This window comes from Elephas maximus, chromosome X (genome assembly GCF_024166365.1).
Source record: "Elephas maximus indicus isolate mEleMax1 chromosome X, mEleMax1 primary haplotype, whole genome shotgun sequence".
Classification (NCBI taxonomy): Eukaryota; Metazoa; Chordata; class Mammalia; order Proboscidea; family Elephantidae; genus Elephas; species Elephas maximus.
Genome location: NC_064846.1, coordinates 123,090,085 through 123,234,263, shown reverse-complemented (window position 1 = coordinate 123,234,263; position 144,179 = coordinate 123,090,085). Strand labels below are relative to the sequence as shown.

General features: G+C 43.6%; 4 protein-coding genes across 9 annotated transcripts; 2 read left to right on the top strand and 2 right to left on the bottom strand.

Moving 5' to 3' along the window:
* Nucleotides 1-27,813: 27,813 nt before the first annotated feature.
* Nucleotides 27,814-76,434, bottom strand: SLC38A5 (solute carrier family 38 member 5). Its single transcript, XM_049871317.1, has 9 exons — nt 75,966-76,434; nt 74,235-74,344; nt 32,015-32,097; nt 31,702-31,760; nt 30,563-30,663; nt 30,200-30,323; nt 29,321-29,465; nt 29,118-29,221; nt 27,814-28,603 (listed from the first exon to the last, which is right to left on the bottom strand). Exons 1-9 carry the CDS (start codon nt 76,083-76,085, stop codon nt 28,502-28,504), a joined length of 948 nt encoding a protein of 315 aa, XP_049727274.1. The 5' UTR covers nt 76,086-76,434; the 3' UTR covers nt 27,814-28,501.
* On the top strand, nt 48,789-57,563 carry FTSJ1 (FtsJ RNA 2'-O-methyltransferase 1). Of its 2 annotated transcripts, none has more exons than XM_049871315.1 (13): nt 48,789-48,879; nt 51,025-51,200; nt 51,461-51,530; nt 51,627-51,708; nt 52,029-52,107; nt 53,594-53,646; nt 53,733-53,786; nt 53,873-53,975; nt 54,078-54,161; nt 54,977-55,080; nt 55,172-55,369; nt 55,586-55,627; nt 57,058-57,563. In XM_049871315.1, exons 2-12 carry the CDS (start codon nt 51,065-51,067, stop codon nt 55,616-55,618), a joined length of 996 nt encoding a protein of 331 aa, XP_049727272.1. In that variant the 5' UTR covers nt 48,789-48,879; nt 51,025-51,064; the 3' UTR covers nt 55,619-55,627; nt 57,058-57,563. The 2 variants fall into 2 exon arrangements, with proteins under 2 accessions (XP_049727272.1, XP_049727273.1); XM_049871316.1 differs by having other exon boundaries at nt 51,025-51,185; nt 57,058-57,559.
* Nucleotides 76,435-81,643: 5,209 nt separating the features above from the next.
* On the bottom strand, nt 81,644-85,227 carry LOC126069445 (3-beta-hydroxysteroid-Delta(8),Delta(7)-isomerase). Its single transcript, XM_049872891.1, has 5 exons — nt 85,138-85,227; nt 83,784-84,146; nt 83,104-83,140; nt 82,846-82,976; nt 81,644-82,282 (listed from the first exon to the last, which is right to left on the bottom strand). Exons 2-5 carry the CDS (start codon nt 84,082-84,084, stop codon nt 82,059-82,061), a joined length of 693 nt encoding a protein of 230 aa, XP_049728848.1. The 5' UTR covers nt 84,085-84,146; nt 85,138-85,227; the 3' UTR covers nt 81,644-82,058.
* An 11,177-nt stretch (nt 85,228-96,404) lies between these two features.
* PORCN (porcupine O-acyltransferase) lies at nt 96,405-132,148 on the top strand. 5 transcript variants are annotated; one of them, XM_049872327.1, is made up of 13 exons: nt 96,405-96,496; nt 99,577-99,717; nt 115,573-115,737; nt 116,950-117,142; nt 117,592-117,635; nt 118,036-118,217; nt 118,298-118,428; nt 119,914-120,039; nt 120,188-120,288; nt 128,882-128,958; nt 129,049-129,112; nt 129,197-129,282; nt 129,994-130,243. In XM_049872327.1, the coding sequence occupies exons 2-13, from the start codon at nt 99,693-99,695 to the stop codon at nt 130,213-130,215; spliced, it is 1,416 nt and encodes a 471-aa protein (XP_049728284.1). In that variant the 5' UTR covers nt 96,405-96,496; nt 99,577-99,692; the 3' UTR covers nt 130,216-130,243. The 5 variants fall into 5 exon arrangements, with proteins under 5 accessions (XP_049728284.1, XP_049728280.1, XP_049728281.1 ...); XM_049872323.1 differs by lacking the exons at nt 96,405-96,496; nt 129,994-130,243 and adding exons at nt 130,256-130,366; nt 131,720-132,148; XM_049872324.1 differs by lacking the exons at nt 96,405-96,496; nt 99,577-99,717 and adding exons at nt 100,678-100,968; nt 101,222-101,318.
* Nucleotides 132,149-144,179: the final 12,031 nt, after the last annotated feature.

Sequence of the window (144,179 nt, the reverse complement as noted above, 5' to 3'; positions counted from 1 at the left end):
CAGTGAGAAGAGTGTATCCTTGGTGGTTCACATCCTCATCACCCTGCTCTAGTTCTCCACCCTGAACTCTCTTCACTGGGTCTGCTCTATAAAGAAACCTGCTGAAAATTCTGTGCCCAGTTGGCCAGATGGTGTTTATTGTCTCTCAACTTCACACTCGTTCTTTCATACCTCCTGCAAAACACGTTTCCCAAACTTCCTTGCCATCTGGCTTCTTGGGTTTTGCTACTGGGAGGCACTTGATGCGCTTTGGAAAGTGGGAGGAAAGAACAACTGTTTTTCTTTGTCATCCACAGAGACAGTAACTGTGGCAGTGGTAGCAGTGGTTGACAAGTGCAGGCACCTGGCTTCCTATCTAAGCAACGACAGCTTCCATTATGAGCAATGCCATTTTTGGTTTTTTTTATTCCCAGAGGTGGTAGCAGCTTTGTGCAGTTACTAATCTTTGGATGAATTTACCTTCTCCTTTGTGCTCCTCCAGCCATTACAACATCTTTGTAGTCATTTTCCCATATTAAACTCCCTCCATTTGAAATATCTAGAGTGATTTCTGTTTTCCTGAATGGAAAACATCAGTGTAGCATTATTACAAATTGGCTTAATGAAGGCGCAGTTCCTGCTCTGGATAATGAGAACACTTTTTATGACATTAGGGTGGGGGTAAAGAGAGGCACTGGGGCAATTCATCTATTCCTTTAGGGTCCTCTGTCAAAAACTGCATCATCTCCTTTCATGTTTTTCCCCAAATGAAGAACAATATAAAATCAACGGGAAACAATTTCAAAGGTACCACTTCATTACTGACTTTTTTTCAATGCCTGTCTGTTAAGGGAATCAGAAACAAATACAGGGTTCATCTGATGCATGTGGTGAGTAAAAGCCGTCTCCACTCTGCTCCCTTCCTCCTTTTCAAACTGAATGAATAGCGTGTTGCTGCTCTCTTCATTTTGTTTCAGTGAATGCCTCTTTTGCGTTCTTTAAGTCATTTGTGGGGGGGGGGGATCTGACATCTCAATTAATTTGGGTCTTTAATTATCTTGGAAGGGGTCTGACTTTCTTTTAAGTCCTTCACACATATTCCAAATGCTTTCTGAAAATGTAGATACATTAAGCACTTTTATATAACTGCAAATGATTGGAAAAAAACTATCCCAAGGTTAGGGGTACTGGCTGAATTATAGTACAGTGTTACAATGGAATATTAGGCAACTGTAAAAAAGATGAGGTAGTGCCATCAGCAAAAATGGCAGAGAAGAACCTCCAGAAGTTCATGCCTCCATTACGGCAACAAAAAAAAAAAAATGGCAAAGCTAGCCAGAATCAATGTTTTCAGAACTCTGCAGATTAGTCAAAGGCATGCAGCAATCTGGGGAGCATTTATTCAAGAAATAGATTGAATCTCAGTAAAAACAGCAAGCTTTGTGGCATCTTAACTTATCTTAGTCTCATCCTCTACCCCACAACTCAATAGTAGCTTTGAAAGAGAACAGCCTGTATTACCCACACCAGAGGGAGCAGAAAAAACCTCATTTCCAAAGAATTGTCATTATTTGACCTGTCTGGAGGTTCCCGGAAGGCCCCAATCCAAAGGCTTGTCTTTATTCAACTTTCTTTGAACTCATTCAGTACTAAGAAAAGTGCAGCATTTGTATGCTGAAAACGGCAAAACATTTATCAAAAGAAATTAAAGACCTAAATAAGTAGGAAAACACCCCATGTTCATGGATTGGAAGACTTAATATTGTTAAGATGCAATACTCCCATATTGATCTACAGATTCATCACAAGCCCATTCAAATTTCCAACTGCCATTTTACAGAAATTTTGTTGTTGTTAGGTGCCATCGAGTACATAGCAACCCTATGTACAGCAGAACAAAACACTGCCCAGTCCTGTGCCATCCTCGTAATTGTTGTTATGCTTGAGCCCATTGTTGCAGCCACTGTATCAATCCATCTTGTTGAGGATCTTCCTCTTTCTCGCTAACTCTCCACTTTACCAAGCATGATGTCCTTCTCCAGGGACTGATCCTTCCTGATAACATGTCCAAAGAATAAAAGAAGTAGACAAGCTATTTCTAAAATTCAGGTGGAATTACAAGAGACCTGAAATAGACAAAACAATCTTGAAAAAGGAACAAAGTTGGAGGACTCACACTTGCCAGTTTCAAAACCTACTACAAAGCTACAGTAATCAAGACAGTGTACTACTGGCATAAGGATAGACATATATTGTTGTTGTTGTTGTGTGCCATGGAGTAGATTCTGACTCACAGTGACCCTATAGAACACAGTAGAATTGTCCCATAGTGTTTCCTAGCCTGTAGTCTTTATGGAGGGAGGGCTGGCAGCACAGTGGTTAAGTGCTCAGCTGCTAACAGAAAGCCACTCCATGGGAGAAAGAAAGTCTGCTTCCATAAAGATTTACAGCCTTGGAAACCATATAGGGCAGTTCTACTCTGTTTTATAGGGTCACTATGAGTCAGAATTGACTCGACAGCACTGGGTTTGGTTTTTGGTAATCTTTATGGAACCTGACTGCCACAACTTTCTCCCACGGAGTGGCTGGTGGGTTCAAAGCGCCGACCTTTCAGTTGTAGCCCAGAGCTTAACCATTGCACCACCAGGGCTCCTTAGGATAGACATATAAGTCAATGAAATATAATTGAGAGTCCCATATATCTACGTTAATTGATATTTGACTAGGGTACCAAGACTATTCAATGGAGAAAAAATGGTGCTGAGATGAGACCACTGGATCTCTACATGCAAAAAAATTAATTTGGACCCCTACCTCATACCATACGCAAAACTTAACTCAAAATGGATCAAAGAGCTAAAACTGTAAAACTTTTTCTTTAACATGTTATTGTGCTTTAGGTGAAAGTTAAACAGCAAATTAATTTCCCAAGCAGCTCGAATCTGCCAGGCGCTCCTTGGAAACTCTATGGGGCAGTTCTACTCTGTCCTACAGGGTCGCTATGAGTTGGAATCGATTCGACGGTACTGGGTTTTTTCTGGGTTATTCAATAATTCATACATAAATTGTTCCTGTGACATTGGTTGCAATTCCTGCAATGTGTCAGCACTCTCCCCATTTCCATCCTGGGTTCCCGTTTCCATTCACCCGATTTCCCTGAGCCTGTCTGCCTTCTCATCTTTGCTTTTGGGCAAATGTTGCCCTTTTGGTCTCACAGAGTTGATTGTTTTAACGAACACATTTCTTACGGGTGTTATTGTTAATTTTATAGGCCAATATATTATCTGGCTGAGAGGTGACCTCTAGAAGTGGCTGCAGTTCCAGATTAGAAAGATGTCTTAGGACTATAGTTTTGGGGGTTCCTCCAGTCTCTATCAGACCAGAAAGTCTGATCTTTTTATGAATTTGAATTTTGTTCTACATTTTTCTTCCACTCTAACTGTGACCTTCTATTGTGATCCTGGTCAGAGCAGTCGGTATTGATAGACAACCGGGCACCATCTAGTTCTTCTGGTCTCAGGCTAGAGGAGGCTGAGTTCATGTGGGACATTAGTCCTTTGGACGAATTGCTTCTTTGAGTTTTTGGTTTCCTTCACTCTCCTTTGCTCCAGACAGGAATAAAACCATGAAACTTTTAAAAGAAAACTTAGGTGTAAATCTTCATAACCTCAGATTAGGCATTGATTTCTTAGATATGACACCAAAAGCCCAAGCAACCAAAGAAGAAATTCATAAATTGGACTTCATCAAAATTAAAATCTTTTGTGCATCAAAGGACACTATCAGGAGAGTGCAAAGACAACTCATGGAAAGGGAAAAAATATTTGAAAATAATATATCTGAGAAGAGAATTATACACAGATTATATAAAGAACTCTTACAACTTCAGAACAAAAAGAAAATCAACCAAATTTAAAAATGGGCAAAGAACAAGAATAGACATTTCTCCAAAGAACATATACAAATGGCCAACAAGCACATGAAAAGATGCTCAACACCATTAGTCATCAGGGATGTGCAAATCAGTATCACAATGATATACCACTTCATACCCGTTAGGATGGCCGTAATTTTAAAAAGGAAAATAACAAGTGTTGGTGAGGATGTGCAGAAATTGAAACCATCATATATTGCTGCTAGGAATGTAAAATGGCGCAACCACTGTGGAAAACATTTTGGCAGTTCCTCAATAAGTTAAACGTAGACTTTTACCATATGACCCAAAAATTCCACTTCCAAGGGAACTGAAAACATGTTCAAGCACAAACTTGCACATGAATATTCTCAGCAGCAATATTCACAATAGCTAAAAGACAGAAAAAAGCGAAATGTCCATCACCTGATGAATGGATGAACAAAATGTGGTATATCCATACAATGAAACGTTATCCAACCGTAAAAAAGAATGAAATAAAGAACAATGATGAATCTGCTAAACATCTCACAACATGGATGGCTCTGGAGGGGCATTAGGCTGAGCGAAGCAAGTCAATCCCAAAAGGACAAAAATACTGTATGAGACCACTATTATAAAAAATCATGAAAAGGTTTACACACAGAAAGAAACAATCTGGGGGGGGGGGCGAGATGGCTGACTAGGTGGAAGCTACCTCGGATCCCCCTTGCAACAAAGACTCAGAAAAACAAGTGACTCGATCACATACATGACAATCTACGAACCCTGACCATCAAACACAGATCTAAAGAGTTGACCTGAGTGACACAGACTGAGAATGAAAAACCACGGGGAAGCAGCGACTGTTTTCGGAGCTTGGAGCCAGCGTCCCAGTCAGGAAACGTTGGCGCCGGGCTTTGGACTGGATGCAGGGGGGCTGAGCAGGGCATCCTGTGATGGCGCAAACACGGGGCGCAGCCCTAGCCCCCTGAACTGACCTCGGGGGAAGCCCAGCCAGTGCACACAGGCAGTGCAACAACACGGCTGACAGGAGGAGAAGTCACCGGGAGGCAGAGACTGGTTTTGGAGCCGGGAGTGCGGCGTCCCAGCCGGGGAACCTTGGCGCTGGGCTTTGTACTGGGAGCGGAGGAATTAACGGCGGCTTCTAAGACAGTGCAAGCACGGGATGCGGGCCTGGCCCTCAGGGGCAATCTCTACCCAGCCAGCGCTCACAGTCGACGCGCCCCTCGGGAATCTCAGATAAAACAGTCATCCCAAGCAAGATAAGTAACTTTGTCTATATTCCGAGGTGCTACTCTCTCCTATTTATCTGAAACCTCCCCTCCCCTTCCCAGGCGGCTTCATTAACATTGGAATTTCCTGAGCCAGAGAGTAAACTGCTCTGCGGTTTTTCTTTCCTTCTTTTTTTTTTGTCTTTTCCTAACCCATTCTCCTGGCCTGAGAGAAGCAGCTACAAAAAACCCAGGGACAAAAAATCCTTCGCTAACTGGACTAAAAACAGAACCAGCTCCAGCCAAGCATATGTGATCCACAGTCCTGGGCTTTCATCCCTACAGGGAACAAGGTGGCTATTATAATGCAAAGGCATTTCTGATAGCGATCTGACTGTAATTGATTTAGCGGATTGCTGGAAAGAAAAGTTTCCCAGGTCTGATACTTCTGCATATTCAACAGAGTCCTCACTGACCCACAACAGGGAACTGAGGGCTGAAGCTCCCCCCAGACCACCTAGCCTCCTGCCTTAGGGGTCTAAAGAGGGTGACACTTACCAATCTGTAGAGATACTTGCATTGGGGGCCTAAGAAACAGCTGCAGAGCCCACTCACCAAAGTGCTTTAGGAATAGAGACACACCTACCTCACTGGCACTTGGGGGAAGCCTGTCAGCATCCTGCACCCCCTAGAGTGTGAACCCCTGCTGCTACTAGAATCTGGTGCACACAACTATCACCACTACTTCTCGAGGTGGATAGGTGACAGCCTGCACCACACACTTGATGACCCAAAATCAGATTCTACTCAAGAATAGTGAATGGACTCTTAGGCTTATATATCTGGTAACAGCCCAAACTAGCTGGTAGTAGGACATAAGTGACTCAAGGGCTACAACAATCAAGACAGCACAATCTAGTAGCCCATCCACTTATATTGAAAGAAAACAAAACAAGATAAGACTCAGTGAGCAAATATAAAATAAATCACTACAATATCTTAGTGATGGCTCGGAGACAGCAGTCGATATCAAACCACATAAAGAAGCAGACCATGATTGCTTCTAAAACTCCCCAAACTAAAGAATCAAAATCTTTCCCAAATGAAGATACAATCCTGGAATTGCCAGATGCAGAATATAAAAAACTAATTTACAGAATGCTTCAAGACATCAGGGATGACCTCAGAAATGAAATAAGGCAACCTACAGAAAAAGCCAAGGAACACACTGATAAAGCAGTTGAAGAAATCAAAAAGATTATTCAAGAACATAGTGGAAAAATTAATAAGTTGCAAGAATCCATAGAGAGACAGCATGCAGAAATCCAAAAGATTAACAATAAAATTACAGAATCAGACATCGCAATAGGAAGTCAGAGGAGCAGACTCAAGCAATTGGAATGCAGAGTGGGAAATCTGGAGGACCAGGGAATCGACACCAATATAGCTGAAAAAAATCAGATAAAAGAATTTAAAAAAAATGAAGAAACCCTAAGAATCATGTGGGACTCTATCAAGAAGAATAACTTGCGTGTGATTGGAGTCCCAGAACAGGGAGGAATAACAGAAAACACAGAGAGAATAGTTGAAGATCTGTTGGCAGAAAACTTCCCTGACATCATGAAGGACAAAGGACATCTATCCAAGATGCTCATCAAACCCCATTTAAAATTGTTCCAAAAAGAAAATCACCAAGACATATTATCATCAAACTTGCCAAAACCAAAGATAAACAGAAAATTTTAAAAGCAGCCAGGGAGAAAAGAAAGGTCTCCTACAAAGGAGAATCAATAAGAATAAGTTCAGACTACTCAGCAGAAACCATGCAGGCAAGAAGGCAATGGGATGACATACATAGAGCACTGAAGGAGAAAAACTGCCAGCGAAGGATCATATATCCAGCAAAACTCTCTCTCAAATATGAAGGCGAAATTAAGATATTTACAGATAAACACAAGCTTAGAGAATTTGCAAAAACCAAACCAAAGCCACAAGAAATACTAAAGGAAATTGTTTGGTCAGAAAACCAATAACATCAGATACCAGCACAACACAGGGTCACAGAACAGAACATCCTGATACCAACTCAAATAGGGAAATCGCAAAAACAAATTAAGATTCATTTTAAAAAGAAAAAAAAAATGCTCAAAACAGGGAATCATTGAAGTCAATATGTAAAAGATCACAATAATCAAAAAGAGTGACTAAATACAGGTGGCATAGAACTGCCATATGGAGAGAGATACAAGGCGATATAGGAAAATACAAGTTAGGCTTTTGCTTAGAAAAATAGGGGTAAATATTAAGGTAACCACAAAGAGGTATAACAACTCCACAACTCAAAATAAAAACCAAGAAAAACATAACGACTCAGCAAACATAAAGTCAAATACTATGAAAATGAGGAACACACAATTTACAAAGAAAAACGTCTCAGCACAAAAAAGTAAGTGGAAAAATGAAATAGTCAACAACACACAGAAAAAGGCATCAAAATGACAGCACTAAACACATACTTATCTATAATTACATTGAATGTAAATGAACTAAACGCACCAATAAAGAGACAGAGAGTCTCAGACTGGATAAAGAAACACGATCCGTCTATATGCTCCCTACAAGAGACACACCTTAACCTTAGAGACATAAACAAACTAAAACTCAAAGGATGGAAAAAAATATATCAAGCAAACAGTAAGCAAAAAAGAGCAGGAGTAGCAATATTAATATCTGACAAAATAGAATTTAAAGTGAAATCCACCACAAAGGATAAAGAAGGACACTACACAATGATTAAAGGGACAATTGACCAGGAAGACATAACCATATTAAATATTTATGCACCCAATGACAGGGCTGCAGGATACACAAAACAAACTTTAACAGAACTGAAAAGGGAGATAGACACTTCCACAATTACAGTAGGAGACTTCAACACACCACTTTCGGAGAAGGACAGGACATCCAGTAAGAAGCTCAATAGAGACACGGAAGACCTAATTGCTACAATCAACCAACTTGACCTCATTGACTTATACAGAACACTCCACCCAACTGCTGCAAAGTATACTTTTTTCTCTAGCGCACATGGAACATTCTCCAGAATAGACCACATATTAGGTCATAAAACAAACCTTTGCAGAATCCAAAACATCGAAATATTACAAAGCATCTTCTCAGACCACAGGCAATAAAACTAGAAATCAATAACAGAAAAACTAGGGAAAAGAAATCAAATACTTGGAAACTGAACAATACCCTCCTGAAAAAAGACTGGGTTATAGAAGACATTAAGGAGGGAGTAAAGAAATTCAGAGAATGCAACGAGAATGAAAACACTTCCTATCAAAACCTCTGGGACACAGCAAAAGCAGTGCTCAGAGGTCAATTTATATCAATAAATGCACACATACAAAAAGAAGAAAGAGCCACAATCAAAGAACTGTCCCTACAACTTGAACAAATAGAAAGTGAGCAACAAAAGAATCCATCAGGCACCACAAGAAAACAAATAGTAAAAATTAGAGTGGAACTAAATCAATTAGAGAACAGGAAAACAATTGAAAGAATTAACAAAGCCAAAAGCTGGTTCTTTGAAAAAATTAACAAAATTAATAAACCATTGGCCCGACTGACTAAAGAAATACAGGAAAGGAAACAAATAACCTGAATAAGAAACGAGATGGGCCACATCACAAAAGACCCAACTGAAATTAAAAGAATCATATCAGATTATTATGAAAAATTGTACTCTAACAAATTTGCAAACCTAGAAGAAATGGATGAATTCCTAGAAAAACACTACCTACAAACTAACACATTCAGAAGTAGAACAACTAAATAGACCCATAACAAAAAAAGAGATTGAAATGGTAATCAAAAAACCCCCAACAAAAAAAAGCCCTGGCCCGGACGGCTTTACTGCAGAGTTCTACCAAACTTTCAGAGAAGAGTTAACACCACTACTACTAAAGGTATTTCAAAGCATAGAAAATGACGGAATACTACCTAACTCATCCTATGAAGCCACCATATCCCTGATACCAAAACCAGGTAAAAAAAAAAAAAAAAAATTTTTTTTTTTTTTAAAGACATCACAAAAAAAGAAAATTACAGACCTATATCCCTCATGAACATAGATGCAAAAATCCTCAACAAAATTCTAGCCAATAGAATTCAACAACATATCAAAAAAATAATCCACCACGACCTAGTGGGATTTATACCAGGTGGGCAAGGCTGGTTTAATATTTGAAAAACCATTCATGCAATCCACCATATAAATAAAACAAAAGACAAAAACCACATGATCTTATCAATTGATGCAGAAAAGGCATTCGACAAAGTCCAACACCCATTCATGATAAAAACTCTCAGCAAAATAGGAACTGAAGGAAAATTCCTCAACATAATAAAGGGCATCTATACAAAGCCAACAGCCAACATCACTCTAAATGGAGAGAGCCTGAAAGCATTTCCCTTGAGAACGGGAACCAGACAAGGATGCCCTTTATCACCGCTCTTATTCAACATTGTGCTACAGGTCCTAGCCAGAGCAATTAGGCTAGAGAAAGAAATAAAGGGCATCCGGATTGGCAAGGAGGAAGTAAAATTATCTCTATTTGCAGATGACATGATCTTATACACAGAAAACCCTAAGGAATCCTCCAGAAAACTACTATAACCAATAGAAGAGTTTGGCAAGAGTCTCAGGTTATAAGATAAACATACAAAAATCACTTGGATTCCTCTACATCAACAAAAAAAACATTGAAGAGGAAATCACCAAATCCATACCATTCACAGTAGCCCCCAAGAAGATAAAATACTTAGGAATAAATCTTACCAAGGATGTAAAAGACCTATACAAAGAAAACTACAAAGCACTACTGCAAGAAACTAAAAAAAACCTACTTAAGTGGAAAAACATACCTTGCTCATGGATAGGAAGACTTAACATAGTAAAAATGTCTCTTCTACCAAAAGCCATCTATACATACAATGCACTTCCGATCCAAATTCCAATGTCATTTTTTAATGTGATGGAGAAACAAATCACCAACTTCATATGGAAGGGAAAGAAGGCTCGGATAAGCAAAGCATTACTGAAAAAGAAGAAGAAAGTGGGAGGCCTCACTCTACCTGATTTTAGAACCTATTATACAGCCACAGTAGTCAAAACAGCCTGGTACTGGTACAACAACAGGCACATAGACCAATGGAACAGAATTGAGAACCCAGATATAAATCCATCCACATATGAACAGCTGATATTTAACAAAGGCCCAGTGTCAGTTAATTGGGGAAAAGATAGTCTTTTTAACAAATGGTGCTGGCATAACTGGATATCCATTTGCAAAAAAATGAAACAGGACCCATACCTCACACCACGCACAAAAACTAACTCCAAGTGGATCAAAGACCTAAACATAAAGACTAAAACGATAAAGATCATGGAAGAAAAAATAGGGACAACCTTAGGAGCCCTAATTCAAGGCATGAACAGAATACAAAATATTACCAAAAATGACGAAGAGAAACCAGATAACTGGGAGCTCCTAAAAATCAAACACCTATGCTCATCTAAAGACTTCACCAAAAGAGTAAAAAGACCACCTACAGATTGGGAAAGAATTTTCAGTTATGACATCTCCGACCAGCACCTGATCTCTAAAATCTATATGATTCTGTTAAAACTCAACCACAAGAAGACAAACAATCCAATCAAGAAGTGGGCAAAGGATATGAACACACACTTCACTAAAGAAGATATTCAGGCAGCTAACAGATACATGAGAAAATGCTCTCGATCATTAGCCATTAGAGAAATGCAAATTAAAACTACGAAGAGATTCCATCTCACTCCAACAAGGCTGGCATGAATCCAAAAAACACAAAATAATAAATGTTGGAGAGGCTGCGGAGAGATTGGAACCCTTATACACTGCTGGTGGGAATGTAAAATGGTACAACCACTTTGGAAATCTATCTGGCGTTTTCTTAAACAGTTAGAAATAGAACTACCGTACAACCCAGAAATCCCACTCCTTGGAATATACCCTAGAGAAATAAGAGCCTTTACACGAACAGATATATGCACACCCATGTTTATTGCAGCTCTGTTTACAATAGCAAAAAGCTGGAAGCAACCAAGGTGTCCATCAACGGATGAATGGGTAAATAAATTGTGGTATATTCACACAATGGAATACTACGCATCGATAAAGAACAGTGACGAATCTGTGAAACATTTCATAACATGGAGGAACCTGGAAGGCATTATGCTGAGCGAAATTTGTCAGAGGCAAAAGAACAAATATTGTATAAGACCACTATTATAAGATCTTGAGAAATAGTATAAACTGAGAAGAACACATACTTTTGTGGTTACAAGGGGGGGAGAGAGGGAGGGTGGGAGAGGGTTATTTACTGATTAATTAGTAGATAAGAACTATTTTAGGGGAAGGGAAGGACAATACTTAATACACGGAAGGTCAGCTCAACTGGACTGGACCAAAAGCAAAGAAGTTTCTAGGATAAACTGAATGTTTCAAAGGTCAGCGGAGCAAGGGCGGGGGTTTGGGGACTATGGCTTAAGGGAACTTCTAAGTCAATTGGCAAAATAATACTATTATGAAAACATTCTGCATCCCACGTTGAAATGTGGCGTCTGGGGTCTTAAAGGCTAACAAGCGGCCATCTAGATGCATCAGTGGGTCTCAACCCACCTGGATCAAAGGAGAATGAAGAACAAGAACACCAAGGTCAGACGACAACTATGAGCCCAAGAGACAGAAAGGGCCACATGAACCGGAGTCTTACATCATCCTGAGACCAGAAGAACTAGATGGTGCCTGGCCACAACCGATGACTCCCCTGACAGTGATCACAACAGAGAACCCCTGAGGGAGCAGGAGATCAGTGGGATGCAGACCCCAAATTCTCATAAAAAGACCAGACTTAATGGTCTGACTGAGACTAGAGGAATCCCGGTGGTCATGGTCCCCAAACCTTCTGTTGGCCCAGGACAGGATCCATTCCTGAAGACGAGTCATCAGACATGGAAGGGACTGGACAATGGGTTGGAGAGAGATGCTGATGAAGAGTGAGCTACTTGTATCAGCTGGACACTTGAGACTGTGTTGGCATCTCCTGTCTGGAGGGGAGATAGGACGGTCAAGAGGGTTAGAAACTGGCAAAATTGTCACGAAAGGATAGACTGGAAGGGTTGACTCAGGGGAGAGTAATCGGGAGTAGGGAGTAAGGTGTATATAAGCTTATATGTGACAGACTGACTTGATTTGTAAACGTTCACTTAAAGCTCAATAAAAATTATTTTAAAAAAGAAAAAAAAAACAATCTTTGATGGTTACAAGGTAGGGGAGCAGGAGGAAGGGGAAAACACTAACTGGACAATAGATAAGTGGTAACTGTGGTGAGAGGAAAACCTGGTGGCATAGTGGTTAAGTGCCACGGCTGCTAACCAAGAGGTCAGCAGTTTGAATTTGCCAGGCGCTCCTTGGAAACTCTATGGGGCAGTTCTCCTCTGTCCTATAGGGTCGCTATGAGTCGGAATCGACTCAACAGCCGTGGGATTTTTTGGTTTGGTGGTGAAGGGTAAGACAGAACACAATGCTGGGGAAGTCAGCACAACTTGACCAAGGCAAAGAAAGCTTCATAGACACATCCAAACTCCCTGAGGGACCGAATTACTGGGCTGAGGACTGGGGACCGTGGTCTCAGGGGACATTTAGCTCAATTCGCATAACATAGTTTATAAAGAAAATGTTCTACGTCCTACTTTGGTGAGTAGCATCTGGGGTCTTAAAAGCCGGTGAGCGACCATCTAAGATACTCCACTGGTCCCAACCTGTCTGGAGCAAGGGAGAATGAAGAAAACCAAAGACACAAGATTAGTCCAAAGGACTAATGGACCACAACTACTGCAGCCTCCACCAGACTGAGTCCAGCACAACTAGATGGTGCCCAGCTAACACCATCTGCTCTGACAGGGCTCACAATACAGGGTCCCAGACAGAGCTAGAGAAAAATGTAGAACAAAATTCAAACTAACCAAAAAAAGACCACTTACTGCTCTGACAGAGACTGAAGAAATCCTGAGAGTATGGCCCCCCGGACTCCCTTTTAACTCAGTACTGAAGTCACTCCTGAGGTTAACCCTTCACCCAAAGATTAGACAGGCCTATAAAACAAACAATAATACATGTAGCTCAACCTTGTATACAAAACTAAATGGGCACACCAGCCCAGGGGCAAGGACAAGGAGGCAAGAGGGGACTGGAAAGCTGGACGAATGGAAATGGGAAACCAAATGTCGAGAAGGGGAGAGTGTTGACACGTCGCAGGGTTGGCAACCAATGGCATAAAGCAATGTGTGTATTAATTGTTTAATGAGAAACTAATTTGCTTTGTAAACCTTCATCTAAGGTACAATTTAAAAAAAAAAAAGGAAGAAGCAACATGGATGAACCTTGAAAACATTATGCTAAGTGAAAGAAGCCAGACAAAAAAGGTCACATTTTGTATGATTCAATTTATGCAAAATGTTCAGAATCAGCAAATCCATAAAGATAGAAAGCAGATTGGTAGTTGTCAGGGGATGGGAGAGGGGTGAATAAGACGTTACTGCTTAATGAGCGTTGTAGGGAAAAAACATCTTGAAGTTTAAAAAAAAAAAAGTTAAGTCAAGCAAAAAGAAAGTTTTATTCGGCATATATTCAAAAAGGCAAAAGTGGAAAGCGGACAAGCATGTTGTCAGAGCCGTGTCTGTCCAAGTCCAGGGAAATACTTCAGAATAGCCAAGAATAGGAAAATGGACAAGCATGGTGCCACAGGCATGTCTGACCAAGTCCAAGGTACAGTACAGAATCATCAGTATATAGTAACATTACAAATGGGCAAAATTATTGAAAGCTTCACCTTTTCATAGATGGGCTAGAAACTGTGATCCTACATTTTGAATTGTCTTTCTTAGCAATCATTGGTACAGGTTTCAGTAACGATAGTCAGGAGGGTCTTCCTTTGTCCAACAAATTTTCTACTTACTACATGCTAATAGAAAAAGATAAGAGGGGAAAGTCTTTTGTGTTCTAGTTGATTGGCTCATGTGAAACTTTCCCTAAAAGATATCTTCCAAGATTATCTTAGCTATTGTCTTTATACCTCAGGGCCCAGTTGATGTGTCTTTGTGAGTCCTTGTGAGCCCAGCTCCAGGTGGGTCACATTCTCTATGCTCAAAGACAGGGAATAATGATTGAACATTATTTTCTAAATCATGAGTGTGGGGTTTCCATTTGGTGTGATAGAAAAGTTTTGAAACTAGATAGGGGTGATGGTCACATAACATTATGAGTGTACTAAATGCCATTGAATTGACAGTTTAAAATGGTTAAAATGGCAAATTTTATTTTACATGTATTTTATCACAGTTTTTTAAGATGGGTAAAGGACTTGAATAGACATTTCTCCAAAGAATATATGGAAATGATGAATAAGCACACGAAAAATGCTCAATGTCACCACTCATTAAGGAAGTGAAAATCAAAACCACAATGAAATAGTACTTCACACCCACTGGGATGGCTATAAAAATATTAAAAACAAAACAAAATGCAAAATAACAAATGTTGGTGAGGATGTGTAGAAATTGGAACCCTCATATGTTGCTAGTGGGACTGTAAAATAGTGCAGTCACTGTGGAAAACACTTTGGCAGGGTAAATGTAGAGTTCCCATATGACCCAGCAATTGCTCTCCTAGGTATATACTCAAGAGAATTGAAGATATATGTCAACACAAATATCTGTACACGAATATTCATAGCAACGTTATTTACATTAGCTTAAAAGTGGAAACAATCCAAATGCCCATCAACTGATGATATCTGTAATACGGAATATTGTTCAGCCCTAAAAAGGAATGAAGTTTAGGCAAATCCGTGGAGACCAAAAGTAGATTAGTGGTTGCCAGGAGCTGGGGGGAGGGAAGAATGGGGAATGACTGCTAACAGGTATTGTGTTTCTTTTTGAAGTGATGAAAATGTTCTGGAATTAGAAATGATGGTTGCACAGCCTTCTCAATACAGTACTAAAAACCACTGAATTGTACATTTTAAACTGGTGAATTTTATGGGATGTGAAATACACCTCAAATAATAAAAAGAAAAGATGAGGGAGTTCTTCATGCAATATATCCAAAATACCAGTAAAGCCCAAAGAAAATATTCTAAGTGAGAGTCAACATTTTTGTTTTTCAGCATGGCATCAAATCCTAAAACCTTCCTAGCCTCCCAAAAAAGATTTATATTAACAGAGAAGAGGACAAGTTATGACCATTCACACGGGTCACCATGTTGCTTGGGTGAATATCCGTTGCCGTTGAGTCGATTCCGACTCATAGTGACCCTATAGGACAGAGTAGAACTGCTCTATAGGGTTTCCAAGGAGCAACTGGTAGATTTGAACTGCTGACCTTTTGGTCAGGCAGCTTATCTCTTAACCACTACGCCACCAGGGCTCTGTTTGGGTAAATAGGATCGAAATTCTTGCGAAAGTGCTCACTTTAACATCTTTATCAAAACAGATTCTTTGATATGTTTTCTGAAACAGTAACATCGCGCCTCTGCTGGTGCAGAGGAGCAAGGACATCGTCTTCTTTTTTTTTTTTTTTTTTTAGTTAAAGTATACACAGCCAAGATATAGGATTTCAGCAATTTCTACATGTACAATTCAGTGACATTGGTCACATTCTTCAAGTTGTGCTACCATTCTCATTATCCTTTTGCAAATTATTCCCCCACCGTTATCTTAAACTCATTGCCTCCTAAGTTTCCCATCCAACCTTTCAAGTTGCCATTGTCAATTTGATCTTACATGGACGACCCTTTAAAATAGCACAATGCTCGAGGCAGACGTACTTTACTAATTAAGATAAGCTACTTTTTGGTTCAAAGAAGACTTCAGGTGATAGTTTTGGGTTTTTTAATTGTTGTAAAAATATAGATAACACATTTGCCAGTCAACATTTTTCATGTATACAATTCAGTAAGATCAATTATATCAATCAAGTTGTGCTGTTGTTGTTGCTGTTGGGTGCCATCAAGTCGATTCCGACTCATAGTAACCCCGTGTGACAGAGTAGAACTGCCCCATAGGTTTTCTTGGGTGTAATCTTTACGGAAGCAGATCATTAGCTCTTTCTCTTGTGGAGCCAGTGGGTGAGTTCAGACTACCAACCTTTCAATTAGCGGCCCAATGCTTAGCCTTTGCACCACCAGTACTCCTTTCATGTTGTACAACCACCACCAATATCCTTTGCCAAATTTTCCAACCCTGTAAACAAAAACTCAATGATTCCTAAACAGTAATTGCCCCATCCACCCTCTTGCCCCAGTAACCACTAATGAACTTTGGTCTCTATACATTTGCCTATTCTAGATACTTCATATTAGTGGGATCATATAATATTTGTCCTTTTGTGATTGACTTATTTCACTCAGCATAATGTTTTCAATGTTCATCCATGCTGTGGCATGTATCAGGACTTCATTTCTCTCTTTAATGCAGAGTAATATTCCATTGATGTATGTACTGCATTTTGTTTATCCACTCATCTGTTGATGGACATTTAGGTTGTTTCCACCTTTTGGTTATTGTGAATAGTGCTGCAATGAACATTGGTGTGCATACATCAGTTCACATCACTGTTTTCAAGTCTCTTGGGTATATACCTAGGAGAGGAATTGTTGAGTCATATGGTAGTTCTGCGTTTAACTTTTTGAGGAACCACCAAACTGTTTTCCACGGCGGCTGTACCATTTTGCATTCCCACCAGCAATGGATAAGGGTTCTGATTTCTCCACATCCTCATCAACATTTGTTTTTTTGTTTTGTTTTGTTGTGCTTTAGGTGACTGTTTACAGAGCAAATTAGTTTCTCATTCAAAAATTTATACACAAATTGTTCCCTGGCATTGGTTGCAATCCCACATTGTGTCAGCACTCTCCCCCTTTTGTTTTTCACCCCAGGTTCCCCGGTGCCATTTACCCAGTTTTCCTGTTCCTTCTTGCCTTCTCATCTTTGTTTTTGGGTAGATGTTGCCCATTTGATCTCCTATACTTGATTAATCTAAGAAGCACATTCCTCATGTGTGTTATTGTTTGTCTTATAGGCCTGCCTAATCTTTGACTGAATGGTGAACTTTGGGAGTGGCTTCAATTCTGTGTTAGAAAGATGTCTGGGGGTCATAGTCTCCAGTCTCTGCCAGACAAGTAAGTTTGGTCTTTTTTGTGAATTTGATTATTTGTTCTACATTTTTCTCTCACTCAGTCCACGACCCTCTGTTGTAATTCCAACCAGAGTAATCGGTAGTGGAAGCCGGGCACCATCTAGTTTTTCTGGTCCTGGGGTCATGTAGACTGTGGTTCATGTGGTCCGTTAGTCCTTTCGACTAATTGCTCCCTTGAGTCTTTTGTTTTGTTTTCATTCTCCTTTGCTCCAGACTAGAAGAGATTGATAGTTATATCTTAGACGGCCACTTGCAAGACTCCACACGCTACTCATCAAAGTAGGATGTAGAACCCTGTCTTTAAGAACTATGTAGTTCCAGTACAACTAGATGGTGCCCAGCTACCACCACTGACTGCTCTGACAGGGATCACAATAGAAGGTCCCAGACAGAGCTGAAGAAATACGTAGAACAAAATTCTAACTTGAAAAAGAAAGACCAGACTTGCTGGCCTGACAGAGACTGGGGAAACCCTGAGCGTATGGCCTGCAGACACGCTTTCAGCTCAGTAATGAAGTCACTCCTGAGGGTCACCCTTCAGCCAAAGATTGGACAGGCCCAAAAAAACAAAACGAGACCAAAGGGGCACACCAGCCCAGGGGCAAGGACTAGAAGGCAGGAAGGAACAGGAAAGTTGGTAATACGGAACCGAAGTTTGAGAATGGAGAGTGCTGACATGTCGTGGGGTTGTTAACCAATGTCATAAAACAATATGTATACTAACTGTTTAATGAGAAACTAGTTTGTTCTGTAAACCTTCCTCCAAAGTACAATTAAAAAAAGAAAAGAAATAAAAGAATAAATGAAGAAATAAAACTTAAAAAAAAAAAAACTATGTTGTGCCAATTCACGTAGATGTCCCCTGAGTCTATCTATGGTCCTTTGCCTTCGAGTTTGGGAACTTCATCCATGAGGTGTTTAGTTATGTCTAAGAGGTTTCCCTGAATGTGCCACTCATGTGCTCTATTGTCTATATTAATATATGAGGAGCACCGACAGTCATGTATTTAGAAATTTCCACCACAGAACCTGTATCTGCCAGTGGGTGTGTTCCCTTACCCCTTCCCTCACCTCTTGGCATATCTATCTGCATATCCATTCATAGATTATTGTTTGTTGATTCTATTGTTGCAAAATTGTCTACGCTGTAGTAGTAGTTACCCTAGCTGTCCTCTATTCCTGTGTTCCTCTGTGTCCTTGCTTGCCTTGGTCATATTGTGCTGACTTGTCCCATATTGTGTATCGCCTTTTCCTTCACCAATATTAACACGTGTTTACTATCTCTTTGGTAAATTTTCCTCCCTCTCCCTCCCATCCCTGGTAACCACCAAGAAGGTTTTGTTTTTTTCTTTTCCTGTGTGTAAACCTTTTGTTGTTACTTTATAGAACAGTCTCATACAATATTTGTCTTTTGGCAATTGACTTATTTCACTCAACATAATGCCCTCTAGATTCATTCATGTTGTGAGATACCTTGTTGATTCACCATTATTCTTTATTGCTGCATAGTATTCCATTGTGTGTATGTACCACAGTTTGTTAATTCATTTATCTGTTGATGAGTACTTGGGTTGCTTCCACCTTTTTGCTATTGTGAATAATGCTGCAATGAATACAGGTGTGCCTATGTCTATTTGTGTCTTATTTCTTTAGGGTGCATACCTAGAAGTGGGATTGCTGGATCATATGATATTTCTATTTCTAGCTTTTTGAGGAAGCACCATACTGTTTTCCATAGTGGTTGTACCACTTTACATTCCCACCGGCAGTGCATAAGAGTTCCACTCTCCTCATATCCTCAGCAACATTTGCTATTTTCTGTTTTTTTGACTAGTGCCAGTGTTATGGATTGAATTGTGTCCTGCAAAAACGTCTATCGATTTGGCTAGGTCATGATTCCCAGTACTGTGTGATTGTCCACCATTTTGTTATCTGATGTGATTTTCCTATGTGTTGTAAATCCTACCTCTGCGACGTTAATGAGGTGGGATTAGCGGCAGTTATGTTAACGAGGCAAGACTCAATCTACAAGATTAGATTGTATCTTAAATCAATCTCTTTTGAGATATAAAAGAGAACTGAGCAGAGAGACATGGGGACAACATACCACCAAGAAAGCAGCACAGGGAGTAGAGTGCATCCTTTGGACCCAGGGTTCCTGCATGGAGAAGCTCCTAGACCAGGGGGAAGATTGATGACAAGGACCTTCCCCCAGAGCTGACAGGCAGAGAAAGCCTTCCCCTGGAGCTGGCACCCTGAATTCAGACTTCTAGCCTCCTAGACTGTGAGAGAATAAATTTGTTTGTTAAAGCCACCCACTTGTGGTATTTCTGTGTATAGCTGCACTAGATAACTAAGACAATCAGTAATGTCAGAGTGACATGATATCTCATTGTAGTTTTGATTTGCATCCCTCTAATTTTTTTTTAATTGCTAGTGATTGTGAGCATTTCTTTATATGTTTATTAGCAGCCTGAAAGTCTTCTTTGGTGAAGTATCTGTTCATATCTTTTGCCCCCTTTTTAATTGGGTTATTTGTCTTATTTGTCATTGTTGTTGAGGTGTTGAAGTTTCCTATAAATTTTAGAAATTAGACCCTTGTCAGACATGTCATAGCCAAAAATTTCTTCCCAATCTGTAGGTTCTCTTTTTACTCTTGGAGAAGTCTTTTGTTGAGCATAAGTGTTTAGTTTTTAGGAAGTTCCATTTATCTAGTTCATCACCCTCTGTGTGTGCAATTTTTAGTTATGTTTGGTAATCTATTTATACCATATATTAGGATCCCTAGGGTTGTTCCTAATTTTTCCTCAATAGTCTTTATAGTTGTAGGTTTTATGTTTAGGTCTTTGACCTATTTTGAGTTAGTTTTTATGTATGGTGTGAGGTATGGGTCCTGTTTCATTTTTCTGCAGATAGATATACAATTTTGCCAGCACCATTTGTTGAAGAAGTCTCTTTCCCATTCAATAAACTTTGGTCCTTTGTTGAAGATCAGCTGTCCATAGGTGAATTGATTTACATCTGGGCTCTCAATTCTGTTTCATTGGTCTATATGTCTGTTGTTGTACCAGTACCTGGCTATATTGACTACTGTGGCTGTATAGTAGGTTCCAAGATCAGGTACTGTGAGTCCTCCTGCTTTGTTTTTCTTTTTCAATAATGCTTTAGTTACCCAGGGCCTCTTTCACTTTCATATAAAGTTAGTTTTTCCATCTTGGTGAAGAATTCTTTTGGGATTTGGTTCGGAATTGCATTATATCTATATATTGCTTTGGGTAATTGTCTTAGGTTGGGTTCTCTAGAGAAGAAAAACCACTAAAGTGTATAAATATATATAGAGAGAAAGATTTATACCAATGAAACTGCTCATGCAATTGTAGAGGCTGGAATGTCCCAAGTCCGTGGATGAGGATAGAGGCTTCTCCTGATTCATGTACTCACAGAGGCTGGCAAACCCAAGATTGGCAGGTTGGAGAGCAGGGCTCTTGTTCACAGGCTGTGAAGATTGACGAATCCCAAGATCAGCAGGCAAGACCACAAGGCTTCTCCTGATTCACATAGCTGCAGCGGCTGGTGAACCCAAGATCGGCAGGTCGGAGAGCAGGACTCTTGCTCACAGGCTGTGAAGATCGACGAATCCCAAGATCAGCAGTTAAGCTGCTAGTTCAAATACCAAGAACTGGAGATCAGAGGAACAGAAGGCAGCCGCAGTTTCCAGGGAGGGCAAAAGCCAGAACATTCACTTACATTTGATGCAGGCCACACCCCCAAGGAAACTCCCTTTCAACTGATTGGCTACGCACAGCAGATCCCAACCATGGCCCAGCCATGTTGACACACAATCTTAACCACCACACTCCACCTCTTGTCAAATTGGCACCAGTACACATCTCCCCAAACCATACATAATCCGTGAATAAAGACAATTACAAAGTCATACTTGCAGCTAACATGATTCAACTAACACATGTACAACTGAAAAGGCACTAGCCCCGTATACATCTTATAAGTGAAGAAAACAAAAATATTTGATGCACACATACAAAGCAGAAATACTCATAACAATTACAGTCCTTGTTTCTGCAACTGGTCACATGGATGTAACTGATATTTAGAACTATCTTCTCCCACCACCCATTCCGTATTCCCTTTGCCCTCAGCAAGCACCTCAGCTGGTCGTGGTTCTTTACCAGGTGGGTTGACCCACACCTTCATTCCTGAAGGGTCTGAGCCATTAGTAGTCTTGCCAGAATTGGGTTGCTGTAGTTTTCCATTGACTTTAATCACAGAGCATGGTAGTACTAACAGACGCCCTAAGGGATCTCCTGCATTCCAGACATACTCTTCTTTACCTCCATTATGTAAAATCAATCTGATTTCCTCTTGGTAATCAGGATCAATCACCAGCCAGTATGGTAACTCCTTTCTTTGCCTGTTGATCCAGAAGCATAAGGAGCCCAAAGTGCCCAGGTGGCATTCAGTGATGTGTCTCCAGGTGGGAGCATTCCTCCCTTTGGAACTAAGCCTCTAGACCTGTAGAGCAAAAGGTCATGGGGACTGGAAGCAAAAATCTTGCAAGTGGATCACTACAGATAATAGTGAGTGGTGCCATTCCCATTTCCACCCCTTGATTCCTGGACCCATGAATCTTGGCTATGGGAGAAAGACCACCATATATTGGATGCTGGTTTAGAGCATATACAGCCTCCTGGAGAGCACTGCCCCAACCCTGCAGGGTATTGCCACCTAGCTGGTGCCTTAATTGTGTCTGTAGAAGGTCATATCATCGTTCTATCAAGACAGCTGTCTCAGGACGATGGGGAACATGCTAAGACCAGTGAATTCCATGAGCATGGGCCCACTGCCACACTTCATTTGCTGTGAAGTGAATCCCTTTATCAGAAGCAATGCTGTGTGGGATACCACGATAGTGGATAAGGCATTCTGTAAGTCCACGGATGGTGGTTTTGGCAGAAGCATTGTGTGCAGGGAAGGCAAATCCATATACAGATTAAGTGTCTTCCAATAAGGACAAAACGCTGCCCTTTCCATGATGGAAGTGGTCCAATGTAATCAACTTGCCACCAGGTTGCTCACTGATTACCTCAAGAGATGATGCCATTTCGGAGACTCAGTGTTGGTCTCTGATGCTGGCAGATTGGGCATTCAGCAGTGGCTGTAACCAAGTCAGCCTTGGTGAATTGAAGTTCATGTTGCTGGGCCCATGGATAACCTCCATCCCTGCCACCATGGGCACTTTGTTTATGATCCCACTGAGAAATGGGAGTAGCTGGGGAAAGAGGATGACTGGTTTCCACAGAAAGCGTCATCCTACCCACTTGATTGTTAAAATCACCCTCTGCTGAGGCCACCCTTTGGCGAGCATTCACATGAGACACAGATATCTTCCCTTCTTTGGCCCATTCAGAGAAGCCTATCCACATACCTCTTCCCCATAAATCCTTGTCTCCAATGTTCCAATCGTGTTCCTTCCAAGTCCCTGACCATCCAGCCAAACCATTGGCCACAGCCCATGAATCAGTATGCAATTGTACATCTGGCCATTTCTCCTTCCAAGCAAAGTAAACAGCCAGGTGCACTGCTTGAAGTTCTGCCCATTGGGAGGATTTCCTTCATCATTGTCCTTCAGGGAGGTCCCAGAAAGGGGCTGTAGTGCTGCCGCTGTCCACTTTTGAGTGGTGCCTGCATATTGTGCCGAACCATCTGTAAACAAGGCACAAGTTCTCTCTACTTCAGTCAGCTGATCATAAGGAATTCCACATAAGGCCATAGGTGCAGACTAGGAGATGGAAGGTAATGTGACAGAAATGGAGACCATGGGCATTTGGGCCACTTCCTCATGCAACTTACTTGTGCCTTCAGGTCCTGCTTGGGCCTGATCTCATCTATACCACTTCCATTTAATGATGAAGTGCTGCCGTGCACATCCAACTTTATGATTCTGTGGGTCAGACAACACCTAGTTCCTGATGGGCAGCTCAAGCCGCATGGTGACTTGGTGTCCCATAGTTAAGTGTTCAGTCTCTACTAAGGCCCAGTAACAAGCCAAAAGCTGTTTCTCAAAAGGAGAGTAGTTATCTGCAGAGGATGGCAGGGCTTTGCTCCAAAATCCTAAGGGTCTGTGCTGTGATTCACCAATAGAGGCCTGTCAAAGACTCCAAACAGCATCTCTATCTGCCACCGACACTTCAAAAACACCATTGGATCAGCTGGATCCTATGGCCCAAGTGGAAGAGTGGCTTGCAAAGCAGCCTGAACCTGTTGCAGAGCCTTCTCTTGTTCTGCGCCCCACTCAAAACTAGCAGCTTTTCAAGTCACTTGATAAACAGGCTGGAGTAGCACACCCAAATGAGGGATATGTTGACTCTAAAACCCAAAGAGGCCCACCAGGCATTGTGCCTCGTTTTTAGTTGCGGGAGCAGCCAGATGTAATAACTTATCACTCACTTTAGAAGGAATATCTTGACATGCCCCCCACCTCTGACCCCTAGAAATTTCACTGAGGTGGAAGGTTCCTGAATTTTTGTGGGGTTAATTTCACACCCTCAAGCATGCAAATGTTTTATCACTAAGTCCAGAGTTATTGACACTTCTTCCTTACTAGGTCCAATCAGCATAATGTCGTCAATGTAATGGACACCTTGCGGAAGGGAAAGGCAATCAAGATCCCTGAGGACATAGGGCTGGAGAGTTGATGTAGCCCTCAGATAGGCACCTGAAGGTGTATTGCTGACCTTGCCAGCTGAAGGCAAACTGCTTCAAAACAGGTATGGAGTAAAAGGCATTAGCCAGGTCGATAGCTGCATACCAGGTACCAAGAGATGTATTAATTTGCTCAAGCAATGAAACTACATCTGTAATTGGAGTCACCACCTTGTTAATTTTTCTATGATCTACTGCCATTCTCCAAGATCCATCTGTTTTTTGCACAGGCCAAATAGACGAGGTGAATGGGGATGTGGTGGGAATCACCACCCCTGCATCCTCCAAGTCCTTGTTGGTGGCAGTAATCTCTGCAATCCCTCCAGGAATGCAGTACTGCTTTTGGTTTACTGTTTTCCAAGGTAGGGGCAGTTCTAATGGCCTCTACTTGGATTTTCCTACTATAATAGCCCTTACTCCATTTGTCAGGCATCCAGTGTGGGGGTTCTGCCACTTGCTGAGTATATCCATTCCTATTATGCATTCTGGAACTGGGGAAATCACTACAGGATGGGTTCAGGGACCCACTGGACCTACTGTGGGATGGACATGAGCCAAAGCTTCATTAGTAACTTGACCTCCATATGCCCCCACTCTGACTGGTGGGCCACAGTGACGTTTGGGGGCTCCTGGAATTAGTGCCAGTTCAGAGCCAGTATCCAGTAATCCCTGAAGTCTGATTATTTCCTTTTCCCCAGTGAACAGTCACTCTCATAAAAAATCCCTTTGGGGAAGGCTGGGAGAGAGAATAACAGTAAAAAAATTTTTGGCAGTGTGTTGGAGTCCCTCCTCAAGGGGACCCAGCCTCCCCTTCATTCAAGGGGTTGTGGGTCTTTAAACTCACTCAGGTCTAGGAATTGGTTGAGGGGCCGTGACTTTCTGTTCTGGCGATTCAAGTTAGACTGCTGTTTACCTGACCTAGAATTCATCTGTTTGTACAGATCAAGTAAATATTTAGTAGATTTCCTATATTTCACTCCTAGGGATGCCATGACTAAGTAGCCAATGCCATAAGTCCATACCAGTCCAGGCTATTCTGATTACTGCTTTGACTCTGCTGTCCATTACTGTAACCACGCCCACCTTGTCTTTGTCGATTGAGTGCCGCCACTTGGCCCCTACCACCACGGGGTCCAATCAGCCCCACTGTAGTTAGGTGTCTTAATTCAGTTAGGGCAGTTGCCACTGTCAAATCTGACTTACATAAAATAGCAATCACAGCAGTCTTCAAGGATGCTGGAGCTCCCTTCGCAAATTTGTTCCTCACAGTTGTGGTAAAAGGTGTGTCCTCTGAGCATTCCATGTGTGGATCCATGGGTCTAACCTGATAAATCCACTCTAGCATGCCAATTTCCCTAAGCCTTTGGATACCTTCTTCTACAGTATACCAAGGCAGGTCTGATACTTCAACTTGATTTAGTGTAGTCCACCTCGTAATCTATGCTTCAGCAACCCAACCAAAAAAATATTAGATCCTTTCCTAACTTCTCGAGCTGAAACACTGAATGAAGAATCTGTGCTTAATGGACCCATATCAATAAACTCTGACTGATCCATCTTTATGTTCCTTGCACCATTATCCCACACCCTTAATAGCCACTCCCACACATATTCCCCAGGTTTCTGTTTGTACATTTTAGAAACATCAAGCAGTTCTTTTGGAGTGTAGCATACCTCCTCCTGGGTCACACTTTGTACTTCACCTTCTGGAGCTCGCTGGGACGTAAATCTAGTTATATGTCTAGAAGCCAGAATCGGTAGCATGGAATTGTTTTGAGAACATTCAGCATCATCTTGTAAAGCATGTGCCTCAGGCGATGCCCCAGGGAATAATTCAGGCAAGGGATCCTTAAGAGGCAACTGGGCTAGGGCATCTCATTAGATGGGAGTGGAGGGGCTAATGGTTTTTCTGGGCAGGGTGGTTTAGCAGACAAACATGAAGTAATCTCTTCAGATGGGAGTGATTCTGCTGGCAGGAGTGATTCCACAGAATTTAAGGGCTCAGTGTCTCCAGCTTCCTTATTATCTGCCCATAAGTCCCCATCCCAAGTTTCAGGATCCCATTTCTTCCCAATCAATGCCCTCACTTTAACTTCAGACACCTCTTGAGGTTGGCAATTGAGCTGGTGGTGTAATTCGGCCACTCTTGCCACTCTTAAAATATTTGAGGCAATATCAGCTCTATTACTACAGGAAATAAGGCTTTCTTTCAAAGCACAAGTGGAAACCTTGAGGTCATTTATGCAGTTCTTGAGCTTTGACTCTGAAGCCCCGAATGCATCTCTTTCACCAGTCTGTCTAGCGAAAGTAGGACCAACCAACCAGCTTCCTTATACTTCGCATTCTGACAAAACTGTAGAAAGGTATCACACGTGTTCACCAAGAGCCTCACCTTTACCAATACCTGATCTATTGCTGGTGATATTTTGCATATTTGTATTGTCACCTCATGCCATGGATTAGCAGTGCCCTCCTTACTGCTGGAAACAGAGTCATCAACATCTCTAAGACTAGCCAGACTTGAGAAGAACCAATTTAGAAAACTCATTCTTACAATTTTGTTTCTCTAGAACTCTCGGTACCAAATGTCTTAGGCTGGGCTCTCTAGAGAAGCAAAACCAGTAAAGCATATAAATAGAGAGAGAGAGGTTTAAATCAAAGAAATGGCTAAAGCGATTGTAGAGTCGGAATGTCCCAAATCCGTGGATTAGGATAGAGGCTTCTCTCGATTCACATAGCTGCAAGAGCTGGCAAACCCAAGATCAGCAGGTCAGAAAGCAGGGCTCTTGCTCACAGGTTGTATCAACAAATCCCAAGACTGGCAGACAAGATCACAAGGCTTCTCCTGATTCACGTAGCTTCAGGGGCTGACAAACCGAAGATAGGCAGGTCGGAGAGCAGGGCTCTGCTCACAGGCTGTGAAGATCAATGAATCCCAAGATTGGCAGATAAGCTGATAGTTCAAGTCCCAAGAACTGGAGGCCAGATGAACAGGAGGCAGCTGCAGGATCCAGAGCAAGCAAAAAGCCAGAACATCTGCTTATATTCGGATGCAGGCCACACACCCAAGGAAGCTCCCTTCAATTGATTAGCTACTCACAGCAGATCCCATCATGGGAGTGATCACATATCAACACTGAGAATCATGGCCCAGCCAAGTTGACACACAATCTTAACCATCACACCTACAATGCCAGTGGGTGTGAAAAATGGCCACACTGACCTTCTCCTTACTTTTTCTTGAACCTCCCATACTCGTTCCTACATCAGGATCTTTGCACTTGCTGTTCCCTCTGCCTGAAACACCCTTTGCCCAGATAGCCATGGGGCTTGCTCCTTCTGGTCAGTCTAGGACCCAGCTTCCTGCCCCTCCTCAGTGAGGCCTCTCTGACATGCCATTCTCACACTGCTCATTTTCCTCATACTGTTCATCTTTATCACAAATGATTTATTTCTTTTCCTGTAACTTCTACTAAACCATGGGTCAGAAACTTTCTCTGATATGGGCCGGATAGTAAATAGCTTAGGCTTTGCAGGCCATATGGTCTCTGTGGCTACTCCTCAGCTCTACTGTTGTCACAACAAACAAGCATTACTCTGTTCCAATAAAACTTTATTTATGTACACTGAAATTTGAATTTCACATAATTTGCAAGTGTCACAAAATATTACTCTTGTTTTGGTTTTTTTCAACCATTTAAAAATGTGAAAACCATTCTTAGCTAACAGGCCATACAGACATAGGCAGCAGGCTGGATTTGGCCTGCAGGCCATGATTTGCAGACTCTGCTAGAACATCAACTCCACGGGATTACTGTCTGCTTGGTTCACAGCTTTATCCCCAGCACCTAAAACAGTACCTGATACCCAGTATGTTATAGATAAATGTTTCCTGAGTGAGCAAGTGAGTAGAACAATAAGTTGAGTAGCAAGTTACTGAAGGAATGAGAAATGAGTGAACATGTGAGAGTAGGTACAGTCCTACTCTCAGGGCCTCAGTTTACCCCTGCCTGGACCTAGGCGAGTTCCCCCAAGTCTTAAAAAGAGATCAGAATTCTGAAGCCAGAGTTAGAATTTAGCATCTTTATTCTTCCCTTTTAGCCCAAGGGTGATCCTGACAAACAGTTTCTGCCAAGAGGAGGCCCATAGGACTGGGCTGGCCAGGGGGCTCCAAGAACCTGACCTCTTCCTCCTCCTGGAAAGTTGGAATTAAGGCCATGATCCCTGGAGAGGATAGAAATGGACCACTCGGCAGCCTGCCACCTCCAACAGCCACCTCCACATACCAGGCAGGAGGAAGCTGGGAGAGCATCCCATTCGCTTCCACATGCACATGCGCAGGGGTCCCCGGGCGGGGCAGGGCATGGTCAGTGTCCAGACACACGGCTCTGGCCTGTGGCCCAGTTGGCAAACAAAAAGCCCAGACTGATAACCATGAAGAGGATCCCCAGGGCACCAAAACACAGGGCCTGTGGGCAAGAGGGGAAGAAGATGGGGCTGGTTGGGCCTCCTCACTTGAGCTCCTCCTGAGAGTGTTCCTCAAGCCCTCCGTCCCCTCTAGGGAGTGCTCCATCCATTTCTGACCCTCCTTAATGTGCCCTCTTCTTCCTTAAAGCCAGCCCTTCCTGAGATTTCTCCTTCCATCTTCCCTGAATCCTCCAAGGAGTGCTCTCCTCCATTCTCCCTCTTAAAAGTGCTCCTGACCTTCTTCCCATCCATCTCGAGAATGCTCCTTCTATGTACAGTCCTACTCAGAGTCAGTCCTTTCTGGAGTTCTCCCTCTGTCTTTCCAGACCCCACTGGTGCTCTCTCTGCTCTGTGCCTTCCTAAGACAATCTCCTCCACTCTTCCAGACCATCTGCCTCTTCCTGGGTGCTCCCTTTTCCCCCAGCCCTCTCCTGAAAATGTTCCCTGTTTCCAGCCATCCTGAAGTGCTCCTCTTCAGAATACTCCCTTTCCCCAGCTCTCCCCTGGAATGCTCACCTGGACCTTGGGCCAGGAGCAGAAGGGCTCCACCTCAGAGGGTACAATGTGGAGGTAGAAGATGCTAGGAAGAATGAAGATGAGGCTGGGTGCTGAAGTGGAACCTGGAGAACAAGAAGGAAGGGCAAGGGTCAACCCAGGTCTGGGGTACAAGCCAGGTCCCATATTAGGTGAGATCTAGAACTAGGGTTGGGGGTACTTACCAATAACCCTGAAGATATCCTGGACAGTCGGCACACAGATGACAAGGACGTTGACCAATACAAGCAGGACCAGGGCTATGGCCACATGCCGTGGCCAGCTGAAAGCCTTGCTTGGGAAGAGCAGCTGCTGCAGAGCCCGGGGAATCTGTGGCCAGAGTAGGGGTTGAAGGGACAGCAATCAGGGCCCAAGTGCCTCCTCCCCCTCCATGTGATCATCCACCTTTAACACCACCCTTTTCTGAGCATCCAGCTCTGTCTTAGATCCCGGAATCCCCTCCATCTGACTATCTGTGTCTCCACCCTGTATGACCATCCATGTACGCCTCCACCTTCTGAATGAGGTGCTTTCCTCCCCTCCCTGATGATTCATGTCTTTCCCTGTCTGATCATCCATCTGTGCCTCTGCCGACTGTCTGAGATCCTTGCCTAATCCTCCACCTGCCTACCCCTGCCTCCCTATATCTGACCATCACTTGTCCTTCCACTGAGATCCCTGCTTCTCTCCATCTGACTACCTCTACCTCCCTCCTCTAATTGTCCTTACCTCCTCTTCTGAGATCTTTGCCCCTCCTACATCTCACTACTTCTGCCTCTACCCTCTGTCTGACCAGTCCTGCCTCCCCCTTCTGTCTAGCCATTCATCTGTCCCTTGCTCCAACTACCTCTGTCCCTCCCACCCTGACCTGCTATTTATTGTCCCTCTTTTGTATGACTACCTATTTTTTTCCTTCCCTGTCCATCAGACAACCCTGCATTTCTCGTCTGTCCATCCCTACCTCCTCCATCCATTTCTATCTCCACCTTCCCTCGAAACATCTATGCCTACATCCCCCACCCATCCATCCCATGTCCCTCTACTCCATGGGCCCACTCTCGCACCCACACACAGGGAACAGCACAACTGGCACAGTGAGGGTCACTGCAAGCAGCACGGCCAGGTACACACAGAGAATGAGCAGGTCCTTCTGGCTGTACATGTGCAGCATCTCTGGCTGGACGCTGCCTGGGATATGGGACATGAGACATAGGATGCAGGATGTGGCAGGAGCACCAGGACTAGTGCCCCAGAAACATATACATACACATAAATGGTGACAAAATGTACACGCATGATGCATACCCTCCCTTTGGAAATTGATGGGTCCCCAGGCATAGAGGAAAAGATCTCAAAGGCCCCTGCCCCACCCCTCTGCCCGTCCTCCACCCCAGCTTCCACCCAACCCTGGCTCCAGCCCCACTCACTGTAGAAGGTGAGGTATCCAAAGGTTGCTGTGAGCCCATACGTGCAGAACATGGCCCCAGTGGACACGCTGGCTATAGCCTGCATTCGGCGCTGGGAGGGCCTGAGGTCATGGAATTTTCATGCCCAAGCCCCTAAACTTGGCCCAGACCCCTCAAAGCTACTCCCACCCCTCAGCGCCTCCCCTCCCAGAGCTGACATTCAGCTGATACACAATGGGATGGCCATCTCTGCCTCTCCTGTGTGACTATCCAAGCCTCCCCTCTGTCCATTCATATTTCACTCCATATGATAATCTTTGTCCATTCCCTCTGTCTGACCATCTCTGCTTCTCGCCTCCAAATGACAGTCACTGCTTCTCCCTTCCATCTAACGACATATGCCTTCCACCCATCAATCCATACCTCCCCCTCCATCTGATCATCTCCGCTTTCCCACTCTGTCCAGACACACTTGTACTGAATGTTAAGATGTAGAACACTTAAGCCCCAGTCAGTAAACAGTCACTGTTCTGAGTCCCCTAAGGTCTCTTGGACACCCCAAATCCCTCCCTTTGCACAACCAAACATTACGGCTGTCACCCTGCCTGTGGCCCATCATGCATGCTCACTCTCCTGCCCACTCACTGGCAGAGCTTGGTGTAGATGGGCAGCACCTCAGGGTGGCAGACGAAGGCAAAAGCCATGATGGGCACTGTTTAGGACATCTGGGGGAACAGCGTGAGTACATGGGATTAGAGCCCACAGCGGTCCGTGCCCTCCTCCCCACCCCCCTGGCCCTGCCAGTGTCCTCCATATCAGACACATGGAAGCGCCAAATGTCCAATACTGGCTCCACACTGAGCAAGGTGCTCTGTGTGACAGGGCTGGAGGGTCTGAGTATGGTGCAAGCTCCTACACACCTGCACGCCCACCTATGAGTCAACTGTGAACATCTGGGCCTCACAGCTTCTGTTGAGGCCCTGGGTGTGGTGGCCCAGTGGAGCCTCACTCTGCATTGCTGTTTCTTTGCAGCCCACAGCACAGCCAAGCTGGAATTTCTTATCGATGACCTAGCAGGATGGGGCGGGAGGGCAAGGCCACGGGGTAGGCTATGTCCCAAAGTCTCCCAATTTGTTCATGTCCTTCTCTCTCAGACTCACCGAAATGAGGAAAAACAGCATGCAGGTCAGAGAAAGACCACTGGTATACCCCAGGTAGACTACAAAGGGCAATACACAGAGCCTCAGAAATCAAACTCCAACCCCCGGTCTGGCCTTCAAGTCCCCCTCACCCCTATCACATGAGAGAACATAGGAATCTTTAATACTACACCTTTGCACAAACTTTTACCCTTCCATAGCAAACTCCTACTCATCTGTTAAAACAAGTTCAGCCCTTGAGAATGGAATTTTCTTAGTCTGGTTCTCCCTCTCTAACCTTGCTATCCAAAAACAAACCCACAAAGCCTCTTACCCAAGTGTTTCATGAGAGCCAGTGGAAGGATGATGAACACACTGACGATGATGAGGAGGAGGTTTCCCTTCAAGAACCAGTCCCTAGGAAGACAGGCAGACATAGTAACTAACTTCCAGCCAAAGAAGTGACTGTCAAACAGACAGAGAAGCAGCTGGACAGATTTTTGCCTGCAGTAAGGATAGATGAACCAACGCCTCAGCTGTGAGAAGTCATTCAGGTGGTTATAGTGACAAATGGCACAATAGGATTGACAGAAACAGTCAGACTAATGATCAGACTGTCATTCAGATACTGTCAGTGTGATACAGCTGAAAACATATGCACGGTCAGACAAAATTATACTGTCAGACTTACAAATGGACATGTCATCAGATGGTCAACCACTCAGAGTCAGACTCACATGGTCCAACACAAGGTACCAGACAAAGACAGAGTGAGAGTCATGATCCTGGCATGTCTGACAGGTAGAACAACAGTTTGATGATCTGGAAGACAGGCAACAATGCACAGTCAGACAAAATATCAGAAACATACGTGTGGTTGTTTGAACAGCACAAGGTTTGTTGAACACCTAGAAGAAGCCACTGCCAGAGAAAGACTGAAATAGTAACAGAATCAGCCAAATAGCTACACCATTGGAGCCAAGCTCAAAGGAGAGTGGGATCTGTTTAGATAATTGGAGGGAGGTGCCCAGTCAAAACAGCACCTGCAGGGAGAGCTCCATTCATCTTTGGATATTGCAGTTCCATCCTGTGGGTGGAAAAATTGGGTGGGGGGATCAGAGATGGAGCAGGATGACTGCAAAGTGAGGAAAGCTAGGAATAGGGGGGAGGGTGTCAGATAGAGACAGAGAGACAAAAAGACAGAGACGAGATGAGAACAGGAACAGAGAGGGATAGAGACATGGAGATAAATAGAGAGAGCTGGAGACAAGAACGGGAGGCAGACAGAGATAGGAGAGAGAAAGAGAAGGGAATCAGAGAGGGAGAGATGACAACAGTTACTCAGAGAGTCGGAGAGACATGGAGAAAATGGGCAGCAGAGATAGTAGGGAGGAAAGAGAGACCCACCCCACAGCAGATGAGATGGGCATCTGGTGCTAGGATAGCCTCTCCTCCCAAGCCCAGGACTCGCTCTTTCTTTCCCGGATCCCCCACACCCCTCCCCTCCACCCTCACCACATGGCCAGGCTGCTCACTCCTAGCAGGGACAGGTGTTGCCCGGGCTGCCCCACCCCTTTTAGCGTCCCCTCATCCCCCTCCTCCCAGCCTGGTTTTAACCTGAAACCAGAACTGATGCAACCTGTAGAAGGGGCTGGGGGTAGGAGACAGGCCATGAACCCTCAGCCATGGGACCCCAGCCCCAGAAGCCCCAAACTCCTCTCTGCCACAACTCTGGATATCCTCACTGGAGGTCAAAAGACAATTCTCCAAACCTAAGCCCTTCCAAAGATAGAAGTGACTCATGGACCCCCATTTAATCCCCCTTCCAGGGTCTAGACATATTTTTTAGGACCTCTGTCAAGTCTTAAACACTCCTCTCCTGGGCAGGAATATCTTCGTCGACAGTACCAGACTTGAGACCCTTCCCCGGCTTGGAGTGTCTTAGGAACCTGTCCTGATCACTAATTTCCCCTCCTGGGAATAAGCTGTCTCTGAGACTTCCATCAAAACCCCCCTCTCAGGCCTGATGTGTCTCCTAGGGTGGAGGTGTCTCTGCAATCCCGATCCAAGCCTTTAGCTCTGTCCTATGGATGGCCTGCCTCTGAAGAAGCCCCGCCAGTCCTGAGCTCACTTCCTGGGAATGAGGTATCTCCAAACCCCCATTAAAGGGCACTATTTGCGCTAAAAATGTCTCCAGGGAATCCCTGTGCCCCCTCCCGGGAGCCCCACTCATGCCTCGGGGTCTCCAGGGACCCCACCCCTACACTCTGAGACCCCTCCTCACCTCCCTGCACCTCTCAGCTCCAGAATCTGCAGCACCTCAGACTTCGGCTCAGGGACCCCACAGCCGGCAAGGCTCCGGCTCAGGCAGGGTCCTGCCCCCGCAGCCCCGTGGCCAATCCGCTCCGCCCGCGCCTGTGCCACAGCCAATCAGCAATTCCTGTGCTTACTAGGAGGCTAATCACCGCTCCCTGCGCCCTATCAGGCCGGTGGGTTTTTTGTTTTTGTTTTTCTGGGAAGAAGTTTTCATTTTATTTCAGTTTCCCTCCTTCTGGCCTTAGGTGGGGGATGGGAGTAATGGGGGAGGGGAATTCAGGAGCCCCCCCCCATCTGGACCCACGTGGAGGGAGACAAAGATTTGTGTGTGTCTTGGTGGGGGTAGAGGGAAAGATAAACAGAAAGATTGAGGGAGTAGATCTACATCAAAAGAGAAAGAGAGACTGGCAGGCAGAGGGAACAGACCCAGGGTCAGACAGACATCGGGACAGATAAAAGGAAGAGATGCAGAGAGGAGGAGACAGAGAGAGAGAGTTAGAGAAACAAGCAGTCACAAATAGAGATGGGGCCGGCAGGCAGGAAAAACAGCACAAGGGCAAACAGACCACAGAGGGAACAGAAAGACAGAAGGAGGGGCACGATAGACAGGCAGAGGAGCAGTCCTCGGGAGAAAGAGACATGCATACATTCAGAAACGGACAGGTGGACGGGGATATACTCACACAAACACCTGGAGGGAGGCGACAGGCAGTCAGGCCCAGTAATAACCAGGAAACACAAGCTGGTAGATAAACAGGTGGACATGGCCAGACATAACCCCACACAGAGGCTGGGAACAAACACACCAGCCCAGAGAGATAAGAGGAGAAATGGGAGTGGCTGAGGCAGAGAGACACCCAGAGGGGCGGATGACAACAAGCAGAGAAAGTCAGATTCAGGCAGGGGAGCAGGCAGGAAGGATGCAAAGGCCTAGGGACAGCAGTGGAGCAGGTGCAGAGGCAGACACAGCCAGGCAACTATGGGCAGGCCTCGGACAGACCTTAAATCCTGGGATGGAGACAGGGAGGACATTCGTGGTCAGGTAAGGAGTGTGGATGTACCCTGTCTGCAAAGTAGGTGCCCAGAGATCCTGGCCTCCAGCCCAGGCATGCGGCAGGGCCTGTCCAGACCCTAACTGAGGAACTCCACTGCCTCTCTGTCCATGCTATCCAGGCACATGACAGGCATGTCTGTCCCAGACAAGGCCTATGTCCCCTGCAGGTAGGCAGGCAGGGTGGACTTGGGACAGGGCCCAAATTGGCTGGGCTGTTTGAAGCCCAGGTGGACAAGAGGCCTCTGTTCAGGCCCCGACACCCGCCTACCCACTCCCCCACAGTGTGCGCAGAACTCCCGGAAAGGCCAGGAGCTGGCTGGGTCTTCAAAGCCAGCCTAGATGCCCTCGTCCCACCCGGCATTGGAGGAGGGAGAGATGGGGCATTTACTGTCCCACAGCAAGAGAAAGATTCCTGCTCAGGGATCACAGCTACACAACAGGCACCATCACAGCACCATGAAGAAGCTCAGAGAGAGACCATAGGGGCAGACTTGCCATCACCCAAAGAGGCGCAAACAAACACAGCCTAATTTGTACAGACTTACAGCCCTACATCGGGAATAGAGGCTGACAGACGGAACACACAGACTCATCACCACACTCAGAATCCAGGCTTATGGTATAGTCACACACTCATGGCCACACAGTGACTATAGTCTCACAGGTATCCTCACCTGCAGACTCAGCCACACACAGAAAGCACAGACTAACACAGATTTACAGATACTACATTTTCACGGACTTCATCACCAACAGACTAACAGCCAGACTGGAGAGAAGTGACATACAAGTCACATACAGTGTCACCACCACACACACAGCACAAAGACAGAGAGGATCACACCAAACTGACAACATCATGCATGGGCCCTGTGTCTCTCCAGCACACACAATTCCAGGTTCAGATAGCCCTTGAGGCCAACATCCAAATTCAGGCTCTATAATGATACGTCTATGTGCATGTGGATTTGTGTGGATATGACCATAGGTAACCAACCACACATACACAGTTCTGATCACAGAGAGAGGCACTTACAGACAAGCAAAATTGTGCAGACAGAAAAGCCACAGTCACAGACACATGCACAACTGCATTCAAGCAGATAGTGACATGCACTCATGTACACACACACAACCATTCACACAAGTCAGACAAGACTTGGGCTCAGGGACTCCAAAGAGAACACACAAACAGAAACATAGGACTACAGAGAGTACACTTACTGTCATTAAAAAAAACCCAAAAGAGGAAATACAGAAGATACACCTAAAGCTATAGGAAGAGAAAACGGGAACCAGACAACACACACATAACCATTCACAAAGGAGACACAAACATGGTGGTAGACACATGGAAGAAAGACCACATTCATAGAAGACATACACATAGGAGAGACAAATACTCAAATACACTCACTATCCATAAGCATTACAAAGGAGACACATACATACCCAAGGAACACACACACACAACCCCATATACATGAATTGCAGAAGGAGGCAGTACCAACACACAGTTACCAGAAAGGAAAAACACGTATTACATAGGCAGCCACAGATAGAAGACACAAAGAGCCAAGTTACACAGGAGGACACACATGCAGCTCACACATACATGGTTGTGACAGAGGACAGATGAGATACACTCGGGATATTCGCACAAACACACATCCCTGCCCAACCCCCTCCAGCTGCTCTCTCCTCCTTGGCCTATCCCAGCCTACTCCGATTTTTTTCTCCTCTGACACTCCTTTCCCCACTGCGCCCCCTCCCGGAGCCATTACACATCTGTGCTACAGACCGGCCAGGGAAAGAGGCACCTGTCATCTGAGGCCTTGGCCCAGGTGGCAGAAGTGGGGGGCGGGGGAGGCTAGGCAGGTATCTGGATTTCAAGGAGTCTGAGATGTTCTGTTCTAAAAACCAGTATACCTTGGACAAAAAATAGACACCCTGCACCAGCCACCTCTGGGCAGCAGCTTCCTGCTGTGGCCATTCACCTCCCCATTCAGAGCCTTCCCCAGCCCACTAACATTGCCCAGCACAGGACCACCAGCACATATCAGGTGCTCAATAAATGCCATTTATCAATTGTCATATCAGCATCAGTATTATTGTTATTTCTGCCAGGTGAACTATTCTAGGGGAGGGATGAGCCTGCATCCAGCTCTGCACCCCTTAGCACAGCTACGCTTCAGAGCACTGCAAATAGCAGGTGCCCAACATATGCTGGTAGAAGGGAAAACAAAGGGAACATGTAATCTGGCTGTGAAGGGCAGCCTGCTTTAGAAGGAACAGGTGTCTTGAAGCATGACAGAGGCCTTGAGGCTCTGCCAAGGATAAAAGCACTTTGTTAGATCATCAAAGTAATGCCCCTTCTCAGGGTCATTTGGGGTTCTTGGTTCATTAAAGCCGATGCTTATGTGACATTTTGGATTCTTATCCTGTTTGGGATATCATTTTTGGCTCTTGTCAGTTCTTTTAAGCAGACCCCTTCCCCGTGGTGATTTGAGCTTAGTTTCATTAAAACAGGTAACTGCTCAGCAGTACTCGGGGGAGGGGGCAACATAGCAAAGCCGTTAACACCCCAAGCTTTCCCAGCTCTAACTGTCTCTCAGCTTCCTCAGGGGCTGAATAATGTTTAACTGGTAGCTTTATTGGAAAGACTTAATGAATTGCTACAGATAAAGCACTTAAAGCAATACTTGACACATAGTAATTTCTAAGAAAATTTCTCTGTTAAAAGAATTAATGGAGAGAGGTGGAGCCAAGACGGAGGAATAGACAGACGCTTCCGGCGAGCCCTATTACAACAAAGACCTGAAAAAACAAGTGAAACAAGTATATTTAGGACAAGCTAGGAGCCCTGAACATCAAAGGCAAGCTTAAAAAATGAACAGAGGGGCGGGGGAGGAAGGGAGAGTTCAGAAGTGGAGAGGAGTTACTAGAGCTGAATCGCGGGGAGCCCTCAGGCACTGTTCCCGGGAGCAGTGGCAGCAGGCTGGTACTAGCATTCGGCCACAGTTTCCTCAGGGAGAAGCAGCCAGCCACACAGCCTACTCACACTTCTGGAACCAAAAGACAATGGCAGTCTCAGCAAAAGCTAAGTACTTACATATATTTTACTGCACCCCCACCCCCAAGCGGGCTTCAACGGTTGAATTCCCTGGGCATGAGATAGGCCCTGTGGAGTGCCTAGAGCCATCCTTCCATCCTTCGAGAAGGAAAAAATTTGCAATTGGGGGAAAAGATAATTTGCCAGCTCCACTAACTGGGGAAGCTCAGGACAGAAGCAGCTCCTGTCTGGGCATAAACAGTCCACGGACTTTGAGCAACATACCCTTCTGCATGGAACTGTGTGAGCCTATTTCAGGAGAATAGGCCCTTGTTGGCAGACTCCAACCATTTCAGCTGTGCGGTGGAGAGGTGGGTGTTTGATGTTCAACACTGCTTTGCCTATTAAAGAGGGTCCTCACCTATCCACAAGGACTGGTAGCTTCACTCAGGTCACCCAGCCACCTGTGACAGAGGTCCAAGGATAACTGGTACCTACCAGTCCTTACAACCAAAAGCTTTGGGCGCTCATGATCCGTCTGCAGAACCCACCCACCTGCACGCTGTAGGGAACAGGGACACGTTTTACTCAGAGACACTCGGGGGTCGGTTCTCAGCCCCCTGCCTTGTTCAGAGCTGACTCTGCATGACTCCCTGCTGCAATCAGATACCGGTACATACACCAATCACCCCTGCCCCTCGAAGACTGTAGGACAGAGCCTGTACCATACACTTGATGATCAGCTACCTGGACACCTGAGCTGAATTCATACAAGGAAAGTGAATGGACTCCTAGACTGATATACCTGATAACAGCTCTAGCCATCTGGGGACAGGATGTCAGAGCTCCAAAGGTGAAAATAATCAAGCTAGCTCACTCAAGCAACCCATTTGGGCATATCAAAACAAAACAAAGCAAGAAGCTACGACATAGAAAGCAAACATAAAATAAACTAATACAATAACTTATAGATAGCTCAGTGACAACAGTCAATATCAAGTCACATAAAGAAACACGATGAGTGCCTCAACAAGCTCTCAAAACAAAGAATCAAGGGATCTTCTACGTGAAAGTGCCTTCCTGGAATTACCAGAGGCAGAATACAAAAGATTAATATACAGAGCCCTTCAAGACATCAGGAAGGAAATCAGGCAATATGCACAACAACCCAAGGAACACACAGATAAAGCAGTTGAAGAAATTAAAAAGATTATTCAGGAATGTAGTGAAAAATTTAATAAGCTGGAAAAATCCATAGACAGCAAGCAGAAATTCAGAAGATTAAAAATAAAATTACAGAAGTAGACAACTCAATAGAAACTCAGAGGAGCAGAATTGAGCAAGTGGAAGGCAGAATTTGTGAACTTGAAGATAAATCACTTGGCACTAATATATTTGAGGAAAAATCAGATAAAAGAACTTTAAAAAAGGAAGAAACCTTAAGAATCATGTGGGACTCTATCAAGAGAAATAACCTACCAGTGATTGGAGTACCAGAACAGGGAGGGATAACAGAAAATACAGAATTGTTGAAAATTTGTTGGCAGAAAGTTTCCCTGAAATCGTGAAAGATGAGAAGATATCTATCCAACATGCTCATCGAACTCCACATAAGGTAGATTTTAAAAGAAAGTCACCAAGACATATTATAATCAAATTTTTCAAAACCAAAGATAAAGAGAGAATTTTAAGAGCGGCTAGGGATAAACGAACAGTCACCTACAAAGAAGAGTCAATAAGAATAAGCTTTGACTACTCGGCAGAAACCACACAGGCAAGAAGGCAGTGGGATGACTTATATACAAAATTGAAGGAAAAAAAAATTCCAGCCAAGAATCATATATCCAGCAAAACTGTCTCTCAATATGAAGGTGAAATTAGGACATTTCCAGATAAACTGAAGTTTACGGAATTTGTAAAAACCAAACTAAAATTACAAGAAATACTAAAGGGAGCTCTTTGGTTAGAAAATCAATAATATCAGGTACCAATGCAAGACTAGAACACTGGGCAGAGCAATCAGGTGTCAACCCAGACAGGGAAATCACAAAAATAAATCAAGATTAAAAAAACGCTCGAAACAGGGAAACAGCGATGTTATTATATAAAAGAAGACAACATTAAAATAATAAAGACGGACTAAGAAATGTAGTCATAGATCTTCCATATGAAGAGGAAGACGAGGCGATACAAAGAAATAAAAGTTAGATATAAATTTGGAAAAATAGGGGTAAATAATAAGGTAACCACAAAGGAGACAAACTATCCTACACATCAAAATAAAATACAAGAAAAAAATAAAGACTCAGCAAAAACAAAATCAACAACAACGAAATGAGGAAAGGACAATATATAAAGATAATCTATTCATCACATAAAATTAAGTAGGAAAAGAAACTGTCAACAACACACAAAAAAAGACATCAAAATGATAGCACTAAATTCATCCCTATCCATAATTACGTTGAATGTAAATGGACTAAATGCAACAATAAAGAAAAAGAGAGAGGGCAGAATGGATGAAAAAACATGATCCGTCTATATGCTGCCTACAAGAGACACACCTTAAACTTAGAGACACAAACAAACTAAAACTCAAAGGGTGGAAAAAAATGTACCAAGCAAACAACAATCAAAAAAGAGCAGAAACGGCAATATTAATTTCTGACAAAATAGGCTTTAAAGTTAAACCCATCATAAAGGATAAAGAAAGACACTATATAATGATTAAAGGGACAATATACCAAGAAGATATAATCATATTAAATATTTATGCACCTAATGACAAGGCTGCAAGATACATAAAACAAATTCTATCAGCACTGAAAAGTGAGGTAGACAGCTCCACAATAATACTAGGAGACTTCAATGCACCACTTTTGGTGAAGGACAGGACATGCAGAAAGAAGCTCAAAAAAAGACATGGAAGATCTAAATGCCACAATCAGCCTATTTGACCTCATAGGCATATACAGACCACTCCACGCAACAGCAGCCAAGTATACTTTCTTTTCTCACGCACATGGAACATTCTCTAAAATAGACCACACATCAGGTCATAAAACAAGCCTTAGCAGAATCCAAAACACTGAAATATTTCTTCTCTGCCCATTAGGCCATAAAAGTAGAAATCAATAACAGGAAAAGCAGGGAAGATAAATCAAACACTTGGAAACTGAAAAATATGCTGCTCAAAAAAGACTGGACTATAGAAGACATTAAGGATGAAATTCAGAAATTCATAGAATCCAATGAGAATGAAAATAATTCCTATCAGAACCTTTGGGACACGACAAAAGCAGTGCTCAGAGGCCAATTTAAGTCAATAAATGCACCACAGAAAAAGAAGAAAGGGCAAAAATCAAAGAATTATCCCTACAACTTCAACAAATAGAAAGAGAGCAATAGAAGAAACCCTCAGGCACCAGAAGAAAACAAATAATAAAAATTAGAGCAGAACTAATTGAAATAGAAAACAGAAAAACAATTGAAAGAATTAACAAGAGCAAAAGCTGGTTCTTTGAAAAAACCAACAAAATTAATAAACCATTGGCCAAACTGACAAAAGAAAAACTGGAGAGGAAGCAAATAACCCAAATATGAAATGAGACGGGTGATATCACAACAGACCCAACTGAAATTAAAAGAATCATATCGGATTATTATGAAACATTGTACTCTAACAAATTCAAAAACGTAGAAGAAATGGATGAATTCCTGGAATCACACTACCTACCTATACTAACACAAACAGAGGTAGAACAACTAAATAGGCCCATAACAAAAGAAGAGATGGAAAAGGTAATCAAAAAACTCCCAACAAAAAAAAAAGCCCTGGCGCGGATGCCTTCACTGCAGAGTTCTACCAAACTTTCAGAGAAGAGTTAACACCACTACTACTAAAGGTATTTCAGAGCATAGAAAAGAACGGAATACTCCCAAACTCATTCTATGAAGCCAGCATATCCCTGACACCAAAACCAGGTAAAGACACCACAAAAAAAGAAAATTACAGACCTATATCCCTCATGAACATAAATGCAAAAATCCTCAACAAAATTCTAGCCAACAAAATTAAAGAACATATCAAAAAAATAATTTGCCATGACCAAGTGGGATTCATACCAGGCATGCAGGGATGGTTCAACATTAGAAAAACAATTAATGTTATCATTATATAAATAAAAAAAAAAAGACAAGAACTACATGATTTTATCAACTGATACAGAACAAGCATTGGACAAAGTTCAACACCCATTCGTGATAAAAACTCTCAGTAAAATAGGAATAGAAGGAAAATTCCTCAACATAATAAAGGGCATTTATACAAAGCCAATAGCCAACATCACCCTAAATGGAGAGAGCCTGACAGCATTCCGCTTGAGATCAGGAACCAGACAAGGATAGCCTTTACTACCACTCTTATTCAACATTGTGCTGGAGGTCCTAGCCAGACCAATTAGGCTAGATAAAGAAATAAAGGGCATCCAGATTGGCAAGGATGAAGTAAAAGTATCTCTATTTGCAGATGACATGATCTTATACACAGAAAACCCTAAGGAATCCTCCAGAAAACTACTGAAACTAATAGAAGAGTTCAGCAGAGCATCAGGATACAAGATAAACATACAAAAATCAGTTGGATTCCTCTACACCAACAAAAACAATATTGAAGAGGAAATTATCAAATCAATACCATTTACAGTAGCCCCCAAAGAAGATAAAATACTTAGGAATAAATCTTACCAGAGATGTAAAAGACTTATACAAAGAAAACTACAAAACACTTCTGCAAAAAACCAAAAGAGACCTACATAAGTGGAAAAACATACCTCGCTCATGGATAGGAAGACTTAACATTATAAAAATGTTTACTCTACCAAAAGCAATCTATACATTTAATGCAATTCTGATCCAAATTCCAACAACATTCTTTAATGAGATGGGGAAACAAATCACCAACTTCATATGGAAGGGAAAGAGGCCCCAGATAAATAAGGCATTACTGAAAAAGAAGAACAAAGTCGGAGGCCTCACTCTACCTGATTTTTGAACCTATTATACCACCACAGTAGTCAAAACAGCCTGGTACTGGTTCAACAACAGATACATAGACCAATGGAACAGAATTGAGAATCCAGACATAAATCCATCCACATATGAGCAGTTGATATTTGACAATGGCCTGAAGTCCATTAAATGGGGAAAACACAGTCTAAGAAATGGTGCTGGCATAACTGGATATCCATCTGCGAAAAAATGAAAGAAGACCCATACCTCACACCACGCACAAAAACGAACTCAAAATGGATCTAAGACCTAAATATAAAACCTAAAACGATAAAGAACATGGAAGAAAAAGTAGGGACAACGTTAGGAACCCTAATACATGGCATAAACAGTATACAAAACATTACTAACGATGCAGAAGAAAAACTAGATAACTGGGAGCTCCTAAAAATCAAACACCTATGCTCATCCAAAGACTTCACCAAAAGAGCAAAAAGATTACCTACCGACTCGGAAAAGGTTTTTAGCTGTGATATTTCCGATCAGTGTCCGATCTCTAAAATCTACATGATACTGCCAAAACTCAACTACAAAAAGTCAAATAACCCAATTAAAAAATGGGCAAAAGATATGAACAGACACTTCACTAAAGAGGACATTCAGGTAGCTAACAGGTACATGAGGAAATGCTCACGATCATTAGCCATTAGAGAAATGCAAATCAAAACTACAATGAGATTCCATCTCACTCCAACAAGGCTGGCATTAATCCGAAAAACACAAAATAATAAATGTTGGAGAGGTTGTGGAGAGACTGGAACACTTACACACTGCTGGTGGGAATGTAAAATGGTACAACCACTTCGGAAATCGATTTGGTGCTTCCTTAAAAAGGTAGAAATAGAACTATCATACGGTCCAGCAATCCCACCCCTTGGAATGTATCCTAGAGAAATAAGAGTGTTTATATGAACAGACATATGCACACCCATGTTCATTGCAGCACTGTTTACAATAACAAAAAGATGGAAGCAACCAAGGTGCCCATCAACAGATGAATGGATATATTATGGTATATTCACACAATGGAATAGTATGCATTGATAAAGAACAGTAATGAATCTGTGAAACATTTCACGACATGGAGGAATCTGGAAGGCATCATGCTGAGTGAAATTAGTCAGTTGCAAAAGGACAAATATTGTATGAGACCACTACTATAAGAACTTGAGAAATAGTTTAAACTGAGAAGAAAATATTCTTTCATGGTTACGGGAGGGGGGAGGGAGGGAGGGTGAGAGAAGGGTATTCACTAATTAGAGAGTAGATAAGAACTTCTTTAGGCAAAGGGAAAGACAACACACAGTACAGGCGAGGTCAGCACAACTGGACTAAACCAAAAGCAGTTTCCTGAATGAACTGAATTCTTCAAAGGCCAGCGTACCAGGGACATGGGTGAATGTTTCGAAGGCCAGCGTAGCAGGGGCGTGGGCTTGGGGACCTTGGTTTCAAGGGACATCTAAGTCAATTGGCATAATAAAATCTATTAAGAAAACATTCTGCATCCCACTTTGGATAGTGGCGTCTGGGGTCTTAAAAACTAGCAAGCAGCCATCTAAGATGCATCAACTGGTCTCAACCCACTTGGACCAAAGGAGAATGAAGAACACCAAGGACACAAGGCAATTACGAGCCCAAGAGACAGAAGGAGGCACGTAAATCAGAGACTACATTAGCCTGAGATCAGAAGGGCTAGATGGTGCCCGGCTACAACCCATGACTGCTCTGATAGGGAACACAACAGAGAACCCCGGAGGGAGCAGAAGAACAGTGGGATGCAGACCCAAAATTCTCGTAAAAAGACCAGACTTAATGGTCTGACTGAGACTAGAAGGACCCCGGTGGTCATGGACCCCAGACCTTCTGTTGGCCCAGGACAGGAACCACTACCAAGCCAACTCTTCAGACAGGGATTGGACTGGACAATGGGATGGAGAGGGACGCTGGTGAGGAGTGAGCTTCTTGGATCAGGTGGACACTTGAGACTATGTTGGCGTCTCCTGTCTGGAGGGGAGATGAGAGAGTAGAAAAAAAAAAAACTTTTTTTTTTCTAGCAAGGTGTATGTAAGTTTTTGTGTGAGAGACTGACTTGATTTGTAAATTTCCACTTAAAGCATAATAAAAATTTTTTAAAATAATAATTAATGGATTATTCTCAGTTGGTTAAAGCCAGTCTCTACTCAGGTGCATTTAGGATTTTCATCTAGCCTTTCATGCAGGCTTCCCACTGAGGAGCTCCGTGGAGTCTCTTCCGTCCCTCAAAGCAGGCTCTGGGCAGCAGGGCTTCTGGAGTCAGGGTCTAATCCTGTGCCCCTGGAGCCCCTTCTTTCCTTCACACTGTTAGATGTAAAGAGCTGGTCTGGCAGCCTCCCTCCAGGAGGCTGATGGGAGGAGACCTTTACACCTATTGGGGTGCCGGGTGGGAGCTACAAGCTGACACCCTACTTCAGGAAGAGCCTGGGGTGTTCAGAGCCTGGCTCCTGACCCTCAAGCCCCTGGCCTTGCTGCAGGAAGCAAGTTTTTTTTGCTAAAAATTAAACATCCTCTTTATGAGCAGCAAGAAAACAGGACTTGGGATGTGTCCCACAAGGTGAATGTGGGTCCCCCCTCTCCCATGCCTGCTGCTCTCTCCTTTCTGTGGGGCAGCAGCCTGGTGTCCTGAACCCTTCCTTTCTCACACTCGCTCACATCTACAGGGAACCATGTTCCCACTGTCTCCAGGACCTCAGCCCTCACACCCACAACAAGCCCTCTGAGCTCTGCAGAGAAAGCTCTCCCTTCCTCCCAGGCCCTCAGTGACTCCTCCAGGAGGGTGCTCTCTCAGGTAGGTGTCAGTGTCCGGTCTCAGCTCCTCTGTCTACACCTCTTTCCTAGAGTCTCACTGCCTCCTTCCAGGGCTCCGCACCACTGAGGAAAGAATGAAGGAATAATGAAACAAAATGGTGAATTTGACAAGCATTTGTTGAACACCAACTGGTTTTGGCTATGGGTGAACGTGACAGAACAGAAATCCCTGTCTTTCTGAAGCTCACATTCTAAGGAATGATGAAATCAATTGTTCTGTTCTTTGAATACTCGCCAAGCTGGTTCTCACTTGAGGGTCAGTTGCACTTGATGCTCCCTCTGCTTAGAGTGCTCTTTCATAAAATATTTGTACGGTGGGCTCCTCTTCAGTTAATCCAGGTCTCAACTCAGATGTCACCTCCTCAAAGAAAGCCTTCCTTGACCATGCTGTCTAAAATAACAATTCAACCCCTCTGTTACTCTTGATCCCCTTTCACCCTGCTTTATTATTCTTCACAGCTTTTTCACCAGCTGACATAACAGTATACATTTAATTACTGTTGTTGTTAGGTGCTGTTGAGTCAGTTCGGACTCATACTGACCCTATGTCCAACAGAATGAAACACTGCCCAGTCCTGCCCCATCCTCACAATCATTGTTATATTTAAGCCCATTGTTATAGCCACTGTGTCAATCCATCTCCTCGAGGGTCTTCCTTTTTCTCACTGACCCTCTACTTTACCAAGCATGATGTCCCTCTCTAGGGACTGTTTCCTCCTGATAACATGTCCAAAGTACATGAGACAAAGTCTTGCTATACTTGATTCCAAAAAAGCACTCTGGCTGTATTTCTTCCAAGACAGACTTGTTGGTTCTTCTGACCAAAAGCAAAACCAAACCCATTGCCATCAAGTGGATTCCAACTCATAGCAACCATATAGGACAGAGTAGAACTGCCCATATGGTTTCCAAGAACTGCCTGGTGGATTCGAACTGCAGACCTTTTGGTTAGCAGCTGTAGCTCTTAACCACTATGCCACCAGGGTTTCCATATATATTTATTTAATGGTATATTTATATTTAGTACAAGGAGTTTGTTGTATAAATAAATGCATATAGATACTAAAAAACAAAAAACCTGTTGCCATCGAGCTATTCTGACTCATAGCGACCCTGGAAGACAGTGTAGAACACCCCATGGGTTTCCAAGGAGTGACTGGTGGATTCGAACTGCCAGCCTTTTGGTTAGCAGCCAAGCTCTTAACCACTGTGCAACCAGGGCTCCATATAGATAGTAGCACATTTATATATATTAACATATATATTTATATGTATATATAAAAAATATATACCATTATGTATTTCTTTATATTCACATATAATGATATATTTATGTGTTTAATATATTTTATATATTAGTAAGTATTATATACCACTATATATTTCTATATGATCATATAAATTAAATGGCAAATGTTTATATATTTCATATAATATATATCCTTCCTTGTCTCAGTTTTCTCATCTGTAAAATGGGCATAATTACAGTAACCACCTCATATGGTGGTTGTAAAGATTAAATGACCTAATATAAGAAAAGCATTCAGTGGGTGTGCTGGAGCCAACTTCTAACGGTTTGAGGGAATTTTGCAAACTGGTTGTTCAACACAGCTATTATTAAAAATTAAATGATAAAAACTTACAATTAACTAAATTATATTTTTAAAAGGTGATAAATGCTCAAAACGCATCACTTTCTAATTATTTTATTACATCTCACTGTTATCTATGCTCTTGAGGTTATTTACCTCTATTCTGTCTATATGGTAAGAATATGATATATTGGTGCGCTACTGCATTTCGTCCCAACTCGGTGTTGAGTGATTACACGTTAGTAACCTTAAGTCAGCCGAGATGAGGGTATGTAAACCAATGAAATTGGCAAATGTTAGAAATCGGAACTTTTTTTTTCTCCTTCCCAGAACGCAGGTTGTTAGCCATTTACCAGGACACCACCGAAAGCACTTAGTGCCTAGTACATGGTAACTGCTATAATAAATGTTTCCATTATTATGTTTGTGCACTGGATCGCGATGTGTATCTTTTTTTGTGGGTCGGAGTTAAAAAATGTTTGAAGCACAGAATTACGAGCCGCCAGACAGACAGTGTGCTAAACTACACCTATTTAATCCTCCCAATAAATCTGTTAAGCCTGTACTATTTATTATCTTCATTTTACAAACGGGGAAAATGGAAGTTCTAAGATGGTAAAAGGAAGCGCTAGCATTTGCCGGAGGTAGGATTCGAACTTCAGGCTGGAAGCTTCAGAGCGCTCGCATACTTAGCATAAAAAAACCTCCTTATTCTCACGAGGAGCCCTGGGTTCGAACCCACCAGCCGACTGGAAGGCAACGGGTTATTCCTATCGATAATTCCGCCTCGCAACACATGTAAAATGAATGGGTACCATCGTGCTCGTCCCATCTTGGGAAACGTAGTCCGCAGGCTCAACTAACGCCACGGTCCAAGAGTAGTGAGGAAGGAAATCGATTTTAGCATTAGAACAAAAGAACAAACAATCAGTTCCTGTGCCTCGCGATGTTTCAGCTACCCAGTGAGCGAATTCAGCAGCTTTGGTCGTGCCCGTTGCATGCTGGGAACGGCAATTCGCATGACCAGCCACGTCAACACAAGATGACGGAACTCACGTTGCACGTTCAGGTCGAGTCCAGGCCGCGCTGGAGCCTCAGCGAACCCGATTGCCAACCGTACCTTGCTGCATTCGTCCTTAAGCCTGTGCGACGAGCATTCGGGTCAACTAAGGGCACAAACTGAAGCCCTACCATTTCTCTCCTTTTTGCGCTCTCGCCGAGGCTCGGGCTGCTCACGGACCAGACTCCTTCCTCCCACTCTGAAAGCTAAGGTAGGCTGCGGGGCAAGGAGGATGTGGATCCAGGCCTAGGTTCTGTCGAGGCGCGCCTGCGCTGTCCAGCCGGCGGGGGAAGGAAAGAGGTCCGTCCTGGGCGTTGGCGGCGGCCTAGCTCTGGCAGCCGGCACTAGGTGGGCTCCAGACCCAAGGTTTCCGTGCGTAAGGGGACTACTCTTCGGCATAGGCTCGGGGTCCAGATATCAGCGGAGCCGCCTGAGGGGGGCTTGGAGGTTCCGATGAGGGCATAATTTTTGAGGCACTGATGAGCAGGGAGGAAACCTTGGTGGTGCAGTGGTTAAGTGCTACGGCTGCTAACCAGAAGGTCGGCAGTTCGAATCCGCCCAGGCGCTCCTTGGAAACTCTATGGGGCAGTTCTACTCTGTCCTATAGGGTCGGCAGTTCTACTCTGTCCTATAGGGTCGCTATGAGTCGGAATCCACTCCACGGCAATGGGTTTGGTTTTTTGGTTTGGATGCGGAGGCACTAGGGGTGTGGTCAGAGAGTTGTTAATGGGCAGTTGGGTAATGGAGGTCCGATGGGGATGTTAATAGGAGTGTTTTTAATCAACAGGTTCATTAGGGCCGGTTTGGGTGTGTTCAGCGATTGATAAACGAAGGGGTGGTAGAGTGGGCAACTAGAAGGTAATGGAAGGTGGATATGGGGGTGTGATCAAGGGATTGATGAGGAGGTATGGTATTTAACAGGTTGATGGGGAGCTATGGGGCATACTAATCGAAAAGGTAATGGTGAGGCTACAGAGCGAATAATAGAGACCGATGGAGGTGATCGTCGAGGGGTTAATGGAGGGCTAATGTGATAATCAAGGGACTGATGGGAGCAGTGATCAAAGAAGAGATAATGAGGGACTGATGGGGTATTGTAGTCAAAGGGTTAGTAGGACTATCATGACTTGATCATCCAGGAATTAATGAGGAGAGAGTAATAAATAGTAAACTGTTGGGGCATGGTCATCCAGTGATTAGTGGAGGGCAGGGTGGGCAGTGAGGGGAGAATTGGGAACTGATGAGAATTTGGTGTCAAGGGAGTAACAGAGAGGCTACAGGAGACTAACGGGGGTATGAACTATGAGATTGATCGGGGGCTAATGAGTTAATGGGGGCTGATAAATCATAATAATTGAGAGCTTAATGGGAGTCTAATATGGCATGATCCTTTAGGCATTAAGCGGGGTTGATAAATACCAACAGGACCAGGCAGCATTTGGTGGTTCAAGCCCACCCAGAGGTGCCTTGGAAGAAAGACCAGGTAGTCTACTTCAGAAAAATCAGCTACTGAAAACCCTACAGATCACAGTTCTACTCTGACAGGCATGTGGTCGTTACAAGTTGGAATCAACTCGATGACACTGGTTTTGGTTTAATCATTTAAGGAATTAATGGAGAATGGGGTGGGCAGAGAGAGATGAAGACTAAGGGGCTGGGGAGTGCAATGAGGTAGTTTTAGGAGGGTAATGGGATGAAAAAAGCAGGGTATTAATGGTGGGCTAATGAGGGCATATGAATCCAGGGGCAATGGGAACAATTGGGAGTGTGGTCAGTGAGATGTTAATGGGGATGAGGTGGTCAAAGAAGGGCTGATTGTGCGAATCATGGGGTTTAATGTGTGGAGTGCAGATGACAGTGATGGGGGGTTGCCAGGGTCAGTAATGGGTCATCTCTGAGATAAGTATTGGGGGAGTGGGCATCTATGGGGTGAGTAATGGGGGTCTGTGGATTGTGATGGGGTCTGTGGAGTAAATGATGGGTCTGTGAGGTGAGTAATGAGGGATTTGTTGGGTGAGTGATGGGGGGTCTGTGAGGTGAGTGATGGGGAGCTCTGAGGTGAATGATGGAGGGTCTGTGGGGTGAGTGATAGGGGTCTCTGGGGTCAGTGATGGGAATTGTGTGAGATCAGGGATGGGTGATCTGTGAAATGAGTAATAGAGCCTGAAGGCCCAGTAATGGTGTTGTTTGGGTCACTGAGGTCATTGGCATCAGTGACTGGGCTTTAGTCTTCCCTGCTGCTGAATGGGCTGTCATGTGAGTCAGTTGAGCCTGATTTGGTTTATGTGGTTCTTCCAGCCCCCACAGAGGTAGGTAGTGGCCCCTCTACCCAGTTACTGATACAGGTTGGCATCAGCTTACTGTTGGCAGGTCCCTGGGCAAACAGAGTACGTGAGATGGGACGGACATCAAAGGACAAGCGGGATGTCTACTACCGCCTGGCCAAGGAGAATGGCTGGCGTGCCCGCAGTGCTTTCAAGCTACTACAGCTCGATGAGGAATTCCAACTCTTCCAAGGTCCCCACCTGGCGGGCGAGTTGCTGAGGGGGCCGGTTCAAGGGGGATAGACAAGTTGGCTAGGTCTGTAGGGCTCCCTGTGGTAGGTGGGCTCAATTGGAGGATCTCTGGGGCAGACAGGCCGGCAGGAAGATGGGCAGAATCCCGAGGAAGAGTTGGGTGCATGGACAATGGATAGATGTGTGCTTCCCCAGGGGAGAGGGGTGAACTGTGCAGGGTCCCTGAGTTGGAGAGTCAGGTGCAGCTGACTAATACACCTTCCTGTGTGTGCCCAGGCGTGATGCGGGCCGTTGACCTGTGCGCAGCCCCGGGCAGCTGGAGCCAGGTGCTGAGCCAGAAAATTGGGTGAGTGTGGGGTTCCTTGGTGGGGGACAGGGAGGGGGGCTGGGTGGGGGGTTCTGGGTATGAAGACTGGACTGACATGGGCCATGTTGTCCACAGGGGTGGACATGTGGTGGCCGTGGACCTGCAGGCTATGGCTCCGCTGCCAGGTGTGTTACAGATACAGGGGGACATCACCCAGGTGAGAGCATGGCCAGGATAGTCAGGGTGTATCCTAGGTGAAGGCCCCCCATCTGGAGGCTATAGAAAATAGGAAAGAGACAGAGAGAACTAGAAAGTGAAAGAAGGAGAGATACAGTAGCTGAGAGGGAGTAACAGTGGAGAAACAGGGCTAGCAGCTGTCGTCACAGAGAAACAGCAAAAAAAAAAAAAAAGATGAGACTAGGTCCCCAAAGACAGGCAAAGCCTGAGAATTTGCCTGGGGTGGGGTCCTGGGCAGGTGGGGTTCAAGGGCAGCAGCTGGGGGAGCCCTGGAGCCACTCATTCTCCCTCTTTCCATAGCTATCTACTGCCAAGGAGATAATTCAGCATTTTGAGGGCTGCCCTGCAGACCTAGTGGTGTGTGATGGGGCTCCTGATGGTAAGCAGCAGGGTGGGGGGGCCCTGTGTATGTCTTTCTCGGGATCTTCCACCACTGTTGATTTCTTTGATCTCTTAACTTCTCACTGCCTCTTCCCTATGCTGTCAGCCTTTCCCCATATCTGGCAACTTCCCACCTCTGCTGTCTGCTCTCTGCTTCAGTCTTCTCCCTCCCCCCCTCCACCTTTCTGTTTTGTGTTTGTTGTCCACCTGTGCCTCTTATCCCTGTGCAACTGTCCAATTCCATTTTACTCTTCATTCATTTTTCCATTTATTCAGTCAATCATCCATTCAGAACACATTTACTGAGCACCTACCGTGTGCAAGCACTGTTCTAGGTATTGGGAAAACATTAGTGAATAAAATGTCACTAATTCGTGACCTCATGGAGCTGGGCACAGATGGAAAAGAAGCAAAATAAATGATTGAACTATGTAGCATGTTAAAATGTGATAGGTACCATGGGGAAGTCAACAAAGTAGGGAGGGGAAGTGGGGAGTGCATACTGGCATTTTAAATAAAGTGGATGAGGAAGGCCTCACTGACTTTAGAGCATAGACCTAAAGATGAGAGAGTGAGCCATGGATGTGTCTAGAGGAAGAACCATACAGACAAAGGGAACAGCCAGTGCAAAAGCTCGAGCCGGGAGTGTGCTTGACGTATATGTAGGAGAATGAGAAGGAAGAGTATAGCTGAAGCAGAATGAGTGAGGGGGAGAAGGGGTCAGGGATAAGGTCAGAGAGGTGACAGGGGCCAGATCCTGTAGGTGAGGGCCACAGTGAGGAATTTGGCTTTTTCTCTGAGTGAGATGGGGGCTTGGAGAAAACCATGAGAGGATTCTAAGTAGAAGAGTGTCATGCCTGACTTGGGCTGTAACAGGGTTCCTCTAGCTACTGAGCAATGTAAGGGGTGCGGGTGGAAGCACGGGGACCAGTGAGGAGGAAGGAGTCTGCATTAGTCCAGGTGAGTCGTGATGGTGGAAGCAGTGGTAGAGATGAGAAGAGGGTGGATTCAATATATTTTTGAAAGCAGAGCTGACAGGATTTGCTCATGGTATGGCTTGGATGTGGGGATGGGGTCAAGGGTAACTCAGGTTTTTGGCCTGAACAACTGTAAGGATCAAATGAGATGAGGAAGATGGTAGGAGAAAGTTCAGGAAGGAAAGTCAGGAGTTTGGTTTTGGACGTGTTGAATCTGAGATGTCAAGTTTGATCTATGAGTCTGGAGTTCAGAGCTGCAGTTTGAGCTGAAGATGGAAGTGGTAATGGTACTTGCACATGAGGTTATTTTTGAAAATAAATGAGTTCCTTGAAGGGTTAGGAGCTCAGCGTATGCTTCCAATTGGTTAGATATTAATTTGCATCCAGAACCTTAGCAGTAAGAGAGCCTAGGAAATATTTTTAGCTTTCTAACCTCTGGGAACCTCTCTGGTACAAGAAGATACATAGAACTGAAAGGGCCCCCTAACACTGTTCCTCTTGCCACAGTAACTGGCCTCCATGATGTGGATGAGTACATGCAGGCCCAGCTCCTCCTAGCTGTGAGTAACCCTGGCTTGTCCCTGCCCCAGTTTGGCTCCTTTCTGGCTGTCTCCATCTCAGCCTTAGCCATCTGTCCTGCCCACAGGCTCTGAACATTGCTACACACGTTTTGAAACCAGGGGGCTGCTTTGTGGCCAAGGTGAGTCTAGGGAAGCTTGGTCAGGGGTAGAGAGGAGTCCTTGAGGGCCGCCCTCACCCTCCTATCTTTGACTCCCCACCCCACAGATATTCCGAGGCCGTGATGTGACGCTGATCTATAGCCAGCTGCGGGTCTTCTTCTCCAGTGTGGTGTGTGCCAAGCCCAGGAGCAGCCGTAACTCCAGCATTGGTCAGTGGGGTGGAGGGGCCAGGTAGGTGGGTGGCAGTCTTGGGGGTGCATCCTGTACGGGCAGAGATGGCAGTCACCCCTCACTCCAGATTCTATCCACAGAGGCCTTCGCTGTCTGTCGGGGTTATGACCCTCCTGAGGGCTTCATACCAGACCTGACCAAACCTCTGCTAGACCATTCTTACGGTGAGAGCCAGAGCCTTGGGCCCTATCCCTGGGAAAACTCTACTCCCTTATGGAAATTATGTCTCATGAGGACCCTCAGTCCCACTCCCAGTGGAGCCTCTGCCTCCTTGTGGAAATTCTATCCCAAAAGGATCCTCAGCCCTACCTTTTGGTGGTAACTCTACCCCATTGTGGGAATTTTGCCTCATTAGGGTCCTTAGCCCCACCCCTAGTGGAAATGCTGTTCTGGGAGGATCCTCAGCCCTACCTTCTGGTTAAAATTCTACCCCCTTATGGATATCTTGTCCCAGTCCCCTGGTGGTTGCTCTTTGACCTGATGGAAATTCTCTCCCAGAAAGATTCAGAGCCCTGCCCTGTGGAGACTGCCTGCTTAAGAAAATTCTATCCTAGGAAACCTCTCAGTCTCACCCCCAGGTGGAAACTCCACTTCTATGTGGAAATTTTGCCCCATGAGGGTTTTTAGCCTCCTCTCTGGGGAAAAAAGACAAAGAGCCTGTTCTTGTGGAGATTACATTTGTGAGACAAGGTACAAACAGCATATAATAGAATGTCAAGTGTAGATAAGTGCTGTGGAAAAAAAGTAGAGTGGGCGGCAGTGTTTTAGAAGGGGTGATTATGGTGGGCCTCCCTGAGGAGGTGATCTGAACCAAGTGAAGGGTTTCTGGTGGAGGAATGGTAAGAGTAGATAGGGAATATCTGGGGAGAGCTGGGCAGGGATCCTCTTGGAGGAGTTGGTAGCCATGCTGTGGCCTGGGTCATGACTGGTCCCAGGCATCCCAGCCCAGTCCTCAGTCTTCTGTCTCCCTGTTCCTCAGACCCAGATTTCAACCAGCTGGATGGCCCCACCCGCATCATTGTGCCGTTTGTGACCTGCGGGGACCTGAGCGCCTATGATTCCGACCGCAGTTACCCACTGGATGTGAGTGCCTGGCCAGCAGTAGGCAGGGAGTGGGGAGAGCAGCTGTCCTGAGTTTTCAGGTCCTCACCATTACCCCCATATGTTCCTGCAGCTAGAGGACGGCTCAGAGTACAAGTACACTCCGCCCATGCAGCCCCCCATCTCTCCACCGTACCAAGAGGCCTGCACACTGAAGAAGAAGGGGCGGCTGGCCAAGGAGATTCGTCCCCAGGAGACCCCTATCAGCATAGTGGATGTCTTGCCCCAACCCCTGGCTGCCCCACCACGCCACACCCTGCTGGCCTCTGAGGTCTGGAAACATGGCCAGGGCCCTCAGTACCCTTTCTGTGAACCCACAGTGACCCTCTCCCAGCGTGCCTCTTTCTGCCCCCAAATCATGTGGTTTTGGGGGCCAAAATTCTCTTCCCTGCCTCCCAACAGCTATAGAATGCAATGGGTAAAACCAGGCATAATAAACAGAAAAGCTCAGCCAAGTATCTGAGTCTCTCTTATTTTTCTTGGGTAGGTGGAAGACAGTGATATGAATTGTTCACCTTAACACGTTAAGGTAAGTTTGCCTTTTATCTAAGAGCATGAGTAAAGGGCACCTTTAAGAAAAAGCTCAGAATTTCCCCTTTGAAATTTTTAGGACAACTAATAAGATTTCAATCAACAAACCTTTATTAAGCACCTGCTGTATGCCAGGAACTGCCTTAAGCATTTTACAAATTACATATTCAGGCATTCAGTAAACACTTATTGAGCACATAGTGTGTGCCGGGCATTATTCTAGGTTTGAAGATATAGCAGGGAACAAAACAAATATCCCTGCCTTCATGGAACTTATAGTTTGGGAAAGAGGTAAAAAACAGTAAGACATTCGGAATGCAAGAGTTTCCACAGTATTTACTATAGCTATCTGCCTAGAGTTTGCATTTCACTATATATTTAAATTTTACTTGCATGATGATAAATAATATGTAAAGGTAATAAAGGATATGAAAAGTAGAAGTAAAGCAGAGTAAAGAGGTGGTGGTCTGCAGTAAGGGTGGTCATGGAAGGCCTCATTGAGGAGGTAATGTTTGAGCAAAGATCTGAAGGAGATGAGGGAGAGAATCCATGTGTTTAGAGGAAGAGCATCCAGGTAATGGAAACAGCAAATGCAAAGGCCCTGAGGTAGAGCTGTGCCTGGAGTATTTAAGGAACACCAAGGAAGCCGGCTGACCTGTAGCAGAGTGGGCTAAATCTATGAGTACTGGAGGAATTCTCATCCTCAGGATGTAATGGATCCCTTTCTGACAGTTACAGGTTATTCAGACTAAGTTTTTCATACAAAAAAGACACCTTTAAAAGACTGAAGTGGCGTATCACAGTGGGAAAAGATATTTATAATCCCTATGTATAGTATCCTTAATATAAAAAACCTACAGATAAGAAAAAATAATAAGAATGGCCAATAAGCACATGAAAAGATGCTCATCAGGGGAATGCGAGCTAAAACTAAAAATACTGACAATAATAAATGTTTGGAAGAATATGGAACAATTGGAACCATCATATATTGACGGTGGGAATGTAAAATTGTGTGGCCACTATGGAAAACTGTTAGGCGTTATCTACTAATGCTGCATATATACGATTCCACTCTTAAGAAGTGAGTACTAGAATATTTATAGCAGCACTGTATGTAGTACCCTCAAACTAGAAACAACCCAGGCATCCATCAACTGTAGAATGGGTAATTAAATTGTTCACAATGGAGAACTACACAGAGATGACGATGAACACTACAGTTATACAAAGTAACAGATGCATTGTTCACCTTAGAGTTACTCCTTAAACTGAACATATGTTTTATGCATTATGTTTTTATGTAGTAAAAGCAGGGGAAAAACTTATAAAAATATTAGTAGCTTAGTGAACAGTAATTCTAGTAGAAGTGGGAAAATGTTTTTGTTTAAAACTTTCTTTTTCTTTGACCTTCAATTTGCTGGCAAGCTGATTCAACTCAGAAGCTGTTCGCTGTCAGGAGAGCCAGAACTTGCATTGATGAACTTGTTTTCAGATATCATCATCTCATCAACAGGGCCTGAACATTCAAGCCCCAAGTGGGAATCTGCAACAACCACATAAACAACAAAGAAACATTGCAGAATGTCTATCTGCACTGCAATGGAAATTCTAGAGTTGAGGTCTTACCTCTTCTCTAGGTAAACCTTTCCAGGGGTGTCCTAATTATGTCCCGAATTTATCCCTAAAGCAGGGATTCTTAACCTGGATAGAAGTCAGGGGTATCCATGAACTTGATGGAGGAAAATATTACATCTTTATTTTTCATTAATATAACTGAAATTTAATTCCACTTTGAATCATGAATGCTGGCAATAAATCACAGTAGTAAAAGCAGTACCTGCAACTTTTTCACCAATACAAATCAGTCCTTTTTTATGTTACATTACAATTGTTGCAGGTATCTTGTAATGTTCTCCACATCCGTTACTACTATGAATATGGTAGTTCTTGTTACTTGATATACTAATAAAGAAGTCCTTATATTACTATATCCCAATTTTGTTTCATTTTAATATATAGTGATAACTATTCCAATTTAATTGGTCTCCACTGTAATCCTGTATGAGTATGTGCATGCATGCCCTTTTAAAAATATTCTGTGAAGGAGTCCACAGATTTCACCAGATGTCAAAGGGTTTCCAGAACACATTTTTTAGGTTAATCCCTCTCAAATGTCAGGATGTGTGCCTTAACTGCAGTCCTTAATTTCTACAATTCAGCAAACAAAAGCTGACAGAAAGTGACAAGCTACAAGGACAGAACAGTTTTGTTTTGGCTTAATACCACAGCTTTAGAAATGTATACTCTCTTACCCAAAGGCTGTCCATACCCAAGTCTGTGTGACCCAAGAAATATCTACACCCCCGTCTATGTGACATTAGGAGTATCCACATCCCAATCTATGACCACAGAGGTGTCCACAGCTCAGTGTGTGACATTCCAGGAGTATCTGTGCCCCTGTCCAGTGACCTAAGGAGCATCTACACCCCAGTCTGTGTGATCCCTAGGAGGGTCCATAACCAAGTCATTGTGACCCCAGGAGGGGGGAATGTCTGCAGGAAAAGCATCCCAGGCAAAGGGAACAACCAGTAAAAAAGCTTTGAGGTAAAAGCATACTTACCATATGTAAAGAACAGATGTCCACGCAATGGTACTCAAAACGGCCTGGTGCTGGTACAACAACAGATATATAGACCAATGGAACAGAATTGAGAATCCAGATGTAAATTCATCCACCTGTGAGCAGCTGATATTTGACAATGGCCCAAAGTCCGTTAAATGGGGAAAAGACAGCCTAACAAATGGTGCTGGCATAACTGGATATCCATCTGCAAAAAAATGAAACAAGACCCATACCTCAACTACACACAAAAACTGACTCAAAATGGATCAAAGACCTAAATATAAAATCTAAAATGATAAAGATCATGGAAGGAAAAATAGGGACAATGCTAGGAACCGTAATACATGGCATAAACAGTATACAAAACATTACTCGAGTGGCGGGGCCAAGATGGCAGAATAGCTAGACCCTTCCTGCTATCCCTCTTACAACAAAGACCCAAAAAATCAAGTGAAACGAGTATATTTCGGACAAGCTAGGACCCCTGAACATCAAAGGCAAAGTCAGAAAATGGACTGAGCGGAGGGGGAGAGAGACATGGCTCAGGAGTGGAGAAGAGTTACCGGACCTGAATCACAGAGATCCCTCAGGCACCAGTCCCGGGAGTGGCTGCAGAGGGCTGGTGGTAGTGTCCGGCCGCAGTTTCCTCAGGGAGAAGCAGCCAGCCACACAGCCTACTCACCTATGGAACCAGAGAAGACCAATGCTCTCGGTAAAAGCTAAGTAGCTGCGTATATTTTACTGCGCCCCCCACCCCCAAGCCAGCCTCAGTGGCTGCTGATTTCCCTGGGCTTGAGATAGGCCCTGTTGAGCACTCGGAACCATCCTCACAGCCTTGGAGTAGGAATAAATTCACAGTTGGGGGAAAATAAAATTTGCCAGCTCCACTTAACTGGGGGAGCTTAGGACAGAAGCAGCTCCTGTCCAGACATAAATAGTCCATGGACTCTCAGTACCTTTCCACCTGTATGGGCCTATTTCAGAAGAATAGGTCCTTGTTGGCAGACTACACCTATTTCAGCTGTGCAGTGGAGAGGTGGGTGTTTGATGTTTGACACCACTTTGCCTATTAAAGACGATTCTCACCTACCCACATCAGGTGCATAAGGACTGGTGGCTCCTCTCAGGTCACCCAGCCACCCATGATAGGGTCCAAGGAAAACTGGTACCTCCCAGTCCTTACAATCAAAAGCACTGGGTGCCCATGGTCTCTCTGCAGAACCCACCCACCTGTACGCTCTAGGGAACAGGGACACACTTTCCTCACACATACTCGGGGGACAGTTCTCAGCCCCCTGCCTTGATAAGAGCGTGACCCCCTGCTGCAACCAGATACTGGTACCTAGACAAATCACCCCTACCCCTTTAAGACTGTACAACAGAGCCTGTACCACACACTTGATGATCAGCTACCTGGGCACCTGAGATGAATTCATACAAGAAAAGTGAATGGACTCCTAGACAGATATACTTGATAACACCTCTAGCCATCTCGTGACAGGACATCAGAGCTTCAAAGGTGAAAATATTCAAGCTAGCTCACTCAAGCAACCCACTTGGGCATATCAAAACAAAACAAAGCAAGAAGCTAGGATACAGTAAGCAAACATAAAATAAACTAATACAATAACTTACAGACAGCTCGGAGACAACAGTCAATATCAAGTCACATAAAGAAACAGAGCATGACTGCCTCAGCAAGCTCTCAAAACAAAGAGTCAATGAATCTTCTGGATGAAAGTGCCTTCCTGGAATTATCGGATGCAGAATTTAAAAGATTAATATACAGAACTCTTCAAGACACCAGAAACAAGATTAGGAAGGACATCAGGCAATATGCAGAACAACCCAAGGAACACACAGATAAAGTAGTTGAAGAAATTAAAAAGGTTACTGAAGAACATAGTGAAAAATTTAATAAGCTCCAAGAATCCGTAGAGACAGCAATCAGAAATTCAGAAGATTAACAATAAAATTGCAGAATTAGATAATGCACTAGAAGGACGTAAGAGCAGAATTGAGCAAGTGGAAGGCAGAATTAGTGAGATTGAAGATAAAACACTTGGCACCAATATATTTGAAGAAAAATCAGATAAAAGAATTTTAAAAAATGAAGAAACCTTAAGAATCATGTGGGACTCTATCAAGAGAAATAACCTACAAGTGACTGCACTACCAGAACAGGGAGGGATAACAAAAAATACAGAGAATTGTTGAAGAATTGTTGGCAGAAAACTTCCCTGATGTAGTGAAAGATGAGAAGATATCTATCCAAGATGCTCATCGAACTCCACATACGGTAGATTTTAAAAGAAAGTCACCAAGACATGTTACATCAAACTTGCCAAAACCAAAGATAAAGAGAGAATTTTTAACAGCAGCTAAGGATTTTTTTTTTTTTAAGGATAAATGAACAGTCACCTACAAAGAAGAGTCAATAAGAATAAGCTCAGACTACTTGGCAGACATGATGCAGCCAAGAAGGCAATGGGATGACTTATATAAAGCATTCAAGGAAAATAATTACCAGCCAAGAATCATATATCCAGCAAAACTGTCTCTCAAATATGAAGGTGAAATTAAGACATTTCTAGATAAACAGAAGTTTAGGGAATTCGTAAAAACCAAACAAAAACTTCAAGAAATACTAAAAGGAGTTAGTTGGTTAGAAGATCAATAATATCAGATATCAACCCAAGACTAGAACAATGGACAGAGCAATCAGATGTCAAACCAGACAGGGAAATCACAAAAATAAATCAAGATTAAAAAAAAAACACTCAAAACAGGGAAACATGTTATTATGTAAAGAAGACAACATTAAAATAAAGAGGGACTGAGAAATACAGTCACAGATCTTTCATATGGAGAGAAAGACAAGGCGATATAAAGAAATAAAGTTAGGTTTAAACTTAGAAAAATACAGGCAAATATTAAGGTAACCACAAAGGAGATTATCCTACTCATTAAAATAAAACATAAGAAAAAAAGAGACTCAGCAAAAACAAAATCAACAAAAATGCATAAGAGGAAAAGACATATAAACTACTCAGCACAAAAAATTAAGTGGGAAAAAGAAACTCTTAACACACAAAAAAACATCAAAATGACAGCGCTAAACGCAAAAAAAAAAAAAAACGCAAACCTATCTATAATTCCGCTGAATGTAAATGGACTAAATGCACCAATAAAGAGACAGAGAGTGGCAGAATGGATTAAAAAACATGATCCATCTATATGCTGCCTACAAGAGACACACCTTAGACTTAAGAGACACAAACAAACTAAAACTCTAAGGATGGAAAAAAATATATCAAGCAAACAACAATCAAAAAAGAGCAGGAGTAGCAGTATTAATTTCCAACAAAACAGACATTAAAGTTAAATCCACCACAAAGGACAAGGAAGGACACTATATACTGATTAAAGGGACAATATACCAGAAGGATATAACCATATTAAATATTTATGGACCCAATGACAGGACTCCAAGATACATAAACTCTAACAGTACCGAAAAGTGAGATAGACAGCTCTACAATAATAGTAGGAGACTTCAACACACCACTTTCAGTGAAGGAAAGGACATCCAGAAAGCAGCTCAATAAAGACACGGAAGATCTAAATGCCACAATCAACCAACTTGACCTATAGACATATACAGAATAGTCCACCCAACAGCAGCCAAGGATACTTTCTTTTCTAGTGCACATGAAACATTCTCTAAAATAGACCACATATTAGGTCATAAAGCAAGCCTTAGGAGAATTCAAAACATCGAAATATTACAAAGCAACTTCTCTGACCATAAGACCATAAAAGTAGAAAACAGTAACAGGAAAAGCAGGCAAAAGAAATCAAACACTTGGAACTGAACAATAAAAACCCTACTCAAAAATAATGGGGTTATGGAAGACATTAAGGATGGAATAAAGAAATTCGTAGAATCCAATGAGAATGAAAACACTTCCTATCAGAACCTTTGGGACACAGCGAAAGCAGCGCTCACAGGTCAATTTATATCAATAAATGCACACATCCAAAAACAAGAAAGGGCCAAAATCAAAGAATTATCCCTGCAACTTGAACAAATAGACAGCAACAAAAGAAATCCTCAGGCACCAGAAGAAAACAAATAATTAAAATTAAGCACGGAATTAAATAGAAAATAGAAAAACACTGAAACAGTTAACAAGACCAAATTGTTGGTTCTTAGAAAAAATTAACAAAATTGATAAACCATTGGCCAAACTGACAAAAGAAAAACAGGAGAGGAAGCAAATAATCTGAATAAAAAATGAGATGGGCGATATTACAGCAGACCCAAATGAAATTAAAAGAATCCTATCAGATTACTTCGAAAAACTGTACTCTAACGAATTTGAAAATCTAGAAGAAATGGATGAATTCCTAGAAACACACTACCTACCTAAACTAACACAAACAGAGGTAGAACAACTTAATAGACCCATAACAAAAAAAGAGATTGAAAAGGTAATAAAAAACCTCCCCACAAAAAAAAAAGCCCTGGCCCAGACACCTTCACTGGAGAGTTCTACCAAACTTTCAGAGAAGAGTTAACACCACTACTACTAAAGGTACTTCAGAGCATAGACAGAATACTCCCAAACTCATTCTATGAAGCCAGCATATCCCTGATACCAAAACCAGGTAAAGACACCACACAAAAAAAAAATTAGAGACCTATATCCCTCGTGAACTTAGATGAAAAAATCCTCAACAAAATTCTAGCCAAGAGAATTCAACAACATATCAAAAAAATAATTCACCATGACCAAGTGGGATTCATACCAGGTACGCAGGGATGATTCAACATTAGAAAAACAATGTAATCCATCATATAAATAAAAAGACAAGAACCACATGGTTTTATCAATTGTGCAGAAAAGGCATTTGATAAAGTTCAACACCCATTCATGATAAAAACTCTCACAAAATAGGAATAGAAGGAAAATTCCTCAACATAATAAAGGGCATTTACACAAAGCCAACAGCCAACATCATCCTAAATGGAGAGAGTCTGAAAGCATTCCCCTTAAGACCAGGAACCAGACACAGATGCCCTTAATCACCATTCTTATTCAACATTGTGTTGGAGGTCCTAGCCAGAGCAGTTAGGCTAGATAAAGAAATAAAGGGCATCCAGATTGGTAAGGAAGAAGTAAAAGTATCTGCATTTGCAGATGACATGATCTTATACACAGAAACCGCTAAAGAATCCTCAAGAAAACTACTGAAACTAATAGAAGAGTTCAGCAGAGCATCAGGATACAAGATAAACAAACAAAATCAGTTGGATTCCTCTGCACCAGCAAAAAGAACATCGAGGAGGAAATCACCACATCAATACCATTTACAGTAGCCCTCAAGAGGATAAAATATTTAGGAATAAATCTTATCAGAGATGTAAAAGACCTATACACAGAAAACTACAAGGCACTATTGCAAGAAACCAAAAGAGACCTACATAAGTGGAAAAACATACCTTGCTCATGGATAGGAAGACATAAAAATGTCTATTCTACCAAAAGTGATCTATAGATACAATGCAATTCCGATCCAAATTACAGCAACATTTTTTAAGCAGGTGGAGAAACAAATCACCAACTTCGTATGGCAGGGAAAGAGGCCCCAGAGAAGTAAACCATTACTGAAAAAGAAGAACAAAGTGGGAGACCACACCCTACCTGATTTTACAACCTATTATACCGCCACAGTAGTCAAAACAGCCTGGTACTGGGACAACAACAGATACATAGACCAATGGAACAGAATTGAGAATACAGACATAAATCCATCCACATATGAGCAGCTGATATTTCACAAAGTCCCAATGTCAGTTAAATGGGGAAAATACAGTCTCTTTAACAAATGGTGCTGGCATAACTGGATATCCATCTGCAAAAAAATGAAATAAGACCCATACCTTACACCATGCACAAAAACTAACTCAAAATGGATCACAGACCTAAATATAAAATCTAAAATGATTAAGATCAAGGAAGAAAAAAATAGGGACAACCCTAGGAGCCCTAATACATGGCATAAACAGTATATAAAACATTACTAACAATGCAGAAGAGAAACTAGATAACTGGGAGCTCCTAAAAATCAAAACATCTATGCTCGTCCAAAGACTTCACCAAAAGAGTACAAAGATTACCTACAGACTGGGAAAAAGGTTTTAGCTATGACATTTCCAATCAGCATCTATCTCTAAAATCTACATGATCCTGCAAAAACTCAACTACAAAAAGACAAATAACCCAATTAAAAAATGGACAAAGGACATGAACAGACGCTTCACTAAAGAAGACATTCAGGTAGCTAACAGATACATGAGGAAATGTTCACGATCATTAGCCATTAGAGAAATGCAAATCAAAACTACAATGAGATTCCATCTCCAACAAGGCTAGCATTAATCCAAAAAACACAAAATAATAAATGTTGGAGAGGTTGTGGAGAGACTGGAACACTTATACACTGCTGGTGGGAATGTAAAATCGTACAGCCACTTTGGAAATCAATTTGGCGTTTCCTTAAAAAACTAGAAATAGAATTACCATATGATCCAGCAATCCCACTCCTTGGAATATATCCTAGAGAATTAAGAGCCTTTACACGAACAGATATATGCACACCCATGTTCATTGCAGCACTGTTTACAACAGCAAAAACATGGAAGCAACCAAGGTGCCCATCAACGGATGAATGGATAAATAAATTATTGTATATTCACACAATGGAATACTACCTATCGATACAGAACAATGATGAATCCGGGAAACATTTCATAGCATGGAGGAATCTGGAAGGCATTATGCTGAGTGAAATTAGTCAGTTGCAAAAGAACAAATATTGCATAAGAGCACTAGTATAATAACTGGAGAAATGGTTTAAACAGAGAAGAAAACATTCTTTGATGGTTACGAGAGGGGAGGGGAGGGAGAAGGTTTTCACTAATTAGATAGTAGATAAGAATTATTTTAGGTGAAGGGAAAGACAACACACAATACAGGAGAGGTCAGCACAACTGGACTAAAAAGCAAAGTTTCCTGAATAAACTGAACGCCTTGAAGGCCAGCGTAGGAAGGGTGGGGGTTTGGGGACCATCATTTCAGGAGACATCTAAGTCAACTGACATAATAAAATCTATTAAGAAAACATTCTGAATCCTACTTTGGAGAGTGGCGCCTGGGGTCTTAAACGCTAGCAAGTGGCCATCTAAGATGCATCAATGGGTAATTATGAGCCCAAGAGACAGAAAGGACCACATAAACCAGACAGTACATCAGCCTGAGACCAGAACTAGGTGGTGCCCAGCTACAACCAATGACTACCCTGACAGGGGACATATCAGAGAACCCCTGCGGGAGCAGGAGAGCAGTGGGATGCAGACCCCAAATTCTCATAAAAAGACCAGACTTAATGGTCTGACTGAGACTAGAAGGACCCCGGAGGTCATAGTCCCCAGACCTTCTGTTAGCCCAAGACAGGAACCATTCGCAAAGCCAACTCTTTAGACAGGGATTGACTGAACTATGGGATAGAAAATGCTACTGGTGAAGAATGAGCTTCTTGGATCAAGTAGACATATGAGACTATGTTGGCAGCTCCTGTCTGGAGGGGAGATGGGAGGGCAGAGGGGGTCAGAAGCTGGTTGAACAGACACGAAAATAGAGAGTGGAGAGAAGGAGTGTGCTGTGTCATTAGGGGGAGAGCAATTAGGAGTATATAGCAAGGTGTATGTAAGTTTTTGTATGAGAGACTGACTTTATTTGTAAACTTTCATTTAAAGCACAATACAAATTAAAAAAAAAATTACTAACAATCCACAAACACCAGAAGAGAAACTAGATAATGGGGAACTCCTAAAAATCAAACATGCTCATCCAAAGACTTCACCAAAAGAGTAAAAGAACAACCTACAGACTGGGAAAAATTTTTTTGGCTATGACAAATCCAATCAGCATCTAATCTCTAAAAGCTACAAGATACTGCAAAACCTCAACAACAAAAAGATAAATAATAACCCAATTAAAAAATAAGAAGGGATATGAACAGGCACTTCACCAAAGAAGACATTCAGGCAGCTAACAGATACATGAAATGCTCACGATCATTAGCCATTAAAACGAAAAAGTAAACCTGTTGCCATCGAGTCGATTCCGACTCATAGTGACCCCATAAGACAGAGTAGAACTGCCCCATAGAGTTTCCAAGGGGCACCTGGTGGCTTCGAACTGCCGTCCTTTTGGTTAGCAGCTGTAGCACTTAACCACTATGCCACCAGGGCTTCCCATTAGCCATTAGAGAAATGCAAATCAAAACTACAATGAGACACCATCTAACCACAAAAAGGGTAGCATTAATCCAAAAAACTCAAAAAAAAAAAAGCCTGGAACACTTACACACTGCTGGTGGGAATGTAAAATGATACAACCACTTTGGAAATTTATTTGGTGCTTCCTTAAAAAGATAGAAATAGAAGTACCATACAATCCAGCAATCCCACTCCTTGGAATATATCCTAGAGAAAAAAGAGCCATCACATGAATAGATATATGCATACCCATGTTCACTGCAGCCCTGTTCACAATAGCAAAAAGGTGAAAACAACCCAGGTGCCCATCAAAAGACGAATGGATAAACAAATTATGGTACATACACACAATGGAATAAAACAATGATGAGTCCGCGAAACATCTCACAACATGGATGAATCTGGAAGGCATTATGCTGAGTGAAATTAGTCGCAAAAGGACTAATATTGTATGAGACTACTATTATAAGAACTCAAGAAAAGGTTTAAACACAGAAGAAAACATTCTTTGATGGTTACGAGGGTGGGGAGGGAGGGAAAGCGGAATTCACTAACTAGATAGTAGACAAGAATTATCTTAGGTGAAGGGAAGGACAACACACAATACAGGGGAAGTCAGCACAACTGGACTAAAACAAAAGCTAAGAAGTTTCCCGAACACAACCAAACATTTCAAGGGACAGAGTAGCAGGGTTGGGGGTCTGGGGACCATGGTTTCGGGGGACATCTAGGTCAACTGGCATAACAAAGTTTATTGAAAAAATGTTCTGCGTCCCACTTTGGTGAGTGGCGTCTGCGGTCTTAAAAGCTTGTGGGCAACCATCTAGGATGCATCAATTGGTCCCAACCCATCTGGACCAAAGGAGAATGAAGAACACCAAAGACATGAGGAAATATTAGCCGAAGAGGCAAAAGGGCCACATAAACCAGAGACTCCATCAGCCTGAGACCGGAAGAACTAGACAGTACCTGGCTACCACCAATGACCGCCCTGACAGGCAACACAATAGAGTCCCTGATGGAGCAGAAGAAAAATGGGGTGCAGAATTCAAGTTCACATAAAAAGACCAGACTTAATGGTCTGAGACTAGAGGAACCCCAGAAGATATGGCCCCCGGATTCTCTGTTAACCCAGAACTAAAACCATTCCCAAAGCCAACACTTCAGACAAAGATTAGACTGGAGTATAAAACATAAAATAATACTCATGAAGAGCGTGCTTCTTAGTTCAAGTAGATCCAAAAAAAAAAAAAAACCCACTGCCGTCGAGTTGATTCCAACTCATAGCGACCCTACAGGACAGAGTAGAACTGCCCCATAGAGTTTCCAAGGAGCGCCTGGCAGATTTGCACTGCCGACCTCTTGGTTAGCAGCTGTAGCACTTAACCACTATGCCACCAGGTAAGTTCAAGTAGATACACGAGACTAAATGGGCAGCTCCTGTCCGGAGGCTAGACGAGAAGGCAGAAAGGGACAGGAGCTGGTTGAATGGACACAGGAAACCTGAGGTGGGAAGGGGGAGTGTGCTGTCACGTTACAGAGATTGCAACTAGAGTCACACAACAATATGTGTATGAATTTTTGTATGAGAAATTAACTTGAGCTGTAAACTTTCACCTAAAGCACAATAAAAAAGAAGAGCCTTAAAAAAAAAAAAACAAAATAGGTGTCCAGTGGGGCTGAAGCGGAGTTCGTGAGGGGTAGAGCGGTGGGATGTGAGGTCAGAAAAGTGATGTGGACCCAACCAGATCCTGTAGGACCTCATGGGCCATGGTGAGGACTCTGGCTTTTTCTCTGAGTGAAGGTTCCGAGGAGAGCAGGAATATATGCCTGACTTGGGTTGCAACAGGATCCCTCTGGCTTCTGTGAGAAGGCTGACTGAAGCTCCTGAGTGGCAGATAATGCTGACCCCACGGAGGGCAGGTGCCCGAGCCCAACGGGCAGGCCAAGCACCACAGCCACTCGGCAGACTTCCCCTTGGGGTTGTGCGTTCTCTCTGGCGCATGTGGTGGGTTCTGGCCTTCCTGTTCCCAAAAACATTACACGTGCAGGAGAGGCCAAGGAGATTGAGTCAAGATGGCCTGACTGTGGGACTTCAAGCCAGAACTGCCTTTCTCTGGTCCCCACTTTTCCCCATTTTTCAGGTGAATCTAATTCCTGCCCTGCAACTCTCCAGCCTTCTCATTCTGTTCTCTCCAATCAACACCAGCCTCCTTGATGTTCCTCAAACACACCAAGCATTATTCCACCTCAGGGCCAATGTACCTGCTATCCCCCCTATACTTGGACATTCTTCCCAAGATATGTGTATAGTTCATATTTGCATGGCTGTTATTGACATGGCTACCTCTTTCATTTTCTTCCTCTCCACTTAAAGATCATCTCTGGAAACCTTCCCTGATTATCCAAAATAGCACCCCATCACTATCCTTGAAACTTGCTTTGTTTTCCTTAATAACAATTAGCAATTCCTGATAGTATATATTTACTGTTGAATCACTCAGGGTCTGGGGGGAAACGAGAGGCACACTCAACTGGAATTTTGAAAAGACTTCAATGAAGGGACCTAAAGATATGTGGGGAGGGTTCAGTAAAACAATAAAGGTGATATTATGGATTCAATCTACCACTTGTTTGTCAGTTTGTCACAGAGTGGTGGCTTGGGTGTTGCTGTGATGCTGGAAGCTATGCCGCTGGTATTTCAAATACCAACAGGGTCACCCATGGTAGACAGATTTCAGCAAAGCTTCCAGACGAAGACAGACTAGGAAGAAGGACCTGGTGATCTACTTCTGAAAAAACTGGCCAGTGAAAACCTTATGAATAGCAGCGGAACACTGTCTGATAAAGTGCCAGAAGATGAGCCCCTCAGGTTGGAAGGCACACAAAATACAACTGGGGAAGAGCTGCCTCCTCAAAGCAGAGTCGACATTAATGACGGGGATGGAGTAAAGCTTTCAGGACCTTCAGTTGCTGATGTGGCACGACTCAAAACGAGTAGAAACAGCTGCAAATATCCACTTGTAATCAGAATGTGGAATGCATAAAGTGTGAATCAAGGAACACTGAAAATTCTCAAAAATAAAATGGAACACTTGAAGATTGATATCCTAGGCATTAATAAGGTCAACTGGACTGGTACTGACCATTTTGAATAAGAATATCATATAGTCTACTATACCTGATGCTATGGGTTGAATTATGTCCTCCCAAAATATGTATTCTAAACAGGGCTGTAAACCAGTTTGTTCTGTTCAAACTGCTGAGAATTTGCATTTCTAACAAGTTCCCTACTGAGAACTTGCATTTCTAACAAGTTCCTAGGAAGTTATACTTAAGAATCACCTGAGGATCCTGTTAAAATGTAGATTCTGATTGAGTATGTCTAGGGTGGAAATGCAAATTATCAGCAGGGAACTTGTTAGGGATGCAAATTCTCAGCGAGGGTCCAAATGAGAATGAACCGGTTGGAAGCCCTGGTTGTAAATTCTAACTTCTATGCCTGTGGTTATAATCCCATTTGGAAATCTGTGGTCTTTGTTATGTTAACGAGGCATAATTAGTGTAAGGTGTATTTTGAGTCAATATCTTTTGAGATATAAAGGAGATTAAACAACCTAGCAAAGTAAAGATGAGGGTAGACTGATGCCAAGCTACATGGAAATCTCCAAGGAACCAGGAAAAATGCTGAAGAGACAAAGACCTTATCCCACAGCTGACAGAGAAAGCCTTCCCCTAGAGCCCATGCCCTGAACTCAAACTGCTAGGGGCCCTGGTGGCACAGTGGTTAAGAGCTACAGCTGCTAACCAAAAGATCAGCAGTTCGAATCCACCAGTCACTCCTTAGAAACTCTATGGGTCAGTTCTGCCCTGTCCTATAGGGTTGCTATGAGTCGGAATTGACTTGATGGCAATGGGTTAGCCTCCTACGCTGGGAGAAAATAAATTTCTATTTGTTAAAGCCATCCAGTTCTAGTATTTTTCTTATAGCAGCACTAGATAACTAAGACACATGTATTTTACAATAGCAATTTTTTTTTCATAAAATTTAAAGGAAAACAAAAAATTTTTAAAGGAAGACATTAAAATATAAAGCTATAGTGATGAAAACACTGATAAAAACCTATCTGAAGAGCACTTTGGAAACATCTGTTAAAATTTTTAAAAGTACACACCCCTAACCAGCAATACTACTAAGAATTTATTCTATGACAGTTGTTGTTGACTGCTATCAAATCTATTCCAACTCATAGCAACTCAATGTCACAGAGCAGAACTGTTCCATAGGGTTTTCATGGCTGTAATCTTTACAGAAGCAGATTGCCAGGTTTTTTTCCCATGGAGCTGCTGAGTGGGTTCAAACCACCACCGTTTCAGTTACCAGCCAAGCACTTAACTGTTGCGCCACCATGGCTCCTTCATGCTATGACTAGACTTCTCCAAATACTTCAAGATATGCATACATGGCTACTCTCCTTGGGATTATTTGTAACAGTAAAACAAAACAAAAGCCCTACGAAACATCTGCCAATGTTCACTGCAGCACTATTCAAAACATTCAAAAGGTAGAAAAAACCCAACTGTCCATCAACAGATGAATGGATAAACAAAATGAGGTATATTCATATAATGGAATACTATTCAGTCATAAGAAGAAATGAAGTCCTGATACATGCTACAACATGAATACATGGATGAACCTTGAAAACATATGTTGAGTATGAGTCAGAAATAAAAGGACAAATATTGTATGATCCCGCTTATATGAAATATCTAGAATAGGTAAATGTCTTAGTTATCTAGTGTTGCTGTAATAGAAATACCACAACTGGATGACTTTAACAAACAAACTTATTTTCTTACACTTTAGGAGGCTAGAAGTCCAAATTCAGGGTGCCAGCTCTAGAGGAAGGCTTTCTATCTGTTGGCTCTGGGGGAAGGTCCTTGTCTCTGAGCTTCTGCTCCTCGATGAACTTCATGTGGCTTGGCATCTCTCTTCCCGCATCATAGCGTGCTAGCTTGCTTTTAATCTGTTTTATATCTCAAAAGAGATTGACTTAAGATACACCCTACACTAATACTGTCTCACTAATATAACAAAGGTTATAATCCCAAGTGGAATTATAACCACAGGCATAGACATTAAGATTTACCACACATATTTTTTTTATAATTTTTATTGTGCTTTAAGTGAAAGTTTACAAATCAAGTCAGTCTCTCACACAAAAACCCATATACACCTTGCTACACACTCCCAGTTACTCTCCCCCTAATGAGACAGCCCGCTCTCTCCCTCCACTCTCTCTTTTTGTGTCCTTTTCGCCAGCTTCTAACCCCCTCCACCCGCTCATCTCCCCTCCAGGCAGGAGATGCCAACATAGTCTCAAGCGTCCACCTGATCCAAGAAGCTCACTCCTCACCAGCATCCCTCTCCAACCCACTGTCCAGTCCAATCCATGTCTGAAGAGTTGGCTTCAGGAATGGTTCCTGTCCTGGGGCAACAGAAGGTCTGCGGGCCATGACCACCGGGGTCCTTCCAGTCTCAGTCAGACCATTAAGTCTGGTCTTATGAGAATTTGGGGTCTTCATCCCGCTGCTCTCCTGCTCCCTCAGGGGTTCTCTGTTGTGTTCCCTGTCAGGGCAGTCATCGGTTGTAGCCGGGCACCATCTAGTTTTTCTAAGATTCACCACACATATTTTTGATGTACAAGGTTAAATCCATGCCAGAAAATACACAAAGTTTATTAGTGGTTACTGGGGACTGGAGGGATGAGACGGGAGTTACTGATAAAGCGGTACTGAGTTTCTGTTTGGGGTGATGAAAAACTTTTAGAAATACATAATAGTAATGTTTGCCCAATGTGGCGAATGTAATTAATGTCACTGAATTGCACACTTAAAAATGCTAAAAACAGAAAATTTTTATTATAGTATTTTACCAAAATTAAAATTAAAAAAAAAACATGAACTATTAAAGGAGGCAGTTTTTAGAGGATGGGATATAGGGAGTATGTCTTACATTTATGTGGTGTTTGTGTTTTTGCTGTTAGCATGTACACTGTTTTTGTTGTTGTTGTTAGGTGCCATCAAGTCAGTTCCAACTCACAGCGACCCCTAGGTACAGCAGAACGAAACACTGCCTGGTCCTGCCCCACCCTCACAATTGATGTTATGCTTGAACCCATTGCTGCAGCCACTGTGTCGATCAATCTTGTCGAGGGTCTTCCTTTTTCACTGTCCCTCTACCAAGCATGATGTCCTTCTCGAGGGACTGGTCCCTCCTAATAACATGTCCAAAGTACATGAAACGAAGCTTCACCATCCTTACTTCTAAGAAGCATGCTGGCTGTACTTCTCTCAAGACAGATTTGTTCATTCTTCTGGCAGTCCATGGTATAGTCAATATTCATCGCCAACACCATCATTCAAAACCATCAATTCTTCCGTCTTCCTTATTCACCAACCATCTTTTGCATGCATATGAGGTGACAGAAAATATCGTAGCTTGGGACAGTGCATCTTAGTCCTCAAAGTGACATCTTCGTTTTTCAACACTAGAAATAGGTCTTTGGGGACAGAACTGCCCAGTGCAACATGTCATTTGATTTCCTGACCACTGCTCCCATGGGTATTGATTGTGGATACAAGTAAAATGAAATCCGTAACAACTTCAATCTTTTCTCCATTTATCATGATGTGGCTTACTGGACCAGTTCTGAGGATTTTTGTTTTCTTGATATTTAGGAGTAATCCATATTGAAGGTTGACTTTCATCAGTAAGTACTTCAAGTCCTCTTCACCTTCAGCAAGCAAGGTTGTGTCATGTCCATATCGCAGGTGGTTAATGAGTCTTCCTCCAATACTGATGCTGGGTTCTTCTTCATATAGTCTAGTTTCTTGGATTATCTGCTCAGTATACAGCTTGAACACGTACAGTGGAAGGATACAACCCTGACATACACCTTTCCTGATTTTCAACCATGCAGTATCCCCTTGTTGTGTTCAAACAACTGCCTCTTGGTCTATGTACAGGTTCCTCATGAGCACAATTAAGTATTATGGGATTCCCATTCTTTCCAATGCAATCCATAATTTCTCATCATCCATGCAGTCAAATGACTTGACATAGTCAATAAAACACACGTAAACATCTTCCTGGTGTTCTCCATTTTCATCCATCTTATACCACCAATGTTATGTCTGGTTGCACATTCTCTTCTGAATCCAGCTTGAATTTCTGACAGTTCCCTGTAGATGAACCACTGCAACTGCTTTTGAATGATCTTCAGCAAAATTTGACTGGTGTGTAATACTAATGATATTATTCAATAATTTCCATGTACTATTGGATCACCTTTACTACATTCCTTTCATAGTAAAAGAATATTATTTTTCAATGTTGTATTTCTTTCTTTTTTACTTGAATGATACCAACTCAATGTTGGAACAGCACAATATGCTGCTCAGAAAAGCTTTAGCCATTCTATATGTCTTATATTTTTTAAATGGAAGAATTAGAATTCTTATCTAATAAACGGAATTAAAAAAAAAACTCAACCACAAGAAAATAGTGAAATAACCCCTGTTGCAGTGGGTAGCCCACTGCCCAGTCCCCGGCATCCCCTCACTCACCCATTCAAGTCAAAAGCTCGGATGAGGATGTGCTGTAACACATCCAGAGACGTGATCTGGGGGTCGACAGCGAAGGAACGGAACTCAGGTGGCAAGAAGCTCTCACACTTCTGGGGGAGAGAAGACAGGGCAGGCCATCAGGGGCCACATCATCACGCTGAAGTGTAATGAGTGAGGCACAGAGTGGTAGAAGACAAGGTCAGAGAGGTGGCAGGGGCCAGATGGAGGAGGGCGTTTTGGGTCATGCTGGGGACTTTGGTTTTTGCCCTGAGTGAGGGGGGACCCACAGAAGGGTTTTGAGCGGAGGAGGGACTTGGCCTGACTTAGGATTTAACAAGATCCTTCTGGCTGCTCAGAGAAGAACAGTCTGGCGGGCGGAGGTGGGGATATCACCATGTCCAGTCTGGCCCTATTAAACTTCTGGAAGCAACCTTGAACACATCACTGCTCCAGGCTTTTGCTTATGCAAATCCCCCTGCCTGGAATGTCCTTCCCACTTTCTTCACCTGGCTTACTCACAGCTCAGGTATCATCTCTTTTCTGAACCCCCAAACCTTTACCATAGCACTTCCTCATTTATAGTGAAATGATCTGTACTTCTCTCCAGAATCTACCCTTTTCTCGTTACCGCCACCGACACCACCCTGTTCCAAGCCAGCATCACTGCTTGCCCGGTCTACTGCAACAGCCCTTTTACTCAGACTACACACCAAAGAGAAGCCCTGGTGGCGCAGTGGTTAAGGGCTCGGCTGCTAACCAAAAGGTCGGTCGGAACACACCAGCTGCTCAGCAGCAGTCCGCTGCCATAAAGATTTACAGCCTTGGAAAAAAACCCTATGGGGCAGTTCTACTCTGCCCTATAGGGTCGGTAGGAGTCGGAATTGACTGCATGGCAATGGGTATACACCAAAGACCCTTTGCCATCTTCCCCTGCCCCTTACCTCTCTAACTGACCTCCTACCACTCTTCTTCACTCTCTCAGCTCCAGCAATATGGGAACCTAGGGAACACGACAAGCTCATCCCCACCTCCCGGTCTTTGCCCTTGCTGTTCCCTCTGCCTAGAACACTCTTCCCTCCCCCCGCCCCCCATACGCACGTGCATGACTCCTTTTCATTCCAGTCCCTGCTTCTTCAATACCTCCTCTGGGGCTTTCCCTGTACAACCTCGGCTAAAGTAACTCCCAGGTTCATCACCTTTTTCATGATTTCCTCATGGCATTCATCAGTGTCTGAACCTTCTCACTTATTTAGCTGTCTGTCTCCCCCACAACCATGTCAGGTCACCAAGGGTGGAGACTCTCAACACGTTATTTGTTGACTGACTTCAGAGCCTCCCCCTCAATTCCTCAGGGCCCCACCCCTCAACTACTACAGCCCATCCTCCAACTCAATACCCCTTCCCTCTACCCATTATCTTCACCCATCCATTCCATAGGCCCCCATCCCTCCATTTTCAGTCTTGCATCCCAGGATGTGTCCCTAAGGCCCGATGCCCTCAGACCCTGCCCCCACAGTCCCAGGTTCAGCTTCCCCCCCGACCACCACTCTGCCCTCAGACCCTGCCCCCACAGTCCCAGGTTCAGCTTCCCCCCACCACCACTCTGCCCTCAAACCTCGCCCCTCTGGTAACGCCCCAAATCTCGGGCCCCGCCCTCCATTCTAAGACAGCCAGCGCCTTCCCCTCCCCTGGGATACGGGGGCGGGCAGGCAGACCCGCCACCGGCCTCACCTTGACTCGGACCCGCACAACCTCCCGCTCCTCTTCCTCAGCCGCCACCGCCTGTGCTCCCCCGCCGGGCGGAGGCGCGCCGGGGCCGGCCAAGTCCGGAGACCCTGAGACCGTTGCCATCCCTCCGTCACCCGCTCACGGTGACAGTTGACCGTCGACCCCTAGCCCTTTCACTGTGCGCACCCCAGCGCGCTGTAGCCCGCGACCCCACCTTCCGCCGAGGCGCAAGCGCAGAACGCACCACACGACCCTGCCCGCACCGCCCCTCCCACCTGGCAAGGGGCGAAAGCCTGCGCATGCGCCTAGAGTGCTCTTGTCAAGGCCCCGCCCCCAAAGCCGGGCATTTTGCCTCCCGTCAGCTAGTGTGAAAGCGCCTAGCGAGGGCTCGACTCCCCTTCTCCTGCGGTTTGGTTGTTTTGGCAGTTTACTTACGGTTCACCTAGTTATGTGTTACAGTGACTACCTGTATTTCAAGTGAGAGAAGCGGACGCGCAAAGGAAGCTGCTGCGCTATGACCTCAAAGCCCCAGACCCCGCCCCAAGTCGCCTCACGCCTCTGCTGACACATGATGTCACCTATTTCAAATAACCGTGGTCCTCGCTTCAAATGAGTCCGATGTACTGAAAAAAATCCTTTTTCCAGAGTGTTTAAAAAAAACAGTGTACCAAAAGGAAAAATACTGTATAATTCCATCTGTATGAAATACTAGAATAGGCAAATGCTCACAAACAAAGGTTTATTCGTGGCTACCAGGGGCTGGAGGGAGGGGGCAACGGCAAGGTATTGCTTAAGGGGTACTGAGTTTCTGTGTGGGGTGATAAAAAGCTTTTAAACATGGATAATGGTGATGGTTGCACAACACAGTGAATTTAATTAACGTCATTGAATTGTACACTTCAGAAGAGTTAAAGTGGCAAAACTTTTGTTAGACATATTCTACCTCAATAAAATTCTTTAAAATAGTGTACTATTTTCCAATAGTGAAAATTCATGGACCTGCATATTTATGATGTTTTGCAGTTTCTGTACACATGTTCAGAATATTCATTAAATAAGTTACCAAAACAGGCATGTTTATGTTATCTGAAGATCCCAGCTTTTTAAAGTTTGCCTTCATGTTATTTAATCCTCACAACATATTGAGGCCGGCCTGTTACTAAATGGTGTGCCTCCACTAAATATCGGTTGAATGGATGAACATATCTTAGTCTCCTTTGAGAAACTTCATGTGTTGCAAAAAGGCCCTCTTGTCACTTCGTTACACAACATCCACGTGCTTTGGGTTGGGACAAAATATCCACTACCCTTACAAATGTTATTTCTAACAAAGGAGTCTTGTAAGATGCCTGGAATTCAGTTACTGTTGCAGTGCTGTGTGGATGCTACCCTTAAAGTTAACTTTTTAGAAAAGTCAGAAATTCTATTTTGGTATCTTTTAAAATAATTTTTTGCCTTGGTATTAATATTTAGATAGACATCTCTATTTTCTGGAAGGTATAACTAATGGGGAACTTTCTTTGAAATCCAGAAGAGGGTTATTGGCACTTCTCTCTATTCCCATGTGCATGGAGCAAAAAACACCTATGGCACTGCTGATTTTCCGGTGGAAACAAGGAGTTTGAGAGTCTGCTTCTCATGTAGATTATAGGGTGGGATTAGCAAACCATTATCCTGGAGCTTGAAATTTGACTTAAAGGCATTGGGGCACAGGTTTTAGACAAGGGTGTGATGTGGTAAGATACCCCTGTCTTGGTTGCAGAGAGAGCCTTGGATGGAAAGGTACTGAAAGCAAGGAGATCAAAAAGGAGGTCATTGCCATAGTCCTGGGAGAACTTTCTTTTTCATTTGTTTATTCATTCTTCCAGTCAACAAACAGGGAGCCCTGGGGATGCAATGGTTAAGTGATCTGCTGCTAACAAAAGCTTCCCAGTTCAAACCCACCGGCTTCGGACCCACCAGCTGCTCCGAGGGGGAAAAGATCTGGTGATCTGCTCCTGTGAAGATTTCAGCCTAGGAAACCCTATGGGGCAGTTCTACTCTGTCCTATAGGGTCGTTATGGGTTGGAATCGACTCAACAACACACAACAACAACATGCCAGACAACCTACATATAATCCGCACTAAAACCCTAAGAGTTTTTATATAATACTATTATTATTAGCATTTTACAGAGGAGAGCAGTGAAGGCCAGGGAGTTTACGGAACATGCTCAAGATCAAAGTGGTAGTTAGTGTCACAGAGAGTAGCTCATGCAGTGGATGGAAGGTGGGGCTGTGCTTGGTGTATCTGAGGAAGAGCAAGGAGGCCAGCACTCCTCAAGCAGAATAAATGATGGGGTGATTGATGGGATATGGGGTGAAAAAATAATTGGGGTGAGATCATGCAGAGCCTTGGCCTCACAGTGAGCACTTCTCAAAAGCTACACTGTAAACCCAAGGGGAGAAGGGGAGCCAGGATTTGAACTGAAGCTATGCTCTACACAGGTCAGCTGGAGTCAGTCTACTGGTATCTCCAGTTTTCTTATTCCTTCTTTGTCAGCTCCTCAAAGTTCCTCAAGTACCCAACTGTTTTATGACTGAGGGTCCAAAAGGTGAACGATAAGAGTATGGGGTGAGTGATAGGGCCTGCAGTGCAATGGATCGCTTTTGTTTGCCCTTTCTGGCCATGGTCTTGTAACTCCCACCCAAGTGACTGGATGGGACTGTGCAAATAGGGTAATTGTGGCCCACTGAGGGGATTGGTCAGTTTTTGCGATCCTGCTGGGCTTGAAATGAGCCATCCCAGAGGTGGGAAGGAGAGGATCTAACCACCACCAAAGAACAACAGCCAAGAGTGGAGCACATCCTTTGGACCTAGGATCCCTGCACTGAGAGGCTCTTAGAACCAGGAGACCGAGAGGGACAGCTGTAACACTGAAGACGATGGGAAGCTGTGGCAGGAGACACTGGCAGGAGACCTCGTGGTGGGCTTCCCGGCCCAGGGAGCGAGAAAGCTGAGTGCCTTTGGGCAGGAGGCTTCCTGGAGGAGTAGGGTGCCTCCCGGGTACTTGGCGGAGTTAGGTTTGCTGACCCACGGAGCTAGAGCTGAGTGCCTCTGGGCCAAGGCTTACTAGTGGAATGGGGTGCCTTTGGGCACCAATTGGCATACTAAAACAGCTTTGTAACATTTGGCCAAGCAGGGCAGAGGCTGAAGGGCTAGACAGAGGTGTGCCTGAGAACACAGCTGGGAAGAAGCTGTCCTGATGGAAGAACTGTATTATTCTAAGCATTCCAGAACTTGTTATTGCCCAAATAAACCCCACAATTGTTAAGTATTGTCTGTGAGTTTCGTGTGACCATTGCAATGAATTATCAAATCCAGCAGAGAAGTAGAGAGTGCCATGGGAGGGACAATTGGTGTCTGAATTGATAAGGACGGCAGAGAGAGGAGGACCTCCGCCTCATAGGAATCAGCCTCTTGCTGATCTTGATTCTTGATTCTCCTTCCCCCTTGTGAAGTTAGAGGTCAGACACCGCCCCCACGCCCTTTTTAGACAGTCTGTGAGGTAAGTGCTGTGGTCTGAAGGGGGGCGCGATGGGGATCTGTAGGGTGAATGATGGGGGGTCTATAGGGTGAGTGATGGGATATCTGTGGGGTGAATGATAAGGATCTGTGAGTATACTGATAGAGAAGTCTGTGAGGTAAGTGATGGGGTTTGCGAGATGAGTGACAGGGCTTAGATGGGTGAGTGTTAGGGGGTTGCAGGATAAGTGATGGGGGAACTGAAGGGTGAATGAAGGGAGGCCTGTGGGTTGAGTGATGGGCAGTCTTTAGGGTGAGCGATGAGAGTTGTCCGTGGGACTGGTGATGGGGTGTCTTGGCATAAGCTGTCTGGCACCAATATGCTGAGTGATTGGCGTCTGTGGAGTGAATGATAGGGGGTCTGTATGTTGTGTGATGGGGTCTATGTGGTGAATGATCGGGTGTGTGGGGTAAGTTAGGGGGAATCTGTCGGGTGAGTAATCTGTGGGCTGTGGGGTGAGTAATAAGAGGTGTGTGGAGTGAGTGATGGGGGTTGTGTGGTTTGAGTGATGGGGCATCTGTGGGGTAAATGATGAGGGTCTGTGAGGTGCATGATGTAGGGTGTGTAGGGTAAGTGGTTGGGATCTCTAGGGTGAATGATGTGGGCTCCTGGGTTGAGTGTTGAGGGGTTTCTGTGTTGAGTTATGGTGGTCTGTGGGGTTAGTGACATAGAGTGAATGATGGCATTTCAGTGGGGTGAGTGTTGAAAAGTCTGCGGGCAAGTGATCGGGTTGTAGGATGTGATGGGGGTCAGTGGGTTGAACAATGGGGTCTATGGAGTGAATGATGAAGGACTGTGAGGTAAGAGTTTAGGGAGTTGATGAGGAGAGAGAAGGGAGTCTCTGGAGTGATAAGGAGTCTGTGGAATGTGTGATGGATCTGTGGGGTGATGAGGGGTCTATGAGGTGAGATGGGGTCTATGTGGGATGAGTGATGAGGGGTCTGTGGCATGATTTATAGGGGGTTCGGTCAGGTCAGTGATAGAAGGTCTATGTGGGATGAGTGATGAGGGGTCTTTGGCATGATTTATAGGGGGTTCGGTCAGGTCAGTGATAGAACATTGACGGGTGAGTGACCAGGATTGAAGGGTGAATGATGGAGTTGTAGGGTGTATGATGGAGGGCTACAGGATCAGTGATGGGGGTTCCCTAGGGTGAATGACACGGGGTCTATAGGGTGAGTGATTCTGGAGTGACCTGAGGCCTATTTGCTTAGCGAGGGGGCATCTCTGGGGTGAGGTGACAGGGATTTCTGGGTTGAATACTAGGGTCTGAATGATGAGTAATGGGCGAGTCTGTAGAGCGAGTGAGAGGGGTTTGCAGGTGAATGATGTGGCACCTGTGGGGTGAGTACTAGGATCATAAGGTACAAGTTGGGTACTCTGCAAGATGATTTATGGGGAGTGGTGTTTGTAGTGAGTAACAGTGGTTTGAAGGATGTGGGGTTTCCGATGTGAGTGATGGGAGGCTGTGTGGTTAATGAAGAGATTGTAGGGTGAGTTATGAGGGGATCTGTGGGGTAAGTGATGGGATGGGTGTATGGAGTGAGTGATGGGAGGGGTGTGTGGGGTGAAGGGAAAAGTGTGTGGGGTGAGTGATGGGAGAGGTCTGTAGGGTAAATGATGGGAGTTTTGAGAACTAAAATGATGGGGTCTATGGGGGTTAGTGATGGAAGTGTGGGGTGAGTAATGGAGTGTGTGAAGTGTGTTGGGGTCTGCAGGATGAGTTATGAAGTCTTAGAGTTAGTGATTATGGATATGTAGGGTTAGTGGGGATGTCTGTGCAGTGAGTGATAGGTGGCCTCCGGGGTTACTGATGGGGGAGTCTGTAGTGTGAGTGATGGGAATCTGTGGGATGAATGATGTAGGTATTTGGGGCAGCAGTGGGTGTCTGGAGGGGTAATTTGGGATCTATAATGTGAGCTACGGAAGGTCTGTGAGATGACTATTTGGAAGTGAGGGGGGTGAGTAATCATAAGTCTGTAGTGTCAGTGGTAGGTGCTTATGGGGTGAATTTTTTTTTGTAGGGCGAGTGATGGAGATCTGTGGGTGAGCAATGGGGGTCTGTGGAATTATATGAGTCTGTGGGGTCAGAGACAGTGGTTTGCATAGTGAGTGAAAGGGTTTTGTGGGGTCACAGATGAGAGGTCTATAGGATGACAAAGGGCTGAAAGAACAGTAGACTGTGGAGTAAGTGATGGAGGGGCTATGGGGTCACTCATGGGACATCTCTGGGGTGAGTTATTAAAGATCTCTCAGTGTTAGAGTCAAGATTTTTTATTTCCTGATTTTAAAAACTGCCACCATCATGGACCTCTTAGGGCTTCTTGTGCCTTTGTCCCAACAGCTCCTGGCAGTAGCTCCACAGAGACCCTTTCTCACCCCTCTCTCTTGCTCTTTTTGTTCCCACCCACTAGCCTGAGCCTGACAGATTAGTTAACTTTGTCCCTCCAACCTGTAGGAGGAGGATTTGACTCTTCTGGCAAGTGATGAGTTCCTCATCAGCTAGTGTTCAAAGCGAGCCCGCCACTTACTAGTTCTGCTTGCTTTTGACATTTGAGGTCTTGGCATCTAGCGTGCTCTGAGCGTAAGTGAGATGCTTCACAGAATCAAGTACGAGGACTCCGGGCAGCACCAGCCACAGGGCATTCATGAAGACAAAGTAAAACCAGAAATAGAGTGGGTGACCCAGCTGCCCGTGCTGGAACCCATCACGGTGTTCTGTCAGGAAATAGAGTACGTCCCCGTAGATCTGGCCTGTAGGAAGTAGAAGGAGAATCCCTGTGAGGAAGAGGAAGTTATTCCAAGCTATCTATTCCTAGGCATTTTACTAAGTCATCATTCAAGGTCTCAAAGCTCAGGATTCCTGAAATCAAGGAGCTAAGAATTCTGACATCATAGGGCTGAAATTTTTAGAAATCAGAGAAGTGAGAATTATAGAAATCAGACATCTGAAAATTTCTGAATGCAAAAGAGCTCATATGCCCAGAATTTAAGGAAGCTCAAATCTTCAGAATTCAAGACAGCTCAGAAATACAGAACTAAAGAAAACTAATTTAAGAACATAAGAGGACTGCATCTCACATGACATAGCCTCAGAATCCTGATCCTGGAGGAGCCAAAGGCCTCCCAACACTATGGGCTACCTCATGTAACCTTCACAGGAGACTTTGTTATGCAGGAGGAGGAGGAATGAGCCCTCCTTACTTTTAAGAGCAGACTCAGAAAGGAGCATGGCTGTTATAGAGCCTTGGGGGATTTGTGATTCAGTCTGATTCACTCCTACATGGGAGTGATACCCCACCAATATTTTTCCTCACCCACAGAGACCACAAGCTGTAGGACAAAGCGGAAGGGTTGCTGGCGGAGAAAGGCAATCACCACCCCCAGGCTGAGTGGTCCCCACATCCAAGCCGTGATGGTTTCCATGCATACTGTGAAGTTGTCACCCCTGCAGGAGAAAGGATGATGGATGCCTGTCATCAGTGTACTCTGCCCACTGGGTGACCCATTAGTGCTCCCTGACTCACTGCCACCCCAAACTGATACTGGTCTCCCTAGAAAAACCAAACACTTACAGAATGTATCGGCTGTCGCCTTTGGCATACTCTTTCCCTAAAGAAAACAAGAGTGACAAAGAATAAAGGCAGGACGAGGAGCTCACATTTGTGAGAGCTGGGGGCCCCTATAAGAAGGCAAGTTGCATCACCTTTACATGCCTCAATTTCCTCATCTGTGAGATGGAGTAGATGTTCAGATTCTATAAGTTAATACAGGTAGTCCCTGACATATGATGTATTTGAGGTACAACAAACTGCACTTACCACCATCTATTTTTTTACATATTATCAATAGTAATGCGTACTACATTCAATGTTCAGCATGTAATTTGCTGATTACATTCTCACAAGTTCACTCACAGATGTTCAATTTTATGATTTATAAAGATACTGATAATAAAAGGCAATAATAATGAAAAATAAAGAAAATGAGTCATTCGACTTATGTCAGAATTGACTTATGACAGAGTCGTAGGAAGGGAACCCCGTTGTAAGTCAGGGACTACCTGTATATGTAAAACAAGATAACGTGAGTAAGCCTTACATAGGACAGTAACTGTTGCTGTGAATGTCTGATACAAACAATTGGTCCAACAAAATTAATTAATGGGAGAAGAGTTGGTGGGTATGTAAACATCCAAGCCAATCCCTGTCCAGAAAACTCCCTCCCGCACCCCATAAAAGAACTTAGGACTCACAGAGTTGGGATAAGAAGGCTTGGTCTCCAAGGAGGTCCTCATGGTAGAGGGTGAACCACCCCTCGATCACCATGTGGATGAACCCGCACACTGCAAACCAGCACAGGGAGAGTCGTCTCCAATTCCCCAGTGGGACGACTGCAGCTCGACCTGACAACAGCCATGTGGTCACGACTAAGACCCCAGAGATGGAGAACAGGCCAGCCAAGAGATGCCAGGTGGGGCGGTCATTAGGCACAAAGTTGTCCAGCCTTAGGTGCCGAGGCCAGTACGGGTGCAAGGGGCTGACGTTGGTGGTCATGTCTTTGTGGGCTGATGGCTGTGTGCAGTTAAGTACAGAGAAGAAAAAGGCAATAGAAAAACCTGGACAGATAGAAAGCCCAGAATGAGATAGGAAAATCAAATCCAAATAGTTCATTAATCACAATAAATGTAAATGGACTAAATTTACCAGTTAAAAGACAGACTATAAAACTGTATTAAAAATAATATACTTAAGTGCTACTTTAAGAACAAGGCCAAAATATAAGGTTCATTCCAGCCATCAGGGAGCCATATATTGATGAGGCAGATAAAGGAACCAGATCTGATTCCTGCCTTTTGGTGGTGATAGTCTAGTGAAGGAGACACATGAGGATTTATCCCGGCACGCAAGGGTGAATGGTGGAATACTCACAGGAACCAGGCCTGGTCCCACCCGCAGGAGTCAATGTCAGGAGGGGGAGACACAGGAACCAGGCCTGGTCCTGATGTCAGGGGTCACAGTCTTTTGGGGGAAACACAGGAACCGGGCACTATCCCCACCCTCAGGGGTCAAATTCGCTTGAGGAGACACAGGGACCAGGTCCTGTCCCCACCCTAAGGGTTACAGTCTAGTGGGGGAGACACAGAAACCAAGCATGGTCACATTGCAGGGGTCACTGTCTTGCTTTCCCTCCCCTTAGTCCTGGAAACTGCAAATGGGGGGCAGAAAAGAGACGAGTAATCAGAATCACGACCCTTAGGTCCCGTGTTTGGACAGCCAGGCGCTCCCTACAATGCTGACAAGCTGCAAGAAGAGGGAAGAGGGAGCAAGGTGGAAGGCAGATCTTCCACGGCGCTAAAAAGGAAAAGGACGGTCAAGCACAGAGAAGACCAAGGAACCAGAACCCTAAAGACCAGCTGCCCAATGAGAAGGCGAATTTTCCGTCGTCCGGACAACCGCGCGGTAGCAGGGCGGGGGGGGGGGGCTCGCTCAGCTGTGCGGAGGTTGGGTGGTGCCAGGGGAATGGTCTCGCGCAGGCGCGCCTCGGGCCAGCCGTCTGGCTGTTGAGAACTAGGGGATGGAGTGGGGAGCCAGGCAGAGTGCACTCACCCAGAGGTGCGGTCGCACAGGGGTCTCCCACAGGCTCCAGGAGCTCTCTACGCTAGCTCTCAAGCTCCAGTACACAGCGAGTTCGGGCCCATCCCCTCACAGGCTACCCCGCCTTACGGAGCGGACCAATGGAAAGGCTAAGGAGGCAGCCAGTGCTGCTCCCAACCAATAGAATTTCGCTATGTGCTGCCAGCTCCGGCCTCGCTTGTGGTGCGATTTTTGCTGTTGGCTTAGACCGAGTCAGAAGTGAGGCGGAGGTGGGGACGGCCCAGGCGGGGGCGGGGACGATCTGAGCTGGGCCGGTATCCTTGAGCCCCAAGGCATTCAGCATTAAACAAACCCACTGCCGTGAAGTTGATTCCGCCCCAGAGAGACCCTATAGGACAGAATAGAACTGCCCCATAGAGCTTCCTAGGAGCGGCTGGTGGATTCGAAATGCTGACTTTTGGGTTAGCAGCTGTAGCACTTAACCACTACACCACCAGGATTTCCAGTCAGCATAGAATCTCGATTTTAATTCTCCAGTCCTCCCTAGCAAGAGCAATCAACCACAGCTTGTTGTCAGGTGCCATGGAGTGGGTTCCAACTCATCGTGACCCTGTGTATAACAGAAGGAGACACTGACCGGCCCCTGTGCCATGCCATCCTTATTGCAGCCACTGTGTCAGTCCATCTCCTTAAGGGTCTTTTTCCTTGACCCTCTACCAAGCATGATGTCCTTCTCCAGGGACTGGTACCTCCTGATAACCTGTCCAAAGTACCTAAAATGTAGTGTAGCCATCCACTTCTTAGGAACATCCTGGCTGTACTTCTTCCAAGATAGATTTGTTAGCTCTTCTGGCAGTAAATTCAATACCCTTCGCCAACACCATAATTCAAATCCATTGATTCTTCTTCGGTCTTACTTATTCATTATACAGATTGCATGCATATGATGCGATTGAAAACACCGTGGCTTGGGTCATGTGCTGCTTAGTCCTCAAAGTGGCATATTTGCATTTTCACACTTGAAAGAGGTCTTTTGAGGCAGATTTGCCAAATGCAATATGTCGTTTGATTTTTTTCCTTGCATCCTTTTTATTCTTTTTTAAATTGTACTTTAAGTGAAAGCTTACAGTTCAGTTTCTCATACGAAAACTTATACACGCATTGTTATGTGACCCTAGTTGCTCTCCCTACTTTGTGACAGCACATTCCTTGTCTTCACCCTGTATTTCCCATGTCCATTCAACCAGCTCCAGACAGGAGCTACCCATGTGTCTACTTCCCCTAAAAAGCACACTCCTCACCAGTATCATTTTATGTCTTATAGTCCAGTCTAATCTTTGTCTGAAGAGTTGGCTTCAGGAATGGTTTAGGGTTAACAGAGACTCTGGGTAACATGACCTCCAGGGTCCCTCCATTCTCACTCAGACCATTAACTCTGGTCCTTTTACTACAATATGAGTTCTGCATCCCACTTTTCTCTTGCTCCCTCTGGGATTCTCTGTTGTGTTCCCTATCAGGGCAGTCATTGGTGGTAGCCGGGCACCGCCTAGTTCTTCCGGTCTCAGGCTGATGGAGTCTCTGATTTATGTGGCCCTATCTTTCTCTTGGGCTTCTGTGATGAGACCAGTTGATGTATCCTAGATGGCCGCTTGCCAGCTTTTAAAACCCCAGACACCACTCACCAAAGTGGGATGCAGAACATTTCCTTAACACGCGTTGTTATGCCAATTGACCTAGATGTCCCCCAAAACCATGGTCCACAGACTCCCGTCCCTGCTACTCTGTCCCTCAAAGTGTTTGGTTGTATTCAGGAAACTTCTTAGCTTTTGGATTAGTCCAGCTGTGCTGGCTTCCCCCTTATTCTGTGTTGTCCTTCCCTTCACCTAAAATAATTCTTCTCTACTATCTAAAAAAAAAAAATTCTTTTTTTGTCTAATTAGTGAATACCCTCTCCCTCCCTCCCCACCCTCGTAACCATCAAAGAATGTTTTCTTCTGTGTTTAAACCTTTTCTTGAGTTCTTATAATAGTGGTCTCATACAATATTTGTCATTTTGTGACTGACTTATTTCACCTAGCATAATGCCTTCCAGATTCATCCATGTTATGAGATGTTTCACAGATTAATCATTGTTCTTTATCATTGCATAGTATTCCATTGTGTGAATATACCATAATTTGTTTATCCATTCATCTGTTGATGGGCAACTTGGTTGTTTCCATCTTTTTGCTATTGTAAACAGTGCTGCAATGAACATGGGTGTGCATATATCTATTCCTGTGGGGGCTTTAATTTCTCTAGGATATAGTCCAAGGAGTAGGATTGGTGGACTGCATGGTAGTCCTATTTCTAGCTTTTTAAGGAAGCGCAAATCGATTTCCAAAGTGGTCGTACCATTCTACATTCCCACCAGCAACGTATAAGTGTTCCAGTCTCTCCACAACCTCTCCAACATTTAATATTTTGTGTTTTTTGGATTAATGCTAGAAATTGGTATCACATTGTAGTTTTGATTTCCGTTTCTCTAATGGCTGATGATCATGAGCATTTCTTCATGTATGTTAGCCACCTGAATGCCTTCTTTGGTGAAGTGCCTGTTCATAACCTTTGCCCATTTTTTTAAATTTTTATAGTGTTTAAGTGAAAGTTTACAAATCAAGTCAGTCTCTCATAAAAAAATTTATATACACCTTGCTATACACTCCCGTGGGTGGTATATACTCCTAGTTGCTCTACCCCTAATGAGACAGCACACACCTTCTCTCCACTCTCTATTTTCATATCCATTCAGGCAGCTTCTGACTGCCTCTGCCCTCTCATCTGCCTCCAGACAGGAGCCGCCCACATAGCCTCATGTGTCTATTTGATTCAAGAAGCTCACTCCTCACCAGTATCGTTTTTTGTCCCATAGTCCAGTCCACTCCCTGTCTGAAGAGTTGGCTTTGGGAATGGTTCCTGTCTTGGGCTAGCAGACGGTGTTGGTGACTTTCTTTTGTGGGGTTCGATGAGTGTGTTGAATAGATATTTTCTCATGTTTCACGATATCAGGGAAGTTTTCTGCCAACAAACCTTTGACAATTCTCTCTGTATTTTCTGTTATTCCCCTCTCCCCTCCCGTTCTGGTACTTCAATCACTTATAGGTTATTCCTCTTGATACAGTCCCACATAATTCTTAGAGTTTCTTCATTTTTTTAAGTTCTTTTATCTGATTTTCCCTCAAATATATTGGTGTCAAGTGCTTTATCTTTAATCTCTACTAATTTTGACTTCCATTGCCTCAATTCTGCTTTTATGACTTTCTGTTGAATTGTCTAATTCTGAAATTTTATTGTTAATCTTCTGAATTTCTGTTTGCTGTCTGTCTATGAATTCTTGCAGCCTATTAAATTTTCATTATGATCTTGTCTAATCTGCATAAGTTCCTCTAATGCTTTGTCTGTGTGCTGCTTGGCTTGTTCTGTGTTTTGCATGAGCTCCTTCCTGATCTCTTAAAGAGTTCTGTATATTAATTTTTTTGTATTCTACCTCCAGTTATTCCAGGAAGTTTTCTTCATCTGGAAGATTTCTTGATTCTTTGTTTTGGTAGCTTGCTGAAACCATCGTGGCCTGCCTGTTTATGTGATTTGATATTGACTGCTGTCTCTGAGCCATCAATAAGTTATTGTATTTATTTATTTTATGTTTGTTTACTGTGTCCTAGCTTCTAGTTTTGTTTCGATATGCCCAAATAGGCTGCTCGAGTGAGCTAGTTTGATTATAGGTGACTTTGAAGCTCTAAAGTCCTGTCACCAGGTGGGTAAGCTATTACTAGGTATGTGAGCCTAAGAGTCCTTTCACTTTTCTTGTATGGATTCAGCTCAGGTGTCCAGGTAGTCAGTCACCAAATGTGTGGTGCAGGCTCTCACCTACAGTTCTAGACGAGCAGGGGTGATTGGTGTAAGCATAAGTATCTGGTTGCAGTAGGGGGTCATGCTCTGAGCAAGGCAGGGGGCTGAGAACTGCCCCTGAGTGTCTGTGAGGAACATGTGTTCCTGTTAACTAGAGCGTGTAGGTGGATGAGTTTTGCACCTGGACTGTGGGTGCCCAGTGCTGTTCGCTGTAAGGACTGGGAGGCCCTACTTATTCTTGGACCCCTGTTGCACGTGGCTAGGTGTTGTGGGTGAAGCCACCACTCCTCAGGCACGTGATGTGGGAAGGTAATGACCCTGCTTAATAGGTAGAGTGGTGTCAAATGTCATGAACCTACCTCTCCACTGTGTAGCTGAAACAGTTGAAGTTAAACTTCAGGTATATACCCTGTTGTGCTGTGCCAATGAGGGCCTATACTGTTGAAATTGGCCCACACGGGTCTATGCCAAGGTGAAAGGCATTCAAAGTCCATGGGCTCCTTATGCCTATGCCTAGGCAAAGGCGCTGTTTCTGCCCTGATTTCCCGGATTAGAGGAGACAGCAGATTGTTTTTTTCCCTATTTTTTAATTTGTTCCCTCTCCAAGGCCAGGAGAATGGCTCGGGGCCAGTGCAGAGTCCTTCTTCCAGCCCAGCGGATGCAGGGAAGGGAGGGAGCAGGTAAGTGGCAGAGAGGTTTTTCTCAAAGGGGTATTTTTGGCTCTGTGAGGTAGGTTAAATGCAGGTACTTATCTGTTGCTGATTGAGGGACACTTCTCACTTGTTCTGGAGGGTCGAGCAGACTCTTGCTACTCGTTTCTCTCTCAATGTGGAAAATGCATCCCAAACACCACTGCTCCCTCACCACACTGGTGCCAGTGGAATCAGTCAATGGAGTGTCAGTTCCTGCTGGGTCAGGCCTGGCAACACCTTGCTGCTTCTGAACCATCTCTCCTTCCCCCTGCTGCTCAGTCCAATTCTTCAACTTTGCCTTTGATGTTCAGGACTCCTAGCTTGTCATATGTAATCGATTCATTTGTTTTTTTTTTTTTTGGTCTTTGTTTTAAGAGGGACCACAGGAAGCATCTGACTACTCCATCATCTTAGCCCCGCCTTGTTTAATTTCTTGAGTGCTGCTTTCATACGCATTGATTGTGGATCCAAGTAAAATGAAATCCTTGACAATTTCAATCTTTTCTCTTTTTCATGATGTTGCTTATTGATCTAGTCATGAGGATTTTTTTTTTATGTTGGGATGTAGTCCATACTGAAGGCTGTAGTCTTTCATCTTCATCAGTAAGTTCTTCAGGTTCTCTTAACTTTCAGCAAGCAGGGTTATGTCATCTGCATATTACAGGTTGTTAATGAGTCTTCCTCCAATCTGATGCCGCATTCTTCTTTGTATAGTCCAGCTTCTCAGTTTATTTGCTCAGCATACAGATCAAATAAGTATGGTGAAACGACACAACCCTAACACACACCTTTCCTGATTTTAAACCACGCAGTATCCTCTTGTTCTCTTTAGACGACTGCCTCTTGGTCTATGTACAAGTTCCTCATGAGCACGATTAAGTGTTCAGGAATTCCCATTCTTTGCAATATTATCCATGATTGTTATGATCCACACAACTGAATGCCTTTGCATACTCAGTAAGACACAGGTAAACATCTTTCTGGTATTTTCTGTTTCAGCCAAGATCCATCCGACATCAGCAGTGGTATCCTTCATTCTACTTTGTCTTCTGAGTCCAGGTTGAATTTCTGGCAGTTCACTGTCAATGTACTGCAGCAACCATCTTTTAATTATCTTTAGAAAAATTTTGCTAGGGTGTGATATTAATGATATTGTTCAATAATTTCCACATTCTGCTTGATCTCCAGTACAATGTTAAATAAGAGTGGAGATAAAGGGCATCCTTGTCTGTTTCCCATTCTCAAGGGGAATGTTTTCAGACTCTTCATTTAGGATGATGCTGGCTGTTGGCTTCGTAGAAATGCCCTTTATTCTGTTGAGGAATTTTCCTTCTATTCTTATCTTGCTGAGTTTTTATCATGAATGGGTGTTGGACTTTGTCAGATGTCTTTTCTGAATCAATTGATAAAATCATGTGGTTCTTTTGTTTCATTTATATGATGGATTACATTTATCGTTTTTCTAATGTTGAACCATCCCTGTATACCTGGTATGAATCCCACTTGGTCACAGTGAATTCTTTTTTTGATATGTTGTTGAATTCTATTGGCTAGAATTTTGTTGAGGATTTTCATCTAAGTTCATGACGGATACAGGTCTTCAATTTTCTTTTTTTTGTGTGCGTTGTCTTTACCTGGTTTTGGTATCAGGGATATGCTGGCTTCATAGAATGAGTTTGGGAGTATTCCATCCTTTTCTGTGCTCTGAAATACCTTTAGTAGTAGTGGTGTTAACTCTTCTCCAAATGTTTGGTAGAACACTGCAGTGAACCTGTCTGGGCCAGGGTTTTTTTTTGGGGGGGTGTTTTTAAATTACCTTATCAATCTCTCCTTTTGTTATGTTTTTTTTCAGTTGTTCTACCTATGTTTGTGTTAGTTTAGGTAGGTAGTGTGTTTCTAGGAATTCATCCATTTCTTCTAGGTTTTCAAATTTGTTAAGAGTACAATTTTTTGTAGTTATCGGATATGATTCTTTCAATTTCACTTGAGTCTGTTGTAATACTGCCCATCTCATTTCTTATTTGGGTTATTTGCTTCCTCTCCTGTTTTTCTTTTGTCAGTTCGGCCAATGGTTTATCAATTTTGTTAATTTTTTCAAAGAACCCACTTTTCGTCTTCTTAACTCAATTATTTTTCTGTTCTCTTTTTCATTTGATTCTGCTGTGCTTTTTATTATTTGCTTTCTTCAGGTGCCTGAGGGTTTCTTTTGTTGCTCACTTTCTATTTGTTCAAGCTGTAGGGATAATTCTTTGATTTTGGCCCTATCTTCTTTTTGGATGTGTGCATTTATTGATATAAATTGACCTCCAAGTCCTGCTTTCGCTGTGACCCGAAGGTTCTGATGGGAACTGTTTTCATTCTCATTGGAGTCTATGAATTTCTTTACTCTATCCTTGATGTCTTCTATAACCCCAGTCGTTTTTGAGCAGGGTATTGTTCAGTTTCCAAGTGTTTGATTTCTTTTCCCTGCTTTTTCTGTTGTTGATTTCTACTTTTATGGCCTTATGGTCAGAGAAGATGTTTGTAATATTTCAATGTTTTGGTTTCTGCTAAAGCTTGCTTCATGACCTAATATGTGGTCTATTCTAGAGAATGTTCCATGTGCACGAGAAAAGAAAGTATACTTGGCTGCTGTTGGATGGAGTGTTCCGTATATGTCTATGAGGTCAAGTTGGTTGATTGTGGCATTTAGATCTTCCACGTCTTTATTGAGCTTCTTTCTGGATGTTCTGTCCTTCACCAAAAGTGGTGTGTTGAAGTCTCCTAGTATTATTCTGGAGCTGTCTATCTCACTTTTCAATGCTGTTAGAGTTTTTTTTTTAATGTATCTTGCAGCCCTGTCATTGGGTGCATAAATATTTAATATGGTTATATCTTCCTGGTATATTGTCCCTTTAATCATTATATAGTGTCCTTCCTTATCCTTTTTGGTAGATTTGACTTTAAAGTGTATTTTGTCAAAAATTAATATTACCACTCCTGCTCTTTTTTTATTTTTTTTTTGCTTGATATATTTTTTTCCATCCTTAGAGTTTTAGTTTGTTTGTGTCTCTAAGTCTAAGGTGTGTCTCTTGTAGGCAGCATATAGATGGATCATGTTTTTTAATCCTTTCGGGCACTCTCTGTCTCTTTATTGGTGCATTTAGTCCATTTACATTCAGCATAATTATGGATAGGTATGAGTTCAGAGCTGTCATTTTGATGCGTTTTTTGTGTGTTGTTGACATTTTCTTTTTCCCATTTAATTTTTTGTGATGAGTGGTTTGTCATTATATATTGTCTTTTCCTCTTATTCGTTGTTGTTGATTTTGTTTCTGCTGAATCTCTATTTTTTTCTTGTATTTTATTTTGATGAGTAGGATTGTTAGTCTCCTTTGTGGTTACCTTAATATTTACCCCTGTTTTTCTATGTTTAAACCTAACTTTTATTTCTTTATATCACCTTGTCTTCCTCCCCATATGAAAGATCTATGACTACATTTCTTAGCTCCTCTTTATTGTTTTAATGTTGTCTGCTTTTAAATAATGACATGACTGTTTCCCTGTTTTGAGCATATTTTTATCTTGATTTATTTTTGTGATTTTTCTGTCTGGGTTGACATCTGATTGCTCTGTCCAGTGTCCTAGCCTTGGGTTGATATTTGATTTTATTGATTTTCTAACCAAAGAACTCCCTTTAGTATTTCTTATAGTTTTGGTTGGTTTTTATAAATTCCCTAAAATTCTGTTTATCTGGAAATGTTCTAATTTCACCTTCATATTTGAGAGACAGCTTTGCTGGACATATGATTCTTGGCTGGCAATTTTTTTCCTTCAGTGCTTGGTATAAGTCATCCCATTGCCTTCTTGCCTGCATGGTTTCTGCCGTGTATCTGAGCTTATTCTTATTGACTGTCCTTTGTAGGTGACTTTTCGTTTATCGCTAGGTGCTCTTAAAATACTCTCTTTATCTTTGGTTTTGGCAAGTTTGGTTATAATATGTCTTGGTGACTTTCTTTTACGATCTACTTTGTGTGGAGTTTGATGAGCATCTTGGATAGATATCTTCTCATCTTCTATGATATCAGGGAAGTTTTCTGCCAACAAATCTTCAACAATCCTCTCTATATTTTCTGTTATACCTCCCTGTTCTGGTACTGCACACACTTGTAGGTTATTTCTCTTGATAGAGTCCCACGTGAAGGGTTTCTTCATTTTTTAAAATCTTTTTATCTGATTTCTCTTCAAATATAAATATATTGATGCCAAGTGCTTTATCTTCAATCACACGAATTCTGCCTTCCCCTTGCTTAATTCTTCTCCTCTGACTTTCTATTGAGTTGTCTAATTGTGTAATTTTATTTTTAATCTGAATCTCTAGTGGCTGTCTCTCTATGGATTCATGCAGCTTGTTAAAGTTTACATTATGTTTTTTAATAACCTTTTGAATTTCTTCAGCTGCTTTATCTGTGTGTTCCTAGGCTTGTTCTGCGTATTGCCTGATCTCCTTCCTGATCTCTTTTCTGTTACCTTAAAGAGTTTTGTATATTAAATCTTTTGTATTCTGCATCCGGTAACTCTACAAATGCACCTTCATCCAGAAGATCTCTTGATTCTTGGTTTTGAGAGCTTGTTGAAACTATCACGGTCTGCTTCTTTATGTGATTTAATATTGACTGTTGTATCTGAGCTATCTATAAGTTATTGTATTAGTTTATTTTATGTTTGTTTACTGTATCCTAGCTTCTTTCTTTTTGTTTTGATACGTCCAAATAGGTTGCTTCAATGAGCTAGCTTGATTATTTTCACCTTTGAAGCTGTAACATCCTGTCACCAGATTTTTTTTTATGTTTTATGTTTTTATGCTTTTTTTTTTTTTTACTGTATCCTAGCTTCTTTCTTTTTGTTTTGATATGCCCAAATAGGTTGCTTCAATGAGCTAGCTTGATTATTTTCACCTTTGAAGCCGTAACATCCTGTCACCAGATTGCTAGAACTGTTATCAGGTATATGAGCTAGGAGTCCATTCACTTCTCTTGTATGGATTCAGCTCAGGTGTCCAGATAGTTGGTCATCAAGTGTGTGGTACAGGCTGTGTCCTATAGTCTTAGATGGGCAGGGGTGATTGGCATAGGTACCAGTATCTGGTTGCAGCAGGGGGTCACGCTCTGAACAAAGCAGAGGGCTGACAACCATCCCCCGAGTGTCTGTGAAGAAAGTGCGTCCCTGTTCCCTACAGCACACAGGTGGGTGGGTTCTGCAGACGGACCATGTGCACCCAATGCTTTTGGTTGTAAGGACTGGGAGGTACCATGTATCCTTGGACCCCTGTCTTGGGTGGCTGGGTGACATAGGTGGAGCCACCAGTCCTTAGGCCCCTTATGTGGGTAGGTGAGGACCCTGCCTAATAGGCAAAGTGGTGTCAAACATCAAACACCCACCTCTCCACCGCACACCTGAAACAGTTGCAGTCTGCCAACAAGGGCCTGTTCTCCTGAAATAGACCTACACAGGTCCATGCAGGGGGGAAAGCTATTCAAAGTCCATGGATCGATTATACCTGGACAGAAGTCGCTTCTGTCCTGAGCTCCCCAGGTTAGTGGAGCTGGCAGAGTGTCTTTTCTCTAATTGTGAATTTATTCCTTCTCCAAGGCTGGGAGAATGGCTCAGAGCACGCGGCAGAACCTATCTCAGGCCCAGGGAAATTGACAGCCACTGAAGGTGTCTTGGGGGCTGGGAGCACATTCAAATATACACAAGTCCTTAGCTTTTGCTAAGAGCTCCATTCTTCTCTGGTTCCGGAGGTATGCGTAGGCTGTGTGGCTGGCTGTTTCTCCTGGAGGAAACTGCGGCTGAATGCTACCACCAGCCCAGTGGAGCCTGAGGGTTCCCAGCAACTCAGGTCTCACAACTCCTCTCTGCTTCTAAACAGTTTCTCCCTCCCCCTGCTGCTCAGCCCGTTTTCTAACTTTGCCTTTGATGTTCAGGGCTCCTAGCTTGTCATAAACATAATTGTTTCACTTGTTTTTTCAGGTCTTTGTTGTAAGATGATTCACGGGAGGCATCTGACTACTCCGCCATCCTTGCCCCGCCTCTCATACTTCTTTAATTGCAAAAAGAATGAACAAAGGAAAACAAAACTCAAATTCCAACCATAACCTACAGGGCCCAAAAGGAGCTGGCCACTGACTATATCGCTGCCCATGCTTCCCACCCCACATTCACTCTGCTCAGATCACACTGACCACCTGGCTGTTCCTCAAATATTCCAGGCCCACTCCCATCTCAGGGCTTTTACATTGGTTGTTACCCTTGCCTGGAATGGTTCTCTCCCTCACCTCTTTCAGTTAAAGAACTCAAAGTCACCTCATCAGGGAGGCCTCCCTGACCTCCCTGCTGAAACTCAAAACCACCTATTCCCTGATACTTCCTATTCCCCTTCCCTTCTCCATAGCACTAATCACAATTTAACAAACTATAATACTTTTTTTTATAATACCAACTTATTTTTATTTACTGTCACCCCCAGTAAAATGTTAGCCCTACGAGGGCTGGGACTTGGGCTTGCTTTGATCACTGTTTCTCCACACCTAGAACTTTGCCAGGAAGCCAGGAACTCTGAGACAGGTATGAGATGGCAACCAAAGGATAATATTTTTTGAGGGGGTGTTTGGGCACGAGGTTGGTTGTCTGGGCTGAACCCTCACCGAGCGATGCTGGTGCAAACAGTCTGGTGGACATCGTTTCGACAAGACGCAGGCACTGAGGATCCGAGCCAGGTGCTTCCGGAGGACTGGAGTGGGTGGGTGGAGGTAAGGAGGTCAGGTTAGCCTCAGGGAATGGTGGCTCCAGCCCTCCACCTGGGCCCTGCACTCACCATGCTCCACATAAGTGATAAACGCCAGGGACAGCAGCACTGCAGCCAGGTGGAAGCTGAAGCCCTGGGGGGAGAGGGCGAAGGGCAATGAGGTGAATAAGGAGGCCCTGCCCTCCCCCCAGCTTCCACCCTGATCCCACTCCACCCTGCTCACGTGCAGGAGGGCACTGGCTGCGTATGTGACCAGCACGGCTGAGTAGGTCCCCAGGCGGAGAGCATTCTTGAAAACGTCTGCGGGGGGCGGGGAACATGTGGGTCAAGATTTTCCTGAGATCTCCCTTCCCTTCTTGGAGAGCCATAGGGTAGGATGAGGGTATCTGCAACCTGTCGGACCCCCAGGGCCTTTTAACAGTCTCAAACCCCACACGTCCAAAACATAGATCCTGGTCTTCCCTCCCAGGCTGCTCTTCTCACAGTCTCTCACCCAGTTGAGTCAATGTCAACTCCACCTTCCAGTTCCTCAGGGAAAAAACCTCTAGTCACCCTCGATTCATCCTCCTCCTACTTCTACATCTAAACTGTCAGCAAATCCTGTCAGTTCCACCTCCGTAATTTACCCAGAAACTGACTTCTCACCACAGCCACGGCCACCACCATCATCGCTGGCCTGGACTACTGCAGTGGCCTCCTCACTGCTTCCGCCTTCACCCCCTCCCCTCAGTCATTCCTCGGCAGGCAGAGGGATTCTGTTAAATCCTCAATCAGACCGCAGCCCTCCTCTGCTCAGAATCCCCTCATGGTTTTCTCTGCACACCCATCTCACTCAGAGAGAACGTCAAATAGCCCATAAGGCCCTAAGCTGTCAGTCCCCTCCCTTTTTCTATCCCCCTCTGGTCACCTCTCTGACCTCACCTTCTACCACTCTCCCCCTTACTCACTCCACTTCAGTCACAAGGCTCTCCTCCTCACTGTCCTATATAAATGCCATGCAGGCTCCCACCTCAGGGCCTTTGCACTGGCTGTTCCCTCTCTCTGCTATCCCCCTGCACATAGCCACATGGCTTGCTTTCTCATCTTTAGGTTGTTGCTCAAATGTCACCTCAGTGAGACTGTGCCAGACTCAGTGGAACTGTGCCAGACTATGGCAATCCAGAGACAGTGGAATTAGACTCCGACTCCGGGAGGCTGGCAAAGATGAGCAATGTTTATGAGCCACCATGATATGAAGCAAAAGTACCAGGAAGCAGGGAGAGATTTAGATCAGGAGAACTTGTGCTTGGAGATCCAGGGCAGGTTTCCTGGAGGGAGTGTAGGAAGACTAGTGAAGAGGATCTGCAGCAGGGGAGGCAGAGAGACCCCAAGCCTCGTCCTGACCCTGGTTGGCCCAGATGTAGTTTGGAGATTTGAAGAAGGCAGGTCTCCCCTTCCAATCTCAGCACTCCAATCTTGCCAAGATTCACCCCTAAAAAGCCCCTCTAGGTGTAGGGTCAGGACCTTCCTCTGCCCCCACCACCTCTGGTCTCAACTCCAGTGTCTTAGTTACGTAGTGCTGCTATAAAAGGAATACCACAGTGGGTGGTTTTAAAGAACAGAAATTTATTTTCTCATAGTTTAGGAAGCTAGAAGTCCTATTTTAGGGCATCAGCTACAGGGGAAAGCTTTTTCTTTGTCAGCTCTGAGGGAAGATCTTTGTCTCTTTAAGCTTGTGTAGCCCCAGCCTCCTTGGTTCCTTGGAAATTCTCACCTGGCGTCTGTCTTTCTTCCATTTGTGCTTGCTTGTCTCTGTGTCTTATCTGCTCTTTTTATAACTCAGAGCTGATGAGGTTTAAGACACACCCTACACTGATATGGCCTCATTAGCAAACAAAGAAAACCCTATTTCCAAACAGGATTACATCCACAGGTATAATGGTCAGGACTGCAACACATCTTTTGGCAGCAGACAATTCAGTCCATAACACCCAGGCTGGTGGCTTTCTCCTAGATCCTCCAGGGGTCAGCAGTACTGACTGTGGAATGTCAGGCAGCAGCAGGGCCACTATGCAGTTGTGCAGGAAGTGTGCCCTGACAAAAGACACCTGGCCAAGGCAGAAAGTAGGACTGGAATGCACCCCGGGTTCCTCTTGCTATGCCTGGGTTTTGGCGTGGAACTCTGTCCATCGGGAGGAAGGGGTGTCATTTTCTAAAGTTCACAAAGGCACTATGTGTGCTAGTGGTGCCTTGAGCTTCCAGGTCATTAAAGGCAAAGGAAGTCAGGAAATGATTCAGTAAGTGGACATAGCCCCAAGGGTTCAAAGCTGAGCAGTTCTCAGTCCAGGGGTGTCTCTGAGCTGGAAAAACTCTCAGCCTACATTAGCCACTGTCTAGTCCAGCTACCATACATTGTCAGAAAAAATTGTCAAAGACTCTTAAGTGGACAAAACTATTCCTAGGTGTCTTTTCAAAGGAACGTTGAGAGAGGGCAGGGCTAGGAATGAAAACGTATTGAATACTCAGTCAGAGTGGAGAAAGGTGTCTTCAAGTCCTGCTGATAAGGTGGTCTTGGCAGAGGCACTTGAGAGGAGCCTCAGCCAGAGTCCCCCCACAAAGAAGTGCCTGAGCTAGGAATGCAGATATGTGTAAGAGCATGTCTGACCGGGGGGGCTTGAGTTCTTGACTGCAACTCCCTTTAGAGACTGAAAGGTACTGACTGTGCACCAAGGCTCATGTGGCCTGCAAGGTAAAGCCTTTGTAATTGCCTATGATTAGACCTGAAAGATCACACATAGTTTTATGGCCAGGAACCAGACTCCTTGTTATTTAGGACATGCAAGTGCTGAACCGCCCCCAATGCCATCCTGGGCCGCTGTCCTGGTAATAGCTGTGGGAAGGGTTTTGGTCTCAGGCAGGTTATTTCAACTGCTGTGCCTCAGCTTCTTTATAAAGTTGAGATAATTATGGTTCCTGCCTTATAAAAAAATAGTGGTATGGAAAAGATTAAATAAGATGATGGACATAAAGTTCTTCAAAAAGCCTGGTACACGTAAGGGCTCAATAAGTATCAGCTGTTACTCATTAGGTCTGTTTGCTTTGCAGAATTGCCAGTGGCAGACACTTTTGAAAGGCTGCTTGGGATCCCTTCCAGATGCTGGCCTAGCAGGACTCAGGTACTCCATCCTTGGATAACACACCCAACGAGTTCTCCCCACTTGATGGATCAGCGAGGACAGATTCCTGGTCAGTAAGGACATACCTGGTTTGCTCTTTCTGGTGCCCCCCATGCTCCCACCCAGGGGATCCTGGGGCCCAGAGGACAAATGAAGGGGAGTGCAAAGAGAGGTGAATCCCTGACAGGTAACTGTGGGTGCCCTGGGTGAAGTTTCCCCATCTGTTCAATGTGTGCTTAGGAGCTGGGAATTGCTGAGAACCATTGCAGCCACCTGGGCATGAGTGGGCAAGAAGGTAGGCATATTCTTCAGGATCTGTGGGTTGTAAATGACAGAAACACAAGTAAAAATGCTTAGGATAGAAAAGAAATTATTGAGTGAGCTTTGAGGGTGCACACTGTGCCTAAGGACTCTACCTCTCTCTGTGAGTCGGCTCTGCTTTCTATTTGACAGCTTCACCCTCAGCAGGTTCTCCTCATGTGGTGAATGCCCCACCTACACCCAAACAGATATGAGCCCCAACTAACAGAGAAACATCTTTTCCTTTCATTCCAGCTTTAGGTCATGTACCCAAACTTGTGTCATATGCCCATTCCTGAACCAATTCCTGTGATCAGGGTGACAGACTGTTCTGATTGGCCAGACTAGTCATGGGTCCAGTCCTGGAGCTCTGAAACAGGCAGTTAGCCTCACAGAACTACATGCATCAGGGTGGTATGAAATGTGTCATCAAAAGAAAATGGAGTATATTCACACAGTGGAACACTACACATCGATAAAGAACAGTGATGAATCTGTGAAACATTTCATAACATGGAGGAACCTGGAAGGCATTATGCTGAGTGAAATTAGTCAGTTGCAAAAGGACAAATATTGTGTAAGACTACTATTTTAAGATCTTGAGAAATAGTTTAAACAGAGAAAAACACATTCTTTTGTGGTTACGAGAGGGGGGAGGGAGGGAGGGAGCGGGTTATTTACTGATTAGATAGTAGATAAGAACTACTTTAGGTGAAGGGAAGGACAACTCAATATGGGCGGGCGAGGTCAGCACAACTGGACTAAACCAAAAGCAAAGAAGTTTCCTGAATAAACCGAATGCTTCGAAGGTCAGCAAAGCAGGGGCAGGGGTTTGGGGACTATGGCTTCAGGGGAGATCTAAGTCAACTGGCAAAATAAAATCTATTAGGAAAACATTCTGCATCCCACTTTGGAGTGTGACGTCTGGGGTCTTAAACGCTAGCAAGCGGCCATCTAAGATGCATCAATGAGTCTCAACCCACCTGGATCAAAGGAGAATGAAGAACACCAAGGTCACAAGGTAATTATGAGCCCAAGAGACAGAAAGGGCTATGTGAACTAGAGACTACATCATCCTGAGACCAGAAGAACTAGATGGTGCCCGGCCACAACTGATGACTGCCCTGACAGGGAACACAACAGAGAACCCCTGAGGGAGCAGGAGAGCAGTGGGATGCAGACCCCAAATTCTCATAAAAAGACCAGACTTAATGGTCTGACTAAGACTAGAAGGACTCCGGTGGTCATGGTCCCCAAACCTTCTGTTGGCCCAGGACAGCAACCATGCCCGAAGCCAACTCATCAGACATGGATTGGACTGGACAATGGGTTGGAGAGAGATGCTGACGAGGAGTGAGCTACTTGCATCAGGTGGGCACTTTAGACTATGTTTGCATCTCCTGTCTGGAGGGGAGATGGGAGGGTAGAGGGGGTTAGAAACTGGCAAAATGGTCACGAAAGGAGAGACCGGAAGGAGGGAGTGGGCTGACTCATTGGAGGAGAGTAAATGGGAGTATGTAGTAAGGTGTATATAAGTTTATATGTGAGGGACTGACTTGATTTGTAAACTTTCACTTAAAACGCAATAAAAATTATTATTAAAAAAAAGAAAATGGAGGGTGGTATTTAGTAGAAGAGGGAATGGGTGCTGAGTTGACAAAAGGAATGCATGACAACTACAGCAGGCCATTGCTGAACCCTTAAGTATGATCATTGGCAGCCTCGTTCTCTCTTTGCCCACCATTTGAAGGTCCTCAGTTTTATGCCATAAAAAAAAACCCAGTGCCTACCCTATCTCTCTCAGACACCAAAAATTCTACCTCCCATGACAGATTAAAAGTTGATTTATACTAGGGACTCAAACAGATACTTGTACACAGGTGTTCATAGCAGTATTATTTACAATAGCCAAAAGGTGGTGTCTTGGGCTGGGTCCTCTATAGAAGCAAAAACAGTAAAGTGTCTGATTTCAGAAGCTAAGCAGGGTTGGGCCTGTTTAGTACTTGGATGGGAGGTCACGTGGGAATACCGGGTGGTGTAGGCTTTTGGAGCTCTGGTGGTGCCAATGGTTAAATGTTCAGTTGCTAACCAAAAGGTCGGCAGTTTGAATCCACCAGCTGCTCCTTGGAAACCCTATGGAGCAGTTCTACTCTGTCCTATAGGGTCGCTATGAGTCAGAATCGACTCAACAGCAATGGGTTTGGTTTTGGTTTAATATATATATATATATAAGGTTTTTTATAAGGTAAATATATATTTACATATATATATCAAGAGGCAGTCATTCAAACAGGAAAAGGGGATACTGCATGTTTTAAAGTCAGGAAAGGTGTGCATCAGGGTTGTATCTTTTCACCACACTTATTCAATCTGTATACTGAGCAAATAATCCAAGAAGCTGGACTATATGCAGAAGAACATGGCATCAGGATTGAAGGAAGATTCATTAACAACCTGCGATATGCAGGTGATACAACCTTGCTTGCTGAAAGTGAAGAGGACTTGAAGCACTTACTGATGAAGATCAAAGGCTACAGCCTTCAGTATTAGATTATGTGTCAACATAAAGAAGACAAAAGTCCTCAAACTGGACCAGTCAGCAACATCATGATAAACAGAGAAAAGATTAAAGTTGTTTTAAGGATTTCATTTTACTTGGATCCACGATCAACACTCATGGAAGCATCAGTGGAGAAATCAAAAGACCCATTGCATTGGGCAAATCTCCTGCAAAAGACCTCTTTAAAGTGTTGAAAAGCAAAGATGTCACCTCGAACATTAAGGAGCACCTGACCCAAACCATGGTGTTTTCAATCACCTCATATGCATGCAAAAGCTGGACGATGAATAAGGAAGAACGAAGAATTCATGCTTTTGAATTATGGCGTTAGAGAAGGATATTAAATATACCATGGATTGCCAAAAGAATGAACAAATCTTTCTTGGAAGAAGTACAGCCAAAATGCTCCTTAGAAGCAAGGATGGCAAGACTTCTTCTCACATACTTTAGACGTGTTATCAGGAGGGATTAGGCCCAGGAGAAGGACATCATATTTGGTAAAGTAGAGGGTCAATAAAAAAAAAAGAGGAAGGCCCTTAATAAGATGGATTGACACAGTAGCTGCAACAATGGGCTCAAGCAATAAAAACAATTGTGAGGCTGGCCCAGGACCAGACAGTGTTTCGTTCTGTTGTACATAGGGTCGCTGTGAGTCGGAACCGGCCTGACAGCATCAAGCAAAACATATATATAAAGCGAGGGAGAGAGAGATTTATCCCAAGGAAATGGCTCACGAGGTTGTAGAGGCTGGCAAGTCCCAAGTCTGTGGGTCAGATATCAAGCTGGATGTCTCCTAACTCATGGCATGTAATTTGGCAGGCTGCTGGCTCTCAGGCTGCAGAGGCCAATGAATCCCAAGATCAGCAGGCAGTACTGCAGGCTGCTGGCTCAAGTCCCAAGAACCAGAGGTCAGATGATGATGAGCTAGATGCAGGATCCAGAGCAAGCAAATCCAGTGAGCTTTGCCAGAACATTCCTATATATTGGATGCAGGCCACACCCCCAAGGAAACTCCCTTTACAACTGATTGGCTGATCACATCAGATCACATCATGGAGATGATTGCAGTATATCACAAAATGGAGCAAAACTACATCATCACATAACTGCCAAACTACATCATTACGTAACCACCAAACCACTGAGAATAATGGTCCTGCCAAGTTGAATCATAACCTTAAGGTTAATTAAGGGTCCATTAACACATGAATGGGTAAACAAAATGCGGTATATACATACAATGGAATATTATTCAGCCATAAAAAGGAATGAAGTACGGATGCATGCTACAACATGGATGAATCTTGGAGACATCATGCTATGTTTGTAGCAACAGCTGTCTGAAGGAGGCAAAGCCTCACTGGAAATTATTTAATCCAATGGTGGAACTTAAAGCAGTGTGGCAAAAGGATACAATAGATCTGTGGGGAGACTCCCAAGTACTCGACGGACTTAACAGCATAAAAGCAGCCCAAGGAAGAGAGCAAATTTCTTCCCATCTTATATCTCCTCCATTCAAGGCAGATGACTGTCCCAGGCTCAGGCATGTCAGAGCTTTAGGCTCTTTCTGCCATTCCCTTCGTCTAAGGTATCTGTCTGTCCAGTTTTCAGCCTGTTAGTTCAGCTCTGTTCTAAAGCTGTTGTGTATGTGTGTATTCATCAAGCATCGACACTGAGGAAGGATCTTCTAAAGAGGGAGGTCTGTTTTTCTGGGCCATTAAGGATAAATTCTGTGTGAGAGGGTCAGAAGGGATGGCCCAGGATGCAGATAGGACAGGTTAGAACATTAGAATAGTTACCAACTCACTCTTCCATCCATCTGCCCACTCACCCATTCACCTACACACCCATCAACCCACAATTCATCCACCCAACCACACATCTAGTTTTGCACTCTTTCATCCACCTACCTACCGATCCATCCACCCAACCTTCCATCTACCCACCCACACATCCATCCACCTACATAACTGATAACTGTTGCGGATCCAGGTTTGTGGCATACATTGGAAGCACAGATACCCACCCCCTGCCCTTTAAGCCTTCCCAGTCAATCTGGAGAGACAACCACATGTCTCACTACTTGATTCTGTGATTGGTGCTGTGGAAACCCCGGGGAAAATTTAATTATGACAATGACATTTTACCTAAATGCTGACAGATCTGTCAGTGTTTGCCCGGAGAGATGAAGAGGAAGGGCATCCCTGGAAGTGGGAACAGCATGGACTTTTTAAGAATTTGGGCTCTGTTTCACATTTTTCTCCCCTTCTATCAGGATCCATCTATTGCGGCACTGATCAGAACTGTCTGTAGTGGTAGCCAGGCACCATCTAGTTCTCCTGGTCTCAGGGTAGATGAGACTATTAGTCCTGTAAACTAGTTTCTTCTGAGTTTTTGGTTTCCTTCTTTCTCTTTTGCTCTGAACAAGAAGAAACTGATAGCTGTATCTTAGATGGCTACTCTAAGTTTTTAAGGCCCCAGATGCTACTCACCAAACTAGGAAATAGAACATAAACTTTAAAAAACTATGTTGTGCTAACTGACCAAGATGTCCCAGGAAACTGTGGTCCTGAGCCTTCAAACCCAGAAAACCAATCCTGTGATGTGTTTGGTTATGTCTAAGAAGTATCTGTAACTCTGACCCCTATGTGTTTATTATGTATATGGATATATATGCATGCACATGTGTACACGTATATATATATATACACACACAAAAAAAAAACCCAAACCCATTGCCATTGAGTCAATTCCGACTCATAGCGACCCTATAGGACAAAGTAGAAATGCCCCATAGGGTTTCCAAGGAGAGGTTGGTGGATTCAAAATGCCAACCTTTTTGGTTAGCAGCCTGAATTCTTAATTGTTGTGCCACCAGAGCTCCATATACATATAGATACATCTCTATATGCACATGGAGCCCTGGTGGTGTAGTGCTTAAGAGCTCGGCTGCTAACCAAAAGATCGGCAGTTCAAATCCACCGACCACTCCTTGGAAACCCTATGGGGAAGTTGTACTCTGTCCTATAGGGTTGCTCTGAGTTGGAACGGATTCAATGGCACCTAACAACAACAATATATGCACACACATATATACACATATGTTGTTGTTGTTAGGTGTCATCAAGCTGGTTCCAACTCATAGTGACCCTATGTACAACAGAACGGAACACTGCCCAGTCCTGCACCATCCTCACCATCATTGTTATGCTTAAGCCCATTGTTGCAGCCACTGTGTCAATCCATTTTGTAGAGGGTCTTCCTCTTTTACGTTGACTCTCTACTTTACCAAGCATGATGTCCTTCTCCAGGGACTGATCCCTCCTGATAACATGTCCAAAGTATGTGAGACATAGTCTCGCCATCCTTGCTTCTAAGGAGCATCCTGGTTGTACTTCTTCCAAGACAGATTTGTTAATTCTTTTGGCATGGTATGTTCAATACTCTTTGCCAACACCATAATTCAAAGGTGTTAATTCTTCTTCGGTCTTCCTTATTAATAGTCCAACTTTCACATGCATATGAGGTGATTGAAAACACCATGGCTTGGGTCAGGCGCACCTTAGTCTTCAAAGTGACATCTTTGCTTTTCAACACTTTAAAGAGGTCTTTTGCAGGAGATTTGCCCAATGCAATGGGTCTTTTGATTTCTCAACTGATGCTTCCGTGAGTGTTGATCATGGATCCAAGTAAAATGAAATCCTTGACAACTTCAATATAAATATACCCATATATACATACCTATATGCATTTTTTTATATGCATTTTTTTACATGCATACATGTGTAATCACTGATATATTTTTTGGTTGTTGTTCCTGTTGTTGCATAATTATACATGTCATAGCATTTACCAAAAATGTTCCTTTTTCTTGTGTACTTCTTAGTGACATCATTTACTTTGGTCAAGCTGTGAGCACTTCAGTATTCGGTGTTCCCCTTACTGGTCATTGCAAAATATTGGAAATATTATCAGTTCTTAGATATAGGCAGTAGTTGAATAAACTGTGGTACATCCACACAATGAAGTCCTATGCAACTGTAAAAAAGATTGAGGAAGATCTCTATGAACTGATAAGGAATGGCTTCTGGGGCATACTGTTAAGTGAAAAAAGCAAAGTACTAAAAAGTATCCTTTTTGCAACCCTGCATGTAAGAAAGAAGGGGGCATAAGAAAACATACATGTATTTGCTTATCTTCACAAAAAGAGCCCTGGTGGCACAATTGTTAAGCACTCAGTTGCTAACCGAAAGGTTTCAGTTTGAACCAGGGGTTTGAACCTGTTCTTTCCAGTTTGCAGTCCTGCTGAGAATTTGCATTTCTAACAAGTTCCTAGGTGAGAATTTGCATTTTCACCCCAGATATACTGAATTAGAATCTACATTTTAACTAGATTCTCAGGTGATTCTTACGTATAACTTTCTGGGAACTTGTTAGAAATGCATATTCTCAGCAGGATGAAAACGTGAATAACTGGTTTGAAGCCCTGATTCAAACTCGCCCAGTGGCTCCCAAGGAGAACGATGTGATCTGTTTCTGTAAAGATTACAGGCTAGGAAGCTCTATGGGGCAGTTCTACTCTGTCACATGGGGTCACTAGGAGTCAAAATTGACCCAATGGCACCTAACGAGAACATCTTTACAAAGAGAAACACAGGACGGATAACCCAAAAACTGAGATTGGGTGCCTAGAGGGGGTGTGGGTGGAAGCAGGATAGAGGAATGGGATGGAGAAATGGCACTTCTCTGAGTCTACTTTTTGGTATAGTTCTGACTTTTAAAACCATGTTAATGTTTCACATACTTAAAAAAAACTAATTAAAAAAAATAACAAGCATGGGGATAAATCCTAAAATGGAATACAAACAGAAGCAAATCAGCCTAACTGATTTTCAAATGAATCACACAGCCTCACTGAAGGGGAAAAGTGGAAGAACACAGCATCCATCAGGTAAAGTAGAGGGTCAGCAAAAGAGAGGAAGACCCTCAACAAGATGGATTGACACAGTGGCTACAACATTGGGCTCAAACATAGCAATAATCATGAGGATGGTGCAGGACCACACAGGGTTGGTATGAGTTGGAATCAACTCTATGGCATCTAACAACAACAATAGAGACAAGAAGAAGTGTAAAAAAAAATTACATATGTTATATATATATAACTCTAGTTGGTATACTTGTTTTCCACAGTTGTATAAGGTAGAGATTCTGAAACTACTTAATGTGTATCCTAGAATTGAGGAAATAAGTAAAATTATTGTGGATAATGAGAATCGGGTTTCTCACATTTGAGAAGGGGGAAGGCTAGAATGAATACTATGGTGTTGGATTGGTATTGTAGGTGTCAGTAGGAATTCATGGATTTTAATATATAAACAGAAAGACAGATACAGATATAAATAAGTATAGGTGTGTGTATGTATTCTGTATTTATACCCTAGTTCTATCCACTGAGGGAGCCTAGAATCAGCAATACTCCAGAAGCAATGAGCACTTTTTTTAATTCCTGGACAAGGGCTTTATGCCTCAGCTTTATTATTCTATGTAGTGGCTGCTCACAAATCAGACATGCCCATTGTAGCTATAAAAATACCTTGTAATACAAATAAGTTTTTTTTCTAATTTTTGATGAAGATATACACAGCAAGGATACATCAATTCAGCAATTTCTACATGTACAATTCAGTGACATTGGTTACATTCTTCAAGTTGTGTCGCCTTTCTCAACACGCTTTTCCAAATTGTTTCACCATCATCAACACAAGCTCACTGTCCCCTAAGCTTTTCGTCTAACCTATCCAGTTCCTAGTGTCAATTTGATCTTACATAGGTAATTCTTTAAAAGAACAGAATGCTCAAAACCAACAAAGAATAATTTTTGATTCATCCATAGAGTTAGTATTACATTAACCCAGAAAATTCAGAAGTGTGTTTATAAAGCTACATGGCATTTTGAGAGTTGAAATTACATCCAGGAAAGGGATTACTTTGTCCCTTTACTTTTGGGATAGGTAACACTGCTGCAAACATCACATCAAAGGGAAGCATGAGCACATAGAACAGATGCAGAGTTCATTAAACGCCTACTTTTGGAAGGAGCTGCCTCCAATATAAATAATTTGGTTTCTGGTTAAAGTGGCTTGTTCTTCTTTTCCCGAAATCAGGAAAGCAAGGATATGGACTAGAAACAGCCCTGATATGGCCTCTGGTCCTAGCTCTGGTGTTAACTAGCTGTGTGATCTTGGGCACATGCAATGAGCACTTTTAATGCTCAGATCTTGGTTTCCTAAATGCCATTCTCCACTACAGATAGTCCCTGACTTTTGACAGGATTCCGTACCTATAACTTTGTTGTAAGTTGGTTCTGACGCAAGTACCTCATTTTTTTTTTTAGTTTTGATTATTATTGCCTTTTATTATCAGTATCTTTATAACTCTGTTTTTTATTTGTCTTTGGGGGTTGGAAACATTACATATGAAGTTGCAGATATATTTTAACATTGCATGTGGTACATATTGCTAATGATAAGATGTACCAAAAAAAAAAAAAAAGAGTTTTAAGTGCGGTTTGTGGTAACTCTAATACATCATAATTTGGAGACTACAAACCAAGGCTGTTGAGTAAATGGCTGACTCCAGGGCCAAGACTAGGAAAGTACATGACAAGACTGAAACATTTTGATGTGACCTAAAAAAAAAGATGTTCTCAAAAAATGATGGGGACATGTCAAAAGGACACAGAAGCCAGCTCCAGGGGACTCCTACTGTCTGAATCTAGAACAATTTGACCATTAAAAGCATGATAGTAACTGATTTTAACCTATAAATTAAATTAAGAATTCATGAGTTCCATATTGATACAAACTAATAAATGAACAAATAAATAAATGGAGGAGAAAGGAAAGCTCTTCCTTACAGTAGAATGCCAGCTATACATGTAAAAGAAAATTACCATTTGGCCACCATCATAGTAGTAATTGCTTCAGGCAAAACCACCAATGGATAATAAATGAGTGGAGTTTGAGGAAAAACAGTATAGTTACATGGTCTCAAAGTATCTCCCTACAATATACGTATTAATTACAAAGGGAAAAACAGTAAATTTATGGTGGACAAACCCAGAAGACACCACCCTAATCAAGTAATCAAAGTTACTATCACCAGTTTTGGGATTAACCAGTATCTTGCACTTCTTGATGTATTGAGAACTCAGCATCACTTCTGTAGAATTCCTGCCAAAAATGTATAACCTGAATCTAATCATGAGGAAACATCCGATAAACCCAAACTGAGTGACTTTCTTCCAAATAACTGGCCCAGGCTCTTCAAAAACATCAAGATCATGAAAGTTAAGGGAAGACTAAGACATTGTTACAGATTGAAGAAGACTAACAGAATACACCTTATGGCCTAGGATTTCCTTTTTCTATAAAAGGATATGAGTGGGACTATTGGCAAAAATCTGAATACAGTCTGCAAATTAGAAAAAAAACAGCAAAACAAAAACCAAACCCACTGCCATTGAGTTGATTAAGACTCATAGTGACTCTATAGGACAGAGTAGAACTGCCCCACAGGGTTTCCAAGGCTATAATCTTTACAGAAGCAGACTGCCACATCTTTCTCCTGCAGAGTGGCTGGTAGGTTTGAACCACTGACATATTGGTTAGCAGTTGACCGCTTTAACCACTGTGCCAACAAAAACAAAAAAAAACCGTTTCTGTAAAGAGTTGATTCCTACTCATAGCAACCCTATAGGACAGAGTAGAACTGCCCCATAGAGTTTCCAAGGAGTGCCTGGTGGATTTGAACTGCCAACCTTTTGGTTAGCATCCATAGCTCTTAACCACTATGCCGCCAGGGTTCCTTAAATTAGAAAATAGTACTTTATAATCCCTGATTTTGAAAATGTACTGTGGTAATATAAGAAAATGTGCTCGTTGAAATTCATGCTAAATAGCTAAGAAAAAATGTTATATATATATATATAACCAAACCATCAGCAGTTTGAATCAACCAGCTGCTCCTTGGAATCGACTTGACGCCAATGGTTTGGTTTTATACATATATACACATATATATATAAACCAAAAAAACCAAACCCATTTCTGTCAAGTCGATTCCAACTCATAGCAACCCTATAGGACAGAGTAGAACTGCCCCATAGGGTTTCCAAGGAACACCTGGTGGATTCAAACTGCTGACCTTTTGGTTAGCAGCCATAGGTCTTAACCACTATGACACCAGGGTTTCCATGTATATACATATGTATATATAGAGAGAGAGAATTAATATGTTATTATTATGAGGCTTGGCCTTTCTTTGCCAGTCCAATAAGTGAAAAATGGGATCTCATTGTTTTGATTTGTATTTCTTTAATTAAAATGCCCCAGAAACTATAACTCATAATGACCATGAAAGCTGTAAAGTTGGTCCACTCTCTACTAAGCTCCAGTGACAAAAGTATGAAACAAAATAGAGACTTGCTCTCGACCTCCTTTCCTACAGCACCTGCCAGAAATATTTCAAACTGGAAGATCCTCACTATGTATGACCTTGAATTTCATGGACTAGATTGTTTCCATCTAGTGTTTTGATGTGTGTGACAAAGAATTAGTATCTAGATTTTAGGACTGTCTTAGTTTCTTAGTGCTGCTGTAACAGAAATACCACAAGTGGCTTTAAAGAACAGAAATTTATTTTCTCACAGTTCAGGAGGCTTGAAGTCCAAATTCAGGGCACTGGCTATAGGGGAAGGCTTTCTCTCTGTTGGCTCTGAGAGAAGGTCCTTATCTCAGCTTCTGTAACCTTACATTCTCTATTCCTTGGTTATCTCCATGAGGCATCTGTCTTCCCTCATTTGTGCTTGCTTATTTCTGGGTCTATGCTGCTCCTTATAACTCAGAAGTGATTAGGTTTAGGACACACCCTACACTGATATGGTCTCATTAGCATAAGAAAGAAAACCCTATTTCCAAATTCCAAATAGGATTACATCCACAGGTATAGGAATCAGGACTTCAACACATATTTTGGGGGGACACAATTCAATCTATAACAAGGGCATATAAAGAACATCTACAAATCAATAAGAAAATGACAAACAACAGAAAAATGGGCAACTGACATGAATAGGTAATTCCCAGAAAAGAGACCAGAAATGGCCAACATGTATACAAAGATAATTCAATTTCCTTAGTAATTAGGGAAATGCAAAATTAAAACAACAATGAGGTACCATTTCATACCCACCAGCTTGCCAAACATTAAACAGTCTCATAATTCCAAGTAAGGATGTGGAGAAGAAAAAACCCAGTGCAATCGAGTGGAGAAAGGCAGCTCTCAAATATAGTTGGTGGAAGTATAAATGAGTACATCGGGGAGTAATTTGGAAATATCTAGTAAAGTTCATGATACATGTATTCTGTGGCTCAACATGAATATTCATAAGAGCACTATTTATAATATTCAAAAAGGGAGAAAATCCAAATGTCCTTCAATAGTAGAATAGATAATAAATTGTGTTATGCTCTACAATAAAGTACCTACAGCAATGAGAATGAATAAATTATTTGTACACTTAACCACATGGATGAACCAAAAAAGTACACACTGGATGGAATTGTGTTAAATAAGGAAGTGTGGGATTCTTTCATTCCATGCATTAATGTGTATTTTTTTTTAATTTAATCATTTCAGTAGTCAGTCTAAAAGAAAATAAAACTTCATATTTGAATCTGATCTAGCGTCTAGATCTAACTGCCAATTTACAGGAAATACGGGGGACAGAAGAATAAGTTGAAAGGCCCCTCAGGGGGCAATCAGCAAAATCCAGACCGTGGGAAACTCTACAGAATAAATGACCCAGTTTCCTCAATAAATAACTTGTAAGGAATAAAAGAGAGTGTGATGGAGGGAGAGTCTATAAATTAAGAGAGATTTAAGGAGAGGATTAATCAGTTGCAGTGTGTGAACCTTATTTGGACCCTGATTAGAACAATAACAAAACATTATTAAAAATTTTTTAGACAGGAAATTTTGAACACTGTCCCAATATCTAATGTTATTCAGGAAGTACTGTTAATTTTTTAGGTGTGATAATGATATTATGGTTATTTTTTAAAAAGCACTCTTATCTCTTAGAGAAGCATACTGGAATATGTATGGATTAAGTGAAAAAATGTAATAATTCCTACAAACCAATATTCACTCAATCAGTTAATACATTTTTATTGAAGACATACTGTGTGCTAGGCATTCATCGTCCTAGGTGCTTGGGATACATCAGAAAACATCCCCCCCGCCCCACCACACACACAGAATGAAGTGTCTAATGGGAAGAATTTGAGTAAGAGCTGACTGGACTGAGTGAAACTAAGAAATTAACTGTTAAATTTTATTAGGCATGACGATGGCATTGGGGTTATGTTTAAAAAAATAAAGGCCGTATTTCTTGGAGATGCATCTGTAGGGGAGAAATCTAAGATTTGCTTTAAAGTAATTCAGCAAAGGGAAAAATAAGAAAAAGTTAAAAAGGAGAGTAGACAAAGCAAATATGATACAATCCTGACAGTTGTTGAATCTGGATGATGGATATATGGGGGGGGGGGTCATTGTTGACTCTATGTAAGTTTGAAAATTGAGGAAAAAATTATAATGAAGTCTAATTCATAAAACTTATGGCCTGTATTCTCCTGTTAAGAAAAACCAAAAAACCAAACCTGAGTTAATTCCGACTCATAGTCATCCTATAGGACAAAGGAGAACTGCCCCATAGGGTTTCCAAGGAGCGGCTGGTGGATTTGAACTGCCAATCTTCTGGTTAACAGCTGAGCTCTTAACCACTGAGCCATCAGGGCTCTGCTGTTAAGAAAAGGAATTGGTATTCATGCATCTGGTCTATGCAATTATCCACTATATATATTCTGTGTTAAATATTTTCCATTTGTGATACATGAATATTAATTTATGAGCTGAAACTCCATTTAACTTCATGTTAATTTTTTTTAAAGAGAGGAGACTTATACATCCCTCTTCGCTTGCTGTTGGTGTTTCCAAGCAAAGACCTGCTAATTGCACTCTTCTGTTTAACAGAAAGGCACACTGAAGCCTGAGAGTGGACATGACTTGCGGAGCTCCATATAGGCAGGCGTTAATCTGATTAGAATCTACTTTCCTTAGCTCCTCAGGTCATGGCGAGGTCCGGCTTGACCTGTGCTTCCTCCTCCCTTCTATATCATGGCTTAGCATCCAGTTGTTGTTAGTTGCTGTCCAGTCAGCTCCATTCATGGCGTCCTTATGTGTAACAGAAGGAAACGTTGCCCAGTCCTGTGCTGTCTTCACGATCCTTGGCATGTCCAGTAGTTGTCCAATAAACGCTTCCTTGGGAAAATGGGCCCTTCTTTGAAAAAAAAAAAAAACCCTTCATCAGCTTAGTGACAGAGTGAAGTGCCCAGACACTGCAGGGTGTGCAGACAGCAGGCGCTGCATAAATCCTTAGCGTTGGCGAAACTACAGCCCAATACAAATCTGTGTTGTGCTTTATAAATGCTCCTGATCTGTGCTCTGTAGTAGCCTTCTTCAGGTTCACAGTGAGCACTCACTAATAGCTGAAAAAGAAAAAGTATGCCCGATGAAGTCCTTTGGGGAATTAAGACATCAAATCAGTTCTCAGTGACATGGAAAATGCCCACAGGAAGTCCCTGGAGGAAGCACAGGTGCCTAATTCGTGATCCTAGGTGACACAGTCATTACTTATATAAGTGTTTCTGGCAATCCCCGGGCACCAGATTTAAAGAAAGCTTGGGGGTGGGGGAGCTTTTGAAGTTCCTTTAGTTCCCGCAAAGGATGGGTAAGGAGAGACCTCAGTTTATTTTCCCATCTGTGAAATGGGGGCACCATAGTGTTGAGAATGTGCGCGATGAGTCGTTGAGAGAAGGGGGCTTTCCTTCTCCTCCCTCCCACATCTTTCCCATTTCGGCTTCCAAGGATTAGAAACTTTGCGATTCCAAAGTTTATTCTTGGCGGGCCAGAGACTCGACCAACACAAAGGTTCAGGGGCTCCTCAAACATTAGCAGGCGGGAAATGTGAGGGCGCGAACTTTCTGCGTGCCTACGTCTGCCGGCTTCCCGCTCCTCTCAACCCTCCCGCTCCTCCTTCACGGTAACTTCTTGCTTCCCCCCTCCCAGTCCCCGCCCTGCTCCTGCCCTCTTATTGGCCGAGGCGCCGGTCGGGCCTCCCCGGCTTTTAAAGGGCCCGCACTCCACACGGCCCTGGGAGCCACAGCTGGTACCGGCCTTGCGGCCTGCGGGGGAGGCTGCCGGGAGGAGGCAGCGGCTGTGGTGGCGGAGGTGCGTGCCCTGCCCCCAGGACCGCGGGCTCCTTCCTGCCAGGTAGGTCGCCAAGAGTGCGCGTGTGGCTCCCCCGCTCCCATCCTTGACCCGGCTTCCCTGCGCCAATATTTGTAGCTCCTGGGGCTTCCTCCCCATTACCTTTCCGACACCCCCATCGACCATCTCCCCCTGACACCTCTACCTCCCTGCAGCCTCTGGACCTAGGCAGGGCTTTGTTGGCAGCCTCAAGAGGCCTGGTAGGGGTGAGATGGGACGCACGGGGATACAGGACACCCTCCATCCGTACAAGGAGATATGCACACTACCCCCAAATATCATAAGATCCTCCTTCCAGCCCTCCACAGAGTGATACAAACTGGTTCTACCCTGGAAACCAGGCACCCCCCCCCCCATTTGATATACAGGCTTAGAATGTATACATCATTCAGTCACCGTCAGATCTGGACGGTTCACAGCATCAAGAGACATAGTTCTTCTTCATTCACCACAGGTCACAGGCTGTGTGTGTGCGCCCAAAACATCTCCCCACAGACACAGTTGGCTGCTCGGTCTGATGTACCTGATGCTAACATCCTCCTCCAGTCCCCCAGTACCGGTCTCTACATGGGTTGGGCAGCCCCAGATTGAAATCCGAGTGCCCAAGTTCATTCCTTGAGCATGATCTGCCCCATGGATATCTCTGCTCCCTTTCTTTCCCCTCTTTGATAGGTCTGTCCATTCCTCCCTGGGAGTCTACAATGGCCACCTTCAGCCGCCAGGAATTTTTCCAGCAACTGCTGCAGGGCTGTCTCCTGCCTACTGCCCAGCAGGGCCTCGACCAGATCTGGCTGCTCCTTGCCATCTGCCTCGCCTGCCGGCTGCTCTGGAGGCTTGGTAAGTGCATGCCACACCATGTGCTGCCACACCAGGCCATATCATTCCTACCACATTCATCCATGCCAAGCCACACCTTAACGCTGCCATGTCCTGCCATGGCAAGCCAGGCCCCACCATGTCTAGCCCCACCATATCCCACGAGGCCTACTTAGCCTTATTCCATCACACCACATCTTGCTTTGCACACCACATCTTGCTTTGCCCAGCCACTCCATGCCACACCATGCCAAGCCATGCCCTACCATGTCAAGCCATGTACTTCAATAGTTCTAAGTTCTGGGATTCTGGAAAAGTGAGGTCCCTGGATCTTGGGATCCTAAACTGTCTATACCGTCTATATCCCAAGGTTATAAGATACTGAAATGCTGATGTCACAGGATTTTGGAATCCTAAACTACCAGGGTTTAGGGATTCTGGCAAACTGAAATTTCCACATTCTAGGATTCCAAAATGGTGGCATTCGGGATTTATAGAATCAGGGCATGAAAAGATTTCTGGATTCTAGGATTCTGGAGCATTTATACAAACATAGCAGGCTTCTGGGGCCCTAAGATGATAAGATTCCAAGTTCCCTATAGGATGCTGAGATTTCTGGAAATCTGGGATCCAAAGGTTTTACAATTTTTTTCTTTCATAAATGAATGTTTTATTTTTCCCCAGCTTTATTATTTTGAAATATTTCCAATCTACCAAAAGGTTGAAAGCATAGTACAATGAACACCCATATATACCTCAACAGACTCTCTAACAGTCAACACCTTGCTGCATTAGCTCAATCTATCTGTCCATCCATCCATCCATCCATCCATCCATCCATCCATCCATCCATCCATCCATCCATCCATCCATCCCTCTATCTAATCTTTCTGAATCACTTGAATAACTTGCTGACATCATGACACTTCACCCCAGATTCTTCAGTTTGTGGCCCCCAAGAACAAGGACATTCTCCACAACCACAGACTCAACCAAGTCGATATTGAGATTTCCTCCAGGATCCCCAAAAGGCCATTTATAGATGTTTCTTATCTTTAAATCCAGGCCCTACTACCCTCTCCAGCTCTCCAGCACGTGCTTTGGGCCCCCTTTAGTCACACCACATTGCAACCTCTAGGCCTTTGCCCAAGCTGTGCTTTCTGCCCAGGTTGTCCTCCCCTTCCTACCAGCCCATCAACCTTCTCTTTCTTGTTCTCTTTCTTTTACCCAAAGGGTTACCATCCTACCTGAAGCATGCAAGCACCGTGGCAGGAGGGTTTTTCAGCCTTTACCACTTCTTCCAGCTGCACATGGTTTGGGTTGTGCTACTCAGCCTCTTGTGCTACCTCGTGCTGTTCCTCTGCCGACATTCCTCCCATCGCGGAGTCTTCCTTTCCGTCACCATCCTTATCTACTTACTCATGGGGTATGGGTGTGAGTCCTAATCCCCACGCCCTTGGGCAAAGGGCACATGGGCCCTCAGGCTCCCCCTTGGGAGGTTGTGGAGGACAGGGAGGGCAGGGAATTCCCTGGAGGCATCTGGGAGAATTCTCCTATGAGGAGGCACAGAACAGAGAAGGTGCTAAATGTCCCTGGAGAAAGGAATCTGGGAAAATTGTTCCCAGGAGGTTACACAGGGCAGAGAAAGTGTGACATCTCCTTAGGGAGGAAATCTGGGAGACTTGTTCTTTCACAAGACTGTGTAAGAGAGAGGGCATGGGCTCCCCCTGAAGGAGGGAATTTAGAAGAATTCTTCCTCCATAAGCTTGTTCTGGACAAGGGAAGGCATAACCTTCCCTGCACCTTGGTTTCTCACCTCTGTGGTCTCTGAGGCCACGGGATCATGGTGTCAAGACCAGCACCTTTTTCCTTTAGTGAGATGCACATGGTGGACACCGTGACATGGCACAAAATGCGAGGTAGGCAGCCTTGCCCCCTTCACTGGCCGCCCTTTCTGCCCCACCCCACATCATTTAAATCCCCCTACTTTGTGTCTTTTCTCTCCCCTTTTTTTCCTTGATCTGCCCACCCTGCTGGACATGAAGACCTCAGATTCCCCTTGTGTCTGTGTCTCTCTCCACCATAGTTTTTTTTTTTTCCCCTCCAAGTCTGTCTGTCCCATCCCACATACTTGCCTGACTCTCTTAACTAGGGCATCTGCCTGTCCTGGGCCCACTTGCCTACCTGCTTCTCTGACCCCATGCCCACCTGTCCATTCTTGTACCTCTCTTTCTATCTCACCTCTCACCTGGTGCTCCTTATCCCCCTCATGCCAACATACTCTCTAACCCTCCACTTGACTGTGGGTGTCATACTTAGGGGCCCAGATGATCGTGGCCATGAAGGCGGTGTCTCTGGGCTTTGACTTGGACCGGGGCGAGGTGGGTGTGGTGCCCTCACCTGTGGAGTTCATGGGCTACCTCTACTTCGTGGGTACCATCATCTTTGGGCCCTGGATATCCTTCCACAGCTACCTACAGGCTGTCCAAGGCCGCCCACTGGTGAGGTCCTGGGTGGACAGGTGGGCAGGGGCAGTGGGAACAGCCACAGGACAGTGTTCATGGAGCCTTGATCCCCACAGAGCTGCCGATGGCTGCAGAAGGTGGCCTGGAGCCTGGCATTGGCCCTGCTGTGCCTTGTGCTGTCCACCTGTGTGGGCCCCTACCTCTTCCCATACTTCATCCCCCTTGATGGTGATCGTCTCCTTCAAAAGTGAGCACAGCCTTTGAGGTCTCTGTCCTGCATTGATGGGGTTGGGTAGGGACCTGGGGTCTCCTCAGCTCTGAGCCTATCTCTTAATGCTTCTGTCTGTCTTCTGTTACTACAGCAAGAAACGCAAAGCCAGGTAAATAAGGGTGCTGAGGGCGAGTGGGGCTAACTGGGGAGTTGGGGGGCCACAGTCTATGACTGATTGGTTCTATAAGTCTGAATTCGACCATTCACCCTGTGACTAGACAGAGAGTGGGTGTCTGTCTGTGGCTGTCTGTTTTACCAAGATTGGCTCTATGATTCCTTGTATGACTGGCACTCTAACGCATACGGTGTGTCTGGTTGTCCATCTGTTCAGCTGTTTCACTGTTAGAAACAAATGATGTGAAATTATGTGACTGTAATGGGGAGGGACCCTTTTGTTACTCTGGCTAGGGGTGTGTGTGGGTTGTTTGCCTATTGGCAACTGACTCCCTGAATGTGGGACTGTGAGTTATGGCTGTCTGCCTATGCCACTGTCAATGATGGGGTGTGTGGCTGTCATTGGATACGTTACCTGTCTATAACATCTGATTGTGATGTGTTGTGTGCCTGTCTGTGAATGATTCTGCCTGTGTGCTTTTGGCTGCTTGATGTTGTCTAGCTGAGAGGTCAAAACCGACTATGTGCCTATCTGTGAGACTCACTGTCTCACTGCCTTTGCTTTGACTCTAGAATTCAATTCAGCTATTTGATTATGTGACATCCCTCCCACCCCCACCACTTATTGGCTGATGGTTATGTCTGCTGCCACATGAGGCTCTGAAATGTTGAGTGATTTACCCAATGTCACCCTAATAAGCAGCCAGGCATTAAACCCAGGCCTAATTCCAGAACTCACGTTTTTCCCAATGCAAGATGCTGCCTGCTTTTGACAGCGTCTGATTGACTAACGGGGTGACTATGTTTGGCTGTAGAATTGTATATGTATGCAGAGTGGGGTGTTTGGTGGTCTCTGTACCTAACTAAAGGGATTTTTGTCTGTCTTAGGGTCACTGAATCAGGTTAGAGAATTGTGAGGCTGATAGTGCTTGTCTCTGGCTGTGTGGCTGTGTTATATGTAGGGCTATGAGGTCAGGCCTCTGAGGATGGCTGGGTCTGAATGTCTGACCCTGTGAGTCTGCAGGACTATGTCATATTATAGGACAGCGCATGCATCTGTCTGATCCACATGAAACTCTCTGACGGCGTATGTATGAGTGTGACTATCTGTCCACCTCTTTTACCACTATGTTTCTGTCTGTCTCGTCCATGAACAACTCAGGCCAGCTTCTAGGGCCTCTCTGACTCTCTTTCCTTTCTTCTCTGCTGCCCTCCTGATGCCTTGGGGCCCTAGGGGCACCATGGTAAGGTGAGTCCACAGGATGAGGCCAGGATGCTGACAGATAGTGGGGGTACCATGCTGGGGCCTGAGCCCAATGCCTCTTTCCCCTGCTCCCTTCTCCCCAGGTGGCTGCGAGCCTACGAGAGTGCTGTCTCCTTCCACTTCAGCAACTATTTTGTGGGCTTTCTGTCCGAGGCCACGGCCACGTTGGCAGGGGCTGGCTTCACCGAGGAGAAGGATCACCTGGAATGGTGGGGAGGGCTGAGGGACCCCCCTCCCACAGGGTGCTGCCTAGAGGAGCTGCAGGGAGGAGGGAGGGTGATCCTAGGGGAGGGAAAAAGTGTGGAAGCCAGGTGGGTGACTATCCCAAATGGATTTGCATGTCTCTTCTGCTCACAGGGACCTGACGGTGTCCAAGCCACTGAACGTGGAGCTGCCTCGGTCTATGGTGGAAGTTGTCACAAGCTGGAACCTGCCCATGTCTTACTGGCTAAATAACTGTGAGTCACCAAGTCACCACTCCAGCAGAGTTGGGCGTTCTCAACCTAGACCCTTTCACACATTCATATAAGAAACATTTATTATGCTATGTGCTAGGCACTGATGATACAGTGTTTTGGGGGGGGGAGGGAGACAAAAATCTCTACCCTTGTGTAGTTGGCATTTTAGTGGGAGGAAGAGGTAATATATCAGAGAGAGAAATACACAATAGTTCAGTGCTATGGTGAAAAAGTTAAGCAAGTAAGGGTGATCCAGGAGTGGAGGTGGAGGCAGATTGCAATTTTATTTTTTGAACATTTTATTGTTGTTTAGGTGAAAGTTTACAGAACAAATTAGTTTCCCGTTCAACAATTTATACACAGCTTGTTTTCTGACATTGGTCGTAAACCCCTAAATGTGTCAGCACTCTCCCCCCTTCCTCCCTGGGTTCCCCGTGTCCATTCACCCAGCTTTCCTGCCCCTACCAACCTTCTGAACTTTGCTTTTGGGCAAATGCTGCCTTTTAGGTCTCCTGTAGTTTATGGTTCTTACATTTACATTCCTCACTGGTGTTATTGTTCCTCTTATAGGCCTGCCTATTGTATGGCTATATTGTGATCTCCAGGAGTGATTTCAGTTCCAAGTTTGAAGGGTGTCTAAGGGCCATAGCCTCGGGGGTTCCACCAGTCTCTGTCAGACCAGTAAGTCTGGTCTTATTTATGAGTTTGAGTTTTGTTCTACACTTCTTTCCTATTCTGTCCATGAACTACTATTGTGGTCCCAGTCAGAGCGGTCGGTATCAGTTGCCAGGCGCCTTCTGGTTCTTCTGGGCTCAGGCTGGTAGAGATCATGGTTCATGTGATCCATTAGTCCTTTGGACTAATTGTTTCCTTGAGTCTTTGGCTTTCTTCACTTTTCTTTGCTCCAGACAGTAACAGAACAATTATTGTATCTTAGCTGCTCGCAAGCTTTTAAGACCCAGTCACTACTTATGAAGGTAGGATATAGGACATTGTCTATATGGGTTATGATATGCCAATTGATCTAGATGTACCCCAGCATTATTGTCCCAAGTCCTCAAGCCCAATATCTCAGTCCCAGGAGGTGTATGGTTATGGCTAAGAAGTTTTCATGACTGTATCCCTGTGTGCACTATTGCATACATAGGTATATTTGCAGCATGTACACATATATATGTACGTGGGTGTACTTCCATATACCCTCCCACCCCTGTTCAGCTTAAACATCTACCTGTGTATCCACTTGTACATCATTGTCTATTATTACTGTTGTTGCAGGATTGTATATGCATTAGTATTTACATTGTTGCCTTTTACTCTTTTGTACCTTTCAGTGTCTTCCTTTACCTTTATTGTGTTGTGTTGATTTCCCCCATATTGTGCATTATCTCTCCCTTCACCAAAGTTAGTATGTGTCTACTATCTAGTTAGTGTCCCTCCCCCGCCCCATGCCCTGGTAACCGTCAAAGAATGTTTCTGTGTGAAAACCTTTTCTTGACTTTTTATAGTAGTAGTCTCATATAATATTTGTCCTTTTGCGATTGACTTTTTTCACTCAGCATAACGTCCTTCAGGTTCTTCCATGTCGTGAGACGTTTCATGAATTCGTCATTATTCTTTTTTGTTCCATAGTATTCCATCATGTGTATGTACTACAGTTTGTTTCTCCATTCATCCGTTGTGGGCACTTAATCTGTTTCCATCTTTTTGCTATTGTGAATAATGCTGCAATGAACATGGTGTGCATGTGTGTATTCGTGTCACAGCTCTTATTTCCAGATTGCATTTTTAAATAAATTAGCCAGGGTTTAGTGTCACTGAGCTGACATTTGAGCAATGACCTGAAGAAGGTGAGCGAACAAGCAATGTGGCTATATAGGAGATGGAGGGAACAGCCAGTACAAAGGCTCTGAGGGAGCATGCATGGCATTTATGCAGAACAGTGAGAAGGAGATCCTTGTGGCTGGAGTGGAGTGAGTGAGGAGGAGAGTGGTCAGAGGTGTGGTCAGAGAGGTGACGGGAGGGGGAATGAAGAGAGGAATGATTGCATAGGGCCTTTTGGGCTATTTGGATTTTTCTCTGAGTGAGATGGGGTGTCAGAGAAAACTATGAGGGATGTCTTAGTTATCTAGTGCTGCTATAACAGAAACTCCACAAGTGGATGGCTTTAACAAAGAGAAGCTTATTCTTTCACAGTTTAGGAGGCTTTGTGGTTATTAGGTGCCATTGAGTTGGTTCTAACTCATAGTGACCCTATGTACAACTGAATGAAACACTGCCTGGTCCTGTACTATCCTCACAATCATTGTTATGGGTGAACACACTCTTGCAGCCACTGTGTTAATCCATCTTATTGAGGGTCTTTCTCTTTTTTGCTGACCCTCTGCTTTACCAAGCATGATGTTCTTCTCCAGGGACTGGTCCCTCCTTATAACAAGTCCAAATTATGTGAGACAAAGTCTTGCCATCCTTGCTTCTGAGGAGCATTCTGGCTGTACTTCTTCTAAGACAGATTTGTTCATTCTTCTGGCAGACCATGGTATATTCAGTATTCTTTGCCAACACCATAATTCAAAGGCATCAATTCTTCTTCAGTCTTCCTTATTCATTGTTCTGCTTTGCTTGCATATGAGGTGATTGAAAACATGGCATGGGTCAGGCGCACCTTAGTTCTGAAAGTTACGTCTTTGCTTTTCAACACTTTAAAGAGGCCTTTTGCAGCAGATTTGCCCAATGCAATGTGTCGTCTGATTTCTTGACTGCTGCTTCCATGGGCTTTGATTATGGATCCAAGTAAAATGAAATCCTTGACAACTTCAGTCTTTTCTCTGTTTATCATGATGTTGCTGACTGGTCCAGTTGTGAGGATTTTTGTCTTCTTCATGTTGAGGTATAATCCATACTGAAGACTGTAGTCTTTGATCTTCATCAGTAAGTGCTTCAAGTCCTCTTGGCTTTCAGCAAGCAAGGTGGTGTCATCTGCGTATCACAGGTTCTTAATGAATCTTCCTCTAATCCTGATGCTGTGTTCTTCTTCATATAGTCCAGCTTCTTGGAGTATTTGCTCAGTATGCAGATTGAATTAGTGTTGTGAAAGGATACAACCCTGAGGCACACCTTTCCTGATTTTAAACCACGTGGTATTCTCTCATTCTGTTCGAACAACTGCATCTTGGTCTATGTACAGGTTCCGCATGAGCACAATTAAGTATTCTGGAATTTCCACTCTTTGTCGTAATGTTATCCATAATTTGTTATGATCCACACAGTCGAATCCTTTTGCATAGTCAATAAAACACTGGTAAACATCTTTCCTGGTGGCGTAGTGGTTAAGTGCTACAGCTGTGAACCAAAGGGTCAGCAGTTTGAATCTGCCAGGTGCTCCTTGGAAACTCTATGGGGCAGTTCTACTCTGTCCTATAGGGCCGCTATGATTCGGAATCAACTCGACGGCACTGGGTTTGGTTTTTTTTTTTTTTGGTAAATATCTTTCTGTTATTCTCTGCTTTCAGCCAAGATCCATCTGACATCAGCAATGATATCACTCGTTCCACATCCTCCTCGAATTTCTGGCAGTTCCCTGTGGATGTATTTCAGCAACCATTTTTGAATTATCTACAGCAAATTTTATCTGTGTGTGATATTAATGATATTGTTTGATAATTTCCACATTTTGCTGAATCACTTTTCTTTAGAATGGGCACAAATATGGACCTCATCCAGCCAGTAGGCCAGGTAGCTGTCTTCCCAATTTCTTGGCATAGACGAGTGAGTGCCTCCAGCACTGCATCCATTTGTTGAAACATCTCAGTTGGTATTCCATCAATTCCTAGAGCCTTGTTTTTTGCCAGTGCCCTCAGTGCAGCATGGACTCCTTCCTTCAGTACCATTCGTTCTTCATCATATGCTACCTCCTGAAATGGTTGAATGTCGACCCATTCTTTTTGGTAAAGTGACTTTGTGTAGTCCTTCCATCTTTTGGTGCTTCCTGGGTTGTTCAATGTTTTGCACATAGCTCAAGGCTTGAATTTTTTCTTCAGGTCTTTCAGCTTGAGAAATGCTGAACATGTTCTGCCCTTTTGGTTTTCTAACTCCATGTCTTTGTACATTGCATTATAATACTTTGTTTTCTTGAGCCACCCTTTGAAATCTTCTGTTCAGCTCTTTTACTCCACCATTTCTTCCATTTGCTTCACGTAATCTGTGTTCAAGAGCAAGTTTCAGAGTCTCTTCTGACATCCAATTTGGTCCGTCCTTTCTTTCTTGTCTTTTTAATGACCTCTTGCTTTCTTCATGTATGATGTCCCTGATGTCATCCCACAACTCGTCTGGTCTTCGGTTATTAGTATTCAATACATCAAATCTGTTCTTGAAGTAGTCTCTAAATTCAGGTGGAATATACTCAAGGTCGTACTTTGGCTCTCATGGACTTGTTTTAATTTTCTTCAGCTTCAAATTGAATTTGCATATGAGCAATTGATGGTCTGTTCCACAGTCGGCCCCTGGCCTTGTTCTGACTGATGATATTGAGCTTTTCCATTGTCTTTTTCCCCAGATGTAGTCCTTTTGATTCCTGTATATTCCATTGGTGAGGTCCACAGGTATAGTTGCCATTTATGTTGTTGAAAAAAGGTATTTGCGATGAAGAAGTCGTTGGTCTTGCAAAATTCAATCATGTCTCTCTGGCGTCATTTCTATCATCAAGGCCATATTTTCCAACCTCTGTTCCTTCTTTTTTTTTTTTGTTCCTTCTTTGTTTCCAACTTTCACATTCCAATTGCCAGTGATTATCAATGCATCCTGTTTGCATGTTTGATCAATTTCATACTGCAGAAATTGGTCGAAATCTTCTATTTCTTTATCTTTGGCCTTAGTGATTGGTACATAAATTTGAATAATAATCATATTAACTGGCGTTCCTTGTACACATATGGATATTATCCTATCAGTGACAGCATTGTACTTCAAGATAGATCTTGAAATGTTCTTTTTGATGATGAATGCGATGCCAATGCTCTTCAATTTGTCATTCCCGGCGTAGTAGACCACACGATTGTCCGATTCAAAATGCCCGATACAAATCCATTTCAGTTTGCTAATGCATAGGATATTGATATTTATGCATTCCATTTCATTTTTGACAATTTCCAGTTTTCTTTGATTCATACTTTATACATTCCATGTTCCAGTTATTAATGGATGTTTGTAGCTGTTTCTTCTCATTTTGAGTCATGTCACATCAACGAATAAAGGCCCTAAAAGCTCGATTCCATCCACATCATTAAGGTCAACTTTACTTTGAAAAGGCAGCTCTTCCCCAGTTGTATTTTGAGTAGCTTTCAACCTGAGGGACTTGTCTCCTGGCACTATACCAATGTTCCACTGCTATTTATAAGGTTTACACTAGCTGATTTTTTCAGAAGTAGACTGCGGGGTTCTTCTTCCCAGTCTGTCTTAGTCTGGAAGCTCAGCTGAAACCTGTCCACCATGGGTCACCCTGCTGGTGTTTGAAATACTGATGGCATAGCTTCCAGCATCACAGCAACCCAGAAGCCACCACAACATGACAAACTGACAGATGCATATAGTTCCTAAATATTTACAGTAAAATGTATTCCTAATGAAATTATAGCATTTATTAAATAGTCCTCACTTAACTGACTCCTGACATTAACCAAAAGTCTCCATTCGCTCTGTAAAATGTCTAGATGTTCAGGGATAATAGCCTACTCTCTAATACATCTGGAGGCTACAACTCCAAATTCAGGGTGCCACCTCCAGAGGAAGGCTTTCTCTCTCTGTTGGCTCTGAGGTAAGGTCCTTGACATCAATCTTCCCCTGGTCTTGGAGCTTCTCAGCACAGGGATCCTAGATCCAAAGAGCACACTCCACTCCTGGCTCTTCTTGCTTGGTGGTAATGAAGTCCCTCTCCTCTCCTGCTTTCTTCTTTCTTTTATATTTCAAAAGACGTTGACTCAAGATAGCACCTAATCCTGTAGATTGTATACTGCCTCATTAAGATAACTGCCTCTAATCCTGCCTCATTAGCATCAATGAGGTTAGGATTTATAACACATAGGATGATTATATCAGATCACAAAATAGAGGACAACCACACAATACTGAGAATCATGGCCTAGCCAAGTTGACACACATTTTTGGGGGGTCACTATTCCATCTGTAAATTCTACCCTTTAACCTCCCAAAATTCGTGTCCTTGCCACACGTAAAACACTTTCACGCCATCATATCATCCCAAAGGTATTAATCAACCAAGTCCAAATTTCATCCTGGGACAAAATTCCTCTTCATCTGTGAAATCTAGAATACAAGTTATCTGCTTCCAGAGTACTATGGCGGAACAGGTACAAGGTAGACATTTCCAGATGGGAGAAATTGGAAAGAAAAAAGGAATAATTGGCACAAAGCAAGACAAGGAGCCCTGATGGCACAGTGGTTAAAAGCTCGGCTGTTACCCAAAATGTTGGCAGTTGAAATTCTTGGAAACCATATGGGCAGCTCTACTCTGTCATATAGGATAGCTATGAGTCTGAATCAACTCGACGGCAACAGGTTTGTCTTTTTTTTGGTTAAGCATTTCAAAAACCCAGCAGAACACATTACATTAGCTCCCAAGACTTGAAAATAATCCTCTGAGACTATCTAGGCAGTGGCTCTGCCCTACATACTCTTGGTGTTGGCCACACTCTCTGGATTCTGGGTGGAGGCCTCTCAGCCCTGGGCTTCAGCTCTGCCTTCCAGGCCCACTGGGATGGCAACTCTGCTCCCTCAGGTTTATGTGACTCCATCTTCCTAGTCCATCTGAGTGGTCATCCCACCCCCTTGGCCCTCTCAGGCCCCATTTTCTGCCCACTGGGCATGGCAGCCCTGCCCCCTTAGTTTTGGACAGCAGATCCAGCCTCATCTCCCTTGCACTTGTGAATGGCAGACCCACACTCCAGAAACCAGTTGATGAAGATCTGACTCTTTAAAACTTAAGAGGCTGTGGTCCCACCTTTTGAGACTCAGCAGGCAGTGGTTTCACCCTTTGAGATTAAGACAGCTCTGTTTCTTGTGCTCCTTGTCTCTTCAGCTTCTGCATTCTGGTTCCTTGGCCTTTAAGCTCACCGGCCCCTCAGGCCTGTTGGGCCTGCCTGGCCTCTGTCCTGCTTGGACAAGTGTGACAAAGTTCCTTAACTCTTCCAGTAAGTGCCTGGAGGCACCCCACTCTGCCAGGAAGCCTCCTGCCCGAAGGCACTCAGCTCTCCTGTTCCATGGGTCGGCTCCCACGCTCTCTCTTACCAGTCTCCTGGTTCCAGTGCTGCAGTTTCTCTGCTGATACTTCTCGCTCTCTGTGCCATCTCAGGTGTTACAGCTCTCCTCACTTCCTTCTGGGTTCATACCAGAATTGCCTTTGGCATCCATAATTACACCAACAGTCTCTTCAAGGCAATCTAGGCTTTTACTATTAGGCACCTTAAAACTCTTCCAGCCTCTGCCCATTCACAGTTTCAAAACTGCTTCCACACTGTAGGTATCAGTTAGAGCAGCACCCTACTCTTGGAACCAAATTATGTCTTAATTACATAGTGCTGCTATAACAGAAACTCCAAAACTGGATGGCTTTAACAAACAGAAATTTATCCTCTGACAGTTTAGGAGGCTAGAAGTCCAAATTCAGGATGCCAGCTCTAGGCAAAGGCTTTCTCTCTCTGTCAGCTCTGGGGGAAGGTCCTTGTTATCAATCTTACCTGGTAGAGGAGCTTCTCAGCCAGGGAATCCAGGTCCAAAAGATGCCCTATTCTCCTGGCTCCTGTTTCTTGGTAGTATGAGGTCCCCTTGTCTCTGTCCCTTCTCTCTTTCATATCTCAAAGGAGATTGATTCAAGATACAACCTAATCCTGTAGATTGTATCCTGCCTCATTAACATAACTGCCTCTAAACTGCCTCATTAACATCATAGAGGTTAGGATTTACAACACATGGGATAATTACATCAGGTCGAAATGGAGGACAACCACACAATACTGCGATCACGGCCTAGCCAAGTTGTCACACAGTTTTGGGAGACACAATTCAATCTATAACAAAAGATTTCTGAGCAGAGGAGGGCTGCGGTCTGATTGAGGATTTAACAGAATCCCTCTGCCTGCCGAGGAATGACTGAGGGGAGGGGGTGAAGGCGGAAGCAGTGAGGAGGCCACTGCAGTAGTCCAGGCCAACGATGATGGTGGTGGCCGTGGCTGTGGTGAGAAGTCAGTTTCTGGGTAAATTACGGAGGTGGAACTGACAGGATTTGCTGACAGTTTAGATGTAGAAGTAGGAGGAGGATGAATCGAGGGTGACTAGAGGTTTTTTCCCTGAGGAACTGGAAGGTGGAGTTGACATTGACTCAACTGGGTGAGAGACTGTGAGAAGAGCAGGCTGGGAGGGAAGACCAGGATCTATGTTTTGGACGTGTGGGGTTTGAGACTGTTAAAAGGCCCTGGGGGTCCGACAGGTTGCAGATACCCTCATCCTACCCTATGGCTCTCCAAGAAGGAAAGGGAGATCTCAGGAAAATCTTGACCCACATGTTCCCCGCCCCCCGCAGACGTTTTCAAGAATGCTCTCCGCCTGGGGACCTTCTCAGCCGTGCTGGTCACGTACGCAGCCAGTGCCCTCCTGCACGTGAGCAGGGTGGAGTGGGATCAGGGTGGAAGCTGGGGGGAGGGCAGGGCCTCCTTATTCACCTCATTGCCCTTCGCCCTCTCCCCCCAGGGCTTCAGCTTCCACCTGGCTGCAGTGCTGCTGTCCCTGGCGTTTATCACTTATGTGGAGCATGGTGAGTGCAGGGCCCAGGTGGAGGGCTGGAGCCACCATTCCCTGAGGCTAACCTGACCTCCTTACCTCCACCCACCCACTCCAGTCCTCCGGAAGCACCTGGCTCGGATCCTCAGTGCCTGCGTCTTGTCGAAACGATGTCCACCAGACTGTTTGCACCAGCATCGCTCGGTGAGGGTTCAGCCCAGACAACCAACCTCGTGCCCAAACACCCCCTCAAAAAATATTATCCTTTGGTTGCCATCTCATACCTGTCTCAGAGTTCCTGGCTTCCTGGCAAAGTTCTAGGTGTGGAGAAACAGTGATCAAAGCAAGCCCAAGTCCCAGCCCTCGTAGGGCTAACATTTTACTGGGGGTGACAGTAAATAAAAATAAGTTGGTATTATAAAAAAAAGTATTATAGTTTGTTAAATTGTGATTAGTGCTATGGAGAAGGGAAGGGGAATAGGAAGTATCAGGGGGTAGGTGGTTTTGAGTTTCAGCAGGGAGGTCAGGGAGGCCTCCCTGATGAGGTGACTTTGAGTTCTTTAACTGAAAGAGGTGAGGGAGAGAACCATTCCAGGCAAGGGTAACAACCAATGTAAAAGCCCTGAGATGGGAGTGGGCCTGGAATATTTGAGGAACAGCCAGGTGGTCAGTGTGATCTGAGCAGAGTGAATGTGGGGTGGGAAGCATGGGCAGCGATATAGTCAGTGGCCAGCTTGTTTTGGGCCCTGTAGGTCATGGCAGGAATTAGGGTTTTGGTTTTGGTTTTTTCATTATTTTTGCAATTAAAGAAGTATGGACAGCCTCATATTTGTCCTCTCACTGGACAACCAAGTTTTATCACCATAAGCTCCCATGACTCAAAGCCCCAACATTTTTCCTCCTCTGCCTGAATAGTCTCATCTCCTGCAACTGGACATCTTTGCCCCACACTTGACCTGGACACTGTCATTGATAACAGTACCCTCATCCTTGGATACCCTTGGAGCTCCCATGGGAGGAACGGAATCATCTCTTTCTTACCTCAGGGGATACCCTGGATACCCTTTCTGCTTGCACCCACTGTGCCTTGTGTGTCTCCCTATACTCCCCTGCCCAGGTGGAGATGGAGAACAGTGAGTAGGTGCAGCCCCCAAGGCTATCCATCTGTCCCCTACAGGGCCTGGGGGTGCGAGCCTTAAACATGTTCTTTGGGGGCCTGGCCATCTTCCACCTGGCCTACTTGGGCTCCCTGTTCGATGTTGATGTGGATGACACCACAGAGGAGCAGGTGAGGTGGGGTCCTGGGGTGGGGGGGGTACCCAGTGATGGCACTGCCTAGTCGTGGGAACCATGAGGACAAAGATGGTGCACCAAGTCGTGAGGTCCTCATGTTGCATTTCTTTAGCTTATGCAACCAGTCCTCCTTTCCCATTGGCCCCCTGGTTGATTCACACTCTTGGGTCTTTCTTTTATTTGGCTGAAGTGTCCAAAATGTGTTTTACTTATTTTTAATTGAAAAAGTCATTTTATACAGATGGAGTGCAATATCCAGGTTTTAATTTTTTTAATTAATTTTTATTTCATTTTATATTTGTTTAGGTAGTACTTGCAATATCTTGGTTTTCCTTTTTATATAATTTTTAAAAATAATATTTTTACTCGGGTTAAGTGTGTAAACTCTGGATTTTGCTACTTTAAATTTTTATGTTGAAATTTATATACTATTTTTATTCATGTCAAATATGCAAATTCCAGACTTCTTTTATTATTGAAAACAATTTTTTTCACATTCAAGTTGAGTCTGCAAAATCTGGGTAAAGTTTTTGTTTTATTTTTATTAAAATATTTCAAATGGTTCAAAGACCAAACAGTATTCAACATATTCAGGGAAAAGTCTTGCTCCCACTTTTTGCCCTTTTTGCCCAGTTCTACTCCCTATCCTGTCAGGTAATCACTTTTATTCATTTTATAAAAATATCCTTTCAAATTTTAAGTATAACAGAAAGTATAAAAATAATTTTTAATTTCTTCCCCCTGGCTTTTACCCTAAATGTAGCACATCAATGACAGTATTCTACACGTTGCTTTTTTCACACAACAATTCTTATGAGTCTTCCTGGTCAGTACATAGAGTATCCACCTTCATTTTTTCCATTGTGAGGACATGACATAGTTTATTTAGTTTGTCCCTTATTGGTGGACACTCAGATAGTCTCCAGTCATTTTCTATTGCAAATGACGCTGTAGCAAGTAACCTTGTGCCCACGTGAATTCACACAGGTGAAGATTATGAGCGAGACTGAGCATTTTTCATATGTTTAAGAGCCATTTGTTTTTCCTTTACTGAGAATTCCCTCCTCACCTCCTTTGTGGATTTGTCTTTAAAAAAAAATTGATTTCTAGGAGCTCTTTATGTGTATTAGGTCAGACAGTAGGACTGCCTTGCCTTGTTTTTAAAATGATTTAAAAAGAGAAAACACAAAAGAAAAAAATTAATCTGGTTTAACTTTTATATGCGAGGCCCTTCTATGGGACCTCGCCTACGGTTTTTGTGTAGTCTAGATGTGTGTGTGAAAAGGATAGGTTCTCCTGAGACTCTTTTCCTTGCTGAGTGGCACCATCACCTCTTTCTCTCCCACAGGGCTACGGCATGGCATACACTGTCCACAAGTGGTCAGAGCTCAGCTGGGCCAGTCACTGGGTCACTTTTGGATGCTGGATCTTCTACCGTCTCATAGGCTGAGGCACATCTGTGGACCCTTGCGGCCCCCTCAAGACCCCTCCTTAGGGTGCCAGCTGATAGGGGATGAAGGAAGACCCTCTCTCTACCCCTTCCCCCTCTCCATCCATGACTCCCAATACACCACCCCACACCACACACACACACACACACGCATACACTCCATTCCCGTGCCTCCAGATTCCCACCCCACCACAAGGCAGGGTGAGGGTAGTCCCTGATGGGCTATAGGGGTGGGGGATGCTTGAGGAAGCAGAGAGGGGGGAATTCAGGGCCTTCTCGCCTTCTCCCTTTTTTATATACAGTTTGTTATTGTTGAATAAAAGTAGAAAAGATACAATAGGCTCTTTCTTCACTGCTCAGAGGGGAGTAGGAGTGAGTGAGGAAGGGGATACGAAGTGGATAAAAGGCTTAGAAACTGGAAACCATGAAGAGAGAGTGGTTGTGAATGGCCAATGGTTAATTTATGACTTGCAATTGGTTCATGATCGGATGATGAGCCTGAGGATAGCAGAGTCTTCATCCTGATTGAGTGAGCCAGGACAGATTGGATATTTGGATGATGGAGGGCTGACATTAATTGCCTAGAAAATGGAGGGATCCATATCTGATTGGTTCCTTTTAATGGGGCAAAGAGAAGTGAAAGTAAGACAGATGAAGGGTTGATGCTTATTGGTCCTTATTAATGAGGGTTCTAGGTTCTAATTGGATGGCAGGTCTGGGAGGGGTACTAAAGGTGTCCACTCCAATTAGACAGCCAGACTGTGGTGCCTGGGTTCTGACTGGTTCTTCAAACTTGAAGTCGGGAGAGGCAAGGATGACTGTGGCCATTAGGACTGAGGATTTCTGAGAGCTGAAGGATTTGAGGACTGAGGGAAGGCTGGAGGGGAGAAGGGTCTGTACAGGATGTCATCTGTTAACCTACTTGTAGTATTAAGTTATCTCGTCCATTCAGCCATCAAGACTGGGGGTTGGTCCAGGATCCTATTAGTTGATCTGCCTAGAAAATGAGAGCAGAGGTGAGAGGACACAGTGCAATGATGATTCACCAGCACATGAGGGGGAGGATGCACATTTTAATGATTCCTGGCCGGTGAAAACCTTATGAATAACAGAGGAACATTGTCTGACACAGTGCCAGAAGATGAGCCCCCCAGGTTGGAAAGCACTCAAAATAGGACTGAGGAAGAGCTGCATCCTCAAAATAGAGTCAACCTTAATGATGTGGATGGAATAAAGCATTCAGGATCTTCATTTGCTGATGTGGCACAACTCAAAACGAGAAGAAAGAGCTGCAAACTTCCTTTAATAATCAGAACATGGAATGCACGAAGTATGAATCTAGGAAAATTGAAAGTTGTGAAAACTGAAATGGAACACTTGAAGACAGATATCCTAGGCATTAGTGAGCTGAAATGGACTGGTATTGGCCATTTTGAATTGGACAATCATACTATGCCAGAAATGACAAATTGAAGAGGAGTGAGATTGCATTCATTGTCAAAAAGAACATTTCAAGATCTATCCTGAAGTACAACACGGTCACTGATAGGATAATATCCATACGCCTACACGGAAGACCAGTTAATATGACTATTATTCAAATTTACACATCAACTACTAATGCCAAAGATGAAGAAATTGAAGATTTTTACCAACTTCTGCAGTCTGAAATTGATCAAACATGCAATCAAGATGCATTGGTAATTACTGGTGACTGAGATGCAAAAGTTGGTAACAAAGAAGGATTGGTAGTTGGAAAATATGGCTTTGTTGATAATTCCAGAGATTGCATGATAGAATTTTGCAAGACCAGTGACCTATTCAATGGAAATACCTTTTTCAACAACATAAATGGTGACTACACCCATGGACCTCATTAGATGGAACACACAGGAGTAAAATCGACTACATCTGTGGAAAGAGACAATGGAGAAGCACAATATCATTAGTCACAACAAGACCAGCGGCCAACTGCAGAACAGACCATCAATTGCTCATATGCAAGTTCAAGCTGAAGCTGAAGAAAATTAAAGCAAGTCCACGAGAGCCAAAATACGACCTTGAGTATATGCCACCTGAATTTAGAAACCATCTCAAGAATAGATTTGATGCGTTGAACACTAACCACCGAAGACCAGACAAGTTGTGGGATGACATTATACATGAGGAATGTGAAAGGTCTTTAAAAAGGCAAGAACAAAAGAAAAGACCAAAATAGATGTCAGAAGATACTCTGCAAATTGCTCTTGAATGCTAAAGCAAATGGAAGAAGCTGAATAGAAGATATGAAAGGGTGGCTCGAGAAGACAAAGTATTATAATGAAATGTGTAAAGACCAGGAGTTAGAAAATCAGAAGGGAAGAACATGATTGGCAATTCTCAAGATGAAAGAACTGAAAAAAAATTTCAAGCCTTGAGTTGCAATATTGATGTATCCTATGTGCAAAATATTGAACGACCCAGGAAGCATCAAAAGAAGATGGAAGGGGAGGTGGGGCCAAGATTGTGCAATAGTCAGGTGCTTCCAGTGATCCCTCTTACAACAAACACTTGAAAAAAGCCAGTGAAATGATTATATTTATGACAAGCTAGGAGCCCTGAACATCAAAGGCAAAGTTAGAAAATGGACTGAGCATCAGGGGGAGGGAGAGACCTTTCAGAAGCGGAGAGGAGTTACCAGACCTGAATCGCCGGGGACCCTCAAGCACCGTTCCCTGGAGAGACTGCGGCAGAGCGCTAGACAGTTTCCTGAGGGAGAGACAGCCAGCCTCACAGATTACTCACACCACCAGAACCAGAGAAGAACGGCGCTCTCAGCAAAAGCTAAGTTCTTGCATATATTTTACCGTGCCCCCAACCCCCAAGCAGGCTTAAGTGGCTGTCGATTTCCCTGGGCTTTGCTGAGGGCTCTGAGCCATACTCTCGGCCTTGGAGAAGGAATAAATTTACAACTGGGGGAAAAGATAATTTGCCAGCTCTGCTAACCAGGGAAGCCCAGGACAGAAGCGGCTCCTATCCAGGCATAAACAGGCTGTGGACTTTGAATAGCTTGCACCCCTGCATAGACATGTGTGGGCCTATTTCAGGAGAATAGGCCCTTGTTGGCAGACTGCAACTTTCAGCTGTGCGGTGGAGAGGTGGCTGTTTGACACCACTTTTCCTATTAAACAGGGTCCTTACCTATGCACCTCAGGGGCCTAAGGACTGGTGGCTCCACCCACACACCTATCCAGTTGCAACAGGGTTCCAAGGATAACTGGTACCACCCAGCCCTTACAACCAAAAGCATTGGGTACCCATGGTCTGTCTGTAGAACCCACCCACCTGTGCGCTCTAGAGAACAGGGACATGCTCTCCTCACAGGCACTCAGGGGATGGTTGTCAACTCTCTGCCTTGTTCAGGGTGTGACCCCCTGCTGTAACCAGATACCAGTACCTACACCAATCACCCCTGCACTTCTAAGACTGTAGGACAGAGCCTGTACCACACACTTGATGACCAACTACCTGGACACCTGAGCTGAATCCATACAAAAAAAGTGAATGGACTCCTAGGCTCATATACCTGATAATATCTCTAGCCATCTAGTGACAGGATATTAGAGCTTCAAAGGTGAAAATATTCAAGCTAGCTCACTCAAGCACCCTATTTGGGCATATCAAAACAAAACAAAGCAAGAACCTAGAATATGGTAAGCAAACATAAAATAAACTAATACAATAACTTATAAATGGCTCGGAGACAACAGTCAATATCAAATCACATAAAGAAGCAGACCGTGATCACTTCAACAAGCTCTCAAAACAAAGAATCAAGGGATCTTCTGGATGAAGGTGCTTTCCTGGAGTTACCAGATGCAGAATACAAGAGATTAATGTACAGAGCTCTTCAAGACATCAGGAACAAGTCCAGGAAGGAGATCAGGCAAATCACAGAACAAGCCAAGGAGGACACAGATAAAGCAATTGAAGAAATTAAAAAGGTTATTCAAAAACATAATGAAAAATTTAATAAACTGTAAGAATCCATAGAGAGACAGCAATCCAAAACTCAGAAAATTAACAATAAAATTACAGAATTAGACAACTCAATAGAAAGAGGAGCAGAATTGAGGAAGCAGAAGGCAGACTTAGTGAAATTGAAGATAAAACACTTGGCACCAATATATTCGAAGAAAAGTCAGATAAAAGAATTGGAAAAAAAAAAGAAACCCTAAGAATCATGTGGGACTCTATCAAGAGAAATAATCTACGAGTGATTGGAGTACCAGAACAGAGAGGGATAACAGAAAATACAGAGAGAATTTCTGAAGATTTGTTGGCAGAAAACTTCCCTGATATCACGAAAGATGAGAAGATATCTATCCAAAATGCTCATCAAACTCCACATGAGGTGGATCTCAAAAGAAAGTCACCAAGACATATTATAATCAAACTTGCCAAAACCAAAGATAAAGAGAATCTTAAAAGCTGCTCGGGATAACCAAAAGTCACCTACAAAGGAGAGCCAATAAGAATAAGCTCGGACTACTTGACAGAAACCATGCAGGCAAGAAGTCAATGGGATGACTTATATAAAGCATTGAAGAAAAAAAATTGCCAGCCAAGAATCGTATATCCAGCAAAACTGTTTCTCAAATATGAAGGCAAAATTAGGACATTTCCAGATAAACAGAAGTCTAGGGAATTTGTAAAAACAAAGCCAGAACTAAAAGAAATACTAAAAGGATTTCTCTGGTTAGAAAATCAATAATACCAGATATCAACCCAAGACTTGAACACAGGACAGAGCAAACAGATGTCAACTCAGATACAGAAATCATAAAAATAAATCAAGATTAAAAAATGCTCAAAACAGGGAAACAGTGATGTCATTATATAAGAGAAGACAACATTAAAACAATAAAGAGGGACTAAGAAATGTAGAAATGTAGTCATAGATTATTCATATGAAGAAGTCAAGGCAATATAAAAAATGAAAGTTAGGTTTAAACTCAGAAAAACAGGGGTAAATATTAAGGTAACCACAAAGGAGACTAACAATCCTACTCATCAAAATAAAATACGAGAAAAAAGTAAAGACTCAGCAGAAACAAAATCAACAACAACGAATAAGAGGAAAGGACGATATATAAACTATTCAGCACAAAAATTAAGTGGGAAAAAGAAACTGTCAACAACACACAAAAAAACACATGAAAATGACAGAACTAAACTCATAATTACACTGAATATAAATGGACTAAATGCAACCAATAAGGAGACAGACAGTGGCAGAATAGCTAAAAAAAACACAATTGATCTATATGCTGCCTACAAGAGACACACCTTAGACATAGACAAACAAACTAAAACTCAAAGGAAGGAAAAATATATACCAAGCAAACAACAATCAAAAAAGAGCAGAACTGGTAATATTAATTTCTGACAAAATAGACTTTAAAGTTAAAACCACCACAAAAGATAAGGAAGGACGCTATATAATGATTAAAGGGACAATATACCAGGAAGATATAACCATATTAAATATTTATGCACCCAATGACAGGGCTGCAAGATACATAAAACAAACTCTTAAACAGCATTAAAAAGTGAGATAGACAGTGCCACAATTATAGTAGGAGACTTCAACACACCACTTTTGGTGAAGGACAGAACATCTAGAAAGAAGCTCAGTAAAGACACAGAAGATCTAAATGCCACAATCAACCAACTTGACCTCATAGACATATGCAGAACACTCCACACAACAGCAGCCAAGTATACTTTCTTTTCTAGTGCACATGGAACATTCTCTAGAATAGACCACATATTAGGTCATAAAGCAAGCCTTAGCAGAATCCAAAACATCAAAATATTACAAAGCATCTTCTCTGACTATAAAGCCAAAAAAGTAGAAATCAGTAACAAACAAACCAGGGAAAAGAAATCAAACACTTGGAAACTGAACAATACCCTGCTCAAAAACGACTGGGTTATATAAGACATTAAGGATGGAATAAAGAAATTCATAGAATCCAATGAGAATGAAAATAATTCCTATCAGAACCTTTGGGACACAGCAAAAGCAGTGCTAAGAGGTCAATTTATATCAATAATGCACACATCCAAAAAGAAGAAAGGGTCAAAATCAAAGAATTATCCCTACAAGTTGAACAAACAGAAAGAGAGCAACAAAAGGAAACCTCAGGCACCAGAAGAAAACAAATAATAAAAATTAGAGCAGAATTAAATCAAATAGAGAACAGAAAAACAATTGAAAGAGTTAAGAAGACCAAAAGCTGATTCTTTGAACAAATTAACAAAATTGATAAACCATTCGCCAAACTGACAAAAGAAAAGCAGGAGAGGAAGCAAATAACCCGCATAAGAAATGAGATGGGTGATATCACAACAGACCCAACTGAAATTAAAAGAATCATATCAGATTACTACAAAAAATTGTACTCTAACAAATTTGAAATCCTAGATGAAATGGATGAATTTCTAGAAACACACTACCTACCTAAAGTAACACAAACAGAGGTAGAACAACTAAACAAGCCCATAACAAAAGAAGAGTTAACACCACTACTACTAAAGGCATTTCAGAGCATAGAAAAGGATAGAATGATCCCGATCTCATTCTATGAAGCCAGCATATACCTGAATGCAAAACTAGGTAAAGACACCACAAAAAAAGAAAATTACAGACCTATATTCTTTATGAACTTAGATGCAAAAATCCTCAACAAAATTCTAGCCAATAGAATTCAACAACATATCAAGAAAATAATTCACCATAACCAAGTGGAATTCATACCAGGTTTTTTTTATGCGGGGATGGTTCAACATTAGAAAAGCAATGAGTGTAATCCATCATATAAATAAAACAAAAGACAAGAACCACATGATTTTTATCACTCTATGCAGGAAAGGCATTTGACAAAGTTCAACACCCACTCATAATAAAAACTCTCACAAAATAGGAATAGAAGGAAAATTCCTCAACATAATAAAGGGCATTTACACAAGGCCAACAGCCAACATCGTCCTAAATGGAGAGAGTCTGAAAGCATTCCCCTTGAGACTGGGAACTAGACAAGGATGCCCTTTATCACCACTCTTATTCAACATTGTGCTGGAGGTGCTAGCCAGAGCAATTAGGCTAGATAAAGAAATAAAGGGCATCCAGATTGGCAAGGAAGAAGTAAAAGCATCTCTCTTTGCAGACGACATGATCTTATACTCAGAAAACCCTACAGAATCCTCAAGAAAACTACTGAAACTAATAGAAGAGATCAGCAGAGCATCAGGATACAAGGTAAACATACAAAAACCAGTTGGATACCTGTACACCAACAAAAAGAACATTGAGGAGGAAATCACCAAATCAATACCATTTACAGTAGCCCTCAAGAAGATAAAATACTTAGGAATAAATCTTACCAGAGATGTAAAAGACCTACACAAAGAAAACTACAAGACACTACAGCAAGAAACCAAAAGAGACCTACATAAGTGGAAAAACATACCTTGCTCATGGATAGCAAGACTCGGCATTGTGAAAATGTCTATTTTACCCAAAGCAATCTGTAGATACAACGCAATACCGATCCAAAGTTCAATGGCATTTTTTAATGAGATGGAGAAACAAATCACCAACTTCATATCACAAGGGAAGAGGCCGCTGATAAGTAAAGCATTACTGAAAAAGAAGAGCAAAGTGGGAGGCCTCAACACTACCGGACTTTACAACCTATTATACCGCCACAGTAGTGAATACAGTCTGGTACTGGTACCACAACAGGTACATAGACCAATGGAACAGAATTGAGAATACAGACATAAATCCATCCATAGATGAGCAGCTGATATTTGACAAAGGCCCCAAATCAGTTAAATGGCGAAAATACAGTCTCTCTAACAAATGATGGTGGCAAAACTGGATATCCATCTGCACAAAAATGCAACAAGACCCATACCTCGCACCATGCACAAAAATAAGCTTAAAAAGGATCACAGACCTAAATACAAAATCTAAAACAATAAAGATCGAGGAAGAAAAAATAGGGACAACCCTAGGAGCCCTAATACATGGCATAAGCAGTATACAAAACATTACTAGAAATGCAGAAGAGAAACCACATAACTAGGAGCTCCTAAAAATCAAACACCTATGCTCATCCAAAGATGTCACCAAAAGAGTAAAAAGACTACCTACAGACTGGGAAAGGTTTTTAGCTATGACATTTCTGATCAGCGTCTGATCTCTAAAATCTACATGATTCTGCAAAAACTCAACTACAAAAAGACATATAACCCAGTTTAAAAATGGTCAAAGGATATGAACAGGCACTTCACTAAAGAGGACGTTCAGGTAGCTAACAGATACATGAGGAAATGCTCGCGATCATTAGCCGTTAGAGAAATGCAAATCAAAACTACAATGAGATTCCATCTCACTCCAACAAGGCTAGCATTAATAAAAAAAAAACACAAAATAATAAATGTTGGAGAGGTCATGGAGAGACTGGAACACTTATACACTGCTGGTGGCAATGTAAAATGGTACAATCACTTTGGTGATAGATTCGGCGCTTCCTTACAAAACTAGAAATAGAACTACCATAAGATCTATGTATCCCACTGCTTGAATATACCCTAAAGAAATAAGAGCATTTACACGAACAGATATATGCACACCCATGTTCATTGCTGCACTGTTTGCAATAGCAAAAAATGGAAGCAACCAAGGTGCCCATCAATGGATGAATGGATAAATAAATTACAGCATATTCACACAATGGAATATTACATATCAGCTAAGAACAATGATGAATCCGTGAAACATTTCATAACATGGAGGAATCTGGAAGGCATTATGCTGAGTGAAATTAGTCAGTTGCAAAAGGATAAATATTGCATGAGACCACTATTACAAGAACTCAAGAAATAGTTTAAACAGAGAAGAAAATATTCTTTGGTGGAGGGAGGGAGGGAGAGGGGTTTTCACTAATTAGATAGTAGACAAGAACTATTTTAGGTGAAGGGAAAGACAACACACAATACAGGAGAGGTCAGCACAACTGGACTAAAGGAAAAGCAAAGAAGTTTCCTGCATAAACCGAACGCTTCGAAGGCCAGCCTAGCAGGGGCGGGTGTTTGGGGACCATGGTTTCAGGGGACATCTAAGTCAGTTGGCATAATAAAATCTATTAAGAAAACATTGTGAATCCCACTTTGGAGAGTGGGCTCTGGGGTCTTAAACGCTAGGAAGTGGCCATCTAAAATGCATCAATTGGTCTCAACCCACGTGGAGCAAAGGAGAATGAAGAACACCAAAGACATAAGGTAATTATGAGCCCAAGAGACAGAAAGGACCACATAAACCAGAGACTACATCAGCCTGAGACCAGAAGAACTAGATGGTGCCCAGCTACAACTGATGACTGCCCTGACAGGAACACAACAGAGAACCCCTGAGGGAGCAGGAGAACAGTGGGATGCAGACCTCAAATTCTCATAAAAAGACCAGACTTAATGGTCTGACTGAGACTAGAAGGACCCCAGAGGTCACTGTCCCCAGGTCTTCTCTTAGCCCAAGACAGGAGCCATTCCCAAGCCAACTCTTCGGACAGGGATTGGACTGGAATATAAGATAGAAAATGGTATTAGTGAGAAGTGAGCTTCTTCGATCAAGTAGTTACAGGAGACTATGTGGGCAGCTCCTGTCTGGAGGGGAGATGAGAAGACCGAGGGGGTCAGAAGCTGGCTGAATGTATACGAAAATAGAGGGTGGAAAGAAGGAGTGTGCTGTCTCATTAGGTGGAGGGCAACTAGGAGTATATAGCAAGGCGTATATCAATTTTTGTATGAGAGACTGCCATGATTTGTAAACCTTCACTTAAAGCACAATAAAAAAAAAATTGAAAAAAAAAGATGGAAGAAATACACAGAGTCACTGTATCAAGAAGAATGAGTGGATGTTGAACCATTTCAGGAGGTAGTATAGAATCAAGAACCAATGGTATTGAAGGAAGAAGACCAAGCTGCACCGAAGGCATTGGTGTAAAACAAGGCCCCAGGAATTGAGGGAATAGCAATTGAGACATTTCAACAAACGAATGCAACACTGGAAGTGCTCAGTTGTCTGTGCCAAGAAATGTGGAAGACAGCTACTTTGCCTACCGGCTGGAAGAGATCCATATTTTTGCCCATTCCAAAGAAAGGTGATGCAGCAGAATGCATAAATTATCAAACATTATCATTAATATCACACATAAGTCAAATTTTGCTGCAGATAATTAAAAAATGGTTGCTGAAGTCATCCACAGGGAACTGCCAGAAATTCAAGCAGGATTCAGAAGAGAATGTGGAATGAGAGATACCATTGCTGGTGTCAGATGGATCTTGGCTGAAAGCAGAGAATACCAGAAAGATGCTTACCTGTGTTTTATTGACTATGCAAAGGCACTCAACTGTGTGGATCATAACAAATTACAGCTAACATTGCAAGGAATGGGAATTCCAGAACATTTAATTGTGCTCATGAGGAATCTGTACCTAGACCAACAGGCAGTCATTCAAACAGAACAAGGGAATACTGTATGGTTTAAAATCAGGAAAGGTGTGCATCAGGGTTGTATCCATTCACCATGCTTATTCAATCTGTATGCTGAGCAAGTAATCCGAGAAGCTGGACTATATGAAGATGAATGCGGCATCAGGATTGCAGGAAGACCCAACTTTACTTGCTGAACGTGAAGACAATTTGAAGCACTTACTGATGAAGATCAAAGACCACAGACTTCAGACTAAGCCTCAACATAAAGAAAACAAAAATTCTCACAATTGGACCAATAAGATGATATTCATGATAAGCAGAGAAAATATTGAAGTGTCAAGGATTTCATTTTACTTGGATCCACAATCAACACACATGGAAGCTGCCGTCAAGAAATCAAATGACATATTGCAGTGGGCAAATCTGCTGCAAAAAACCTCTTTAGAGTGTTGAAAAGCAAAGATATCACTTTGATGATTAAGGTACACCTGACCGAAGCCATGGTATATTCAATCGCCTCATATGCATGCAAAAGCTGGAGAATGGATAAGGAAGACCGAAGAGGAATTGATGGCTTTGTATTATGGTGTTGGTAAAGAATACTGAATATGCCATGGACTGCGAGAAGACCAAACAAGTGTGTCTTGGAAGAAGTACAGTCAAAGTGCCCCTTGGAAAAGAGGATGGCGAGACTTTGTCTCAGGTACTTTGGACTTGTTATCAGGAGGGCCAGTCCCTGGAGAAGGACATCATGCTTGGTGAAGTAGAGGGTCAGTGAAGAAGAGGAAGACCCTCAAGTAGATGGACTGACACAGTGGCTGCAAGGATGGGCTCAAGCACAGCAATGATTGTGAGGATGGCACTGCGCAGGACTCGCTAGCGTTTACTTCTGTTGTACCTAGGGTCGCTAGGAGTCGGAAATGACTCCATGGCATCTAACAACAAGGGCTGTGATTGATTGCTCGATGGGGAAGTTAAAATCAAGATTCTATGCTGATTGGCTTGGGGACCAAGGACACCGCCCCCGCCGGAGCCGTCTCCGCCTCCATCTCTCTCTTGACTCAGTCTCAGCCAATGGCGAAAACCGCACCACGCGCGAGGGCGAAGTTGGCGGCGCTTAGAGAACTTCTATTGGCTGGGAGAGGCAATGGCCACCTTCCCAGCCTTTTCATTGGTCCGCTCTGTTACTCGGGCTAGCCTGTGAGGAGATGGTTCCGAACTAGGGATATTCTGGAGCCCCAGAGCCAGCGTAGTTAGATCCACGAGCCCGTGGAAGACCCTCTGCAACCGCGCCTGTGGGTGAGTGCTCCCTGCTCCACTCCATCCCCTAGTTCTCAACAGCCAGATGGCCGGCCCAAAGTGCACCTGCCAAGACCCTTACCCTAGCACCACCCAACATCCACATGCCTGCTCGAGACCCACTGCTCCCACGCGGTTGTCCGGGCTACGGAAAATTCGCCTTCTCATTGGGCAGCTGGACTTAAGAGTTGTGGTTCATTGGTGGTCTCTGTGTTTGACCATCTTTTTTCTTTTTAGCATCGTGTAAGACCCTTGCCTTCCACCTTCCTCTATCTTTCTTCTCACAGCTTGTCAGCCTTGCGCACTGTTGCAGGCAGCGTCTGGCTTTCCAAACACCAGACCTAAGGGTCGTGATTCTGATTACTCGTCTCTCTTCCGTCCCCCAATTGCAGTTTCCAGGACTACGAGAAGGGAATAGCAAGACAGTGACCCTGCAGTGGCACCATGCTTGGTTTCTGTGTTTCCCCCACAAGACTGTGACCCCTAGGGTGGGGACAGGGCCTAGTCCCTGTG

What these genes read in the sequence shown, in the direction of transcription:
- FTSJ1 (XM_049871315.1), top strand. Translation starts at nt 51,065, where the DNA reads ATGGGACGGACATCAAAGGACAAGCGGGATGTCTACTACCGCCTGGCC. An exon ending in TCTGCTAGACCATTCTTACG is followed by an intron (nt 54,162 to 54,976) that starts GTGAGAGCCAGA and finishes CCTGTTCCTCAG; the next exon opens with ACCCAGATTTCAACCAGCTG. An exon ending in ACACCCTGCTGGCCTCTGAG is followed by an intron (nt 55,370 to 55,585) that starts GTCTGGAAACAT and finishes TTTCTTGGGTAG; the next exon opens with GTGGAAGACAGTGATATGAA.
- SLC38A5 (XM_049871317.1), bottom strand. Translation starts at nt 76,085, where the DNA reads ATGGCAACGGTCTCAGGGTCTCCGGACTTGGCCGGCCCCGGCGCGCCT. An exon ending in GGCTCTCATGAAACACTTGG is followed by an intron (nt 31,761 to 32,014) that starts GTAAGAGGCTTT and finishes TGCCCTTTGTAG; the next exon opens with TCTACCTGGGGTATACCAGT. An exon ending in TGCTGTTTTTCCTCATTTCG is followed by an intron (nt 30,664 to 31,701) that starts GTGAGTCTGAGA and finishes CCATGACCTCAG; the next exon opens with GCCCTCCCAGCGCCGAATGC.
- LOC126069445 (XM_049872891.1), bottom strand. Translation starts at nt 84,084, where the DNA reads ATGACCACCAACGTCAGCCCCTTGCACCCGTACTGGCCTCGGCACCTA. An exon ending in AGCCTTCTTATCCCAACTCT is followed by an intron (nt 83,141 to 83,783) that starts GTGAGTCCTAAG and finishes TGTTTTCTTTAG; the next exon opens with GGAAAGAGTATGCCAAAGGC. An exon ending in GGCGACAGCCGATACATTCT is followed by an intron (nt 82,977 to 83,103) that starts GTAAGTGTTTGG and finishes TTTCTCCTGCAG; the next exon opens with GGGTGACAACTTCACAGTAT.
- PORCN (XM_049872324.1), top strand. Translation starts at nt 100,915, where the DNA reads ATGAGTCTCAACCCACCTGGATCAAAGGAGAATGAAGAACACCAAGGT. An exon ending in GACATGGCACAAAATGCGAG is followed by an intron (nt 117,636 to 118,035) that starts GTAGGCAGCCTT and finishes TGTCATACTTAG; the next exon opens with GGGCCCAGATGATCGTGGCC. An exon ending in GGTGATCGTCTCCTTCAAAA is followed by an intron (nt 118,429 to 119,913) that starts GTGAGCACAGCC and finishes CCTTCTCCCCAG; the next exon opens with GTGGCTGCGAGCCTACGAGA.